Below are 144,179 nucleotides of genomic sequence, written 5' to 3'. Positions count from 1 at the left end.
TAGGATGCTGTAGCTGTAATAGGATGCTGTAGGAGCAATAAGATGCTGTAGCTGTAGAGGTAATAGCTCTTAATCTATTGTAATTTATTTTAAGCGATATGGTTTATATGACAAACATACATTTGCCCTCCATTTTTTTTTTAAGAATTTAATTGATCGATACAATGTCAAAAAAATTTGAAAGAAGAGGGTATGTGCAAGAAACGCAGTCTACAATCTAGTTCCGTCTATAACTTAGATCTACACAGTAATTCATTATGGCCTGCAGGCCGTCCTCCCTGGGAGATAACTTCAATAGCACGGCCTTAACCAGGGATTCCCAAACTGGGGTGCACGCAATGCTGTCGGGGGTACGCCAAATAAAAATGTGATACACATTAAAAGATACATACATACATACAGTGGCTTGTTAAAGTATTTCACTTGGCATTTTTCCCTATTTTGTTGCCTTATAACCTGGAATGAAAATAGATTTTTTGGGGGGGTTTGTATCATTTGATTTACACAACATGCCTACCACCTTAAAGTAGCAAAATATTTTTTGGGGGCGAAACAAACATGACAAAAAAAAACAGAACTTGAGCGTGCATAACTATTCACCCCCCCAAATGCAATACTTTGTAGAGCCAACTTTTGCAGCAATGACAGCTGCAAGTCTCTATAAGCTTGGCACATGTAGCCACTGGGATTTCTTCATGTTCTTCAAGGCAAAACTGCTCCAGCTCCTTCAAGTTGGTTGGGTTCTGCATGTGTACAGCAATTTTTAAGTCATACCACGGATTCTAAATTGGATTGAGGTCTGGGCTTTGACTAGGCCACTCCAAGACATTTAAATGTTTCCCCTTAAACCACTCAAGCGTTGCTTTAGCAGTATGCTTAGGGTCACTGTCCTGCTGGAAGGTGAACCTCCGTCCCAGGCTTATATCTCTGGAAGACTGAAACAGGTTTCCCTCAAGAATGTCCCTGTATTTAGCGCCATCCATCATTTCTTCAATTCTGACAGGTTTCCCAGTCCCTGCCAATGAAAATCACAACATGATGCTGCCACCACCATGCTTCACTGTGGGGATGGTGTTCTCGGGGTGATGAGAGGTGTTGGGTTTGCACCAGATATAGCGTTTTCCTTGATGGCCAAAAAGCAACATTTTAGTCTCATCGCACCAGAGAACCTTCTTCCATATGTTTGGTGAGTTTCCCACATGCCTTTGAAAAACACCAAACGTGTTTGCTTATTTTTTTTCAATCAGCAATGGCTTTTTTCTGGCCACTCTTCCATAAAGCCCAGCTCTGTGGAGTGTACGGCTTAAAGTGGTCCTATGGACAGATACTCCAATCTCTGCTGTGGAGCTTTGCAGCTCCTTCAGGGTTATATCTTTGTTGGCTCTCTGATTAATGTCCTACTTGCCTGGTCCATACGTTTTGGTGGGCGGCCCTCTCTTGGCACGTTTGTTGTGGTGCCATATTCTTTCAATTTTTTAATAATGGATTTAATGGTGCTCCATGGGATGGTCAAAGTTTCAGGTATTTTTTTATAACCCAACCCTGATCTGTACTTCCTCCACAACTTTGTCCCTGATCTGTTTGGAGAGCTCCTTGGTCTTCATAGTACTGCTTGCTTGGTGGTGCCCCTTGCTTAGTGGTGTTGCAGACTCTGGGGCCTTTCAGAACAGATAATATATATATATATATATATATATATATATATATATATAAAACTGAGATCATGTGACACTAAGTCCACCTGTGTGCAATCTAATTATGTCACCTGTGTGCAATCTAACTAATTATGTGACTTCTGAAGGTAATTGGTTGCACCAGATCTTATTTAGGGGCTTCATAGCAAAGGGGGTGAATACATATGCACGCTCCACTTTTCTGTGTTTTATTTTTTAGAAACAAGTTATTTTTGTGTATGTCCATTACATGAAATCCAAATAAAAATCAATTTAAATTACATCATTGTTAATGATGTAAATGACTATTGAAGCTGGAAATGTCTACAATAGTCATTTCATAAACTTGGATTAGCTAGCACAATGTTCCATTGGAACACAGGAGTGATGGTTGCTGATGATGGGCCTCTGTACGCCTATGTAGATATTCACTTAAAAATCTGCCGTTTCCAGCTACAATAGTCATTTACAACATTAACAATGTCTACACTGTATTTCTGATCAACTTGATTTTATTTTAATGGACACATTTAACATTTTTAAAGGAGATTTCTTAGTGACCACAAACCTTTGAACGGTAGGAAAATATTTATTTTTCTCCCCACATTTTCAAACAATCCATTTATATTTTCCAACGGGGCTAAACATTTGGGTGAGGGTTTTTTTCCTCACCTGAGTATCCTCGTTTCACTGCCAAAAATAAAATTAAACCATCTAGTGTTCAGTGAAATAACAACACAATGACAAAATACAGGTAACCTAGTCAAATAATGAACATCCAATCACATTAACCGTTACTCTCTCGCGGGAATTCCATTAACGGTCCGTATGTAGCCAATTGTAGCTGCTGCTCATTCCGTTTGCTCGAAAATTGATAAATGGTGAAGAAAGTAAGGCCCGCGTCCATAGAGACACACCAGCTTTACTGATAGTACTGCTACTGCCGGCAGCAGCACCGCACCTGCCACTGCCGGCAGCACCGCACCTGCCACTGCCGGCAGCACCGCACCTGCCACTGCCGGCAGCACCGCACCTGCCACTGCCGGCAGCACCGCACCTGCCACTGCCGGCAGCACCGCACCTGCCACTGCCGGCAGCACCGCACCTGCTACTGCCGGCAGCACCGCACCTGCTACTACCGGCAGCACCACACCTGCTACAACCAGCAGGACTACACCTGCTACTACCAGCAGTACTACACCTGCTACTACCAGCAGTACTACACCTGCTACTACCAGCAGTACTACACCTGCACCTGTCGACGACACAAGTTGTTCTGCTTCCAAGAGCACATCCAATGCTAGCATCAGTAATTCTACATTTGTTGTTAGCCCAGCTAGCATGGACACTGACAGTTGTGAATCTGATGCAGCCGAAGAGCTACTCCCCCCTTACCCGGGAAGCACCGAACAGACAGGGACGTTGGACCATCGAAGAGGCGCAAATATGATGAGAACTACATTGATTTGGGGTTCACTTATATTGGGAGTAGTGCCTTTCCTCAGCCACAGTGTGTTATATGTGCAAAAGTACTCTCACACAACTCGAAGAAACACTTGCACAGACATTTAGAAACAAAACATGCCAATTTGAAAAATAAGCCACAGAGTTTTTTAAATGAGAATTAACATGACTTTTGAGTAGTAAGACATGTATAAAAGCAACAGATACCATTAATAAGAAGGGGCTAGAAGCGTCTTATATGGTGAGCTACCGAGTGGCTAGGACAGGCAAGACCCATACTATTGTGGAGGACTTAATTCTTCCTGCTGTGGGGACAATGGCTGGGACAATGCTGGGTGAAAAGGCCAAAAAAACTATACAGACAATGTCTTCATCAAACAACACTGTTTCACGACACATCAGATACAAGCCAGTGAATTCTATGCAGCTGGATGAGTCAGACGTGGCGGGCCTGGTACAGCTCCTGGTATATGTCCGTTACGTTTATGGGGGATCAATTAAGGAAGACATCCTCTTCTGCAAACCACTGGTAACCAGGACAACATGAAAGGATATTTTTAAAGTACTGGACAGCATTGTGACATCAAATGGACTTTGGATGTGTTGGTATGTGTACTGATGGAGCAAAAGCCATGACAGGGAGACATAGTGGAGTGCAAGCAGTTGCTCCAAAAGCCACTTGGGTCCACTGCAGCATCCACCGAGAGCCTCGTGCTGACAAGGGAATGCCTGAAAACTTGAAAGACATTTTGAACACTACAGTGAAAATGGTTCACTTTGTTAAAGCAAGGCCCCTGAACTCTTGTGTATTTTCTGCACTATACAATGATATGGGCAGCGACCATGTAACGCTTTTACAACATACAGAAGAGCGCTGGTTATCAAGGGGCAAAGTATTGACATGTTTTTATAAATTGAGAGACAAGCTTAAAGTTTTCTTTACTGACCATCATTTTCACTTGTGTGACACCTTGCATGATGACGAGTTTCTCACCCGACTGGCCGATCTGGGTGATGTTTTTTCTCACCTGAATGATCTGAATCTAGGATTACAGGGACTCTCCGCAACTATATTCAATGTGCGGAACAAAATGGAGGCTATGATTAAGAAGTTGGAGCTCTTCTCTGTCTGCATTAACAAGGACAACACACAGGTCTTTCCATCATTGTAGGATTTTTTTGTGTGCAAATGAACTCAAGCTTACGGGACAATGTCAAATGTGATATAGCGAAGCACCTGAGTGAGTTGGGTCCGCAATTACGGAGATACTTTACCGAAACGGACGACACAAACAACTGGATTCATTATCCCATTCATGCCCTGCCTCCAGTCCACTTACCGATATCTGAACAAGAGAGCCTCAATGAAATCGCAACAAGCGTTTCTGTGAAAATGTAATTTAATCAGAAGCCACTGCCAGATTTCTGGATTGGGCTGCGCTCAGAGTATCCTGCCTTGGCAAATCACGCTGTTAAGACACTGATGCCCTTTGCAACCACGTACCTATGTGAGAGTGGATTCTCGGCCCTCACTAGCATTAAAACTAAACACAGGCACAGACTGTGTGGTAAATGATTTAAGACTGAGACTCTCCAATACAAACCAACATTGCAGAGTTATGTGCATCCTTTCAAGCACACCCTTCTCATTAACCTGTGGTGAGTCGTTTTTTTATATGTAAGATGGTTAAATAAAGAGCCTCAACGAAAGGGAAGAGCAATCAACAGAAAAAAAAACTATTGTGTAGTAAGTTGCCCACATGGGACTGGTCATTTCTCAACAAAAATGAATGAATTTCAAGGGAATAGCTTCCAATTTGTATTGACATATTAGTCAATGTAAGGATTCAATGTGCTGTAGCCCCACAAATCAAAATGAAATCACATTTTATTGGTCACGCACATGTGTTCAGCAGATGTTATTGCGGGTGTAGCGAAATGCTTGTGTTTCTAGCTCCAACAGTGCAGTACTACCTAAAAAAAGTAATTTCGAACAATACACAGTCTAAAGTAAAGGAATACAATGACCCGTGTGGCTCAGTTGGTAGAGCATGGTGTTTGCAACGCCAGGGTTGTGGGTTCGATTCCCACGGGGGACCAGTACGGGAAAAAAAAAAAAAGGTATGAAATGTATGCATTCACTACTGTAAGTCGCTCTGGATAAGAGCGTCTGCTAAATGACTAAAATGTAAATGTATATAAATATTTAGATGAGCTATGTCAGAGCAGCATAGACTAAAATACAGTAGTATAGAATACAGTGCATCACAAAAGTGAGTACACCCCTCACATTTTTGTAAATATTTGTGTATATCTTTTCATGTGACAACACTGAAAAAAATGACACTTTGCTACAATGTAAAGTAGTGAGTGTACAGCTTGTATAAGAGTGTAAATTTGCTGTCCCCTCAAAATAACACAACACACAGCCATTAATGTCTAAACCGCTGGCAACAAAAGTGAGTACACCTCTAAGTATCCAAATTGGGCCCAATTAGCCGTTTTCCCTCCCCGGTGTCATGTGACTCGTTAGTGTTACAAGGTCTCAGGTGTGAATGGGGAGCAGGTGTGTTAAATTCGGAGTCGTCGCTCTCACACTCCCTCATACTGACTGGTCACTGGTAGTTCAACATGGCACCTCATGGCAAAGAACTCTCTGAGGATCTGAAAAAAGAATTGTTGCTCTACATAAAGATGGCCTGGGCTATAAGAAGATTGCCAAGACCCTGAAACTGAGCTGCAGCACGATGGCCAAGACCATACAGCGGTTTAACAGGACAGGTTCCACTCAGAACAGGCCTTGCCATGGTCGACCAAAGAAGTTGAGTGCACGTGCTCAGTGTCATTTCCAGAGGTTGTCTTTGGGAAATAGACGTATGAGTGCTGCCAGCATTGCTGCAGAGGTTGAAGGGGTGGGGGTGGTCAGCCTGTCAGTGCTCAGACCATACGCCGCACACTGCATCAAATTGGTCTGCATGGCTGTCGTCCCAGAAGGAAGCCTCTTCTAAAGATGATGCACAAGAAAGCCCGCAAACAGTTTGCTGAAGACAAGCAGACTAAAGACATGGATTACTGGAACCATGTCCTGTGGTCTGATGAGACCAAGATAAACTTATTTGGTTCAGATGGTGTCAAGCGTGTGTGGCGGCAACCAGGTGAGGAGTACAAAGACAAGTGTGTCTTGCCTACAGTCAAGCATGGTGGTGGGAGTGTCATGGTCTGGGGCTGCATGAGTGCTGCCGGAACTGGGGAGCTACAGTTCATTGAGGGAACCATGAATGCCAACATGTACTGTGACATACTGAAGCAGAGCACGATCCCCTCCCTTCGGAGACTGGGCCGCAGGGCAGTATTCCAACATGATAACGACCCCAAACACACCTCCAAGACGACCACTGCCTTGCTAAAGAAGCTGAGGGTAAAGGTGATGGACTGGCCAAGCATGTCTCCAGACCTAAACCCTATTGAGCCAAATGTACTCTTATACAAGCTGTACACTCACTACTTTACATTGTAGCAAAGTGTCATTTCTTTAGTGTTTTCACATGTAAAGATATACTCAAATATTTACAAATATGTGAGGGGTGTACTCACTTTTGTGATATACTGCACATATGAGATGAGTAAAGCAGTATGTAAACATTATTAAAGTAACCAGTGATTTCAAGTCTATGTAAATAGGCCAGCAGCCTCTCTGTGTTAGTGATGGCTGTTTAACAGTCTGTTGACCTTGAGATAGAAGCTGTTTTTCAGTCTCTCGGTCCCAGCTTTGATGCACCTGTACTGACCTCGCCTTCTGGATGATAGTGGGATGAACAGGCAGTAGCTCGGGTGGTTGATGTCCTTGATGATCTTTTTGGCCTTCCTGTGACATCGGGTGGTGTAGATGTCCTGGAGGACAGGTCATTTGACACCCAGCGATGCGTTGGGCAGACCGCACCACCCTCTGGAGAGCCCTGTGGATAGGGGCGGTGCAATTGCCGTACCAGGCGGTGATACAGCCCGACAGGATGCTCTCAAATTTGTGCATCTGCCCCAGTCCTATTGACACCTTAATATTGTCCATTGTTCCATAAATTGGCATGATGTCGTCACTGTGTTAACGTCCTCCTGTTCCATAGGCAATATAATAATAACAACAGTACAATGCTCAGCAATAGTGTTCCTTTTATCCACTTGAGGGGAGGGTGTCCTAATCATCGTCTTATGCTGAGGGCAGCATACAGCCGCCATATGCTAGGCTGCGTGACGTGCATGGATAGAATACCGCGGAATATTGAGCAAGTCATATTGGGATTCCATCTGTCCACTCGTCCCCCTTGTGTGTTGGGTTTGATGCGATTCTCCAAGACGTCTTGAGCCTCCACGGCAGTGGAAAACGTGTGTTGTCTTCAGAAAAAGGTCAAGATGAGTTTTGCCGGCCGGATGAAGCCTCATCATCAAGATTTAGCTTGCGAAGCTACGATCTCCACTCACTGTAGGTCACCTTCTGCTTCAGCAGTCAGATCTGGGTTTATACTGATCCTCTTCTCAGCGTAGGTCAGGAGCCCCTGATTCCGTCGCAAGGCGAACAATCATACAGTGAGAGACCACAGGAGGCTGGTGAGAGGAGTGTGGAATAGATGGAATGGTAACAAAACAAGTGGTTTCCGTGCGTTTATGACTTCGATACCTTTCCATTTATACGTTCCAGCCATTACTTTGAGCCCGTCCTCCCTAATTAAGATGCCACCAACCTCCTGTGGGCGAGTCCCGTTCTGGAGAGGACCTGCGCGGTGCGTAATGTTAATTAGCGACATGGGACCAAGCTTCTCCCACCTAAACAGTTTATAGAAAATAATGCTAATGAAGTTAGTTGGGTTGCCCGCCTCCACACCAGTTTCAAGTCCTGAGACACGCACATTGAATTTACGGGAATGATTTGCAAGTGATTTCTCCTTTTTGGGAGATTGGATTGTATCTTCTAGTTTAGCTCACGCCGTTGTTTCCAGGTGATGGAGTCGCCCCTCTATATCATTGGCTGTGTTCTCCAGACTCTCCGCTTCAGTTGAATAGGCATCCACTTCAGAAGTGAGCAACACGAGTGATTCATTTACCCGTTTTTAATTGCATGTCGAGGGCAGATAATCTCCTCACAAACAATCCTCTCAGAGAGTAGCGGCCAGCTCTTTCTGCTGTTGAGAGCCGCCACGTTCCCACAGATGATGCTCTACGCTGGAGCTAAATAATCTTGCTAGTTTATTAGTTTATTATTTTCATACAATGAATGTCCCAACACCTTAATATGGTGTTGACAACTGACCATGTTGTTCATTCTTAGTAATTTCGCTAAAGAAAGCCCCGATAAGGACACACATTTAACTTCATCCCTTGATTACATTGAGACTGCATCACGTTTATTTATTTATTTATTTGTGGGAATACTTGGGAACAGATTTCCTACATTAAACCCTGGTCATATTACAATCTTTTTTGATCAAAAACTAAAATTCGCCCAAAAACGTTGCATCCCCACGCAACCTGTTGCCAATCCCTGGCCTGCGTGAGCAATATTTTTTTTGGGGGGGGGAATTTTCGTATGCAGTTGTAAAACGTTTTGCTACATCACACCACACTGAAGACAACCCTGAGGATGCAACGAGTCCATGTTTAACCAGAATGACTAACATGTTTTCCTTTCGGACCAAACGCATGTTTTAGAGGTCAAAGGTCATGTCAGGCTTACCTCGAGGTCAGGGGTCATGTCCCAGATGCAGATCTGTCCATCGTGGCAGCCGGTAATGATGGTGGTGAGGTCATCCATGACCAGCAGGCTGGAGATGCAGTGAGTGGGCGCCGTCCGGCCCCACAGCACTATGGGTAAAACCAGGCTGTTTCCTGACATTTTCTCTGTTGACCTGTAGAGAGGAGAGAGAGGGAGAGAGTTAAGTGATAACATTGGTGGGAGGGCACTACACAAGGCGGTATTGAGGGCAAGTGATCATTATTGAAGGGCAGACCATAGACTTTACAGTGGGTGACGTACCATTAGGGTGAGAGTTGTCTGGCATGTTAGAGTTGTTTCCACATTATGCAATAACCTCTTCACAAATCTATGGTCAATAGTTTGTGGTAATTAAATAAACATTAAGGACAATAGTGACACTCACACAATCATAATATAGTGACAGGGATACCAGTGGACGAGGGTATTTTAGGAAAGCAACAGCAAAACAGGAATTATCTCCAATGACAGACAGAGACCCTTACCAATTACCATACCGTGACCCGGCCCGATCACCATACCGTGACCCGGCCCGATCACCATACCGTGACCCGGCCCGATCACCATTACCAAGGCATAACACAGAAAAGCAGAACCAACTCCCAATTTAGGTCATAGTGCTACCGTGACCCGGCCCGATCACCATACCGTGACCCGGCCCGATCACCATACCGTGACCCGGCCCGATCACCATACCGTGACCCGGCCCGATCACCATACCGTGACCCGGCCGATCACCATACCGTGACCCGGCCGATCACGATACCATGACCCGGCCGATCACGATACCATGACCCGGCCGATCACGATACCATGACCCGGCCGATCACCCATAAATCACATTCAGAATTCAATCAAGAGTTAAAATGGCCTTTTGAAAAGAAATGAATTGCCATCTGTTTTATGTGTGTTATACAATCATTCACCTATTGAACATTACTGCCCAGTAGTAACATAGCTCAATATGACTAATGTGTGAGAGTTATCTCCAAGTCCCAAGCACAATATGCAGATTAAATGTAAAGATAAAACTATTGATGAAATAAAATGCATAACTGTGGAAATACCCCCATGACATGTTAAACGGTACAGAACAAAGGAACAGCCTACACTATTACAACAAAATGTCCACTGGTCAACATCCTTCCAATAACAAGCTGACAAAACATTTCTAGAAAAAGTGAAAATAATTCCTAAATAGTCTAGCCACAAATAAAAAAAATAAAAAAAGGGATAAAATGGAGGCTAGGGATTAGGGACATATCTACATTCTTCTAGAAAACTGAAAAATACAGAGGCTAGGCCTAAGTCAAGTGTCACTCAGCGTCCAAGTTAAAATCACCAGTACAATACCTTATGATACAATCATGAGCCGTCTCAGTCAGAGCAGACCTCAGCCTGCGAAACATCACTTTTATCTTCCCAAGTTGCATCAGCTTCATTTTAGATAATACAGTGATAACGCTTCCGTAGCGCCAAAACTACCTCTGTTTTCAGTCCAACAAACTAGTACTAGACAGTGACACAATGCTTTGACTTTCAAAGTCTACCACCAATCTCTCCCCACAGGCTTTCAGAGCTAAAATCAATCAAAATCAGGCAGCGTGCCCACAACAGTAGGACATCGAGTCAGCGAAGTGAGGGCGATCCATAGAACCACATAGTGCTTTGAAGGGAATAGGCTGTGATTTAGGACACAAACTGTGTGAAGTACAGAACATCATGTGCATTCTGTGACATGGCGAATGAACAGGGCAGGAGTGTGACCTGCGTATTTTGTAACCCATTGTTATTGGTTTTGTGTTAGCACACTTTGTGTCGTGATAACTTGTTGTTTCTTTCAATGCGGATAGGTTAGATTACACAACTGCATCTATAATAGGTGAGGAGGACAGAGCAGTGGGAGGACTGAGGCGGCAGGCTGGCAGGTTGCAACAGGCATCATTATCTTCCATTTCATCACCTATAGCAACAACATCAGGCCTCGGCACAGGACGAGCCTCTCTAGAAGCCTAGGTAGAGTTCCTTCATGTTAAAATGTAGACCACACTACCTACAAAGAGAAAGTACTCATCTAGATTATTCGTAGCCGTCTATATACAGTTGAAGTCGGAAGTTTATATACACTTAGGTCGGAGTCATCAAAACTCGTTTTTCAACCACTCCACAAATGTCTTGTTAACAAACTATAGTTTTGGCAAGTCGGTTAGGACATCTACTTTGTGCATGACACAAGTCATTTTTCCAACAATTGTTTACAGACAGATTATTTCACTTATAATTCACTGTATCACAATTCCAGTTGGTCAAAAGTTTACATACACCGAGATGACTGTGCCTTTAAAACAGCTTGGAAAATTCCAGAAAATGATGTCATGGCTTTAGAAGCTTCTGATAGGCTAATTGGCATCATTTGAGTGAATTGGAGGTGTTCGGTTGTTATTGTTCAGAGTAAATAGCTCACGGACACTAGAGGAGCTTTGACCAAGTTTAATTCTTCCCAGAGGTTCTGTACAGCTGTAATTCAGACAGCAAAACATCTCTCTCCATCACAGTTATATACATCCTACTTAACACACTCCCTCTCTCCAATCCTTACATTTTATACTCAGCAGGAAGAAGGTAACCAGTTACTAAACCCTGATTAGTCCCTTACGGGGAACTGACCTCACCTCCTGACCTCTTGTCCACCAATCTGTCTTTCCTGTATCAACACGGTGCTCGACTCCCGTCCCCCAACACATTCCAAAGCTATCCGTCTTCCTACAGAGACCCAGCCTCTTTCTCCTTTGATTCTATGCTTCTTCTCTATCGTTTATTTAACATCTCAATGTTCAAAATCAAAATAAATCAGCCAAGACCTCAGAAACAAAATATAGCCCTCCACAAGTCTGGTTCATCCTTGGGAGCAATTTCCAAACGCCTGAAGGTACCACGTTCATCTGTACAAACAATAGTACGCAAGTATAAACACCATGGGACCACGCAGCCGTCATACCGCTCAGGAAGGAGACGCGTTCTGTCTCCTAGAGATGAATGTACTTTGGTGTGAAAAGAACGACAGCAAAGGAACTTGTGAAGATGCTGGAGGAAACAAAAGTTTCGATGTCCACAGTAAAATGAGTCCTATATCGACATAACCTAAAAGGCCGCACAGCAAGGAACAAGCCACTGCTCCAAAATTACCATAAAAAAAGCCAGACTACGGTTTGCAACTGCACATGGGGACAAAGATTGTACTTTTTGGAGAAATGTCCTCTGGACGGATGAAATAAAAATAGAACTGTTTGGCCATAATGACCATCGTTATGTTTGGAGGAAAAAGGGGGAGGCTTGCAAGCCGAAGAACACCATCCCAGCATCCTGTTGTGGGGGTGCTTTGCTGCAGGAGGGACTGGTGCACTTCACAAAATAGATGGATTCATGAAGCAGGAAAATTATGTGGATATATTGAAGCAACATCTCAAGACATCAGTCAGGAAGTTAAAGCTTGGTCACAAATGGGTCTTCCAAATGGACAATGACCCCAAGCATACTTCCAAAGGTGTGGCAAAACGGCTTAAGGACAACAAAGTCAAGATAATGGAGTGGCCATCACAAAGCACTAACCTCAGTCCCATAAAAAAATAGTGGACAGAAATGAAAAATTGTGTGCGAGCAAGGAGGCCTACAAATCTGACTCAGTTACACCAGCTCTGGCAGGAGGAATGGGCCAAAATTCACACAACTTACTGTGGGAAGCTTGTGGAAGGCTACCCAAAACGTTTGACCCAAGGATAGGATAGGGGGCAGCATTCGGAATTTTGGATGAAAAGCGTGCCCAAAGTAAACTGCCTGCTCCTCAGGCCCAAAAGCTATGATATGCATATAATTGGTAGATTTGGATAGAAAACACTCTGAAGTTTCTAAAACTGTTAGAATAATGTCTGAGTATAACAGAACTGATTTGGCAGGCGAAACCCCGAGCACAATCCATCCAGGGGGAAAAAATGTTCAGCTCATTGCGTTTGCCACTAGGTTTCATTGATAATCCTGATTTGCAGGGCCCTATGGCTTCCACTAGATGTCAACAGTCTATAGAAATTGGTTGATGTTTTTCTTATGAGGAATGTAGAAGCACGGCTGTAAATTATTCGTGTCACTGTGAAGGGCTGAAGTCTTTAATTGCGCGTACACAGGAGCTTGCTCCGTGGTATTTTTCTTTGGGTATTGGAAACAGATTATCCCGTCTTAAATTGTATCAATTATTTACGTTTTAGGATAGCTGAGGAAGGATTAGGAACGTTGTTTGAAATGTTAGGACCAAGTTTACAGGTAACTTATTAGACACTTTGTAGGCATGTTGGGCGAGTTGAAACTGGTGTATTTCTGAATGAAACGCACCAAATCAATGGACATTTTTTGGACATAAAGAAGGACATTATCGAACAAAAGGACCATTTGTGATGTTTCTGGGACATTTTGGAGTGCCAACAGAAGAAGATCTTCAAAGGTAAGGCATATATTATTTGGCTATTTCTGACTTTCGTGTCGCAACTCCCTGGATGAAAATGATTTGTTATGCATTTGTGTGCTGGACGCTGTCCTCAGATAATCGCATGGTTTGCTTTCGCCGTAAAGCCTTTTTGAAATCTGACACCTTGGCTGGATTAACAACAAGTTAAGCTTTATTTTGATGTATTGCACTTGTGATTTCATGGAAGTTTAATATTTATAGTAATTTAATTTGAATTTGGCGCTCTCTGACCTATGCTGGCACTAAGACCACACTCAACGAACTGTATAAGGCCAAAAGCAAACAGGAAAATGCTCATCCAGAAGTGGCGCTCCTAGTGGCCGGGGACTTTAATGCAGGGAAACTTAAATCCGTTTTACCTCATTTCTACCAGCATGTCACATGTCCAACCAGAAGGAAAAAAAATCCTAGACCACCTTTACTCCACACACAGAGACGCATACAAAGCTCTCCCTCGCTGTCCATTTGGCAAATCTGACCATAATTCTATCCTCCTGATTCCTGCTTACAAGCTAAAATTTAAGCAGGAAGCACCAGTGACTCAATCAATACGGAAGTGGTCCGATGACATGGATGCTACGCTACAGGACTGTTTTGCTAGCACAGACTGGAATATGTTCCGTGATTCATCCAATAGCATTGAGAAGTATACCACCTCAGTCACCAGCTTCATCAATAAGTGCATTGTGGACGTAGTCCCCACAGTGACCATACATACATACCCCGCTTATAAGAAATCCTGCTATGCTCTCAAACGAACCATCAAACAGGCAAAGCGTCAACAAAGGACTAAGATTGAATCCTAGTACACCGGCTCTGACGTTAGTCGGGTGTGGCAGGGCCTGCAAACTATTAGACTACAAAGGGACACCCAGCCGCGAGCTGCCCAGTGACACAAGCCTACCATATGAGAAAAATGCATTTTATGCTTGCTTCGAGGCAAGCAACACTGAAGCATGCATATGAGAGCACCAGCTGTTCCAGACGACTGTGTGATCATGCTCTCCACAACCGATGTGAACAAGACCTTTAAAACAGGTCAACATTCACAAGCAGCGGGGACAGATGGATTACCAGGATGTGTACTCAAAGCATGTGCAGACCAACTGGTAAACATCTTCACTGACATTTTCAACCTCTCCCTGACCAAGTCTGTAATACCCACATCTTTCAAGCAGACCACCATAGTCCCTGTGCAGAGGAAAGCGAGGGTAACCTGCCTAAATGACTACCACCCTGTAGCACTCACGTCAGTAGCCATGAAGTGCTTTGAAAGGCTGGTCATGGCTCACATCAATACCATCATCCCAGAAACCCTAGACCCACTCCAATTCGCATACCCGCCCCAACAGATCCACAGAGGACGCAATTTTGATTGCACTCAACACTGCCCTTTCCCACCTGGAAAAAAGGAACACCTATGTGAGAATGCTTTTCATCAACTATAGCTCAGCGTTCAACACCATAGTGCCCACAAAGCTCATCACTAAGCTAAGGACCCTGGGACTAAACACCTCCCTCTGCAACTGGATCCTGGACTTCCTGACGGGCCGGCCCCAGGTGGTAAGGGTAGGCAACAACACATTCGCCATGCAGATCCTCAACACCGGTTCCCCTCAGGGGTGCGTGCTTAGTCCCCTCCTGTACTCTCTGTTCACCCATGACTGCGTGGCCAAGCACGACTCCAACACCATCATTAAGTTTGCTGACGACACAACAGTGGTAGGCCTGATCACCGACAACGATGAGACAGCCTATAGGGAGGAGGTCAGAGACCTGGCAGTGTGGTGCCAGGACAACAAACTCTCCCTCAACGTGAGCAAGACAAAGGAGCTGATCGTGGACTACAGGAAAAGGAGAGCCGAACAGGACCCCGTTTATGTCGCTGTAGTGGAGCGGGTCGAGAGTTTCAAGTTCCTTGGTGTCCACATCACCAACAAACCATCATGGTCCAAACATACAGAGACAGTCATCGAGAGGGCACGACAACACCTTTTCCCCCTCAGGAGACGGAAACGATTTGGCATGGGTCCCCAGATCGTCAAAAGGTTCTTCAGCTGCACTATCGAGAGCATCCTGACAGGTTGCATCACTGCCTGATATGGCAACTGCCCGGCCTTCAACCGAAAGGCGCTACAGAGGGTAGTACGTACGGCCCAGTACATCACTGGGGCAAAGCTTCCTGCCATCCAGGACCTCTATACCAGGCAGCGTCAGAGGAAGGACCAAAGAATTGTCAAAGACTCCAGCCACCCTAGTCATAGAGTTCTCTCTCTGCTACCGCACGGCAAGCGGTACTGGAGCGCCAAAAGGCTCCTTAACGGCTGCTACTGCCAAGCTATAATACCGCTTAACAATTAATCAAAATGGCCACCCGGACTATTTACATTAACCCCCCCATTTGTTTTTACACTGCTGCTACTCGCTGTTTATCATCTATGCATAGTCACAACACCCCTACCTACATGTACAAATTACCTACACTAACCTGTACCCCCGCATATTTACTCGGTACCAGTACCCCCTGTATATAGCCTCTTTATTGTTATGTAATTCTGTGTTACTTTTCAATTTTATTAAGTAAATATTTTCTTAACCAACAGTGCCGTTCAAGAAATAGTTAAGGGCTTGTAAAGTAAGCATTTCACGCTAAGGTTGTATTCGGCACGTGACAAATACAATTAGATTTTGACAACCAATAAGTTGATAATTGTGTGCAATGCAAGTAAGCTTGTTTTTGTTTTTTTAAAGAATAGCATGACTAGTCCAGTATCAGGTAGCTTACTTTGTAGAATGAAAGAGGATACCATAACCACTCTACTCTTTCCTGACAGGGCCCTATAAAAAAAAAACAGTTTTATTTTTATGCCTGATTCCATTTCGTTTTTTCCCGGTTTCCATGTTACGGTTTTAATTTTTAAACAACTACATTGGATGTTTTTAGTCCACAACAATGCTTATTAAACCACTTGATTCTGGGGTGTCCTAAGGCCTACCCTTCTATTCCAGTGTGGACCTACTAGCCGTTGCTTGGTGGTGTTTTTGTAGCACGCATATGATGTCTACTTTGTACTTAACATTTAATTGAGAAAAAGCCTTTCCATATAGCAGTCAAATTCTCATTAGCATCACCGCTACCGGCTAAACAAAGTTGTCGCTGCGCGCATCGCACATACTAGCCTCGGCAGACAGGGAATTATCCTCGTCTTTAGAGTCGCACTTAACACTTATCCATTCTGTTGTCTTATGATGAATGTATTCATTTGACAGAGTTTAATATATTTAGTGGATTCCCTATTAAATTCAATACCTTTTTCGATATTGTTGAATTGCGTAAAGTTGATGTTATTGGGTCCTACAAAGCCAACCGGCAGCCTGGTTAACAGCCAGCTACCAAGGCTGAACGGTGACACCCGGAACGCCCACTCTTTACCAGACTATCTTTCACCAACACACAGGACAAGTGAATCCACAATACTGTTAAGAAACACCCTGACATTAAAAATAAATCAGCAATACAGGGTAGTTGAAGTGTAGGGAAATGTAATGGACGCAGTCAGTCTACCGTGAACTGCGTGCAGACGACATTACAGAAGATGTTGCGCAAAATCATTCAATGGATGATCCTCAACCAACCAACCTGTTCAAAGGTTTGGGTGCATGAAATAACGAACTCACTGAGTTGTTTATCATGTTTGTAACATAAAAAACCTGCTCAATCTTCTCCGTATCATGTAAGTAGGTTATCGATTATTACAGACTTTGGTTGCCAATCGTTGCGAGATAACGTTATTAGCCAGATAATGATGGGTTGACACATATGAGCTAGCTAGCTAGCACATTATACGTTGAGAGACACTACCATGGCTAGCTATGATATCTACGTATGCCAGTGTAAGTAAAACGTCGTGTAACAAAAGACAGTACAGTATTATTCACTATATTGCGTACCTTGGTAAAACCGTTGGCTTCGCTAACAGGTGATAGCTTAGCTAGCTGACATTAAAAGCACCTATATGTCGCGACTTCCTGGTTAAAAAAAGAAAGCTAAAATGGACAAATACGTTTTAAAAACACTTACCTATGACAGGTTCTACTGCACCATTAACTTTTCTTGGGAACAGTATTGATGAAACACTCAGTCAGTGTAGGTCATCGGTATTGTAATTCGTCTTGATCACTACACTCAGGTTCTGCAAATCCTCTCTAGTCAGCTGATTACGGGACAGCGTTTGGCGTTGCCGTTAATCGATATTACTGCCGTAAACTATAACGTCTTGCGTTGGCAACCATCTTGGTTGTGGCAAATGGATATTGATCAAGGTAAATCAACCCAGTTCTAGGACTGCAGGTGGAGCACATGTCCCACTCCTGGGGTTAGTGTTGGTGCTGTATAAAACGTGTGTGTGTGTGGAGTAGGCTTCTCCACCCACCACTCATGTATTTGGGGCTTGTAAGCATTTCACTGTAAGGTCTACATTTACATTTGAGTCATTTAGCAGACGCTCTTATCCAGAGTGACTTACAGTAGTGAGTGTATACATTTCATACAGTTAAAAAAAAAATTGTACTGGCCCCCAGTGGGAATCGAACCCACAACCCTGGCGTTGCACACACCATGCTGGCGTTGCAAACACCATGCTCTACCAACTGAGCCACAGGGAAGATCAAACCTGTTGTATTCGGCGCATGTGACAAATACAAATTTGACATATGAAACTTAGACAACATGGATAACAGCAAAACAGTGACTGCTTCTAGGCAGAAACCTTTTACTTTTCCCCCCTCTACAATTTTGAGACCCGAAAGCAGCTCCTCTGTATCGGTACTTTTTATTCAAAGTCATTTTACATATGTTAAAAACAAGTTTTTAAAAATGGTAGTGATAAGGGGTTGTCCAATGGATCTGTTGCTGTATACCAAATGGACTGTAACTATTTGAAAAGGTTTGCGTAGATATGTTACTTTATTCACAGAGAAACAAGTATGTAACAGAATAAACAGTACTGTCCCAAATGGCACTTTAATCCCTATATAGTGCACTATTTCTACCAGAGCCCTGGTCCAACGTAGTGCACTATATAGGGATTCAAGTGCTATTTGTGACACACCCGCAGTGAGTTCAGTTGACAGGCCATATTGATACAAGGTTGATATATAAAAGGAATATTGTGTATTTGGCAAATAACCATGGCTGAGTCTCAATGCAAATGCCCGCATCTTTGTAGACTGAGACAGTGACACAGAACAAGAATGAGTTCTATTTTAGAATAGTTCATTCTCTTTCTATGGTCAGAATATATAAAATGGATTGAAATGTCAATGGAAAGACAGCATTAAAATGACAAATATTGCAAATCCATTCATACTTTATAGATTAAAATTAGATAGAGTTATGGCTGACAACTGGCATCTCAGAATACTAGGTGCTGCTAGCATCCGGTTTTGATTTGAAAGGGGGTTATTTAGCTCAGGTAAAACAACAGCTAGCATGTCCAGAGGTGCAGCAGGGTTCTATAGGGTTGATGTAAACAAATGGTTCATCTTTAAAAAGCATGTATACAATAAGTCCATGTCCATATGAAGCATGTCAAATGACTTACAGCAGTAAAGACACCATCAAATAAAAGCTGTTGAAAACATGCATAATCTAGTTAGGATCCAGCACTTATGAGCTTCCTTACGAGCCGACAAAAAAATAAAAAGCTGAAATTCTTTTGCATTGATAAAATATATATGATTGATTATGACACCTTTCTGACTGCAAGTACGCATTTAAAAACTGATCCAGTAAATTAAAATCCAAACCAACATTAATTCACAATATATTAAATTAAGACCGTTTAAAAAAAAAAAGGCAAACTCCCAAGATCCAGAGGAAATGCAATCCTTGCAATAGATCGCATTACTTACACCGCGATAGGCAACATAACCAAATACTCCATGGCCCGTATTCACAAAGTGCTGCTCAAACATACATTTTCCCTTTTTGATCATATAAATAAGATCACATGTGCGGGGGGGACCTGGTCCTAGATCAGCGCTCTAACCCTTGAGGCTTCATGAATACAGGCCAAGGTATGTCAGGAGTACCCCATGATGCCAAGCTATGCTCCAACCATCCAGGTGAGGAGGAGAACTAAAATAAGACTTTTAAAATCCTGGACATTAAAACATTGGTTGTTTTTTTTACACAATAAACCGTATAACATTAACACCAACAGTAGCGCTTCGGTGAGCTTTTGGATGGTTAAGAGTCTTTGCATAGATTCAGACCATGCCAGGTCAGTGAGATGATGCCCTGTTCTCAGTTCTAGATGCATAGGGACAGGCTAGCCTGATCCCAGATCTGTTTGTGTTGTCCTGCCAACTCCTCTGGTCATTGTCACCCTAGAAATCATGTAATTTTACATCTATACATTTTATACCTATTGATTCCATATGCAAATTTTATGAGTAGACAAGACCGCACAAACAGATCTGGGACCAGTCTAGTGCCAGGACGGTGAGTCCCCTTCATATGTTACTGGCCTGGGGGGACCTCTGTGATACTGTCCCTGGGGTCGGGGCGAGCTGCAGCAGGCCGCCGTCGGATGCTGCGGCCTGACGCGATGAGGTCGGCGTAACCCCGGGAGTGAGAAAAGGCGTAGGCCGAACGGCGGGAGCGTCTGTCGCGCTGGAATGGAGCCGGTTTCTTCTTCTCCTCTTCCTCCGCCTCATACTTCTTCCTGTTCCTCTGGACCTGTGGCGGCGGGAAACAAATATTCATAAACATTCATGAAATCGTTCATAAACAAGTTTAAAATATGGATGTGTGGTGGGGTTTTATTCAAGAGCACTTCAGACAGGGTGTAGTTTTCCAGATTTTGTGCTCCATTTCGAATGCCCCCAAAATCCACAGATCTCTGATACAAAAAAAAACTCTCACAATATTGCAGAGGCAACGAGCCGTACCATGGACATATCACAGCCATGTCATACCAAAATATTACCAAATCAACACATTATGAGTAAAGTCATTTTCGGGGTTAGTAGTTGCTAGGCCTTACGTTGTCTCCAACCGACGGCCAGATGGTTTTGCAGAGGAACTGAATGAAGATGACAGGTAGCAGGCTGATCCCCACAGTCAGGATGATGGTAAGCCACAGATAAGGCTGTCTGAGCGCGTTAGGGGCTACACCTGACACACACAGAAAAACAAAACATACGCTGGGTTAGAAAAGCACAGTAATTACTCATCATCATCACCATCTGTGACAAGGCCAGGGTCAAGTTCATAAGGTGCAAACTGGAAGAAAACTGACAGAATTAGGGATCTACTACCTAAACTTGTCCAATAAGAAACATTCATTCTACATTGTGAAACGTTTTGCTATCGTCTGTGTGGCCGAATGAACACGACCCCAAGGTTAGTATTCATTAGGGCATACAATGTCCAGGTAGTCTCTCCCGGTTTTAGTCTGTTTTCATCCGTGTGAACAGGATCCAGATCTGAAGAGGCAGAACTCACCGGTGAAAGTGAAGGTTGACGGGAAGATGACGTGGATTCCTGCACTGTGGATATCGAACATGATCCCAAAGTATATGGCTATACTGCAGAGGACGGCGAAGCAGTTCACAAAGGTCCAGTACGACGTCTCCAGAGATATCTGGGAGAGGAGTGTGAGAGACAGAAAGTTACATCATCTATTCCAACACTGTAGGAGGAAACAGCACTTGCTGTATAAATAGGCTTGTCGTTTTTTTAAATTTTTTTTTTAACAGATTTCTGAAAACACACAAGAGTTTGTTTCTTGTGTCTACATGTGAGCTGTGGAATGAATTTCCCTTTTGAAGGACAACATAACATAATCAATCCACCAATCAATAAATCCATTGAGGAACAAGTCAGCTACCTGCAGGTTGACGGTGAAGATGAGAGAAGAGGCCATGACCACAGCGAGGGACTGGTAGTCTGAAGGTGCCTCTCCGTCCTGCCCCATGGTCTGGAGGAACGCCCCGTACGGGATGAAGAAGACCACCAGAGAGGTGAAGATGCCGTGGAACAGACTGATGAAGAAGTTCTTGTAGTTGAAGAGCGCTCCCTGCTGACCAGGGAGGTATAACTTGGGGAACTTTCTGCTCAGTTTGTCGTTCACATCCTTCAAGGAAACAGGAAATAGAAATGTCATATTACCTCAGGGCTTCCCAAACTTGTACTGCACATTATCCCAAAATTGACACTTAAATGCAGGGGACTCGACTTGGACAAGGCTTGTTAAGGCTGCGTGTTCATATTCACTAACTTTTAGGTCCCGCAGGCTGTCCCAACACATAATGACATGAAAGCACATTTTATTAGTTTAAGAGATCCTTTGTTGGCACTAAGCGGTTTTATTCTATACCCCTTTGATGATCATTTGTTTGATAATAAGCTGAAATATTTTCTCAATGGGTCCAGGGGGAACCCACACAGTATCTCGACCCCAAGTTTGGGAACCACTGAATTAGCTTAACATTGACGTGTCATACGATCGGAATAAGACAGAGTGATAAAAAAAAAGGGGGAAAAAAAAAGGGGAGTTTTCATTCAACGTTGATCATTAAAAACAGTGAACACAGAGCCGGTTACCTCTATGAAAAGCCCAGCTTGTCCAGCTGGCATTTGAAGGGGACATGACAACTGGTGCCCAGTGTGTATAGCCAAGTTATCGTTACTCGTTGTGTTATTACTTTTCTACAGTATTATTTCTCAAGTTTCTTTCTCTCTGCATTGTTGGGAAGGTCCCGTAAGTAAATATTTCACTGTTGGTTACGAAGCATGTGACAAATAAAATTAGATTTGGATTTATTATGGACATTTTCAAAAATGACAACAAACATTCTACATGTATCTCTTTTAATAGCTTACCTGATCCAACAAGCCAACCAGCAGGACAGGAAGAGAGCTGTACATCACATTGTACAAGGTGATGAACCAATCTTCATAGGCAACCTGGAGTGGTATCATAAAGTCATATATATCACACAATAACTTACTCCTCTATTTTTTGATTTTATTTAACTAGGCAACTCAGTTAAGAACAAATTCTTATTTACAATGACGGCCTACCGGGGAACAGTGGGTTAACTGCCTTGTTCAGGGACAGAATGACAGATTTTTACCTTGTCAGCTCGGGGATTCGATCGAGCTACCTTTCAGTTACTGGCCCAACGCTCTAACCACTAAGCTACCTGCCGCCCCTCTATCACCAAACACACGTCCATATTTAGGATCAATCATCTGTTCCATAGTATATGATACAAAAGGCATTTTGGGGTTTTGAAGTCAGTCTAGATAAGTGGTCGTTGAAAATGCAGTTTAGACAGGTGGTGCCCTAAATGGCACCCTAGGGCTCTGGTCAAAAGTAGTGCACTATTTAGGGAATCTGGCTCTGGTCAAAAGTAGTGCACTATTTAAGTAGTGCTCTCTCTAATTCTCTCTTTCCCTCTTTCTCTCGGAGGACCTGAGCCCTAGGACCATGCCTCAGGACTACCTGGTATGATGACTCCTTGCTGTCCCAGTGCTGTCCCAGACAGCAAGGATGACTCCTTGCTGTCCCAGCACGGCCAGTCCACCTGGCCGTGCTGCTGCTCCAGTTTCAACTGTTCTGCCTGCGGCTATGGAACCCTGACCTGTTCACCGGACGTGCTTGTTGCACCCTCGACAACTACTATGATTATTATTATTTGACCATGCTGGTCATTTATGAACATTTTAACATCTTGACCATGTTCTGTTATAATATCCACCCTGCACAGCCAGAAGAGGACTGGCCACCCCTCATAGCCTGGTTCCTCTCTAGGTTTCTTCCTAGGTTTTTGGCCTTTCTAGGGAGTTTTTCCTAGGGAGTTTTTCCTAGCCACCGTGCTTCTTTCACATGCTTTGCTTGCTGTTTGGGGTTTTAGGCTGGGTTTCTGTACAGCACTTTGAGATATCAGCTGATGTAAGAAGGGCTATATAAAAATACATTTGATTTGAAATTTGACACACAGGGACACAGAAACACACTGGGACACAGAAACACACTGGGACACAGAAACACACTGGGACACAGAAACACACTGGGACACAGAAACACACTGGGACACAGAAACACACTGGGACACACTGGGACACAGAAACACACTGGGACACACTGGGACACAGAAACACACTGGGACACACTGGGACACAGAAACACACTGGGACACAGAAACACACAGAAACACACTGGGACACAGAAACACACTGGGACACAGAAACACACTGGGACACAGAAACACACAGAAACATACTGGGACACAGAAACACACAGAAACACACTGGGACACACTGGGACACAGAAACACACTGGGACACAGAAACACACAGAAACACACTGGGACACAGAAACACACTGGGACACAGAAACACACTGGGACACAGAAACACACAGAAACACACTGGGACACAGAAACACACTGGGACACAGAAACACACTGGGACACACTGGGACACAGAAACACACTGGGACACAGAAACACACTGGGACACAGAAACACACTGGGACACAGAAACACACTGGGACACACTGGGACACAGTAACACACTGGGACACAGAAACACACTGGGACACACTGGGACACAGTAACACACTGGGACACAGAAACACACTGGGACACAGAAACACACTGGGACACAGAAACACACTGGGACACAGAAACACACTGGGACACAGAAACACACTGGGACACACTCCAGTACAACAGGTGCATGGTACAATGACAGTAAATATTCACAACAAAACAATAGAACGTAACACAAAGTTATACAGAATCTTGACTGGCTGCATCACCGCTTGGGTATGGCAGCTGCTTGGCATTTGACCACAATCAAAATGCCTACCCGGACTACCTGCAATTATCCATTTGTTGCATTTACTCTGTTGCACTGACTCTTCACACACGCTGCTGCTACTGTCACTTTACCCCTACCTACATATACATATCTACCACTACCTACAGTATATATATCTACCCCTACCTACAGTATATATCCACCCCTACCTACAGTATACATATCTACCCCTGCCTACATATACATATCTACCCCTACCTACATATACACATCTACCCCTACCTACAGTATATATATCTACCCCTACCTACAGTACATATCTACCCCTACCTACATATACATATCTACCCCTACCTACATATACACATCTACCCCTACCTACAGTATATATCTACCCCTACCTACAGTACATATCTACCCCTACCTACAGTACATATCTACCCCTACCTACATATACATATCTACCCCTACCTACAGTATATATCTACCCCTACCTACAGTATATACATCTACCCCTACCTACAGTACATATCTACCCCTACCTACAGTATATATCTACCCCTACCTACATATACATATCTACCCCTACCTACATATACATATCTACCCCTACCTACAGTATATATATCTACCCCTACCTACAGTATATATATCTACCCCTACCTACAGTATATATATCTACCCCTACCTACAGTATATATATCTACCCCTACCTACAGTATATATATCTACCCCAACCTACATATACAACTACTATGATTATTATTATTTGACCATGCTGGTCATTTATGAACATTTTAACATCTTGACCATGTTCTGTTATAATATCCACCCTGCACAGCCAGAAGAGGACTGGCCACCCCTCATAGCCTGGTTCCTCTCTAGGTTTCTTCCTAGGTTTTTGGCCTTTCTAGGGAGTTTTTCCTAGGGAGTTTTTCCTAGCCACCGTGCTTCTTTCACATGCTTTGCTTGCTGTTTGGGGTTTTAGGCTGGGTTTCTGTACAGCACTTTGAGATATCAGCTGATGTACGAAGGGCTATATAAATAAATTAGATTAGATTTGATTTAAGGAATCGGGTTCTGGTCAAAAGTAGTGTACTATTTAGGGAATAGGGCTCTGGTCAAAAGTAGTGCACTATTTAAGGAATAGGGCTCTGGTCAAAAGTAGTGCACTATTTAGGGAATAGGGCTCTGGTCAAAAGTAGTGCACTATTTAAGGAATAGGGCTCTGGTCAAAAGTAGTGCACTATTTAAGGAATAGGGCTCTGGTCAAAAGTAGTGCACTATTTAGGGAATAGGGCTCTGGTCAAAAGTAGTGCACTATTTAAGGAATAGGGCTCTGGTCAAAAGTAGTGCACTATTTAAGGAATAGGGCTCTGGTCAAAAGTAGTGCACTATTTAGGGAATAGGGCTCTGGTCAAAAGTAGTGCACTATTTAAGGAATAGGGTGCCAGTTGGGACACACACTACCTCTAGAACATTCCCTCACCTGAGCTGAGAACCCATTGAAGAAGGAGTACCAGAAGTGGACCAGGGTGAAGGCAAAGTTCTTGAAGAAGAAGTAGCGGAGGAACTTGCACATGCGGATGTAGGACCAACGGCCGTGGACCAGCAGGAGACGCTCCAGGTACCGGAACTGAGCGAAGGCATAGTCACTGGACATCACCGCCTGCATGCCCTCTTGACCAGATATACCCACACCGATGTCTGCAGCTGGAGAGAGACAGAGAGAGAGACAGAGAGACAGAGAGAGAGAGAGAGAGGTGGGGGGGAGAAAGTGAAACAAAAACAGAGAATTTGTCTCAACAGCTGAAGAGGTGAGGAGTTTGCAAAGGGGGAGTAGATATCACAAACACTTTAAATCAAATGAATATCCTCCCGTACTCTTGATCATGTTGACGTCGTTGGCTCCGTCTCCGATGGACAGCGTGACAGCCTTCTTATACTTCTTCACCAGGCTGACCACGTTGGCCTTCTGTTTGGGCGTGACACGACAACAGATGACCGCCTCGCACTCGCACGCCATGTTCACAAAGTCTACCTGACGACTCTCCTTCTCCCAGTCGTCGATTGGCTGGGTGGAATCATGGGGCGTGGCAGAGACGGGTCTCTTTCCAAGACGCTTCAAGCGAAGGCGACGGCGTTTCTTCTTTTTCTCGTATAAGATCTCGTTCTGTGGAGAGAAACACAGACTATTTATTCTTTACAAGAAAAATATACTTTTTGTTCACACAAAAGAGAAGAAAAAAAAAACTCACAAAAACAATGAAATGAAAAATGTCCATGTAAATATTAGGCGGGGTCAAGTGTATGCCTTTAATGATCATTTCATGTTGAACAGCAACAGTAACTAGTAGTAGTCTCCACTCACCAGCCAGCCTCCAGTGATGATGAGTGCGTTCTTGCCGGGCTCGGGGAAGAACGGATCTGGTACCTTCTTCCTGGTTCGACCGGACGCAGGCAGTTGGTCCCTCCGGTTTGCCTGTCTGATTCGCAGCTTCTCACTATCACACACACACACACACACACACACACACACACACGATCATCAAATATCAGAACTACATCTTACAGTGTATTATCATAACTTCACTCTGCAAATACAGCAGCAGCCTAGCCTTTCCAACAGCAGCCTTTCCAGCAGTAGCCTAGCCTTTACAGCAGTAGCCTAGCCTTTACAGCAGTAGCCTAGCCTTTACAGCAGTAGCCTAGCCTTTCCAGCAGTAGGCTTTCCAGCAGTAGCCTTTACAGCAGTAGCCTAGCCTTTACAGCAGTAGCCTAGCCTTTACAGCAGTAGCCTAGCCTTTACAGCAGTAGCCTAGCCTTTCCAGCAGTAGCCTAGCCTTTCCAGCAGTAGCCTAGGCTTTCCAGCAGTAGGCTTTCCAGCAGTAGGCTTTCCAGCAGTAGGCTTTCCAGCAGTAGGCTTTCTAGCAGTAGCCTTTACAGCAGTAGCCTAGCCTTTACAGCAGTAGCCTAGCCTTTACAGCAGTAGCCTAGCCTTTACAGCAGTAGCCTAGCCTTTACAGCAGTAGCCTAGCCTTTCCAGCAGCAGCCTAGCCTTTCCAGCAGCAGCCTAGCCTTTCCAGCAGCAGCCTTTCCAGCAGCAGCCTAGCCTTTCCAGCAGCAGCCTAGCCTTTCCAGCAGCAGCCTAGCCTTTCCAGCAGCAGCCTAGCCTTTCCAGCAGTAGCCTAGCCTTTCCAGCAGCAGCCTAGCCTTTCCAGCAGTAGCCTAGCCTTTCCAGCAGTAGCCTTTCCAGCAGTAGCCTAGCCTTTACCGCAGTAGCCTAGGCTTTCCAGCAGTAGCCTAGCCTTTCCAGCAGTAGCCTTTCCAGCAGTAGCCTAGCCTTTACCGCAGTAGCCTAGGCTTTACCGCAGTAGCCTAGGCTTTACCGCAGTAGCCTAGCCTTTACCGCAGTAGCCTAGCCTTTACCGCAGTAGCCTAGCCTTTACCGCAGTAGCCTAGTCTTTACAGCAGTAGCCTAGCCTTTACAGCAGTAGCCTAGTCTTTACAGCAGTAGCCTAGCCTTTACAGCAACACTTCTCCTGTAATATCTTAAACCTACTTGATATCATCTCCATAGTGGATCTGCATGTCATCGGTGAGCAGCTCACAGGAATAGCCAATGTTCTCAGCCGTTTCTACAGGGAAGGAAATGTTCATGTTAATGTCATCAGTAAACATTTAATCCATCAAGAGGCAAACTCGGTGAAGTAGCAGCTCGAGATGTTATCTTAGTCATTAAGTCAACAGTAGCACATTGTTGGGAGGTAAAAATGGACTGCAGCCCAAGTGGTACCATATTCCCTATACTGTACAGAAGTGCACTACTATGGCCCTGGTTAAAGGCAGTGTGTTAAATAGGGAACAGGGATGGAATCCTACTGTAACCCATTCTCTGGTTAGATGGAGAGATGAACATTCCAGACGAAGGCTGGCCGCCATGTGAACACAGCTTATCTTGACTTTCTATTCTCCTACCTTTCTTATCTCCAGTGAGAACCCAGATCTTAATGTCAGCCTTCGCCAGCTTGGCGATGGTCTCAGGAACCCCGTCCTGTAGCTTGTCCTCGATGGCAGTTGCTCCGATCATCTGCGAAAGGACATAAACAACGCAAACCCGGGTGACTTTTCAGAGCAAAAAGTGGCGGCTTTAATAAAAGCAAGAGTCAGATTTCTTTGGTAACACAGGATTAGGGGTGTTAACCCCGGTGTCCTGGCTAAATTCCCAATCTGGCCCTCATACCATCATGGCCACCTAATCATCCCCAGCTTCCAACTGGCTCATTCATCCCCCCTCTCTCCTGTAAAGCCCATTCTGGGGGGAAGCTGCTATAGGCCACCAAGTGCTAGCAGTCAGTATCTGGATAATATGTGTGAAATGCTTGATAATATATGTGATATCAACAGAGATGTATATTTTCTGGGTGATTTAAATATTGACTGGCTTTCATCAGGATGCCCCCTCAAGAGAAAGCTTCAAACTGTAACCAGTGTCTGTAACCTGGTTCAGGTTATCAGTCAACCTACCAGGGTAGTTATAAACAGCACAGGAATGAAATCATCAACATGTATTGATCACATCTTTACTAATGCTGCAGAAATTTGCTTTAAAGCAGTATCCAGATCCATCTGATGTAGTGATCACAATACAGTAGCCATATCTAGGAAAACCAAAGTTCCAAAGGCTGGGCCTAATATAGTGTATAAGAGGTCATACAAGGAGTTTTGTAGTGATTCATATGTTGTTGATGTAAATAATATTTGTTGGTCTGTAATGAGGAGCAAACAGACGCTTGACACATTTATGAAATTGCTTATTCCATTAAGCACGCACCCATTAAGAAAATTACTGTAAAAACTAAAAGCATTGTATTTTGTACAAATCACTCAGTAAGCCCTAAACTTCAACAACGTCTCGTAATGAATAATGTGGAAATTGAGCAAGTTGAGGTGACTAAACTTAAACTTAAACGGTCATGGTCAAAACATATTGATACAACAGTAACTAAGATGGTGAGAAGTCTGTCCATAATAAAGCACTGCTCTGCCTTCTTAACAACACTATCAACAAGGCAGGTCCTACAGGCCCTAGTTTTGTCGCATCTGGACTACTGTTCAGTGGTGTGGTCAGGTGCCACAAAGAGGGAGTTAGGAAAATTGCAATTGGCTCAGAACAGGGCAGCGCTGCTGGCCCTTGGATGTACACAGAGAGCAAACATTAATAACATGCATGTCCATCTCTCAAGGCTCAAAGCGGAAAAGAGATTGACTTCATCACTACTTGTTTTTGTAAGAGGTATTGACAAGCTGAATGTACCGAGCTGTCTGTTTAAAATACTAGCACACAGCTCTGACACCCACGCATACCCCACAAGTGGCGCAGCAGTCTAAGACATGCCACAAGAGGTCTCTTCACAGTCCCCAAATCCAGAACAGACTATGGGAGGCACACAGTACTACATAGAGCCATGACTACATGGAACTGGTAAAAATACACCTTATGGAACAACGGGGACTGTGAAGAGACACACACAGGTACAGACACATGCATACACATACATTGTGATATTGTTGTATTTGAACATTTTGTGCTGTGGATATGTGGTGGTGTAGGGATGTTATATGATGTACTGTTATCTTGAGTTAATTCAGTACAAACATAGTTCACTGTTTTATCTGTAATGTGGATGCTTTGGTGTGTTTGGACCCCAGGAAGAGTAGCTGCTGCCTTGGCAGGAACTAATGGGGATCCATAATAAACCCCAGGAAGAGTAGCTGCTGCCTTGGCAGGAACTAATGGGGATCCATAATAAACCCCAGGAAGAGTAGCTGCTGCCTTGGCAGGAACTAATGGGGATCCATAATAAACCCCAGGAAGAGTAGCTGCTACCTTGACAGGAACTAATGGGGATCCATAATAAACCCCAGGAAGAGTAGCTGCTGCCTTGGCAGGAACTAATGGGGATCCATAATAAACCCCAGGAAGAGTAGCTGCTGCCTTGGCAGGAACTAATGGGGATCCATAATAAACCCCAGGAAGAGTAGCTGCTGCCTTGACAGGAACTAATGGGGATCCATAATAAAACACAAATACAAACTATTCCCCAGGTCGTTGCTGTAAATGAGAATGTGTTCAGGCAACTTACCTGGTAAAATAATGGTTAAAAAAACAGTTTACTTAAAGACTGATGGCATCTTATTACTATATCTTAATGATCCTGACCAAAATGTCAGCCCTCTACATTGTATAAGTGATATGATTGGTTGAAGTATTTGGAGCGTCGTCCTACCATGAAGTTGTTCTCAATCTGTTCATACACTCGATCTAGAGCAGCCTCCCTGTTGCCGATAGCAACACTGGCATCCTTGTGCTTCTTAGCCCAGGCGTCAAACTCCTGCTTACTGATATCCTTGTAACACAAACACAGGGTCCGGAGAGTCTGGTTGGCAAAGATCTACAATGGAAGAGAAATGATTCCAATGACGCACCAATGGAAAAACATGCATCATCTATTTATTTTTATTTTTTTAGAAACTATTTGAGCTCAAGCTTAATTTGTTACGTGACCACAATGTCCTAGCTCAGAGTTCAACCACACGTCAAACTAAGGCCACTACTACTCCACACAATACAGCAAAGGTCTCAAACTATAATGTCAGAATGTGGCCCCTGAGCAAAAGGAGTTTGGCACCACCTGCCATATTATTAAAAACACCCCAGAACAGATATTGTTAACTCACGTCCAGAGCAGTCTGGGTCTCTTCCTTGTGTCTGGAGTTAGGAGAGAGGCGTTCGTAGATGACCGTGTCTGCTCCTTTACAGTACAAACGGATCCGACCATCAGGGAACCTCACTGTGTGTGTGTGTGAGAGAGAGAAGACAGCACGTTAGGGAGATGGTCACAGTGAAAGGGCTAATTTTGCTAAATTCCAGCTTTCCCAAAGTTCCCCAAAAATCCAGGCCAGCTGGAGGATTTCCAAAAATCATCAGGAATAAACAGGAACTCTAAAATATCCAGAGGTTTTACAACCCTACAAAAGTCCCAGGGGTCGCAGACTTAAAAACAGTCACTCACGGATGACGGACATGCGTTTGCGGTCGCTGTTAAAGTCGAGCAGGGCCAACACCTCGTAGGTCATTTCCCGGTCCATCTCGCTGATGGTGATGGTGTCCTGGGTACGGGACAGGAACACAAAACCAAAGTTCCTGGCAGCCGTAACCAGAGCCCCCTCGTCGGGAGAGGCTGCCTGGTACACCAACTCATCTGAGGATTGAGGACAACAGACGCACATCAACTCTGGGGTCAAAGGTTATGTTACACCCGTATTATAGACTATTCGTCAGTGTCTGCAGTATGCTAAACTAAGACTACCTGTTTGTGTATGTTCCTATTAATATTGGGCCGGTTCCCCCAGACAACAGATAAAGATCCATCCTGGACTAAGAAGCATTTTTTTACATTTACATTTTAGTCATTTAGCAGACGCTCTTATCCAGAGCGACTTACAGTAGTGAATGCATACATTTCATTTCATGCATTTTATTTATTTTTTGTACAATAAATTCTCTATTGACTATGTTTTGTTTTTTTAGTTCAGGACCAGGCTTTATAGGTGTCCAGGATACCAGCCCATTTGGTATAATCAGTGATTAATGAACTTTGACCTCTAGCATCACTAGAATGCATGTTGTCTAGTGCTCACCTTCTTTCTGCTCCACCATGACAGTGTGACACAGAGACAGCAGCTTGAAGAACTCCAGCGCGTCTTTGTCCTTCTTGGACCGGATGCAAGCCACCAGGGAATGATCCAGGTATTCAAACTTGCTGTCTGCGTGCTTGTTCCAGCTGAAATCCACTGGCTGTGAAGTACCGAGGGGAAGAAATTACCATCAACACAATGCTACAGATAGACTTGGAAGACCGGTTTCCTGGACCCATATTAAGCCTAGGTCCTTGACTATCAACACTTTCAAAATGGGGATTGAACACGTTTTTTTAGTCTGGGACTACGCTTGATCTGTGTCCGGGAAACTGACCCTGATAGTTTTATTTAAAAAAAAAATGTAATCTCTCGCAACAGATGTTAAAATGTAAAGCATTTTGAATAGCAGAAATACGTGACAATCTGAATAGAATGATAAACCTGACCTTTCCACGATTCAGACTCACTCCCTCCACAGTGGTCGGGTCGCCTGGCAAAATGAAAAGTATCGCTTAGTTGTTATACTGAGTCGTGTAACCCGATACAGGCGTCTTCACAACATATTTACATCCTTTTTGTCATGTTTACCACAATGCAGTGGGCCAGAAAGAATGTCCTTCCAAGCCAAGATATAAGTGTAGCATGATACACTGCAGTACCCATAATGCTCTGTACAACCTAGCGATTTTTTTATCTTCCTGAAGATGTTCCTCTCTTCTCCTTATCAATACATGGTGTCAGAAACGAAAGGACATTTCTCTAACCGAAGGTGCGTCCGGCGATGGTGCACTTCTTGAAGGCCATGATGTTCTGCGTGAGAGTACCGGTCTTGTCTGAGAAGACGTACTCGATCTGACCCAGTTGTTCGTTAAGGGTTGTGGTACGGGCCTTGGCTGGCGTATCTTTCTCCTGGTAGTACATCTGAAGGTCCCAGTTGATGAACTTCGACTGGCCCAAACGAATCACTTCCACACTGGACAGGAAGTAGAGGAAATAACATCATGACAGTCAGGTTAGGAGAAATTATCCAGGTTGATTTTTTTTCTCCATCAGAAACACAATGTCTGTGTGTTAGAATAGGATGGCTGGAACTAGATCATTAAACAGCTGTAATAAAATCTGTGGAAGTAGAAGGTAGAGATTATAAATACACACTTCAAATCTTAGTCAGATTAAGAGATATTCATTGTTCTACTTCTCCATCAGGTTAGTCTCAGCTAACAGACGAAAACACAGCTGGCCAGAGGAGAGATTCTGGGGTTGCTGATTCTGGGTTGCTGGCGTCTGTGTGTTAGGATAATTGGAACTTGGATATATGACCATTCTGATCCTGACACAACCATCTCTTCTGAGACCGTGGGTACGAACTAGCCTGGGTTTGAGACGACTCACCTGACGTAGAGGGAGATGGGAACCATGGTGTTGAGCACGATGATGTACCCCCAGAAGCTGAGGAATCCTCTGTAAGAAGCAGTCTGGTCCTTGCCATCTTTCAGATACCAGGCCCTGCTGCCTACCTCCTCGTACCAGAAGGAGTTTCCGATGGCCAGGCCAGCACACAACAGGATCAGGATTACAAAGATCTGGTGGAGGGAAGAGGGAGAAAGGATGAGCATTTGGATGGAGTTCTTCCACTGTGTCTCTATTCTCGCAAGCCATCATCAAGCATGTACAGTGCCTTCAGAGAGTATTCACAACCCCTTGACTGACTCCACATTTATTGTTGTGTTACAGCCCGAAATTAAACATTTATTCAATTGAGATTGTGTCACTGGCCTACACACAATACCCCACATGATGTTGTGGAATTATGCTTTTGGAAATGTTAACAAATGAATTAAAAATGAAAAGCTGAAATGTCTTGAGTCAATAAGTATTGAAGCCCTTTGACAAGTCACATAATTAGTTGCACGGACTCACTATGTGTTAAATAATACTGTTTAACATGATTTTCGAATGACTACCTCATCTCTGTAACACACACATACAATTATCTGTAAGGTCCCTCAGTCCAGCAGTGAATTTTAAACACAGATTCAACCACAAAGACCAGGGAGGTTTTTCAATGCCTCGCAAAGGGCCCCTATTGGTAGATGGGTAAAAATAAATAAAGGAGACATTGATTATCCCTTACACTTTGTATGGTGTATCAATTCACCCAGTCACTACAAAGATACAGGCTTCCTTCCTAACTCAGTTGCCAAAGAGGAAGGAAACCTCTCAGGGATGCCCCCATGAAGCCAATGGTGCTTTTAAAACAGTTATAGAGTTTAATGGCTGTGATAGGAGAACACTGAGAATGGATCAACAAAAGTATAGTTCCTCCACAATACTAACCTAATTGACAGAGTGAAAAGGAGGAAGCCTGTACAGAATAAAATTATTCCAAAACATGCATCCTATTTGCAATAAGGCACTAAAGTAAAACTGCAATACAAAGCGTTATGTTTGGGGCAAATCCAACAACATCCCTGAGAACCACTCTTCTTATTTTCAAGCATGGTGGTTGCTGCATCATGTTATGAGTATGCTTGTCATCAGCAAGGATTATGGCGTTTTTTAGGGTCTAAAGAAACGGAATAGAGCTAAGCACAGGCAAAATCCTAGAGGAAAACCTGGTTCAGTCTGCTTTCCCACAGACACTGGGAGACAAGTTCACCTTCCAGCGGGACAGGTGAATTTGAAAAAATGGCTGTCTAGCAATGATCAACAACCAACTTGACAGAGCTTGAAGAATTTTAAAAATGGGTTCATATTGCACAATCCAGGTGTGAAACGCTCTTAGAGACTCACCAAGCTGTAATCGCTGACAAATGTGATTCTAACATGTATTGACTTAGGGGTGTAAATACTTAAGGAAAATTTGATATCTGTATTTCATTTTCAATACATTTGCAAAGATTCCCTTTGTCATTATGGGCTATTGTGTGTAGATGGGTGAGCAATTAAATGAATCCATTTTGAATTCAGGCTGTAACAACAAAATGTATAATAAGTCATAGAGTATGAATGCTTTCTGAAGGCACTGTAGATGGCTGTTAAGAGACTTTATTTCATACAGGCTGAAATATTGTGAGGGGATGACTGAGTGTACCACTTACACTATACACCATGTAGTTCATCAGCTCATCGATTTTAGTCCTCTTGAACCTGGTCTTGCCCCCATTCCTCATGATTTTAGTGTCAGCGCCTACACCAGAACGGTGAACAAACAGAAGTGCAAAGGGTTTGGAGGAGATTAAGTCCAAGGCAGCAATATTTGCAAAATTGCATGACCGTGGTCGTTGGTGTGTGTTCATTGATTCCCGAAAAGTGTGTACTTACCTGCGAAGATGATCAGTCCGTGACACTCGTCAGTGTTTCTGATCCTACATCCTCTCAGCATCATGTTGTCCAGATCCAGAGGGAATTGTTCCTTCCTCCAATGCATGGTCCCAGTGAACTTATCCAGACGGTTGTTAGGCTCCTCACACACTATCATGGCTGTACAGAGAAACAAAGGAACAGTGTCCACACTGTCCTGGATATATGGGGGAACAGTGTCCACACTATCCTGGATATATGGGGGTACAGTGTCCACACTATCCTGGATATATGGGGGAACAGTGTCCACACTATCCTGGATATATGGGGGAACAGTGTCCACACTATCCTGGATATATGGGGGAACAGTGTCCACACTATCCTGGATATATGGGGGAACAGTGTCCACACTATCCTGGATATATGGGGGAACAGTGTCCACACTACCCTGGATATATGGGGGAACAGTGTCCACACTACCCTGGATATATGGGGGAACAGTGTCCACACTACCCTGGATATATGGGGGAACAGTGTCCACACTATCCTGGATATATGGGGGAACAGTGTCCACACTATCCTGGATATATGGGGGAACAGTGTCCACACTATCCTGGATATATGGGGGAACAGTGTCCACACTATCCTGGATATATGAGGGAACAACGGAACAGTATCAGAATGAGTTTCAACTTGTTATGATGAGATGTTGCAAGTCCTTTCTACTCATTGTATTTCTATGCTCACACCATCACAGCTGGGGGGGGTGGTGAATGAAACCGTGACCAGGCAGAGTCTAGCTACACAGCTAGACAGGATATCTTTGACAAACAATAACTGCCATCCTGGGTGCCCCATAGTTTACGACTGCAAATACATCTGGAAGACACTAAAAAGACAAAAGTGGAGCCACTTTCTCTCCCACTCTCAGGATTCCACTCTCATCTGTACACGCTCTGTAAAATACTATTGCAATACTCTACATGTATTTTCCCTAGTTACAGTACAGCACTATGTTACCGTCAAACTTTGCCAGCTGGCGCTCTTCCTGCAGTCTCTCGTCTGTTATTTTCAGTCCCATCTTAAACTTCAGGTTGGTTTCCCTGAAAAACAATAACATACTTTCATTTTCCAGTGGACAGTATGCTGGGAACATCTTAGTCCCAGATCTGGTCTCTCTTAGTTGGCATGATAGCACAAACAGACTGGCAGTCAGGCTAGGGAGCATCTGTACGTTAAAGAAACTAAACTATGCCAGCCGTTTGATAGTATTGTTTGATTAACAAGAGGTTATCAATCTAAATCAATAGGCTTAAAACAGACTACAACAAGTCTTAGCAAACCCTTTTTTTAATCCAACTTCAGCTCTTAATTTTTATGTTTACACAAAAGCACGTTCTGTTAATGTCATTTCTCCTGTTATCAAAGGGGCAGTTATTGACAACCCCATTATGAAATGTCAGATTACACAACAAGGTTTGAAGACCTGGACTGTGTCCCAAATGGCAACCTATTCCCTATATAGTGCACTACTTTTGACCAGGGCCAATAGGGGCTCGAAATGCACTACTTTTGACTAGGGCACATAGAATATATAAGAAATAGGATGCCATTTGGGACAGGAAGGCCAATACATTTACTTGTATTAGAGAACATCTTACCCATCAAGCTCAGCAGTTTCCACATAACAAAGACTGTTGGGGTTTGAACTGGACAACAACAGAATGTCGGCCTAAAAAAACAAAAAAAAAAAAACAGCAAATGATCAAATAATTTTTTTTTTGAACTGAATTATAAAATGGCTCGTTGGTTTCAATTAAATCAAATGAATAATACATTATGAAATGTAAATTCAGAATCTTCAGAATTGTTCGAAAGTAGTTTATTTATTTATATATATATATATTTTTTTTAAAGGAACCAAGTCGAAGAACAAATAAATGACATTACCGGGATGTGATCATTTTTCTTCAAACGAACCACATCACCGACATGGATATTCATCCACTTAGACTCTTGAAACCTGGGTTTGGAAAAAGTTTCAGTCATTTTTTTCTCTCCAATCTTTGTCATGTTCAAAACATGAAGTTTGTCTTGTTGATGCATAGCACAGACAATACAATAAACAATGTAAGGTATTAAAAAGGTACGCTGTTGCACTATGGAGATCCAGACCCACAGAGACAGAACACAGTGCTGTTCTAGTTTCTATGTTCACACCATAGACTTATATAGACGACTCCTCTTTGCATCTGTCCCATTATGGTGTCAGAGCTTCTTCTTTTACTATTTCTATGAGTCGGTAAACAAACAGAAAAGGTGCATACTGCCACCTGGAGGCTGTTGTTTGAACACGTATAAAGCCAAGGACGGCAATTTATTGCCACCTGCAGTTATAGAATGTTGGCGCATAAGTATAATTCATTGGCTGATCCCTCCTGATGACCTGGATGGAATCATGTGATCCTTCCTTAACCTATAGGAAGTCCCACCCAGTTGACTACTTCAAAGTGGCGAAAGCCCTCAATGGCACTGCAGGGTCAATTCCAAGTACATATCTATCCATGTCTATGGTTCATAGTCCTCATTACCTGCCATCCAGGAGGACATCACACTTCCGGTTGTTGATCTCCTTGTCCATCCTGTGGCGGGCCTGTTAGACAGGGAGGGAAAACACCAGCCAGAGTTCAGCATTAGATTAATGGACCACAGTGAGCTCTTCACAACAAAATGGAGTGTACTGCACATGACAATAAAAAAATTCAAAATAAAAAGGCTTTTCTTTTTCTTAGTTTGCAGGTGGTCCACAAAAAAATTATATAAAAATATATTTTCTCCAAAAATAATAAGTTGGGACAATAATGGAGGTTATAAACAATTGTAAATTACTTTATACAATGAAAAGTGTTGAACAAACATACATCTGTAATAAAAAGGCCTTTAATCTGTAACATTCACTGAGAACATTGATTCTAAATTTGACCGCTAAAATATTTTATATTAAAGAATTCCACGACTCTGCGAGAGCTTTTGACGTTATTTTTTTGGTGCTCCCCCAAAAAAGGAAAAACGTTGGGAACTACTGATCTATAGGACACGCCGTTTCGGGCGCCAAGACTTTGGGAGGAAGGGTGAAGAATTGATGTAGTCAGCGAGAAATGGATGAGTCACTCACCAGATCGTCCACCAGGTCTTTGATGGCTGTGATTCCCAGCACCAGAACTAAAGGCACTAAGGTGGTGTACCAAGGCAACGTGGTGATCTCAGGAATAATCTGGTGAGAGAGGAATAACCACAAGAGTATATTATTCATAATATCACAGTCTGTTACTTTAACATTCAATCTAATGTTTCATCCAATCTGGTGATCCCAGGAAAAATCTCATGAGAGGAGGGAAAAAAAAAAAAAAAATTGTTAGAAATTAATATCACAGAAACTATTACTTCATCATTCAATCAAACATTGAGTTCAGAGGTTTCAAGGCAGCAGTGATCACAGGAGGAATAATCTGATGATGGGGGAAGAAAGGTGAGTAGAACCATTTGTAGTCTATTGTTCCATCCTGACCTGTGGACCCGGTGCCAGGATGAAGTGACTAAGGGGCCAGTTGAAATCGGTGAGGGGGGGGGGTTCTTGCATTGGAATTATATTGAGTTCTGCTAATATAAAATCACACTATACCACAATAAAACAAAGTTGAAATGCAGAGACCATTGAGTGCTTTTGAATTCTGTAGCCTGTCTCTGCTGCTCTGCATTAGTACACTGGACAGCTCCCTACAGCTAGGTCGTTTTGGTAATGAATATAGGCTACGAGATCCACACACACACAGCCTTCGGAAAGTACTCAGATCACTTGACTTTTTCCTCATTTTGTTACATTACAACCTCAATCTAAAATGGATTTAATTATTTTTCGCCCCCCCCAATCAAACTAACCACAATATCCCACAATGACAAAGCAAAAAAGAGGTTTTTAGAAATGTATTAAAACAAAAATACCTTATTTACATAAGTATTCAGACACTTTTCTAACTGTGTAGCCTAAATATTCTCCCCTTGCAAACATTTTCAGATAAAAATCTGTGAAAACTCAAATCCATGTTTCTGATAATAATTCACATCAACCTTGATGCATATTTTTCAGATACTGAAATAAATAAAACTTACCATATTATTCCACTCCTTTCCCAGAGACAAAAATAACATTTGGCTGTATCATCGTACTGCAAGAAACACTTATTTCTTCAATAATTGTATTTAATATTCAGCTATATGTGACATGTTGTAGGCCAGTCAGTGTCCAGATTTCAGTCACACGAGTCGTAGCTTCCTTGATGCTCTGGGGAACTTCCTGAGTAAACGATCATTCCATTCTCCCCGAAATCTTATTGTAAGATTCCTCTCAAATGGCAATTGTATTAATTGAGCTTTCCTCAGGTGTAGCATGTTTCTTCAGTGCTGACTGGACACGTTTGTCAAAGTGGAGAATTAGTTCTCGCATGTCGCTGTGGACGCCCTAAAGGCCAGTCCGTGTTACAGTGCAGTAAGCACGGTCGGCATAGCGGAGAGATGCCCAGAGAATTGTTGCAGGATATAAAGTGGGTTCCATTTCTCCTCATTGGAGCCAGAGTGGGCGATTTCAGCCTGCAAAACAACTGGTCAATGACACTAAACTTTGCTTAGATGTTTCCCATTTTTCACATGTAGAAGAAAGTCATGGCTCTCTGGGTCAAGGGGCTTCCACCAGTTGGCTGCTGCGTTCGCTGAATCCTTCTGACATTTCACCAATAACAGCATCCAATGTGCTGAACAGTATTTCACACTCAGTCTCTTCTCCTCTGTCCTGCTGGACTACAGTACTGTCGTACTGCTGAAGATATGTACTTGCGTAACATTGCCGTTTGCTTGGAGCTAGTGTGTCACTGCAACTGTGCACAAATGACTTCAAACTTGATGATGTCGCACCTGTTTTCCCCTTTTTATGGGAACCCGAAGGAGTCATACCTAACCACCCTTAATGGCTTTGCATTCCCTCCCTACACACACCGTGGTGTGCTCTGTCCATTGTGCTAACACAGAGCAGATACACATTTTTGAGCCAACCTTTCACTCAATTTTAACTGTTTTTAAAACATTTTTTAATATACAGACAAAAGTAAAACTATGGGGGTGAAAGTTTTTACTGAGGGGGCTAAACCCACTTTACCCCCCTCATGGATCCGGGCCCGGGTTTGTGCTGTCCAATAACACTTCATCACTCACTGCTCTGGCCAGGGTCCTGTATGTTATATAACGATGTGTCAGTATTTACATCACATTTTACATTTATGTAAATTCATTTAAAACTGCTCCCAATAAACAAGCCAATCGCACTCCTTCCTTCCATAGTGTAGTATAAGTTGGGATGTCACACATAAGACTCGTATCTACAAGTGGAAGAACCCCCACGTTCTACCACTGAAGATTCTCGTAAATCAGTAAGTTGGATGTAACACAGCAGACTTACCTGTAAGATGAGCAGGGCCAGAAAGTAAAGGTTGGCAACTCGTTTGAACTGCTCGAACAGATTCAGTGGGATGAATGTTAAGGCGTTATATTTGTACGTCTTGATTCCATTCCCCTACAGACAATACAAGGAGGACAAGTACACAAACATGGTCAAAACAAGGCAACAGTAAACATGACATCCCCCCCCCCCGCCTCTCCAACCCCGACCCCCTCCCTCCAAACCGCCCCGACCCCCTCCCTCCAAACCGCCCCGACCCCCTCCCTCCAAACCGCCCCGACCCCCTCCCTCCAAACCGCCCCGACCCCTCCCTCCAAACCGTCCCGACCCCCTCCCTCCAAACCGCCCCGATCCCCTCCCTCCAAACCGCCCCGACCCCCTCCCTCCAAACCTCCCCGACCCCCTCCCTCCAAACCTCCCCGACCCCCTCCCTCCAAACCGCCCCGACCCCTCCCTCCAAACCGTCCCGACCCCCTCCCTCCAAACCATCCCGACCCCCTCCCTCCAAACCGAGGATCATTTACATAAACAAACTGCAGCCACAGTATTGAGAGAAGGAGGCAAATGATCCGACAAAACAAATGTGTGTCCACTCCAGTCCCAATTGGCATCCCATTCCCTATATAGTGCGCTACTTTTGACCAGGGCCCATAAGTAGTTTAGTGTATATAGGGGATTAGGGTGCCATTTTTGGATGCAACCCTGCGTCTACAACACCTTGTTGGGGAGTAGGACTCAATGTAAGACTTTTCATATGGACTATTTCATTGGCGTTAACATGATGCTAAAGTAAAGTAATTGTCAGTGACCTTATATGAGTATAGTCTTTAACCAAGGGTACGTAAATAAAACAGCAAGGCTAAGTACCATTAAAAGGATAGGAGTGGTCTTAGGAGTGGCGCGCTTAAAGAGACAACTTGTTTTTTATTTTATTTTAATTTACCCAGAGTCAGATTAACTCGTGGATACCATTTATAATCTCTCTGCGTGCGTCAGGATAGCTTTCTGACGATCAAAACTTGGGAGTATGCATGAGAGAGTGGGAACACCAGACTATTCTAAATGGTGACTAATAGAGATTTTTATTTTTATTTTAAATACAAACTTTACACATCAGGATATTATTTTAATGATATAAATCGCAATATTATTTTTTGACAATGTCAAATGCTCTTCCTTCATAGTTTGTTGTCAATCTTTTTAAATAGTGAGCCAACTTGTTTCCAGCATTTTCTCATGGAATGGTGAACTTACTAAATGAAATGAGAGGTTGACTGTGTGATATTAGGTTGCTTCTTGTGTAAATATGTTCCGTCTGGATTTTAAGGATTTGTATGTTATATTATTATTATAATATATATTATTATGTTAAACAAAATCATTAAAATCCAGACGGAAAATATTTACACAAGAAGCAACCTAATATCACACAGTGAAACTCTCATTTCATTTAGTAAGTTCCCCAATTCTGCCGTTCTCACTGCCGTTCTCATCCCTCTGCTGCAGACATACGGGTGAGCAATATGTTTGGAACATTGAATCGTAATATCGACTTGCAATACACATCACATCGACACCTACGCATTGTGATGATATCGTAACGTCCCTGGTGACTAACAAGTAAATTCACCCAAAAGAGAAGTAGTTGGATCACCACAGAACAGGTAATAAACGGCTAATCAAATGGCTTTCCGGACTATTTGCATTGTGTCCCACCACCCCCTCACACACCCCCTCCCTGCCAACCTCTCTTTTACGCTGCTGCTACTACTCTGTTTATCATCTATGTATAGTCACTTTAACTACACATTCATGTACATATTACCTCAATAAGCCCGACTAACCGGGGCCCCCGCTCATTGACTCTGTACCGGTACCACCTGTATATAGCCTCGCTACTGTTATTTTATTTCTTTACTTATCTATTGTTTACCTAATACCCATTTTTTACTTTTAAAAAAAATCACACTGTTGGTTAAGGGCTTCTAAGTAAGCATTTCACTCTAAGATCTACACTTGTTGTATTTGGCGCACGTGACAAATAAACTTTGATTTGAGAAACAGAACCAACCACAGACTAACCAGGAGTCCTGTCCTGGTACAGTCTGCCCAGTCACTGATAAATAGCTGGTTATTTTCCACCCCAAAGTCTGTGTATTTTAAGAAGCTTTAAGAACCTGCACTTTGAATATGGTCCAGGCAGTACAGGAAATGGCCAGCCTATGAAACACACGTATCAGCAGAGTGAAGAGGAAGTAAAATGACCTCAACGTCCGTGATGCACTGTATCCGAAACGGCGTCGACAATGACAACATTGGAATGAAAAAAAGTAGTGTTTGAGGAGATCCAAAAGGATGAAATCTGGACGTTAAACAACACCTCGTGTTGGGCTATTGAACTGGTAGATTTTATTTAGCCTGTCCACAATGTAAAACCACCAAAACACATGACAGGGCTGGGTTTCTGCCTCAGTTTCGACCTTTAAAAAGGTTGTGTCGCCCTACCTACAGGCAGGTGTCATTACTCCAACACATCCTGCTGTTGTCAGTAAATATTTAGATAGAAAAAGATGAAGGTTGTGTTCATTAGGCACGAAACAGTCAGCTACTATGTCTGAACTTCTCCAATAAGCAACACTTGTTTTTCCATTGGCCTAATGAACACGACCCATGTCTGAATCAGCAGTTAGGGGTGGAATAATATGATTTATAATGGTGGAACTGGGAAAGATGTGACTTACTGAGTACTTGCTCTTCTTGAGACACAAAAGGTATTTTTTCTGAAACTCTGGCAGGTTACAGAAGGCCCTGTCGTTCGCTTTGACACTCCAACCAGACTCTGGAAACAGACCAACAGACAGTCAGAAACAGACCAACAGACAGTCAGACTCTGGAAACAGACAGTCTGGAAACAGACCAACAGACAGTCAGACTCTGGAAACAGACAGTCTGGAAACAGACCAACAGACAGTCAGACTCTGGAAACAGACAGTCTGGAAACAGACCAACAGACAGCCAGAAACAGACCAACAGACAGTCAGACTCTGGAAACAGACCAACAGACAGTCAGAAACAGACCAACAGACAGTCAGACTCTGGAAACAGACCAACAGACAGTCTGGAAACAGACCAACAGACAGCCAGACTCTGGAAACAGACAGTCTGGAAACAGACCAACAGACAGTCAGACTCTGGAATCAGACCAACAGACAGTCAGAAACAGACCAACAGACAGTCAGAAACAGACCAACAGACAGTCTGGAAACAGACCAACAGACAGTCAGACTCTGGAAACAGACAGTCTGGAAACAGACCAACAGACAGTCAGACTCTGGAAACAGACAGTCTGGAAACAGACCAACAGACAGTCAGAAACAGACCAACAGACAGTCAGACTCTGGAAACAGACAGTCTGGAAACAGACCAACAGACAGTCAGACTCTGGAAACAGACAGTCTGGAAACAGACCAACAGACAGTCAGACTCTGGAAACAGACAGTCTGGAAACAGACCAACAGACAGTCAGACTCTGGAAACAGACCAACAGACAGTCAGAAACAGACCAACAGACAGTCTGGAAACAGACCAACAGACAGTCAGAAACAGACCAACAGACAGTCTGGAAACAGACCAACAGACAGTCAGACTCTGGAAACAGACAGTCTGGAAACAGACCAACAGACAGTCAGAAACAGACCAACAGACAGTCTGGAAACAGACCAACAGACAGTCAGAAACAGACCAACAGACAGTCAGACTCTGGAAACAGACAGTCTGGAAACAGACCAACAGACAGTCAGACTCTGGAAACAGACAGTCTGGAAACAGACCAACAGACAGTCAGACTCTGGAAACAGACAGTCTGGAAACAGACCAACAGACAGTCAGACTCTGGAAACAGACAGTCTGGAAACAGACCAACAGACAGTCAGACTCTGGAAACAGACAGTCTGGAAACAGACCAACAGACAGTCAGACTCTGGAAACAGACAGTCTGGAAACAGACCAACAGACAGTCAGACTCTGGAAACAGACAGTCTGGAAACAGACCAACAGACAGTCAGACTCTGGAAACAGACAGTCTGGAAACAGACCAACAGACAGCCAGACTCTGGAAACAGACCAACAGACAGTCAGAAACAGACCAACAGACAGTCAGACTCTGGAAACAGACAGTCTGGAAACAGACCAACAGACAGTCAGAAACAGACCAACAGACAGCCAGACTCTGGAAACAGACAGTCTGGAAACAGACCAACAGACAGCCAGACTCTGGAAACAGACCAACAGACAGTCAGACTCTGGAAACAGACAGTCTGGAAACAGACCAACAGACAGTCTGGAAACAGACCAACAGACAGTCAGACTCTGGAAACAGACAGTCTGGAAACAGACCAACAGACAGTCAGACTCTGGAAACAGACAGTCTGGAAACAGACCAACAGACAGTCTGGAAACAGACCAACAGACAGCCAGACTCTGGAAACAGACAGTCTGGAAACAGACCAACAGACAGTCAGACTCTGGAAACAGACAGTCTGGAAACAGACCAACAGACAGTCAGACTCTGGAAACAGACAGTCTGGAAACAGACCAACAGACAGTCAGACTCTGGAAACAGACCAACAGACAGTCAGAAACAGACCAACAGACAGTCTGGAAACAGACCAACAGACAGTCAGAAACAGACCAACAGACAGTCTGGAAACAGACCAACAGACAGTCAGAAACAGACCAACAGACAGTCTGGAAACAGACCAACAGACAGTCAGAAACAGACCAACAGACAGTCAGACTCTGGAAACAGACAGTCTGGAAACAGACCAACAGACAGCCAGACTCTGGAAACAGACAGTCTGGAAACAGACCAACAGACAGTCAGACTCTGGAAACAGACAGTCTGGAAACAGACCAACAGACAGTCAGACTCTGGAAACAGACAGTCTGGAAACAGACCAACAGACAGTCAGACTCTGGAAACAGACAGTCTGGAAACAGACCAACAGACAGTCAGACTCTGGAAACAGACAGTCTGGAAACAGACCAACAGACAGTCAGACTCTGGAAACAGACAGTCTGGAAACAGACCAACAGACAGTCAGACTCTGGAAACAGACAGTCTGGAAACAGACCAACAGACAGCCAGACTCTGGAAACAGACAGTCTGGAAACAGACCAACAGACAGCCAGAGTCTGGAAACAGACCAACAGACAGCCAGAGTCTGGAAACAGACCAACAGACAGTCAGAGGGAATATGCTTGAATGGTGAAACTGATACATTTCTAAACAAACCAAAAGGTAGCATCACAAGGGTGTGTTCTCAGATTGTCTAATGGAAGAGGTGTGTTTGTGGCTGTGTGTGTACACTGCAGCTCTTCTCTAGTGTCCGCTCCAAGTCCCTCACCGGTGCTCTTGATCTCTTCAGGCTGTGGCCCCCCTGGGGGCCGCTCTTCGTCTGAGCCGGGGTCCAACTCATCATCCGTCTCGTCGTCACTGTACGGCATGACCTCATCGTCAGGGCCCAGTGACCCCTGGGAGTCTGATCGCTCCCGACTCATGGTAATGAGACGTCTGGAGGTCGCTCACTGGGGGGGGAGAGAATATTTTTTTATCTTTGTTTAATTTCCCTTTAACAGTCTTTGCAAAAACAGAAACTAATGTGTTGTCTAATTGTGGAGAGAGAAAGAGAGAGAGAGTATCTAATGTCATATGGATTTGGTCAACGAAGGAGTAGGACAGACCACCAGTGTTATCTAGAAGCACCAGCTGTTGGCCAATTAGCCAATAACAGTCATTGTTAGCCGGCTACTTTGAGTTCATAAATTAACTGCATCTCAGAAACAGCATGCCTCCTGGGCTTTACACACACACACACACACACACACACACACACACACACACACACACACACACACACACACACACACACACACAACAGTGTCTAGGGTTTACAGAGAATGGTGTGACAAACAAAAAAAACATCCAGTCAGCAGCAGTCCTGTGGGTGAAAACAGCTCGTTGATGAGAGGTTGAAGGAGAAAGGCAAGAATCGTGCACGCTAACAGGCGGGCCACGAACAGGCGGGCCGCGAACAGGAGGGCCGCGAACAGGCGGGCCGCGAACAGGCGGGCCGCGAACAGGCGGGCCGCGAACAGGCGGGCCGCGAACAGGCGGGCCGCGAACAGGAGGGCCGCGAACAGGCGGGCCGCGAACAGGCGGGCCGCGAACAGGAGGGCCGCGAACAGGCGGGCCGCGAACAGGCGGGCCGCGAACAGGCGGGCCGCGAACAGGAGGGCCGCGAACAGGCGGGCCGCGAACAGGCGGGCCGCGAACAGGAGGGCCGCGAACAGGCGGGCCGCGAACAGGCGGGCCGCGAACAGGCGGGCCGCGAACAGGAGGGCCGCGAACAGGAGGGCCGCGAACAGGAGGGCCGCGAACAGGAGGGCCGCGAACAGGCGGGCCGCGAACAGGCGGGCCGCGAACAGGCAGATAACAACGCAGTACAACAGTGGTGTGCAGACCGGCATCTCGGAACGCACAACTCATCTGTTGTGCATGAGATCATGGCCCCATCCTGCCTGGTGTCAACGGTACCGGCTGGTGGTGGTGGTGTAATGGTGTAGGGAATGTTTTCAGGGCACACGTTAGGTCCCTTGATACCAATTGAGCAACGTTAACACGCCCCGAAGAATTCAGGATGTTCCGGAGGCCTGATCAGGTACTAGACGGGTGTATCTAATAAGTTAACTCAGGGTTAGCCATTTGGCACCAAGGTCTTCTAACCACTTGGTTTTAGATAAGGAGTTATTTGGCGTTGCCTAGCCCGGGGCTTAAACCAGCAACCTTCCAGCTGCTGGTATGGCTCTCCGACCTCTTTTTCTCAATCCTGGTCGTGGGTAGTTAAAGGGGTACACCTTCTTTTTGTCCTGACACTACAAAGCTGATTCACATTATCAACGTATCAAGCTTTGATGATTTAAATCAGATGTGTAAGGCAAAGGCAAAAAACTACAAATGTGCACCACTCTGTGTCCCAGGACCAGGAAACACTGCTCTGAGCTAGGCTACTACAGAACCAATGACCAGGACCAGGAAACACTGCTCTGAGCTAGGCTACTACAGAACCAATGACCAGGAAACACTGCTCTGAGCTAGGCTACTACAGAACCAATGACCAGGAAACACTGCTCTGAGCTAGGCTACTACAGAACCAATGACCAGGAAACACTGCTCTGAGCTAGGCTACTACAGAACCAATGACCAGGAAACACTGCTCTGAGCTAGGCTACTACAGAACCAATGACCAGGAAACACTGCTCTGAGCTAGGCTACTACAGAACCAATGACCAGGAAACACTGCTCTGAGCTAGGCTACTACAGAACCAATGACCAGGAAACACTGCTCTGAGCTAGGCTACTACAGAACCAATGACCAGGAAACACTGCTCTGAGCTAGGCTACTACAGAACCAATGACCAGGAAACACTGCTCTGAGCTAGGCTACTACAGAACCAATGACCAGGAAACACTGCTCTGAGCTAGGCTACTACAGAACCAATGACCAGGACCAGGAAACACTGCTCTGAGCTAGGCTACTACAGAACCAATGACCAGGACCAGGAAACACTGCTCTGAGCTAGGCTACTACAGAACCAATGACCAGGACCAGAAAACACTGCTCTGAGCTAGGCTACTACAGAACCAATGACCAGGAAACACTGCTCTGAGCTAGGCTACTACAGAACCAATGACCAGGACCAGAAAACACTGCTCTGAGCTAGGCTACTACAGAACCAATGACCAGGAAACACTGCTCTGAGCTAGGCTACTACGGAACCAATGACCAGGACCAGGAAACACTGCTCTGAGCTAGGCTACTACGGAACCAATGACCAGGACCAGGAAACACTGCTCTGAGCTAGGCTACTACAGAACCAATGACCAGGAAACACTGCTCTGAGCTAGGCTACTACAGAACCAATGACCAGGACCAGGAAACACTGCTCTGAGCTAGGCTACTACAGAACCAATGACCAGGACCAGGAAACACTGCTCTGAGCTAGGCTACTACAGAACCAATGACCAGGACCAGGAAACACTGCTCTGAGCTAGGCTACTACAGAACCAATGACCAGGAAACACTGCTCTGAGCTAGGCTACTACAGAACCAATGACCAGGACCAGGAAACACTGCTCTGAGCTAGGCTACTACAGAACCAATGACCAGGACCAGGAAACACTGCTCTGAGCTAGGCTACTACAGAACAATGACCAGGACCAGGAAACACTGCTCTGAGCTAGGCTACTACAGAACCAATGACCAGGAAACACTGCTCTGAGCTAGGCTACTACAGAACCAATGACTAGGACCAGGAAACACTGCTCTGAGCTAGGCTACTACAGAACCAATGCATGGGTGTGGTGCTATGTCTACAATGGTTCAGGCCCAGGACAACACAACAATGGGTATGGAACTGAAGTGGCAGCTGGAAGGCTCCCATGTACCATCTCCTACCATTGTGCTCTTGAGCAAGGCACCTTCATCCCTCACAATTGCTCTCCACCCAGGGGTGCTACACTGCAAGGTGTTGGGAGAAGCAGGAAAACACATTTTTGTTCTAAACAATGGGATAATAAAGTATCGATTGTCTCCATGTTGTTGTCACAAGATGACTCTGCACATCTCTACAACCACGCCTCTATTTCACCACTGTACACATATGGCTTGTATTGTTCTACACTTGCATTACTGTATGCCTACTATTTCATTGTGCTATGTAAACTATCCTGTATCTTCAGAACAAATAAACTCAAGTTCATTTATTTACGATACCGACTTAACTATTTGACACTGAAAATACTAAAAATGTCTCTCTTACGCTCTCTACTTTCAATCTTTTTAGTGAATGACTTGTTTTATTGGAAAGGTTGTGATATTGGGAAAGACTAATATATCGTGTTATAACATGTTCCCTTTGCCAACAAAATGAGAGAGCTGAAATGAGAGAGCTGAAATGAGAGAGCTGAAATGATACCTTTAAAACTTGAGATGGGTTAAATGGAATATTAACTGAAACCTGGACACTGACTGGCCTACATGTCACATATAGCCGAATATTAAATACAATTATTGCAGAAATAAGTATTTCTTGAAGTACAATGATACAGCCAAATGTTATTGATGTCTCTAGAAAAGGAGTGGAACAATAACGGTAAGATTTATTTCAGTATCTGAAAAATATGCATCAAGGTTGATGTGAATTATTATCAGAAACATGGATTTGAGTTTTCACTGATTTTTAAATCAGATGGGGGGGTTTTTTGCAAGAGGAGAATATTTAGGCTATATATTTACAGATGTCAGCTAGATGATTGACTAGTTCCTTCTATTATTTAAGATATGTATTTTTGTGAGTACCTATTTATTCTTTATAAACTGGGTGGTTCGAGCCCTAAATGCTGATTGGCTGACAGCTGTGGTATATCAGACCGTATACTACGGGTATGACAAAACATTTATTTTTACTGCTCCAATTACATTAGTAACCAGTTTATAATAGCAATAAGGCACCTCGGGGGTTTGTGGTATATGGCCAATATACCATGGCTAAGGGCTGTATCCAGACACTCCGCGCTGTGTCTTGCGTAAGAACAGCCCTTAGACATAGTATATTGGCCATATACCACAACCCCTAGTTCCTTATTGCTTAAATATATAATGTATTAGCCTTTATCATTTATTTGTCTTCTAGGGCAACAATTTATGACTGAAGAGAAGCTGCAAGCCTAGGCCTATTTGACCCGACAAGTTGACTAAAGCAAATTTCAGAAATTATAAGCAGATAAAATATACAAATTTGTCCCACCCTGTCATACAAGGAGGCTACAGTGTCTTCTTCACACCTCCACCTGTCTGGCCAGTTGCTTCTCGCCACTATCCAGGCCAAGTACCCCACCTCCTCTGAAGTGTCTGGCTGTGTAGTTCCGCGTCAGACTTCTCCATACAATGACTAGGCCACGTCGCCCTGCTTTTCCATCTTCACAAACAGACTTAGTTTACTTTCCTGCTTGTGACGTACAACTTGACATATTGAGTTCTCTGGCGCAGCTAGCTAGCCGGATATCGAATGGTGTCGTGCGTTCTAAATGAGTTTATTGTTTACGTTCCAAAAAAGGTCTATAGGTGCATCTGTGATGGCCAATACAGCACAGCTTGGAACGCTACACGTCCAATCAGCATCCAGGATCCATAGTTAGTTCTTAACGTCCTGTTACAACTAGTCTTCTGTTAGTTCTTAATGTCCTGTTATATTATAACTAGTCTTCTGTTATATTATAACTAGTCTTCTGTTAGTTCTTAATGTCCTGTTATATTATAACTAGTCTTCTGTTAGTTCTTAATGTCCTGTTATATTATAACTAGTCTTCTGTTAGTTCTTAATGTCCTGTTATATTATAACTAGTCTTCTGTTATATTATAACTAGTCTTCTGTTAGTTCTTAATGTCCTGTTACAACTAGTCTTCTGTTAGTTCTTAAATGTCCTGTTATATTACAACTAGTCTTCTGTTAGTTCTTAATGTCCTGTTATATTATAACTAGTCTTCTGTTATATTATAACTAGTCTTCTGTTAGTTCTTAATGTCCTGTTATATTATAACTAGTCTTCTGTTAGTTCTTAATGTCCTGTTATATTATAACTAGTCTTCTGTTAGTTCTTAATGTCCTGTTATATTATAACTAGTCTCCTGTTAGTTCTTAATGTCCTGTTATATTATAACTAGTCTTCTGTTAGTTCTTAAATGTCCTGTTATATTATAACTAGTCTTCTGTTAGTTCTTAATGTCCTGTTATATTATATTATAACTAGTCTTCTGTTAGTTCTTAAATGTCCTGTTATATTATAACTAGTCTTCTGTTAGTTCTTAATGTCCTGTTATATTATAACTAGTCTTCTGTTAGTTCTTAATGTCCTGTTATATTATATTATAACTAGTCTTCTGTTAGTTCTTAATGTCCTGTTATATTATAACTAGTCTTCTGTTAGTTCTTAATGTCCTGTTATATTATATTATAACTAGTCTTCTGTTAGTTCTTAATGTCCTGTTATATTATATTATAACTAGTCTTCTGTTAGTTCTTAATGTCCTGTTATATTATATTATAACTAGTCTTCTGTTAGTTCTTAATGTCCTGTTATATTATATTATAACTAGTCTTCTGTTAGTTCTTAATGTCCTGTTATATTATATTATAACTAGTCTTCTGTTAGTTCTTAATGTCCTGTTATATTATATTATAACTAGTCTTCTGTTAGTTCTTAATGTCCTGTTATATTATAACTAGTCTTCTGTTAGTTCTTAATGTCCTGTTATATTATAACTAGTCTTCTGTTAGTTCTTAATGTCCTGTTATATTATAACTAGTCTTCTGTTAGTTCTTAATGTCCTGTTATATTATAACTAGTTTTCTGTTAGTTCTTAATGTCCTGTTATATTATAACTAGTCTTCTGTTAGTTCTTAAATGTCCTGTTATATTATAACTAGTCTTCTGTTAGTTCTTAATGTCCTGTTATATTATATTATAACTAGTCTTCTGTTAGTTCTTAATGTCCTGTTATATTATAACTAGTCTTCTGTTAGTTCTTAATGTCCTGTTATATTATATTATAACTAGTCTTCTGTTAGTTCTTAAATGTCCTGTTATATTATAACTAGTCTTCTGTTAGTTCTTAATGTCCTGTTATATTATAACTAGTCTTCTGTTAGTTCTTAATGTCCTGTTATATTATATTATAACTAGTCTTCTGTTAGTTCTTAATGTCCTGTTATATTATATTATAACTAGTCTTCTGTTAGTTCTTAATGTCCTGTTATATTATAACTAGTCTTCTGTTAGTTCTTAATGTCCTGTTATATTATAACTAGTCTTCTGTTAGTTCTTAATGTCCTGTTATGTTATATTATAACTAGTCTTCTGTTAGTTCTTAATGTCCTGTTATGTTATATTATAACTAGTCTCCTGTTAGTTCTTAAATGGTTAAAAGGTCTGCAGCTACTCAGCGTTCACTTGTAAGCTTCTTGGCACCAAGATATTTTAGCCTCTAGACAAGGAGTTAATGATTGATGAGCGTTTTGGGCCATTTAGTAATTACCAAAAGCAGTGAAAATAGGCTAACCCCACACTAGGGCTGTGTACCCGATCAGATCAAAGACTCATTTAAAAAAAAACGTATGAGACAATTATTTGCAGCTCTCGAATTGTAAAAAAATATATAATATAAAAAAATAAACCCAGATTTTTTCCACGAACCCATTAGAAAAACATTCACTACACAAGTCTGCTCAAAATCCGCTAACTCGATGATCAGAATCATCACAAACTGGTCCATTTTGACTACGAGGATAATTCACCTCACCAGATAAAGACTATGGCCATCCTCTGATTTGAGAGAAAACAAGTTCCTGAATAGAAAAACAACCCAGAATGCTTGTGGAGAAGAGCCATTTTTTTTTTTTTACCTTTATTTAACTAGGCAAGTCAGTTATGAACAAATTATTATTCTCATTGAGCAACATATCCTAGGCCTTGTAACGTGACTGATGTAGTGTAGGCTAACAACTGTATTAAGGGTGTGTCCATCACATTATAAACGCATGACAAATGTAAGGTGACATCCAAGTGTTTAACTTGGTGAATTGACCTTGTGTACAGTACTGTGATAACATCATGAGCGTCGTGATCCAGTTTGTTTGCCTCAGACTTTAAAGTCTATATGCATACCTTTGACAAGCAAATATATGCAGTGCAGGACTTAACATTACTCAGAAGAGACAATTACCTCAGGCCTCAAATCAAAAGGCCTCATGTAATGGGCATCATATAGATTTTTTATTTATTTTGTAATACTAGGAATCAGCTCGAGGGCCCCCTCCAGTCTCCGCTCAAATGGGAACAATCAAGACCGAGGAAGATAATTCTTCTTCTAGACCCACTGACACAAATTCCCTGAAATTCACTGATTAATGACTGGAATCGATTATAATTTTATTTTTGTTTAACCTTTATTTAACTACGGGGTGGTTTCCTGGACACAGATTAAACATAGTCTTGGATTAAAAAAAAAAAAAAAAGGCATGTTCAAATGAAGATCTTCCGTTGAAATTGCTTTTTAGTCCAGGAGTTTATCTGTATCAGGGAAAAACAGTCCCCAGATTAACATGAAATGTGGATGGTATCCATTCCAGCACCCCCAACACAGTCACCGTCCTCCTCCTCTGAAAATGGCACTCCAGTCTCCTTTTCACCTCCTTTAAAACACCCAATTTACTTAACAAAAGGCACTTCTCAATGGAAGGTCAAGGGATGTCATGACATAGCACAAGTGGGTTGGGCTTTCCTCTTTCGTCCTCTATTGTTCCTCAAGCAAGGGGGTTGGCCAACGACATCACAAAGTCCCATCAGACCAATTCTCTACTCCTGAACGTTTTGCAGTCGTGTCTAAAATAAAACACTATTTTGCTCAAAACATATATTTTCTTTAGCCTTTGCTGGGTGTACTTTACTGCATTTATACTTGGGATATCACCTTTCAACAGAAAAAAAATCACTAGAGGTAGTCTTTAGGCGTTGCAGGGTCTGGAGGTCTCAGAAGTCGACCAACAGGTTTTAGTGTCTGGCCCGAGGCACTGCCATAGATGGGTTAAAATCACATTTTAAAAGGTCACATACACATGGTTAGCAGACGTTAATGCGAGTGTAGCGAAATGCTTCTGCTTCTAGTTCCCAACAGTGCAGTAATATCTAACAGGTTTTTATTTTTTATTTCACCTTTATTTAACCAGGTAGGCAAGTTGAGAACAAGTTCTCATTTACAACTGCGACCTGGCCAAGATAAAGCACAGCAGTTCGACACAAACAACACAGAGTTACACATCGAATAAACAAACATACAGTAAATAATACAGTAGAAAAGTCTATACACAGTGTTTGCAAATGTAGTAAGATTAGCGAGGTAAGGTAATAAATAGGCCATAGTGGCTAAATAATGCTATGTTACAGCCTTATTCAAAAATGTATTCAATTGTCCCCCCCCTCAAATCTACACACAATACCCCATAATGACAAAGCAAAGGCAGGTGTTTAGAAATGTTGATGAAAAAATGAAATGGGAAAATGACATTTACATAAGTATTCAGACCTTTTACTCAGTACTTTGTTGAAGCACATTTGGCAGCGATTTACAACTTCAAGTCTTCTTGGGTATGACGCTACAAGCTTGGCACACCTGTATTTGGGGAGTTTCTCCCATTCTTCTCTGCAGATCCTCTCAAGCTCTGTCAAGTTAGATGGGGAGTGTTGCTGCATAGCCATTTTCAGGTCTCTCCAGAGATGTTTGATCGGATTCAAGTCCGGGCTCTGTCTGGGCCACTCAAGGACATTCAGAGACTTGTCCCGAAGCCACTCCTGCGTTGTCTTGGCTGAGTGCTTAGGGTCGTTGTCCTGTTGGAAGGTGAACCTTCACCCCAATCTGAGGTCCTGAGCGCTCTGGAGCAGGTTTTCATCAAGGATCTCTCTGTACTTTGCTCCGTTCATCTTTCCCTTGATCCTGACTAGTCTCCCAGTCCCTGCCGCTGAAAAACATCCCCACAACATGATTCTGCCACCACCATGCTTCACCGTAGGGAGTGTGTCAGGTTCCTCCAGACGGGACACTTGGCATTCAGGCCAAAGAGTTCAATCTTGGTTTCATCAGACCAGAGAATCTTATTTCTCATTGTCAGAGTCCTTTAGGTGCCTTTTGGCAAAATCCAAGTAGGCTGTCATGTGCCTTTTACTGAGGAGTGGCTTCCATCTGGCCACTCTACCATAAAGGCCTGATTGCTGGAGTGCTGCGGAGATGGTTGTCCTTCTGGAAGATTCTCCCATCTTCACAGAGGAACTCTGGAGCTCTGTCAAAGTGACCATTGGGTTCTTGGTCACCTCCCTGACCAAGGTCCTTCTCCCCCGATTTCTCAGTTTGGCTGGGCGGCCAGCTCTAGGAAGAGTCTTAGTGGTTCCAAACTTATTCCATTTAAGAATGATAGAGGCCACTGTGTTCTTGGGGACCTTCAATGCTGCAGAAATTGTTTTTTACCCTTCCCTAGATCTGTGCCTCGACACAATCCTGTCTCGGAGCTCTACGGACAATTCAGTTTATTTAACTAGCCCCAGTGATGTACTAGGCCGTACGCACTACCCTTTGTAGTGCCTCGCGGTCAGAGGCCGAGTAATTGCTGTACCAGGCAGTGATGTAACCAGTCAGGATGCTCTCGATGTTGCAGCTGTAGAACCTTTTGAGGATCTCAGGACCCATGCCAAATCTTTTTAGTTTCCTGAGGGGGAATAGGCTTTGTCGTGCCCTCTTCACGACTGTCTTGGTGTGTTTGGACCATTCTAGTTTGTTGTTGATGTGGACACCAAGGAACTTGAAGCTCTCAACCTGCTCCACTACAGCCCCATTGATGAGAATGGGGGCGTGCTCGGTCCTCCTTTTCCTGTAGTCCACAATCATCTCCTTGGTCTTGGTTACGTTGAGGGATAGGTTGTTATTCTGGCACCACCAACCATGTCCAATCAATAGAATTTACCACCGGTAAATTGTTGTAGAAGCATCTCAAGGATGATCAATGGAAACAGGATGCACCTGAGCTCAATTAAGAATCTCATAGCAAAGGGTCTGAATAGTTATGTAAATAAGGTATCTGTTTTTTATACATTTGCAAACATTTCCAAAAACTGTTTTCGCTTCGTCATTATGGGGTATTGTGTTTAAATTGCTGAGGAAATTGTTTTATGTAATCCATTTTAGAATAAGGCTGTAACGTAACAAAATGTGGAAAAAGTCAAGGGGTCTGAATACTTTCCAAATGCACTGTATTGTAGAGACAAGTGCTCATTATGCAAATGTATTGATGTTTTCAATAAACAACTGGAGACTAAATATTGTTTACATGTTGTCAACAACCTAAGCCAACCACGGTCTGTTCTGGCCCATAGTTGGGCACGAGTTGGTTTTGTTGCTAACCAACCAACCCATCGATAGCAACAACACGGAAGAGGGGAAAGAGGGACAACAGGCTTTCAGAACACCTTTCAAAACGAACCAAACACACACCTGCCTGGCTTGTAACCTGAGACAAGGAATTCACAAAGGCTTTCCACCCCATCTCAATATTTATTACAGCCTGACCGTCCTTCTCCTAACGGCCAATGCTCCCCTGAGGTGAAGAGGGGTGTGGCGAGGGGTGTGGCGAGGCTGGGGGGAGAAATAGACTAACGTTTTTAGCCAATGACTGATCACAAAATCAGCTGTTAACTAGGCTGACCCTAATAACAAACACACTGCTCTCTACCTACCAACTGACCCTAAATCAGCTGTTAACTAGGCTGACCCTAATAACAAACACACTGCTCTCTACCTACCAACTGACCCTAAATCAGCTGTTAACTAGGCTGACCCTAATAACAAACACACTGCTCTCTACCTACCAACTGACCCTAAATCAGCTGTTAACTAGGCTGACCCTAATAACAAACACACTGCTCTCTACCTACCAACTGACCCTAAATCAGCTGTTAACTAGGCTGACCCTAATAACAAACACACTGCTCTCTACCTACCAACTGACCCTAAATCAGCTTATCCACTGCTGGGAGACTCACAGCAGGCTCCCCATCAGGTTAATATTATTAACTACTGTAACAGTTAATGACTGTCTGGCTCAACGGGGGGGGGGGGGGGGAGAGAATCAGATCATATATATTTGAGAAGCATACGGAAGAGTGACTTGTGCCACCTTGGATGTTCTAATGGAAATTCCAAAAAGAAGAGGATGCAAATGATAGATGAGCCATGTTTACAGTTTGATGCAAAGTCATTCTAGTTCCATCTAGCATATGATCATATAACTACAACAAAAAAAAACACCTGACTTTGCAGTGGCTAATTGGGGATCACAATAAAATACTACTACCCACACTATGACAATAGAAAGTGGCTTGGTATAAGTCTGACAGCTGCAGTACACACCAGGATATCAAAAGGCGGCAATAAGGAAAACAGAGTGAATAAGGAAGAGACGAACTCACAACATTTGCCTTTCAAGTCAGGGATTCAAAAGTCTCCCTTTTCAAGGAGCATTTATTTCCATAAGGAGCAGCTCCTACACATCACTGCCTGAGGACCGAGGCCCGAGAGGCATCTACAATGGTGGTTGAGGACACTCAATTTACATAGTTTAGAATACTTCATATCCCAAATGGCACCCTATTCCCTATATAGTGCACTACTTTTAACCAGAGCTCTATAAAAATCAATTACAGTAAGAGTATAGAAGAGGAAGAAGTACGTACACTGACATCAGAAGACAAGAGGGACGCGGTGAAACAAGAGGGACGCGGTGAAACAAGAGGGACGGGGTGAAACAAGAGGGACGCGGTGAAACAAGAGGGACGCGGTGAAACAAGAGGGACGGGGTGAAACAAGAGGGACGGGGTGAAACAAGAGGGACGGGGTGAAACAAGAGGGACGCGGTGAAACAAGAGGGACGGGGTGAAACAAGAGGGACGGTTATAAGGTTGCCGTTAACACAAAGTTACACATAAATACGCATCTCTGTCACCTCGTCATCATCAGGGTTTGGACCAGTGAGTGTGTTTTAAAACAGGTCTGCTCCTATTCCTGTCAACCCTACATCCCACTGCCGGGGCGGCATTCACAAAGTCAACCAACCCATGTGGAACACATTCAGGAAGTGCATCGACTCTCAGGCAGCAAATGATATTGTCAGTGTTCAAACAGGGTCAATCCATCACAGGTAACATCATCCCCGTTTATCAGAGGAACATTAATCCGTGTTGAACATAGACCTACGGGGTGGTGATGCCTGAAACTGGACCGTGAGTCACAGGGGAACAAGGTGGAGACACATGGCAGACAGACGGTCAGTTGAGCTACATCAGGGTTCCCCAATAAAACGGACAAAATTATTTTATTTGCACACACCCCCCAAGCTCTGAAGCAAAAAAAAATAATAAAAAAAAATAAATTTTATATATATATATATATATATATATATATATATATATATATATATATATATATATATATTTTACTTTTGGATATCTGTTCCCAAATATTCCCACGCATAATTAGAGAGGCATATGTGATCATATCCCAATGTTATAAAGGTTTTAAATGATTCCGTCAAAAACTGTATCGCTTTGGGATTCTTGTGGTCAATTTGCAGTGTACAAATGATATATAACTATGTAAAGCCCCCCTGACCATCCTATCACATGATATATAACTATGTAAAGCCCCCCTGACCATCCTATCACATGATATATAACTATGTAAAGCCCCCTGACCATCCTATCACATGATATATAACTATGTAAAGCCCCCTGACCATCCTATCACATGATTTATAACTATGTAAAGCCCCCTGACCATCCTATCACATGATTTATAACTATGTAAAGCCCCCTGACCATCCTATCACATGATATATAACTATGTAAAGCCCCCTGACCATCCTATCACATGATATATAACTATGTAAAGCCCCCTGACCATCCTATCACATGATTTATAACTATGTAAAGCCCCCCTGACCATCCTATCACATGATATATAACTATGTAAAGCCCCCTGACCATCCTATCACATGATTTATAACTATGTAAAGCCCCCTGACCATCCTATCACATGATTTATAACTATGTAAAGCCCCCCTGACCATCCTATCACATGATATATAACTATGTAAAGCCCCCTGACCATCCTATCACATGATTTATAACTATGTAAAGCCCCCCTGACCATCCTATCACATGATATATAACTATGTAAAGCCCCCCTGACCATCCTATCACATGATATATAACTATGTAAAGCCCCCTGACCATCCTATCACATGATATATAACTATGTAAAGCCCCCTGACCATCCTATCACATGATTTATAACTATGTAAAGCCCCCCTGACCATCCTATCACATGATATATAACTATGTAAAGCCCCCTGACCATCCTATCACATGATTTATAACTATGTAAAGCCCCCTGACCATCCTATCACATGATTTATAACTATGTAAAGCCCCCTGACCATCCTATCACATGATATATAACTATGTAAAGCCCCCTGACCATCCTATCACATGATTTATAACTATGTAAAGCCCCCTGACCATCCTATCACATGATTTATAACTATGTAAAGCCCCCTGACCATCCTATCACATGATATATAACTATGTAAAGCCCCCTGACCATCCTATCACATGATATATAACTATGTAAAGCCCCCCTGACCATCCTATCACATGATTTATAACTATGTAAAGCCCCCTGACCATCCTATCACATGATATATAACTATGTAAAGCCCCCTGACCATCCTATCACATGATATATAACTATGTAAAGCCCCCTGACCATCCTATCACATGATATATAACTATGTAAAGCCCCCTGACCATCCTATCACATGATTTATAACTATGTAAAGCCCCCTGACCATCCTATCACATGATATATAACTATGTAAAGCCCCCTGACCATCCTATCACATGATTTATAACTATGTAAAGCCCCCCTGACCATCCTATCACATGATTTATAACTATGTAAAGCCCCCTGACCATCCTATCACATGATATATAACTATGTAAAGCCCCCTGACCATCCTATCACATGATTTATAACTATGTAAAGCCCCCTGACCATCCTATCACATGATTTATAACTATGTAAAGCCCCCTGACCATCCTATCACATGATTTATAACTATGTAAAGCCCCCTGACCATCCTATCACATGATTTATAACTATGTAAAGCCCCCTGACCATCCTATCACATGATATATAACTATGTAAAGCCCCCTGACCATCCTATCACATGATATATAACTATGTAAAGCCCCCTGACCATCCTATCACATGATATATAACTATGTAAAGCCCCCCTGACCATCCTATCACATGATTTATAACTATGTAAAGCCCCCTGACCATCCTATCACATGATTTATAACTATGTAAAGCCCCCTGACCATCCTATCACATGATATATAACTATGTAAAGCCCCCTGACCATCCTATCACATGATATATAACTATGTAAAGCCCCCCTGACCATCCTATCACATGATATATAACTATGTAAAGCCCCCTGACCATCCTATCACATGATTTATAACTATGTAAAGCCCCCTGACCATCCTATCACATGATATATAACTATGTAAAGCCCCCCTGACCATCCTATCACATGATTTATAACTATGTAAAGCCCCCTGACCATCCTATCACATGATTTATAACTATGTAAAGCCCCCTGACCATCCTATCACATGATTTATAACTATGTAAAGCCCCCCTGACCATCCTATCACATGATATATAACTATGTAAAGCCCCCTGACCATCCTATCACATGATTTATAACTATGTAAAGCCCCCTGACCATCCTATCACATGATTTATAACTATGTAAAGCCCCCTGACCATCCTATCACATGATATATAACTATGTAAAGCCCCCTGACCATCCTATCACATGATTTATAACTATGTAAAGCCCCCTGACCATCCTATCACATGATATATAACTATGTAAAGCCCCCTGACCATCCTATCACATGATATATAACTATGTAAAGCCCCCTGACCATCCTATCACATGATTTATAACTATGTAAAGCCCCCTGACCATCCTATCACATGATTTATAACTATGTAAAGCCCCCCTGACCATCCTATCACATGATTTATAACTATGTAAAGCCCCCTGACCATCCTATCACATGATATATAACTATGTAAAGCCCCCCTGACCATCCTATCACATGATTTATAACTATGTAAAGCCCCCTGACCATCCTATCACATGATATATAACTATGTAAAGCCCCCCTGACCATCCTATCACATGATTTATAACTATGTAAAGCCCCCTGACCATCCTATCACATGATTTATAACTATGTAAAGCCCCCTGACCATCCTATCACATGATATATAACTATGTAAAGCCCCCTGACCATCCTATCACATGATATATAACTATGTAAAGCCCCCCTGACCATCCTATCACATGATATATAACTATGTAAAGCCCCCTGACCATCCTATCACATGATATATAACTATGTAAAGCCCCCTGACCATCCTATCACATGATTTATAACTATGTAAAGCCCCCTGACCATCCTATCACATGATATATAACTATGTAAAGCCCCCCTGACCATCCTATCACATGATATATAACTATGTAAAGCCCCCCTGACCATCCTATCACATGATATATAACTATGTAAAGCCCCCTGACCATCCTATCACATGATATATAACTATGTAAAGCCCCCTGACCATCCTATCACATGATATATAACTATGTAAAGCCCCCTGACCATCCTATCACATGATATATAACTATGTAAAGCCCCCCTGACCATCCTATCACATGATTTATAACTATGTAAAGCCCCCTGACCATCCTATCACATGATATATAACTATGTAAAGCCCCCTGACCATCCTATCACATGATTTATAACTATGTAAAGCCCCCTGACCATCCTATCACATGATTTATAACTATGTAAAGCCCCCTGACCATCCTATCACATGATTTATAACTATGTAAAGCCCCCCTGACCATCCTATCACATGATATATAACTATGTAAAGCCCCCTGACCATCCTATCACATGATATATAACTATGTAAAGCCCCCTGACCATCCTATCACATGATATATAACTATGTAAAGCCCCCCTGACCATCCTATCACATGATATATAACTATGTAAAGCCCCCTGACCATCCTATCACATGATTTATAACTATGTAAAGCCCCCCTGACCATCCTATCACATGATTTATAACTATGTAAAGCCCCCTGACCATCCTATCACATGATATATAACTATGTAAAGCCCCCCTGACCATCCTATCACATGATTTATAACTATGTAAAGCCCCCTGACCATCCTATCACATGATATATAACTATGTAAAGCCCCCCTGACCATCCTATCACATGATTTATAACTATGTAAAGCCCCCTGACCATCCTATCACATGATTTATAACTATGTAAAGCCCCCTGACCATCCTATCACATGATATATAACTATGTAAAGCCCCCCTGACCATCCTATCACATGATATATAACTATGTAAAGCCCCCTGACCATCCTATCACATGATATATAACTATGTAAAGCCCCCCTGACCATCCTATCACATGATTTATAACTATGTAAAGCCCCCTGACCATCCTATCACATGATTTATAACTATGTAAAGCCCCCCTGACCATCCTATCACATGATATATAACTATGTAAAGCCCCCTGACCATCCTATCACATGATATATAACTATGTAAAGCCCCCTGACCATCCTATCACATGATATATAACTATGTAAAGCCCCCTGACCATCCTATCACATGATTTATAACTATGTAAAGCCCCCTGACCATCCTATCACATGATATATAACTATGTAAAGCCCCCCTGACCATCCTATCACATGATATATAACTATGTAAAGCCCCCTGACCATCCTATCACATGATTTATAACTATGTAAAGCCCCCTGACCATCCTATCACATGATTTATAACTATGTAAAGCCCCCTGACCATCCTATCACATGATATATAACTATGTAAAGCCCCCTGACCATCCTATCACATGATATATAACTATGTAAAGCCCCCTGACCATCCTATCACATGATATATAACTATGTAAAGCCCCCTGACCATCCTATCACATGATATATAACTATGTAAAGCCCCCTGACCATCCTATCACATGATTTATAACTATGTAAAGCCCCCTGACCATCCTATCACATGATTTATAACTATGTAAAGCCCCCTGACCATCCTATCACATGATTTATAACTATGTAAAGCCCCCTGACCATCCTATCACATGATTTATAACTATGTAAAGCCCCCTGACCATCCTATCACATGATATATAACTATGTAAAGCCCCCTGACCATCCTATCACATGATATATAACTATGTAAAGCCCCCTGACCATCCTATCACATGATTTATAACTATGTAAAGCCCCCTGACCATCCTATCACATGATATATAACTATGTAAAGCCCCCTGACCATCCTATCACATGATATATAACTATGTAAAGCCCCCCTGACCATCCTATCACATGATTTATAACTATGTAAAGCCCCCCTGACCATCCTATCACATGATATATAACTATGTAAAGCCCCCCTGACCATCCTATCACATGATATATAACTATGTAAAGCCCCCTGACCATCCTATCACATGATATATAACTATGTAAAGCCCCCTGACCATCCTATCACATGATATATAACTATGTAAAGCCCCCTGACCATCCTATCACATGATATATAACTATGTAAAGCCCCCTGACCATCCTATCACATGATATATAACTATGTAAAGCCCCCTGACCATCCTATCACATGATTTATAACTATGTAAAGCCCCCTGACCATCCTATCACATGATTTATAACTATGTAAAGCCCCCTGACCATCCTATCACATGATTTATAACTATGTAAAGCCCCCTGACCATCCTATCACATGATTTATAACTATGTAAAGCCCCCTGACCATCCTATCACATGATATATAACTATGTAAAGCCCCCTGACCATCCTATCACATGATTTATAACTATGTAAAGCCCCCTGACCATCCTATCACATGATATATAACTATGTAAAGCCCCCCTGACCATCCTATCACATGATTTATAACTATGTAAAGCCCCCCTGACCATCCTATCACATGATATATAACTATGTAAAGCCCCCCTGACCATCCTATCACATGATATATAACTATGTAAAGCCCCCCTGACCATCCTATCACATGATATATAACTATGTAAAGCCCCCCTGACCATCCTATCACATGATATATAACTATGTAAAGCCCCCCTGACCATCCTATCACATGATATATAACTATGTAAAGCCCCCTGACCATCCTATCACATGATTTATAACTATGTAAAGCCCCCTGACCATCCTATCACATGATTTATAACTATGTAAAGCCCCCCTGACCATCCTATCACATGATATATAACTATGTAAAGCCCCCCTGACCATCCTATCACATGATATATAACTATGTAAAGCCCCCCTGACCATCCTATCACATGATTTATAACTATGTAAAGCCCCCTGACCATCCTATCACATGATATATAACTATGTAAAGCCCCCCTGACCATCCTATCACATGATATATAACTATGTAAAGCCCCCTGACCATCCTATCACATGATTTATAACTATGTAAAGCCCCCTGACCATCCTATCACATGATTTATAACTATGTAAAGCCCCCTGACCATCCTATCACATGATATATAACTATGTAAAGCCCCCTGACCATCCTATCACATGATATATAACTATGTAAAGCCCCTGACCATCCTATCACATGATTTATAACTATGTAAAGCCCCCTGACCATCCTATCACATGATATATAACTATGTAAAGCCCCCTGACCATCCTATCAAGGACAAAAATACAAATAAATCGGCCCACGGCTGAATGGAACTGGGGACTCCTGAGCTACACAGTGATCAGTGTGTCACTCAAGCCTTGTTCACATTGGCAGTTTGAAGTGACTCAAATCCAATTTATTTTGCATTTCAGATTCAAATCTGTTCGTTTTTCCTGCAGTCGGGCTCTGCAGCTTGTGTCTGTACTGTCAAATCTGATTTATTTGCCCTCAAGTAGATATTCGACACATGCTAGCTACTCTGTTGACAGTTTGACAATAATATGTGGTAGGTAAGTAGCTTGTTAATTGTTTACAAATAAATGAGTGAACGTACTAGCTAAACAGCTACCTAGCTAGCTAGTTGACTGACATGGCTATCCAAAAAGGATTTGTTTTTAAAGTTGGATCATCTTATCTTTTGAGGATTTAAAGGTGTTATTACACTTAAGCAATAAGGCACGAGGGGGTGTGGTATATGGCCAATATACCATGTCTAAGGGCTGTTCTTACGCAAGACACAGCGCGGAGTGTCTGGATACAGCCCTTAGCCATGGTATATTGGCCATATACCACAAACCCCCGAGGTGCCTTATTGCTATTATAAACTGGTTACCATCGTAATTAGAGCAGTAACAAGAAATGTTTAGTCATACCCGTGGTATACAGTCTGATATACCACGGCTTTAAGCCAATCAGCATTCAAGGCTCGAACCACCCAGTTGATAATATGGTTTCAGAACATTCAAATCAACTGGAAAGCGTCCGTGACAGGCATTGTTGTCACCTTTAATTCTGAGTGATAGAAAGCACAAGAACCACCAATCAGCCTGTACCACAGTGATGTGTCAATGTTATATTACGTACCGTTTAGACTTTTTTTTGTGTGTTTGAACCCAGGAAGAGTAGCTTCTGTCTTGGCAGCAGCTAATGGGGATCCCTAATAAAATACAAACTACACAACCGTCGTTACTATGACAACTTACGTAGCCATGTTGGGCAAATTACTGATGTCTGGACACACACAAATCTGATTGTCACTTGCTGTTTTGGACAGTCAGTATCCAAAAACTGATTTGAGAAACATTTGAGAATTAAAGCTGCAATATGTCACTTTTTGTGGGACCCGACCAATTTCACATAGAAATGTGAGTTATAGAGCTGTCATTCTTATTTAAAGCCAGTCTAAGAATTGATAGCGCTGTTCTATGTGCTCTATTTCTATGCTTCCCATTCTCAAGTTTTTGAGTCTAACCTTTGGTTTTGTACACAGGCTTCAAACAGCTAAAAACGAAATAAAAGATATTTCACAGCGGTTTAATTGGTACAATGATACTCTACATTATATTCGTTCGTTTCGTCACAAACTGAAATTAGGCATACTATTAGAATTTTAGCAACCAGGAAATGCCGGACGGATTTTTGCATAGTGCATCTTTAAGGCGTGCAGTTTGAACAAGGTTTAAGACTGCCTAAACTCAAGCATATTGATCAAGCCCACTCAGTCCTCCTGTGGAATGTTTGTGTGCCATCTCAGACGAAAAGAGTGAGAGCCTTCCCCTCCCTGAAGCAATACTAGACTGTGTTGGAAATGCTACATAAATCTCCAGGAAGTCTCTATCAAGACTGCTACTACTAAGTTTCAATAGCCCATTGAGGGAATTATAATGATTTGTTTTCAAAAATCAAAGTGCAAAATAAAGTTGGAAAATAAGTTAAAGTTGTATACAACTACATAGAAAAACATCTAAAAGTCTGGAATTCTCATACTGGTTTGTATTTCCAATTTGTGATAAACATGAGATAGATAGATAGATAGATAGATAGATAGATAGATAGATAGATAGATAGATAGATAGATAGATAGATAGATAGATAGATAGATAGATAGATAGATAGATAGATAGATAGATGTAATTAGGGCTAAATTCAAACCTTGTCTAAATTCAGCGTTATAGTGCTTTTGAAATGTAAAGGTAGGCTAATTCCCGATTGAGCCGACACATGCAGTGTTTAACATGAACGCATTTTCCGCGAACATTGCTTTGAAGTTTCAATCACGCTTTAACGATTAAATTAAACGCCACAGATTGAATCAAGTCGTTAGATGAGTTAGGTTAGAATGTCGGATCTTTTGCACGAAATCGACATATGACTTGATTCAATTATAGACTGACATTATGACAGAGGGGAGGAAAGGACAACGTGTGAACATTACTACGGTCTACTCTGTCTAAAATCCTGGAAAATTAATACATTTGGAGGCAGATAATAGAACTACTCACCAGTAGGCTATTCCTTGTAGGTCTATAATTTCTCAGCAGTATGGTCTTCTAGTTTGTGGTTACTGGTTACTGTACCATGTTTGCTTTGTCCTTGCCACAAACAACAGTGTTGGCTAACGTTAGTTTCTGTTCACTCCTTTTACCTGCGTAATGGCTACCTACCTTACCTGAAACTTGACAAACTGGTTTGACAAGATGTGTTTTGAATAAAACTCCCCAAAACGCCCGCGGTTTCATTAAAACAAAACGACAATAAAATGTGTTTATGTCATCTCGCAACACGTTTTGGGTGAAATGACATATATCCGACTCCACTAACCAGCCTGTTGATTGATACACACGTGACTAAAAAGGTAAAGGTGTAATCCAATTCATAATCAAACGGAATAAATCAGTGGTATGAACTGCTTTATATTCATAAATAAAAGCTTACGTAAAAACAACTCAGAATTAGCTACATTACTGTATAAACAGTTTTATTGTAAAGTTGTCCTGTTATTAAATTTTTATTTATTAATTTATGTAAATGTCATGCTCTTATAATGAATGTGCTATTTGGCAAATGTATCGGTATGTTTTTAAGAATACAGACAATCATTAAATTATCCTCAATGTATTTTATTTTAGCCAACATACAACCATCATTCCAACCGTTTGTAGTCGGCCTTTGTTTTTGCCCTAGCACTACACGGCTGATTTAAATAACTAACTCCTGGGGCCTCCAGAACCGAGTTTGGGAAACCATGGACTACCTTTACTCCCAGTCCCTATAGTTAAATTGTACTGTAAGGGATATTTATACTGATTAAATTGGGATTTTAGGGCAAGTGGCATTTCCTAATTTTTCGCCTGGCGGATATCTGACATCATGGGCGGATTCGATTATGCTGGGCCGTGGGGCACCGGTCTATGGCCCGCGAGGTGAACGGTCAAAAATGGATGAGCTTGTCCTTCTCAAATCAAAGATTAATGTCCGCCGCACGGTCATGTTGTGAACAAGGCACCATTGTGCCTCGTCCAAAAACATAAATCTCTTTTCCATCAAATATACGTTTGAATTTTCAAATTGGTTTTCATTGGGAAGGCAAATCACTTTTCCACGTAAAAACACAAAATTCTACTCATTACTCCACGTGCTTAATTACGTCAATTTTGTTTTGATCCAACTTCGCTGTGAGTTTGAACGGGGCACTCGGCTCACGCCCGGGAGGCAGCCCGGTTACAAAACAAATGCAATACATTTTCACCCGGTGAAAAACACGCCTTACCGGGCGCCCGTGCAGATTAATAGAATTCCCTCAATGTAAAATAGTTCCTTGTGTTACAATCTTTTGTTGTGCAGATACCCTGATCTCATTGGCCAAAATACCTGTCACTCCAATGACGTTATATATTTTCGACCAATGGTGTGGTCGGCTGTACCTCATGTGTTGGGTATCGGTGCGGAGAAGATGGCGGAAACGGAGGTTTTGTTTGAAGTGAGAATTAGTGGACTACTATGGCGGAAAAAGGAAACCACTAGACTCGTTTTAAGTCCGAGTGAGGGTTTTGGATCAATGCTACTTGGGGAATCCGTTTAACGTCTCGAGGAAAATATGAAATGTTTTGGAGGAAAGTGTGGAGTCGATGAGTCACAAGAAGTGGTGTTATTTATAGTGTGTTGTGTGTCTGCGGGATCTCGAGTGGCGCAGCGGTCTTAGGCACTGCATCTCAATGCTAGAGGCTTCACTACAGACCCTAGTTCGATTCCTGGCTGTATCACAACCGGCCGTGAGTGGGAGTCCCATAGGGCGGCGCACAATTGTCCCCAGCGTCGTTAGGGTTTGGTCAGGGTAGGCCGTCATTGTAAATAAGAATTTGTTCTTAACTTTGTTGCCTAGTAAAAAGCAGAAGAAGCGTGTTTTAAGACACAAAGATATCGGAGTGGAATGTTTCCCGTATGGATTAAATAAAGAAGAAAGAAATAAAGGCAGATGATATTACTGAAGATAGGTCGGCTGACCTGTATGGTGGATGGAGAAAATAATTTTAACTTAATCCATGCTACTGTTACATGATTTAGTCTCTCCCTTCTCATGTAGACCGTCCATGTAAATAAGAAATTCTTAAGTGACTTGCGTAGTTAAATAAAGGTTAATTATTATAATTTTTTAAATCCAAGTTAGGATAAATGAAAACCCTGTTAATGTGTCAAGTGTGTGCAAAGGGGAAGAGTGTCTATGCCAGATGAAGTGAAATGCTTTAACTGTGGAGGTGAACATGCACCCGAATTCCTGGAGTGTTCTGTTAGGTGAAGGAGAATGAGGTGCCAAGGGTAAGGAGTGTCCAGGAAAATGAGGTGCCACGGGTAAGGAGTGTCCAGGAAAATGAGGTGCCAAGGGTAAGGAGTGTCCAGGAAAATGAGGTGCCACGGGTAAGGAGTGTCCAGGAAAATGAGGTGCCAAGGATAAGGAGTGTCCAGGAAAATGAGGTGCCAAGGGTTAGGAGTGTCCAGGAAAATGAGGTGCCACGGGTAAGGAGTGTCCAGGAAAATGAGGTGCCAAGGGTAAGGAGTGTCCAGGAAAATGAGGTGCCAAGGGTAAGGAGTGTCCAGGAAAATGAGGTGCCACGGGTAAGGAGTGTCCAGGAAAATGAGGTGCCAAGGATAAGGAGTGTCCAGGAAAATGAGGTGCCAAGGGTAAGGAGTGTCCAGGAAAATGAGGTGCCACGGGTAAGGAGTGTCCAGGAAAATGAGGTGCCAAGGGTAAGGAGTGTCCAGGAAAATGAGGTGCCAAGGGTAAGGAGTGTCCAGGAAAATGAGGTGCCACGGGTAAGGAGTGTCCAGGAAAATGAGGTGCCAAGGATAAGGAGTGTCCAGGAAAATGAGGTGCCAAGGGTAAGGAGTGTCCAGGAAAATGAGGTGCCACGGGTAAGGAGTGTCCAGGAAAATGAGGTGCCAAGGGTAAGGAGTGTCCAGGAAAATGAGGTGCCACGGGTAAGGAGTGTCCAGGAAAATTAGGTGCCAAGGGTAAGGAGTGTCCAGGAAAATGAGGTGCCACGGGTAAGGAGTGTCCAGGAAAATGAGGTGCCAAGGATAAGGAGTGTCCAGGAAAATGAGGTGCCAAGGGTAAGGAGTGTCCAGGAAAATGAGGTGCCACGGGTAAGGAGTGTCCAGGAAAATGAGGTGCCAAGGGTAAGGAGTGTCCAGGAAAATGAGGTGCCAAGGGTGAGGAGTGTCCAGGAAAATGAGGTGCCACGGGTAAGGAGTGTCCAGGAAAATGAGGTGCCAAGGGTAAGGAGTGTCCAGGAAAATGAGGTGCCAAGGGTAAGGAGTGTCCAGGAAAATGAGGTGCCAAGGGTAAGGAGTGTCCAGGAAAATGAGGTGCCAAGGGTAAGGAGTGTCCAGGAAAATGAGGTGCCAAGGGTAAGGAGTGTCCAGGAAAATGAGGTGCCACGGGTAAGGAGTGTCCAGGAAAATGAGGTGCCAAGGGTAAGGAGTGTCCAGGAAAATGAGGTGCCAAGGGTAAGGAGTGTCCAGGAAAATGAGGTGCCAAGGGTAAGGAGTGTCCAGGAAAATGAGGTGCAACGGGTAAGGAGTGTCCAGGAAAATGAGGTGCCAAGGGTAAGGAGTGTCCAGGAAAATGAGGTGCCAAGGGTAAGGAGTGTCCAGGAAAATGAGGTGCCAAGGGTAAGGAGTGTCCAGGAAAATGAGGTGCCAAGGGTAAGGAGTGTCCAGGGAAATGAGGTGCCAAGGGTAAGGAGTGTCCAGGAAAATGAGGTGCCACGGGTAAGGAGTGTCCAGCGTGTCTCCTATCTGGAGACGGTGAGAGAAGTGGAAGGAACAACTGGCGGCTAAGACACAATGGTGGTAGTAGTAGTAGTCGAGCCACTACGACCAGTAAAGGTTTCTCATCAACCGAGGGACAGTGAAATGTTACATGAACGTTCTATCATAAACTACAGCACAAGCAGGGAAGAAGTCTTAAGAAAATTGGAATCACAACAGAGAGCTAATATTAATAATATGCATGTTCAAAGTGGAGGAGAGATTGACTTCATCACTACTTGTATTTATGAGAGGTATTGACATGTTGAATGCACCGAGCTGTCTGTTTGAACTACTGGTGCATAGCAGCTAACCGATCCGTCTGTAAATAGCCCACCCAATCTACCTACCTCATCCCCATATTGTTTTTATGTGCTTTTCTGCTCTTTTGCACAGCAGTATCTCTACTTGCACATCATCATCTGCTCATTTATCACTCCAGTGTTAATCTGCTAAATTGTAATTATTCGCTCCTATGGCCTATTTATTGCCTACCTCATGCCTTTTGCACACACTGTATATAGACTTTCTTTTTTTCTACTGTGTCATTGACTTGTTTATTGTGTTATTGGCTTGTTTATTGTTTATTCCATGTTATTCCATGTGTAACTCCATGTGTTGTTGTCTGTGTCACACTGCTTTGCTTTATCTTGGCCAGGTCGCAGTTGTAAATGAGAACTTGTTCTCAACCAGCCTACCCTGTTAAATAAAGGTGAAATAACATTTTAAAAAAAATAAAACCAGCTCAGACACCCATGCATACCTGACAAGACATGCCACAAGAGGTCTCTTCAGTCCAGAACAGACTATGGGAGGCACACAGTACTACATAGAGCCATGACAACATGGAACTCTATTCCACATCTATTCAACATCAGGTAACTGATGCAAGCAGTAGAATTAGATTTTTTTTAAAAACAGGTAAAAATACACCTTATGGAACAGTGGGGACTGTGAAGCAACACAAACATAGGCACAGACACATGGATTTAGTACTGTAGCTATGTGGCAGTGGTGGAGTAGGGGCCTGAGGCAACATAGTGTCTTGTGAAATCTGTGAATGTAATGTTCTTGTTTTTTTAAATGTATAAACTGCCTTCATTTTGCTGCACCCCAGGCAGCAGCTAATGGGGATCCATAATAAATATAAAATGCAACTGAACGTTTTTTTGGGGGTCTTCGTGATTTCACACCCGAATGTTCCGCATAACAGGCCCCTGCGCCTGTGTAGGGATGTGTTTTGGAGTGGACTGTGATTGAAGAAGTGTGGTGGGTTTCGTCAGTTGACGTGTTGTATGATGTCGTTTTCACCACAAGGTTTTTATTTTTGTACTTTCTTAATCAATACCCCGTCCAGCTGGCGGCGGTAATGCACCATTAACATTGGATGCCAACTGCTGTTAAACCCCATCGAAGAAGAAGGAAGACCGCAGCTGATCCGCTGCCCGGTGAAACGCTTTTCGCCCAGTTGGAGCGGCGCTGAACGTGTCCCGTCAATATATCTCGATCTTTTTAAACAGTGCGCATTTTAGCATTTTCTGGACGTTTTTTTTTTTTTTTTTTTATATATAGTTTTGACGTGGACATGGCACATTTTAAAGAGGGCTAATGAGAGCAGAGACGTAGTTATCATACTAGTTAGGTGTTTAGTTAGGTAACTAGTGGAAGCTATCTCAGCCACATGGTGTACATGTCCAGAACTGTCATGCGACGTGGTTGTTGGGCCGATGCGTTGCGTGTCTTTCCGTATGGATTACACATTTCCACAAGTTGTTTCGTTTTCTTTCTTTCACGGATTATTTTAACTCTGGACAACCCAGACAGGACAACCAAGACAGTCTTAGACTCGGGGTTGATATGGTCAAGTGTTGGAAATCAACGTTGCTCTTCATGAGGGTGAGTTGTGACGTCGATGGTAATGTAATTTCTAGTCCAGTTTGCCTCATCCAGCCAGACGTGACATAATGCGTGGACAAACTGGATTAAAATAATGGGTTTTTTTTTTTAAACACGTCAATTCGTTGATGTTTAGCACGGTGGTAGTCTACCAAAGACGTGGAAGTATGAATCTCAACACCCAGGTGAAGGGAGAGCCATGGGTACTAGAGGAACCCTTCAACACCAAAAACAGGTCATGTGGCCCCCGTCAATCTACTCTAATACCGGTTGTTGATCATGTTTGATAAAACAGTTAGTACGGTTACATGCAAACAATAATACTTTTGTGAATAATCGGAGAGAGGGAAAAAAAAGTTAGATTTAAATATTTACATGTTTTTACAATAACGATTTTCCCCAAATAATTCTGTTTACATGGAAGAGAACTAACTCTGATTAACGCCGTGTTCACCACCTAAAACATTACACAGGAAACGGTGTTTTATTTTGGCCTATGCTTAGATTATGACCTACCCCGAATAAAATGAAACAGATTAAGGTGTTAACATGACTAATGCCATTATTATTCTACCTTTATTTCAAACAAGGAACTCAGACTGAGACCAAGGTCTCTCTTCCAGCTGGGCCCTGCGTATACATGTTTACACATACAGTTTAGGTACAATGACACTCGGCCTATTGCCATAAAACAGTTAAATATCGACATTATTAGTGTGGATGTAAACGTTTTCATTATGATTTACTCGTGTGCAGGTTACTAATCATTTCAACTTTCAGATTTTGCTTGTTGTGAATTATTTTTTATTTTTTTCCTCCAGCAAATAGTCAGCAGCTCTCTGAGATCCTTTGGACATTACAGAGCATGTTAGAACTTTTTTTAACTTCCTGGTTTTTGAACTGTGAACAACACACACGTCTTTGGCTCTAGTGTCAAGTTATTTATATTTCATTTATTTTTTTATAAAAGCAGAACTTTGACCAGTATAACTACGAGGACGCATCTTGAACAATGAGGCAGTCACATACTTGGTGGAAACTTCCACTTTGGACAAGGGGGAAGAGAAGGGTGGTTGTCCTGATGGCTATTGTTCAGTGCTGAGTGTGGGCCAGAAATGTCACTGAGAAGTGAAAGAAATTCCATTAACGTGACAGATGACGCTCTTCGTGTTAACACTGATGTACATAGTGAGGAACCGTTGTAGGCCTTGTCCAAGCTGAGACACCGAGGCTTTCCACATCAACCATCACGCCTAGTTTCACAAATAGAGACTGTGAACATCGCATTCACCCTGAAACTATACTAAACAAAAATAGAAACGCAACATGCAACAATTTCATTGGTTTTTATATGAGGAAATCAAGTCAATTGAAATAAATTCATTAGGCCCTAATCTATGGATTTCACATGACTGCGAATACAGATGTGCATCTGTTGGTCACAGATAACTTAAAAAAAAAAAAATGGACCTCAGGATCTCGACACGTTACCTCTGTGCATTCAAATATCCATCGATAAAATGCTGTTTGGTTTGTTATCCGTAGCTTATGCCTGCCTATACCATAACTCCACCGTCACCGTGGGGCCCATACCATAACTCCACCGTGGGGCCTGTACCATAACTCCACCGTCACCGTGGGGCCCATACCATAACTCCACCGTGGGGCCCATACCATAACTCCACCGTCACCGTGGGGCCCATACCATAACTCCACCGTGGGGCCTGTACCATAACTCCACCGTCACCGTGGGGCCCATACCATAACTCCACCGTGGGGCCCATACCATAACTCCACCGTCACCGTGGGGCCCATACCATAACTCCACCGTGGGGCCCATACCATAACTCCACCGCCACCGTGGGGCCCATACCATAACTCCACCGTGGGGCCTATACCATAACTCCACCGTCACCGTGGGGCCCATACCATAACTCCACCGTCACCGTGGGGCCCATACCATAACTCCACCGTGGGGCCTGTACCATAACTCCACCGTCACCGTGGGGCCCATACCATAACTCCACCGTCACCGTGGGGCCCATACCATAACTCCACCGTGGGGCCCATACCATAACTCCACCGCCACCGTGGGGCCCATACCATAACTCCACCGTGGGGCCTATACCATAACTCCACCGTCACCGTGGGGCCCATACCATAACTCCACCGTCACCGTGGGGCCCATACCATAACTCCACCGTGGGGCCCATACCATAACTCCACCGTCACCGTGGGGCCCATACCATAACTCCACCGTGGGGCCCATACCATAACTCCACCGCCACCGTGGGGCCCATACCATAACTCCACCGTGGGGCCCATACCATAACTCCACCGTCACCGTGGGGCCCATACCATAACTCCACCGTCACCGTGGGGCCCATACCATAACTCCACCGTGGGGCCTGTACCATAACTCCACCGTCACCGTGGGGCCCATACCATAACTCCACCGTGGGGCCCATACCATAACTCCACCGTCACCGTGGGGCCCATACCATAACTCCACCGTGGGGCCCATACCATAACTCCACCGCCACCGTGGGGCCCATACCATAACTCCACCGTGGGGCCTATACCATAACTCCACCGTCACCGTGGGGCCCATACCATAACTCCACCGTCACCGTGGGGCCCATACCATAACTCCACCGTGGGGCCTATACCATAACTCCACCGTCACCGTGGGGCCCATACCATAACTCCACCGTCACCGTGGGGCCCATACCATAACTCCACCGTGGGGCCTATACCATAACTCCACCGTCACCGTGGGGCCCATACCATAACTCCACCGTCACCGTGGGGCCCATACCATAACTCCACCGTGGGGCCTATACCATAACTCCACCGTCACCGTGGGGCACTCGGTTCAAGACGTGGACATCAGCAAACCACTCGCCCACATGACGCCGTACACGTGGTCTGTGGTTGTCAGGCCGGTTGGATGTACTGCCAAATTCTCTAAAGTGACGTCGGAGGCGGATTATGGTAGAGTTGAACATGAACTGGTAACAGCTCTGGTGGACATTCCTGAAGTCAACATGCCAATTGCACGCTGCCTCAACTTCTGTGTTGTCACTAGGGTTTCACTTTTTGGGGAATATTCAGAGGTAGAAACTTTCCGTGGGAATATATGTGGAATTAACGAATACAAGGCTTAACACATCAATTAATATTAATACCATTTAAATGTAGATGTCTTTTGCATTGGATATATTTATCATATGGAGACAGAAACATAAACCCTTTACCTCATAAATAGACATAATTGTAAATTATTAAGTCTTTACAATAGAAATAAAAACAATTTAGTTATGAATTGGACTTTAATTAACTGAGTTGACTCTAAACATGGGATGATTTCACTGAAAACCAAAAGGGAATATTGAATGATCCCCAATGATCCATCGCATCTCCCAAAAATGTTTTCAACATACATCTGTTAAATGATAGTCTAGAAACTAAAGCTTTGGTTGTCTTCCTCTCAGGCTTCCATGTCTTCTCCCTGGACCTCCTCAATGTCCACCTCTTGAACATCAGACTCTGAGGCCTCATCTTCACTGTCACTTTCCAACCTTGTTGAGGATGGCTCGTTGTCAGGCTCAAAAAGCCTCAAATTTACCCAGATGGCCACCAATTGTTCAACCCTTGTATTGGTCAGCCTGTTGCATGCTTTGGTGTGTGTGTTCCCAAACAAGGACCAGTTGCGCTCTGAGGCGGCTGATGTTGGTGGGATTTGGAGGATGATGGAGGCAACAGGGGAAAGAACCTCAGATCCACAAAGTCCCTTCCACCAGGTGGCTGATGAGATATGTTTGCACGACTGCCATATTGCATCTCCATCCCAAAGCCCTTGCTTGGAAGTGTACTTCGCCAGACTGCCATGAACCGTGCCCTCATCCAGGCCAAGGTGGCGAGACACGGTAGTGATGACACCATAGGCCTTGTTGATCTCTGCACCAGACAGGATGCTCTTACCAGCATACTTGGGGTCCAACATGTACGCTGCGGCGTGTATGGGCTTCAGGCAGAAGTCTTCACGCTTTTTGACTTATTTCAGAACTGCAGTTTCCTCTGCTTGGAGAAACAGTGAAGTGGACAGGGCAGTAAGGATTTCTTCTCTTACATCTGCAAGCAGTCTGAACATCAGACAGGATGGCATTGTCTCCCTCAATCCGTGCAATGGCTACTGCTATAGGTTTCAGGAGTTCCAGGCTGCTTACCACTCTCTCCCAAAATACATAATCCAGAAGGATCCTCTTGATGGGGCTGTCCATATCGGCAGGCTGTGATATGGCCATTTCTTGGAGAGACTCCTTCCCCTCCAGGAGACTGTCAAACATGATGACAACACCATCCCAATGGGTGTTGCTGGGCAGCTTCAATGTGGTGCTCTTATTCTTCTCACTTTGCTTGGTGAGGTAGATTGCTGCTATAACTTGATGACCCTTCACATACCTAACCATTTCCTTGGCTCTCTTGTAGAGTGTATCCATTGTTTTCAGTGCCATGATGTCCTTGAGGAGCAGATTCAATGCATGAGCAGCACAGCCAATGGGTGTGATGTGAGGGTAGGACTCCTCCACTTTAGACCAAGTAGCCTTCATGTTCACAGCATTGTCTGTCACCAGTGCAAATACCTTCTGTGGTCCAAGGTCATTGATGACTGCCTTCAGCTCATCTGCAATGTAGAGACCGGTGTGTCTGTTGTCCCTTGTGTCTGTGCTCTTGTAGAATACTGGCTGAGGGGTGGAGATGATGTAGTTAATTATTCCTCGCCCATGAACATTCGACCACCCATCAGAGATGATTGCAATACAGTCTGTTTTCTCTATGATTTGCTTGACCTTCGCTTGAACTCTGTTGAACTCTGCATCCAGGAAATGAGTAGATAAAGCATGTCTGGTTGGAGGGGTGTATGCTGGGTGAAGAACATTCAGAAATCTCTTCCAATACACATTGCCTGTGAGCATCAGAGGTGAACCAGTTGCATACACAGCTCGAGCAAGACATTCATCAGCATTTCTCTGACTACGTTCCTCCATTGAGTCAAAAAAACTTCTGATTCCAGGAGGACCATGAGCTGTTGCTATCGATAAGGGGTCTGATTCATCATTTTCACCTCCAATAGAAGTACAGGGACTTTTTGTCAGAGGTTGCTTGTTGTGAGCTCTGAGGGAACTTTATGCACTTGGCCAGATGATTCTGAATCTTTGTTGCATTCTTCACATATGATTTGGCACAGTATTTGCAAATATGCACAGCTTTTCCTTAAACATTAGCTGCTGTGAAATGTCTCCACATATCAGATTGTGGCATTTTCCTGTAAAGATGAGAAAAAAATGAGTTAAAAAACATACAATTCCATGTACAGATAAATAGTTAAGCAGTTAGATTAAACAATTCCATTGTAAGATGAATGTTTTAAATTGAAACAGGTGAATTAACACTCCTCAGTTAGCAGGCTCAAGCAAGCTAAAACCCACATGGTAGCAAAAACTAACTAACAGAAATTGTTAACAAGTTAGAAATGATTTAAACACACTTTGCTGTAGGCTACTATTTACTAGTTAACAAAAAATCATGTATGTCATATAAAATATATTCACCCCATCCAGTATTGTAATCAAAACTTACCAGAAAGCATGTAGTCCTTGGCTCAGACAGTGTAGTAGTGTGGGCTCAATAGCATCTCATTAGAGTGCAAGGTCTTGAGAATCATTTGTACATGTGATGGAAGAATGCACTGTTCATGCAGAGGGTTGCAATTCCATTGAATTGCGGATAGTTTAACCAAAATATGCCACAAGGCCTACAGTTTCCTTATGTGTATCCCACAAAAATAAAAGGTTCATTGTTATAAGCTAACTATTTTTGATGAATTTAAGCTCAGGAATTTAAGCTCAGAAATCTACCTGAAAGTTTTTGACTCTTTGGAACCCTAGTTGTCACACAACTGCACATTTTAGTGGTGTTTTATTGTCCCCAGCACAAGGTGCACCTGTGTAATGCTTATGCTGTTTAATGAGCTTCTTGATATGTCAGGTGGATGGATAATCTTGGTGAAGGATAAATGCTCACTAACAGGGATGTAAACAGATGTGTGCACCAAATTTGATAGAAATAAGCATTTTGTTCATATGGAACATTTCTGGGATCTTTTATTTTAGCTCATGAACACTTTACATGTTCGGTTTTATATTTGTATTCAGTGTATTTGAAAGGCACTACAATCCTATACTTTTTTTTATCTTTTTTTAAAAAAAAATTTTCATCCAGATCTTAACATGTCATTTCTTAATTTGACAGTCATGTGTTGGTGGCAAATGCGGTGGGGCAATGGCTTGTTTTTTAGTGGTCATTAGGCAGAGTACACAATCCCGTTTTCCTTCACCCGGGGTAGAATGGTTATTGAACTGAAGGAACGGTTACGTTGTGCAAACAAAAAAAGGAATTATCTCTCTGCTGTTTCCTTGGTGACGCCCTCTGACTACTTAAACTCCCGTTGTTGTCCATCTGGCATTGCTTCAAGTTGAAATCCCTTCATAGCTCAGTTGGTAGAGCATGGTGCTTGCGATGCCAGGCTAGTGGGTAGGGCTGTACGATATGGGTAAAAAAAAAAAGAATTGAATTGTGATATTTTTTGAATTTTTTATTTATTTTACTTGTAATTTATAGATCAAAACATTTGGGTAAACTGTTGTAATCATATCACTAGAATGATAAAATGTGAATTATGGTTGGAATACAGTGGGCACTAGGAAATGAGGTTTAGTTTTGTCATGACAATGAATTTAAAAGTAAGGGAGGAGATTGGTGTAGGAACCAAAACGTTAGTCTGTGTTTCCCCATGGGTCTTGAATTAGATTCAAATGGTTACATTGAAAGATTTCTTAATATTCTTTGTGTTTTTCTTTTCTGATTTTGATGAAGCTGTTGCACAAATGATGCTGATACACTTCTCCACTGGTACCGGGCTGTATTAGAGCAAATGTTTGCTAGCATGTGATTAGCATTAGGTGCTAACACCATTTAATTATTTTTTTCACTCACATTTGCAGCTTGCGTGGACCGACTAACTAGCTTTTTGCAGCGAGCAAGTTACACAAACTTTATTAATATAGAAAATATAGAAGACTCACTACTGGTACCCCGTGTATATAGCCAAGTTATCGTTACTCATTCTGTATTTATTATTAGATGTTATTACATACATTTTTTTGTGTGTCTTGTTGGGAAGGGCCCGTATGTAAGCATTTCACTGTTGGTCTATACCTTTTTCTTTACGAAGCATGTGACGAGAACAATTTCATTTGTTTTGTCTTGAAATTGCCTTACTGACAGGCTGCCCTTTTTCCCTACAATGCGGTCTGACGGCAGACACTGCACCACTAATTTATCAATTCAATTTGAACTGCCTTTTTTATTTTTATTTTTTAACTTGTGACCTGATTTTCTTCGATTATTGCTCCGTTACATCAACTTTTATTCAGAAACGGGCATTTAAATTCCATTAACTAGTTCCAAACTCTAGTGCAGTACCGCAGACTTCCACAGGGTGGCGCTGGAGATCCATGCAGGAAACCCTCCATGTTTTGATGTGAGTCACAAGCCTCTAATTCCAGCTCAATGGTACAATCAGACAGATCACTGTTGGCCTTCAGCAGGATGAATGTAAAGCACATCATCCATGCCTGTGTTGTATTTCCAACGCTGTATCCTAATTGTGACATGGGTTGGGATATGTTACAAATCCGCCCCGCTGCTAGGCTACCCTAACTGCCGGCCCCGCTGCTAGGCTACCCTAACTGCCGGCCCCGCTGCTAGGCTACCCTAACTGCCGCCCCGCTGCTAGGCTACCCTAACTGCCGCCCCGCTGCTAGGCTACCCTAACTGCCGCCCCGCTGCTAGGCTACCTAGCCAGTCCTCTTTGCATTCACATTGCTATGTTTACAAAGTTTTTACAAAGTGCAGGACAAGCCATTCAATCAGATGGCTTGGTTTGGATTTGCCTCCAATGCTCCTTATCGGACACATCACGTCACTCTATACTCCTCTGTAAACTGGTCATCTCTGTAAACCCGTCACAAGACCCACTGGTTGATGCTTATTTATAAAACCCTCTTAGGCCTCACTCCCCCCTATCTGAGATATCTACTGCAACCCTCATCCTCCACATACAACACCCGTTCACTCCCCCCTATCTGAGATATCTACTGCAGCCCTCATCCTCCACATACAACACCCGTTCACTCCCCCCCATCTGAGATATCTACTGCAGCCCTCATCCTCCACATACAACACCCGTTCTACCAGTCACATTCTGTTAAAGGTCCCCAAAGCACACACATCCCTGGGTCGCTCGTCTTTTCAGTTCGCTGCAGCTAGCGACTGGAACGAGCTACAACAAACACTCAAACTGGACCGTTTTATCTCCGTCTCTTCATTCAAAGACTCAATCATGGACACTCTTACTGACAGTTGTGGCTGCTTTGTGTGATGTATTGTTGTCTCTACCTTCTTGACCTTTGTGCTGTTGTCTGTGCCCAATAATGTTTGTACCCTGTTTTGTGCTGCTACCATGTTGTTGTCATGTTGCTACCATGCTGTGTTGTCATGTGTTGCTATGTTGTTGTCTTAGGTCTCTCTTTAAGTAGTGTTGTGTTGTCTCTCTCTCTGTCTCTGTGTGTGTGTGTGTGTGTTTTGTCCTATATTTATATTTTTGTATTTTTAATCCCAGCCCCCGTCCCCGCAGGAGGCCTTTTGCCTTTTGGTAGGCCGTCATTGTAAATATGAATTTGTTCTTAACTGACTTGCCTCGTTAAGTGAATACAAATAAAGTCAATGTATTATTGGACAGCTAGAGATACCTACTTATGTTTTGGAAGCAAGTAGATTTTGTTGAAATATGAGACATAATAATTGTATTCAGAAGATACTATAAACATGTACATTTTGATTTGTAACAGAATAAATAGTAATATAACTGCAGAATAAATAATGCTGTAGTTGAATTGTACTCCCAAGGTACTGGCCCTTTAAGAGCTAGAATAGAATTTGTTCCTTATGTTGTGCTTCTCACCAGATATATTGTCTCCTCCCACTATTCAAACCCATAATTAATAAACAGCTGATGAAGGTCTCGTAGCCTAAAGATCACATATTGCAAACAAATAATTTGAACTAAAAACTCAATTTTGGAATTTCTGTGGGTCCTTGACAATCGCTAATCAATATCCAAAAACAGTAAAACATTTTTGGCTCTGTTCCTGAGACGACGAGAGACACACACTGATTGGCTCTGTTCCTGAGACGACGAGAGACACACACTGATTGGCTCTGTTCCTGAGACGACGAGAGACACACACTGATTGGCTCTGTTCCTGAGACGACGAGAGACACACACTGATTGGCTCGGTTCCTTAGACGACGTGTGTGTGTGTGTGTGTGTGTCCTGTATGAACACAATGTCAGGCCACCCAGCATGTAAACACACAACAGAGCCCTGGCTGTAAGGTCATTTAAGGTCACATACTCCATCTGACCTGTCATGCTGTAGGCCTGTAGGGCATTCTGGTTCGACGCTGTAGGACTCTAGGGCATTCTGGTTCGACGCTGTAGGACTCTAGGGCATTCTGGTTCGACGCTGTAGGACTCTAGGGCATTCTGGTTCGACGCTGTAGGACTCTAGGGCATTCTGGTTCGACGCTGTAGGACTCTAGGGCATTCTGGTTCGACGCTGTAGGACTCTAGGGCATTCTGGTTCGACGCTGTAGGACTCTAGGGCATTCTGGTTCGACGCTGTAGGACTCTAGGGCATTCTGGTTCGACGCTGTAGGACTCTAGGCTGTGTATTTCTGGGGATTAAAGTTCTCTCTGGCCCTGATGCTCCGCAGTATGAGCAGAAAGCTAGTCTGTTTGTAGCTATGATTCTTTCACATATTATCCTCATGATAGGTTTTCTCTGCACATGTAACTCAGATTTTTAGGAATAGTTTTGCAGTCACCACAGTTGTATTTGTGATTAAGTAGTGTTTCTCCTCCAGCCCAGAGTTGGGACAATTCTATTTCAATTCAGGAAGTACACTTAAATTCCAATCCCCGAGTCTTCTTCAAGGCTTTTCAATGAGGGAAATTCAGAATTAGAATTTCAGTGTACTTCCTGAATTGACTGGAATTGACCCAAACCCTGCTACAGACTGTTAATGTAAACCAGCGTGTAAACGGCTTGTCTTTTAGTCTCCATGTGCAGGGAGTGGAGAAAGGGTACGAGGTTAAGATACCGGTCACTAAACTTATGGCCCTGCCCCAATAATTTACCCTTCTCAGGTTCTCCACTACCCCTCTCCCTCAGTGTGCAACTCCCCTTCATGGATTTAAAATCTTGGATTGTTGCAAGTAAACAGTAACAGGAGTGGGTTTCCACCCTTGTTAAATCCCTGACGGGGGGGGGGGGGGGGTAATACACAAGACAAGGACACACTGCAGGAGAACGCTGCTGAATTGGGATGAAGCTGATGAAGTTTTAAATCCACGGTAGGGTTCCCACATCGGGAGAGGGGTAGAGAATTGGGCCACCGAATCTCTCAGCTAGTACTACTGTTGGTATTTCCCATAGTCCCGTCATGTCACACACACACGTCTCTTGTCATGTCAGGAGGACGGTAAAACCTGGACTTCAACGCTGTTGTCATGGAGATGGACAACGGCGTCACGGAGACTTCAACGCTGTTGTCATGGAGATGGTGTGACTTCTCTGACCACCCCAGGGCGGTGATGTGTGCTGACTGGACAGGTGTGGAGTTCACTGATACCAGGGTAATTTAACACTGTAAAGCCACTCCACGGGTACCTGTTGATTTTAGGTGTTTTGTAACTGTGTTGCCTGGCTGACTGGACAAAAGGATTTAACCTAGCCGTGTCTGATCAACTCGTACGTGTTTCCAGCTGGAAATAGGACAACATGGCTGTTATTCAAACACTTAGACCTTTAGTGGAGTGACTGTGGTAGATGTTAAAATCTGTTGTACTTTATGTTTTTATGTCTCTGTCTTTACAGACCAAAGACCGTCGTTGTCACACACCGAGTCATATCAGACACAACCTCTGACTGTACGAGTGGAGAAGGTCGTCCTGTCCAATGACCTGAGAGACGTCCACGCCTTTTTCCAGCACCTCGTCATCACACAGGTGCACAACTTTGGAATTACATTTTGTAGAGGCCCAATCATTCGGTTCACTGCTGATTTTTAACGGATACGCACTTGTCCTTCAGCTGGTGTAGTTTGGAAATGTCTGTGTCCCAAATGGAACCCTATTCCCTATATAGTGTTCTGACCAGAGCCCTGTGGTCCAACAGCACAACACCTTGATGAATTCATCTTGACAGCGTGTCTGCCAGTCCCTTGTTCACCTCACAGTAGTGGAATGTATATGTCTGTCTTTTTGCCTAAGTGTTTTTTTCCATAAGTACATGGAGTAGCCGGCCAGGTAGGAAGAGTAGCCGGCCAGGTAGGGGGGGGGGGGGGGAGTAGCCGGCCAGGTAGGGGGGGGGGGAGTAGCCGGCCAGGTAGGGGGGGGGGGGAGTAGCCGGCCAGGTAGGGGGGGGGGGGAGTAGCCGGCCAGGTAGGGGGGGGGGGAGTAGCCGGCCAGGTAGGGGGGGGGAGTAGCCGGCCAGGTGGGGGGGGGGGGGAGTAGCCGGCCAGGTAGGGGGGGGGGGGAGTAGCCGGCCAGGTAGGGGGGGGAGTAGCCGGCCAGGTGGGGGGGAGTAGCCGGCCAGGTAGGGTGGTAGGGAGGGTAGCCGGCCAGGTAGGAGGGGGGAGTAGCCGGCCTGGTAGGGTGGGAGGGAGGGTAGCCGGCCAGGTAGGGGGGGGGGGGAGTAGCCGGCCAGGTAGGGGGGGGGGGAGTAGCCGGCCAGGTAGGGGGGGGAGTAGCCGGCCAGGTAGGGGGGGGGGGAGTAGCCGGTCAGGTGGGGGGGAGTAGCCGGTCAGGTAGGGGGGGGTTGCCGGCCAGGCAGGTGGGGGGGAGTAGCCGGTCAGGTGGGGGGGAGTAGCCGGCCAGGTGGGGGGGGGAGTAGCCGGCCAGGTGGGGGGGGTGGGGGGGAGTAGCCGGCCAGGTGGGGGGGAGTAGCCGGCCAGGTGGGGGGGAGTAGCCGGCCAGGTAGGGGGGGGGGAGTAGCCGGCCAGGTGGGGGGGGAGTAGCCGGCCAGGTAGGGTGGTAGGGAGGGTAGCCGGCCAGGTAGGGGGGAGTAGCCGGCCTGGTAGGGTGGGAGGGAGGGTAGCCGGCCAGGTAGGGGGGGAGTAGCCGGCCAGGTAGGGGGGGGAGTAGCCGGTCAGGTGGGGGGGAGTAGCCGGTCAGGTGGGGGGGAGTAGCCGGCCAGGTGGGGGGGAGTAGCCGGTCAGGTGGGGGGGAGTAGCCGGCCAGGTAGGGGGGGGGGAGTAGCCGGCCAGGTGGGGGGGGGGGGAGTAGCCGGTCAGGTGGGGGGGGGGGGAGTAGCCGGCCAGGTGGGGGGGGAGTAGCCGGCCAGGTGGGGGGGGGGGGGAGTAGCCGGCCAGGTAGGGGGGGGTGGGGGGGAGTAGCCGGCCAGGTGGGGGGGGTGGGGGGGAGTAGCCGGTCAGGTGGGGGGGAGTAGCCGGTCAGGTAGGGGGGGGTGGGGGGGAGTAGCCGGCCAGGTGGGGGGGGGGGGAGTAGCCGGTCAGGTGGGGGGGGGGGAGTAGCCGGCCAGGTAGGGGGGGAGTAGCCGGCCAGGTAGGGGGGGGTGGGGGGGAGTAGCCGGCCAGGTGGGGGGGGTGGGGGGGAGTAGCCGGTCAGGTGGGGGGGAGTAGCCGGCCAGGTGGGGGGGGGGGAGTAGCCGGCCAGGTGGGGGGGGGGGGAGTAGCCGGCCAGGTGGGGGGGGAGTAGCCGGCCAGGTAGGGGGGGGAGTAGCCGGCCAGGTAGGGGGGGGTGGGGGGGAGTAGCCGGCCAGGTGGGGGGGGTGGGGGGGAGTAGCCGGCCAGGTGGGGGGGAGTAGCCGGTCAGGTGGGGGGGAGTAGCCGGCCAGGTAGGGGGGGGGGGGGGGAGTAGCCGGCCAGGTAGGGGGGGGTGGGGGGGAGTAGCCGGCCAGGTGGGGGGGGTGGGGGGGAGTAGCCGGTCAGGTGGGGGGGAGTAGCCGGCCAGGTGGGGGGGGGGGAGTAGCCGGCCAGGTGTGGGGGGGAGTAGCCGGCCAGGTGGGGGGGGGGGAGTAGCCGGCCAGGTGGGGGGGGGGGGAGTAGCCGGCCAGGTGGGGGGGGAGTAGCCGGCCAGGTAGGGGGGGAGTAGCCGGCCAGGTAGGGGGGGGTGGGGGGGAGTAGCCGGCCAGGTGGGGGGGGTGGGGGGGAGTAGCCGGCCAGGTGGGGGGGAGTAGCCGGTCAGGTGGGGGGGGAGTAGCCGGCCAGGTAGGGGGGGGGGGGGGGGGAGTAGCCGGTCAGGTAGGGGGGGGTGGGGGGGAGTAGCCGGCCAGGTGGGGGGGAGTAGCCGGTCAGGTGGGGGGGAGTAGCCGGCCAGGTAGGGGGGGGGGGGGGAGTAGCCGGTCAGGTGGGGGGGAGTAGCCGGCCGGGGGGGGGGGGGGGGAGTAGCCGGTCAGGTGGGGGGGGGGGGGAGTAGCCGGCCAGGTGGGGGGGAGTAGCCGGCCAGGTAGGGGGGGGGGGGGGGGGAGTAGCCGGTCAGGTAGGGGGGAGTAGCCGGTCAGGTGGGGGGGAGTAGCCGGCCAGGTAGGGGGGGGGGGGGGGGAGTAGCCGGCCAGGTGGGGGGGAGTAGCCGGCCAGGTAGGGGGGGGGGGGGGGGGAGTAGCCGGTCAGGTGGGGGGGAGTAGCCGGCCAGGTGGGGGGGAGTAGCCGGTCAGGTAGGGGGGGGGGAGTAGCCGGTCAGGGACTACGGAGCGGTGGAAGTTCCGATGGGTGTTTTTAACTGAATGAGCTCTATTTATGGCCTCTGCTACATTCTATTGCCCTGATTCCATCTGAAATACACTGCTAACTGAAGAAAATAAATGACTGGGCCACAACATTAATGAAGTGTATTTCAACTCGTTACATTACATGGGATTTGTGTAAATTCACTCACAGGAGATGATTTTAAGAAGTATCATGCTCTTCTACAAAAATAACCAGGGTAGTGAGAGGCGGGACAGACAGCAGACTGACCAACCAGCAGTGTCCCCTGTCATCACTCGCTTTGTGACTGATCGCTAAAATGCATATCGTCCATTCTAGAGGGAGAAGGCTTTTCGGCACGTGTCAAATTCATCCCGCGGAGGGCTGAGTGTCTGCAGGTTTAAGCTCTTCGCTTGTACTTGATTTAATGAATTAAGATCACTAATTAGTAAATAACTGGCCTCACTTGGTTTCGCTCTCAGATCTCAGGAAGTGATGTTGCTACAGTGCTCAGGTGTGTGCATTTTAATTCAATGGGTTTGTCTGTGTTTTCAGTGAATCATTTCCCTCAGGCCATCGCTGATAAACCAGTCTTACTTTAGAATCCGTGTTCAAATGGTGTTACACTGAACAACAACAAAATATAAGCTCAACATGTAAAGTGTTGGTCCTATGTTTCATGAGCTGAAAAAAAAATTACAGAAAAGGTTCTGTACACACAAAAAGCTTATTTCTCTCATTGTGAACACATTTGTTTACATCCCTGTTAGTGGGCATTTCTCCTTTGCCAAGATAATCCATCTACCTGACAGATGTGGCATATCAAGAAGTTGATTTAAACAGCCATGATCATTACACAGGTGCCCCTTGTGTTGGGGACAATAAAGGGCCACTCTAAAATGTGCAGTTTTGTCCCACAACACAATGCCACAGATGTCTCAAGTTTTGAGGGAGCGTTCGATTGGCATGCTGACTGCAGGAATGTCCGCCAGAGCTGTTGCCAGAGAATTTCATGTTCTATTCTCTACCAATCTCGTTTTAGAGAATGTGGCATTAAGTCCAACCAGCCTCACAATCGCATACCATGTGTAACCACAACCTCCACATCCAGCTTCTTCACCTGTGGGATAGTCTGACACCAGACACCCGGACCGCTAATGACCTGGTTTGAACATCCAAAGAATTTCTGCAACAACTGTCAAAAACTGTCTCAGGGAATTTCATCTGCGTGCTCATCGTCCTCACCAGGGTCTTGACCTGACTGCAGTTCGCCGTCGTAACTGACTTCAGTGGGCAAATGCTCGTCTTCGATGGCCACTGGCACGCTGGAGAAGTGTGCGCTTCACGGATGAATCCCGGTTTCAACTGTACCGGGCAGATGGCAGTCAGCGTGGACGGCGTCGTGTGGGCGAGTCATTTGCTGATGTCTACGTTGTGAACAGCGTTCCCCATGGTGGGGTTATGGGCAGGTATAAGCTACGGATAACGAACACAATTGCGTTTTATTGATTAGCAGTTTGAATGCACAGAGATACCGTGACGAGATCCTGAGGCCCATTGTTGTATCATTCATCTACCACCATCACCTCATGTTTCAGCATGATAATGCCCCATGTCGCAAGGATCTGTACACAATTCCTGGAAGATGAAAATGTCCCAGTTCTTCCATGTCTGGTGAGTATGCAGGCCATGTCACCCATTGAGCATGTTTGGGATGCCCTGGACCAATGTGTATGACAGCATGTTCCAGTTCCTGCTAATATCCAGCAACTTCACACAGCCATTGAAGAGGAGTGGGACAACATTCCACAGGCCACAATCAACAGCCTGATCAACTCTATGTGAAGGAGATGTTGTGCTGAATGAGGCAAATGGTGGTCACACCAGATACTGACTGGTTTCTGATGCATGTATATCTGTATTCCCAGTCATGTGAAATCCAGAGATTAGGGCCTCATGAATTTATTTCAATTGACTGATTTTCCTTTTATATAAACAGTAACTCGAGTAAAATCGTTGACGTTGTTACGTTTTTATATTGTTGCGTAAACTAGTAAAAGCTAAATGTTAAATTAGAAAACGAATACTATTTGAACCCAGGGCTGTCTGTTTCACTGTGATGATAAACACTGTTGTCTCACTGCTGTAAATGCTGACGTAATGTCTGTCTTTCTGCAATGTCTGGTTCTCCAGGTGGTAGGGAGAAAGGCTGCGTCACCAGAGGCCCACCTTTTGGACCTGCTCAGCCCCGGAGACCGCCTTGGACACCTGCCTGTCTAACTCCCTCAGACTGCACCACGCCCAGGACACACTAGCCATGTCTGCTGCTGGTAAGGACAGGAGTTGGTGTGTTATTGTACATTTGTCCAAGAGATGAGATGTTAATATCCATTAACAATCCAGTACAGGCACCCCCACACATACAGTGCATTCAGGAGGTATTCAGACCCCTGGACTTTTTCCACATTTAGTTACCTTACAGATTTATTCTAAAAATAGATTAAATTGTTTTTTTCATCATCATTCTCCACACAATACCCCCTAATGACATCACACTACCCCCATAATGACAACAAAAAACTAAAATATCACATTTACATAAGTATTCAGACCCTTTACTCAGTACTTTGTTGAAGCACCTTTGGCAGCGATTTACAACCTCAAGTCTTCTTGGGTATGACACTACAAGCTTGGCACACCTGTATTTGGGGAGTTTCTCACATTCTTCTCTGCAGATCCTCTCAAGCTCTGTCAGGTTGGATGGGGAGCGTCGCTGCACAGCTATTTTCAGGTCTCTCCAGAGATGTTCGATCTGGTTCAAGTCCGGGCTCTGGCTGGGCCACTCAAGGACATTCAGAGACTTGTCCTGAAGCCACTCCTGCTGTGTCTTGGCTGTGTGCTTAGGGGCGTTGTCCTGTTGGAAGGTGAACCTTTGCCCCAGTCTGTGGTCCTGAGCAGGTTTTGCTCTGTTCATCTTTCCCTTGATCCTGACTAGTCTCCCAGTCCCTACTGCTGAAAAACATCCCCACAACATGATGCTGCCACCACCATGCTTCACCGTAGGGATGTTTCCAGGTTTCCTCATGATGTGACCCTTCTCATTCAGGCCAAAGAGTTCAATCTTGGTTTCATCAGACCACAAAATCTTGTTTCTTATGGTCTGAGAGTGCCTTTTAGGTGCCTTTTGGCAAACTCCAAGTGGGCTGTCGTGTCTTTTACTGAGGAGTGGCTTCTGTCTGGCCACTCTACCATAAAGGCCTAATTGGTGGAATGCTGCAGAGATGGCTTCCCTTCTGGAAGGTTCTCCCATCTCCACAGAGGAACTCTGGAGCTCTGTCAGAGTGACCATTTAAGAATGATGGAGGCCACTGTGTTCCTGGGACCTTCAATGCTGCAGAAATGTTTTGGTACCCTTCCCCAGATCTGTGTTTCGACACAATCTTGTCTGAGATCTACGGACAATTCCTTCGACCTCACGGCTTGGTATTTGCTCTGACATGCACTGTCAACTGTTAGACCTTATATAGACAGGTGTGTGTCTTTCCAAATCATGTCCAATCAATTGGATTTACCACAGGTGGACTCCAATCAAGTTGTAGAAACATCAAGGATGATCAATGGAAACAGGTTCATCCTGTTTGTCATTAATGGGTTATTGTGCATAGATTTACTAGGAAATGTTTTTATTTAAGCCATTTTAGAAGAAGGCTTTAACGTAATAAAAAGTGAAGGGGTCTGAATACTTTCCAAATGCACCTTACAGACGAGAGGCTGGAAGCGACACATTGTTCCCAAATTATGGCTGTTTATGGGATGTTATTGTTCACTTGTCCCAAAGGATGTTGTGTTAAATATGTCAAACTGCACTTGAGCAAGACACTTAACCCGAATGTGCTACAGTGGCGCTGTACTACTAAGGGCTGACCCTGTAAAACAACACCTATCATACTACTATGGCTGACCCTGTACAACAACACCTATCATACTAATATGGCTGACCCTGTACAACAACACCTATCATACTACTATGGCTGACCCTGTACAACAACACCTATCATACTACTATGGCTGACCCTGTACAACAACACCTATCATACTACTATGGCTGACCCTGTACAACAACACCTATCATACTACTATGGCTGACCCTGTACAACAACACCTATCATACTACTATGGCTGACCCTGTACAACAACACCTATCATACTACTATGGCTGACCCTGTACAACAACACCTATCATACTACTATGGCTGACACTGTACAACAACACCTATCATACTACTATGGCTGACCCTGTACAACAACACCTATCATACTACTGTGGCTGACCCTGTACAACAACACCTATCATACTACTATGGCTGACCCTGTACAACAACACCTATCATACTACTATGGCTGACCCTGTACAACAACACCTATCATACTACTATGGCTGACCCTGTACAACAACACCTATCATACTACTATGGCTGACCCTGTACAACAACACCTATCATACTACTATGGCTGACCCTGTACAACAACACCTATCATACTACTATGGCTGACACTGTACAACAACACCTATCATACTACTATGGCTGACCCTGTACAACAACACCTATCATACTACTATGGCTGACCCTGTACAACAACACCTATCATACTACTATGGCTGACCCTGTACAACAACACCTATCATACTACTATGGCTGACACTGTACAACAACACCTATCATACTACTATGGCTGACCCTGTACAACAACACCTATCATACTACTATGGCTGACCCTGTACAACAACACCTATCATACTACTATGGCTGACACTGTACAACAACACCTATCATACTACTATGGCTGACCCTGTACAACAACACAGTACACTGCACCTATCCAGTGAAGGTGACATGTTTTGTGAGATGTAACTGGCCATGGCTAAATCAACCATCAGTGAAATGTGTTTACATATCTGGAGAATGTACTTTAGTTTTAATTCTCATTCAGCACATTAAAATCAATTTTTTTAGTTATCTGTTCCTACGTTTAGGTTTTCACTTTAACGTAAATTAATTTCCTTTCTTTCTTACCCAGACTGCACTACAAATGTCCCAATTGGGGGAAGATGATTATTTAGCTGATCACTTCTTTCTGCTGAGGAATGTTTTCTACTTGCCGTGACTGATATGTGGTAGTCTTGTACACCCTAGTGAATGCACTGACTAAGTCTGTGGTTAAAAAGTGTCTGTTAAATGACCAAAATATAAATTCAAACTTCTGATTTTGATTTGAAGGTGGAGACAAACAGGTCGATACATCGATCAGGCAGTTTCACCAATCAGACCCGGACTTGGCGCCTCTCTCTCTCTCCGGTTGGTCGACAGAGACCGTTTGGCCACAAGCTGCTACTACACCAAGTGGGATGTGCCGTCTGACCCGGGGGACACCGAGGGTTACCACACCTACACCACAGAAACAGACCAGGAACTCACAGCCCACTACACCTCATAGGAGTTCAGTAGTCGCAGCCCACTACACTACTGGGGAAGTTTGGTAGTTGTCCTTCCCAGCCCACTGATACATTATAGGGAACTTAGTTTAGTAGTTTCCTCCCCCAGCCCACTACCAGCAACAGCCCGGCGGGGGATGGACCTCCATAGGCCACTCAACTAGTTCCAAACCCTACACTGTTTGTAGTTTATCGCCCTTGACAACGGTAGGTTTGGACTCTTACCTCAGCGGTCATTTTGAGAACGGTGGTGGCAGCCTAGAAGAGGCCTCAGGATTATTTGTGGATCTCAGGGACCTGTGGAGGTCTCAATGAAGAGCAGCTATAGTCCCCTCAGCTTGATCCATCTCTGCCTCACAGAGGAACCCGAGTTGGACTATCCTTCCTAACCTCACAACTTAAACGGAAGAAGTCTGGCATGGGTCTCTGATCTCAGTATTGGTGGATGCAGCCTCATCTCAAACTGGTCCTTCTCAAACCAGATGATGGATGAAACTATGGCAAGTTCTCTTTAACTTTTGATTTGGTTGAGGGATTTCATGTGGGGGAGGTTTTGTGCCAGGACTGAATTGTCTATTGGGAGATTTCTTGGAAATCAAGAGCTAGCTTTAATTCAATCATCTTGTGTTTAAATATGGTTTTCTGACTGAAGCAGAATGGTTTGGTTGACCAACTAAGTTCATGTGCATTGGTTTCAGGAGATTTCTTGGAAATGCTAAAGCAACGTTTTATTTTTGTCTAGAAAATGGGGGTCCTTTTCTCTAGTCATTGGGTTCATATAGACTAGGCCCATACAGGTCTAACAAATGTAATGTACTATTTCTGATAGGAAACATGACAAAATAGTGACTTCAAAATAGTTTTAATGTTTTCTCACAGGCAAAAAATAAGTTACTATTCACAATTTTTTTTGTACATTTTACAAATTTACATTTTTTTTAACATTTCTTTACAAGTTCTTTTATGACACTTATCATACATTATGTTCTTCCTCACATACATACAATCCAAATAATTTAAAGAGCCTACAGCTAACAAATTGGCACCATAAAAGTTTAACAAGATCATAGTCACACTCACTCTTAATGACTAATCAGACTTTGGCGTTTACAGTAACTAACCAGCCTTGCCACCAGTCAACATGACTCAACAATAACACTCGTTATACAGAAACTGGGAAAAGTACATTTACCAGGTTAATGCGAGACAAATCCAGCCGCTTCAGAGAATTGTTTCCCAAATGGCACCCTATTCCCTATCTAGTGCACTACTTCTGACCAGGACACACAAGGCTCTGGTCAAAAGTAGTGCACTATGGGAGGGTGCCATTTGGGACAGATATACAAAGTGGCTGGAATGTGAGACAAATCCAAACATGCACCACACTACAAAAATTTGATTTAGCTGCCTGTCTTCAGGATTGTGCAAACTTTCTCACATTTCTGTATGTTTGTTTTTAGCTTTAAAAAATGCTGTATATTGATTTTGTTTTCTGTAATGAGCCACACTGTGGTAGCCCTATAGAAGGCTAACAAAAACATTTACTACGGTATATAGAGAAGCTATTTTCTGGTTCGTATTCACTACGAACAAAATAGACCGTCACAGGGAGGGACAAACCTGAACGTGCCCAATGACCGCTTGTTAACTGTTGCAAAACTTTTAGCTACGTTTTGAATTAAATGAACATGACCCTACATTAGAAAAGGTGTTTTTAACCCAGGCACTGTGGCTCCCTCATAGGGCTTTGGTGGTATTTGTTGTGGGGTTTTTGGCAGAGGAAGTTTAGAGGGAAGTAAGGTCCCTCCGCGTCAGAGCCCAGGGAACTGCTCAGACTCTCCTCCCCTGAACTCATGTCTTCACATGAGTCTTCACTGGAAGAACAAGAGGAAAAACAGTTCAAATTCACAATATTCCTTAGTTCATCCTGTTTGCAGTTGTCAATGTAATTTAATCATTTTTATTATTGGTCTGACTACAAGACCCATCCCAAGTCTTATGTGGAGATTTAACTGCTATTGTTTGACTACAAGACCCATCCCAAAGTCTTATGTGGAGGTTTAACTGGTTGTGTAATGTGGTTGAGCAGTTAATGTGGTTGAGCAGTTATGGGAACTATTGTTGCTAGGTACGAGTAGGACGTGACAGAAGTCACTTAACACTCAGACATTAAGTATGTGGGTTAGTTAGTGATACAAGAGCGAGAGGAGGAGTGGTCAAACTCTGAACAAAACACTGGAGCGGGAGGGGTGGGGCTTAAGTGTGTGTGTGTGGCTGGAGATTTCCCTACTTCTGTTATTCAGGGGATTTTCCAGAGTTCTTCCCCGTTGTCATAGTAGACTTTTTTGACTGCCTTGTAACAGAATGCACATTTTCTAGAATGTTAGAATGTTTTTGATACCCATGTATACCTTTCACTCTGATCCCAGCAGTCCTCAGGAATGGTTGGCAGTTCAGGGATGCTGTAGTAGCTGGTGTGAAGGTTCTGCGCTGTCCTTCTCGACACGATCCAGACAAGCTTCTTATTGTTGGGTTTGCTACATTCAGGAGAAGAGTAGTCGGACATACACTTGGCCACTAGTCCCTTCCAGTGTAGCAGCTCAAAGTCAGTGATCTGTAAAAGACAACCAGGGCATCATAACATTGGACACCAGGTTACATAGACTGGGTCAGCAGAAACCTTTGGGATGGATTCCAGGCGTTGTAAAAGGATAGCGGCTGTGAACTCGAGGCCGGGGAATGTGAAAGGGACCTTTTTATGTCTTTCCATAACCGTGCCAGTTGTCATATGAAACCTTTGACTAGGGTTGTAGGGCATACAATATTCAGAGATGGTTCCAGGGAAAAATAGGTTTCTTTTGTGTATAAATGTGACAGTTAACGTCGGGTTACTGTGTTAAACAAAAGGATTACATCATTGCTACGTGATAAAGCTTCAAGGATTTTCTAATAAGTGTATAATGTGTTTACCTTGAGATGTCTCTGAACATGATGTGCTATTTCTAACATATCAACAGATTGCATGGCTTCAATCTCCTGAGTGAGTAGTGACAGGGCCAAGACTGACGGCTGGAAGAGAAGAGACAAAATGCATCAAATTAGACTGCAGCTGCCAAGAGGCCTCCTGTAATAAGTAACATCTTATGGACTCTCTGTGGTAAATCATTACTTTAGCTTTGGAGAACGCGATCCGGCAGAGACAGGCTTTGAGCTGGACCTCTAGTGTGTCGAGGTTCAGGGTCTCCTTCCTGTAAAGGTTAAAATACTTATAAGAACCAATCTGGGTGTGAACAAAAAAAAAGTGTTAAGGCTATCTGTTACATAATTGAATTTGTTATGGTGGAATGGACACATGTTATTTGATCATGTCCAGAGAGAAGAGTTAAAACCATCATCCTACTTTCAGTCAGGACTAGTAAGTACATGTCTAGTTGTTCAAGCTACGTCACACTATTAACATCTTCCAAATGTGGTCGATTGCTAGGTGAATTGTAGTGTCTTTTTATAATGGGTTCTTACAGGTCTGAGGTATGGGCTCTTGTGATTCCGTGGTATAGGCGCAAAAACGTTAAGGCTGTGATGGCTTTGAGTTGGAAGTTGAGTTTCTCTGAAATGATCTTCTCCATGCGAGTGAGGTCCGAGACCGTAAACTTGCACTGGCCGATACGAATAAGCTCATTGGTGGAAGACACGTTACACTCCTCTTCGACTGCTTTGGCTGCGATGTGGAGGCAGCTGACGCCGATGCAGGCTAGATGTTTGGGTTGGACCTGAAGAGGAGAGACGCACACACACAAAAGCTTGGAATGAGTGGAAGTGGGGACAGGCTATTATTACTCACTGCAATTCCCTTTTATTTGTAGTTTGTCCTAAGCACATTATCGCTTTGTCATCAAAAGAAATGCAGAACACATGTCAACCTAATGTTGCTAATTAGCTTTAGAGTATGTAGAAATCACTAAATGTGCTCTTGATTGGGTCTTCATCTTACCTTCATCATGGCCAGGAATCGATCCAACAGGTTGACAGCCAGAACAAAAGTCTGTGTACTGTACCCAAAGAAACTAGTCAGGCTCCAGAGGTCCTCCACTTTGGTGTCCCTACATTTAGCTGATATACCCCTGCTGTCATTCTGTAATTAATAAGATCAAGATAAAATATTATTTCCTTACAGTATGCAACAGTAAGATTTTAGGCACTTACAGTGTATTAGTGTAAGGCGTTTCTGGACCAATTTGTTTTACCATAATGTTTAGGGATTCATATCAATCACGTGAACAATATTTATATTTAGCGACTGTACTGCAGACTACCTCTCCAGTCGATTCGATTATGCGGAGTCCTGTTTCCTTCGGAAGATAATTCCTCTCCTGTTCAAAATTGGTTATCAGCTCCCTCATAAGTTTCACCGTTTCCATGTCTGGACTCGGGTTACAGCAATCTGAATGTATTTCACTGTAAAACAAGACGGAGTGTGATGTTAGTAAATGTTTGTTCACCCGGTCAAGGTTTGCCCAACCCTGGTGTCAGATTTCTTAGGTTAACGCCTACTTAATCAGAACACAAACACACGAATCTAATTGGGATTTAAAGTGTAAAATCGTAAATATGATCAAATATCGTGAGATACTCAGACATTAAATAAAAAAACAAGCTTGAAATCCATTAGCTATGCTTCAAATCGTCGACGGGCGGGGGACAGATTCTTGTTCTTGCCGAGGAAGTGGTGCCTTAGCTGGCAAATCGGTCGACTTAGTTTTTTCCATAGAACTTGACGTTAACTCGACATCAAAATGTGTCTGAGTTTAAAAACTGTTTGCGGCTACTAGGTAGGTGATTTTAAAAGCCAACTTGTTTTCTAGTAAATAGAAAGAAATCGGTTGAGCGAAGAACTGAGAGCTAACGACAACGTTACAGACGATAAATAAAAGACAAGGACAAGACTGTAACGTTAGTTAGCTAACGGTAACTTAAAAATTAGTCGAAGTAAGATGCCAATTTCATCGACAAGCATGAAAAGGCAAGACCAAACGCATTAGTATAGTTTAAAAAAAAATCATAAACTTGATATAAAAATGTTACGTTTAATAATCCTCCAGGAAGCAATTTATTTTACTGGAATGGGATAAAATGTAAGATTTCACAAAACCAGTAATATTCACAATTTTACCTCCATCTATTCAATTTCCTTGCGTCAGCAATGTTAAAACTGTATATAATTACCTGTAATGTTAATTATATCGACATTTTCTACGGTGCCAGTCTCTTGTGTTGTTCCTGTTTTTACTGTCGCTTTTTGTTGTTGAGAGTTTCCGCACCCAGAAACTGACGTCAATACCGCGGTAGCCAATCCCGTACGGTATCCATCTTGGCTTGATTTATCCAGAAAAGTCTGCCTCTCCTGTACTTTACGGACCTATAAAATATATATATATATATTTTAAATATTCAATTCAAGAGATGGTAGTCCTACACAAATCAATGCTGTATTATTTAACGTTTTGTTATAAACGTTTCTTATGGTTCAAACAAAACAAAAAAATGGTTTAGTATGACCAGCTCCGATACTGACAATTCCACGGGCCAATCATCTTTCTTCTTTTTTGCCCGTTCAAATAGTCCGCCCAAAATTCTTCACTTCTATTGGATGCCTGGACAAACCCTTTTACTGACGAATGATTTGAAATAATTACCTCCGATTGTACATGGGGCATAAACATTTTTACTACCAGATTGTTTTTTTTTCTTGTCCAGTTGTCAACAGAATATTTGGACATTGGTTCAACGCTGACTAGGGGAGTTACTGAGAATACTGTTATAGTCAAGACAATTATTATTTATTTCACCTTTATTTAACCAGGTAGGCAAGTTGAGAACAAGTTCTCATTTACAACTGCGACCTGGCCATGATAAATTGGAGATAATTTTTTTCTGTTCCTGCACATCACACAATAACCTAGTTTTATAAATCAAATTCAATCATTCAAAGGAAAGAGGTATACATGCATTGGCAGTAAATTATTTTCCAGTTTTATGATTATTGTCAAGAAGAAAGCAGAAGTACACCATGTCGTTTATTTGTATATTAGGGAAAGAGGGATACCTAGTCAGTTGTACAACTCAATGCCTTCAACTGAAATGTGTCTTATGCATTTTAAACCCAACCCCTTTGAATCAGAGAGGTGTGGGGGGGCTGCCTTAATCGACATCCATGTCTTCGGCATCTGTGGGAACTGCCTTGCTTGGTGGCTGAATGACAGATTTTCTTTACCTTGTCAGCTCATTGATTCGATTCAGCAACCTTTCAGTTACTGGCCCAACACTCTAACCACTAGACTACCTGCCGCCCACAATCTGTGTCTTTTGTGTCCTATCCACATAATTATCACAGTTGTTTATTTATACAAATATTTGTCATCAGTCGTTGTTGCTGGCAAAGGGTCAACTAAACATATTACATAACGTATTATGGTAGGATTCATTCCCAATAGAAAAATATTCCTACCACACATTGAATACAATGGGGAAAAAACAAACGTTATGTCATAACTGAAATCTATCATGTCTTTTTAAGTAACCATAATAAAGTAGAAAATGTATCCCAAATATTGATACAATATTAATTTTCAACACTAGCTGTATAAGGGTGGGCAGGTCAAGATCTGTTTCTTGCTTTGCTCTTAGGATCTGGGCACCATTTTTAAAGGAGGGATTTCTGGGTTAGCGGTTGGTATAGAGGTGAAGCAGTTGAAGATTGTGACGTTGGTGTTTGTGACACCCGCCGTTTAGCACGATGCAGACCCGGCGGTGAAACAGGAGTCACTGACAGGCCTTTTTGTGTCGGTCTTTATCCGACAAAGTCGTGTTAGTTATCCTGTTAGAGAAGCTTTTGTGCCAAATCCACTGCAGTGTTTCAGGTGCCACATTTTATGGTCATATTGCAGCAGTGTGCAGGTGGGAGATTCAAAGATGTGGGAATTGTGCAGGAGGGCAATGGGACATTAGGATTGTATAGTTTTGGAGAAAGTTGTGTGTGTCAACTGTAGGGGTGCCCATGTTGCTGGGGATCGGAACTGTCCGGTGCAAGAGACGCAGGTTGAGTTGTCTAGAGGCAGAGTAGTGCAGAAGGTGTCATATGTTGAGGTAGTGAAGAAAGTAGAGGAGGATGGGTCAAGGATCCTGAGAGGATCCCTGTGAGTAGTAGATCTGTGTCATCACAGATAGATAGGCCAACGAGTGATATGCTTCAGTACGGTTGGCTTCTTAGCAATGGTTATCAACCGTACCGCAGAAATGGAACGTAAGTCACAGAAAATAGATGTGGTGGCAGCTGCAGAGAATTATATATTTTTATTTATTTAACTAGGCAAGTAGGTTAAGAACAAATTCATATTTTCAATGACGGCCAAACCCTAATCCAGACGACACTGGGGCCAATTGTGCTCCGCCCTAAGGGACTCCCAATCACGGCCGGATGTGATACAGCCTGGAATCGAACCAGGGTCTGTAGTGACACTTCTAGCACTGAGATGCAGTGCCTAAGACCGCTGCGCCACTCGAGGGACCCTGAGTATACTCGGGAGTAAATCGAGATTTGACTACAGAAGAGTTCCAGGGTGTATTGAGTGGTGGTGTCCCGTCCTCCCAGGCCGTTGGCATAGTGGGGTTTTAATGAGTGTAGGGTTAGTTGGAAGGGGTTTGTTATATATTTTTTGTATTAGTTATTTGGTTTAGTTTTTCCCCTTTTTTCTCATTTTGTATCACAAAATATAATGGATTTATATTATAACCCAGTTGGGGGTGGTAATGCAGCATCGGATGCCACCTGCAAGAAAAAGAAGAAGAATGGAAAAGCGTTGCGTAGCTATGGAAAAAGTAGAACATAAAGGCGAAGCAGCTGCTTTACAAGTGGGGTGCACTGTTGAGCACTACATCACATGGGGTTCGTGCTGATTACGTGTAACAGTGTAGGTTCCGTCCCTCTCTTCGCCCCAACCCGGGCTCGAACCAGGGACCCTCTGCACACATCAACAACTGACACCCCCACGAAGCATCGTTACCCATCGCGCCACAAAAGCCGCAGCCCTTGCAACACAAGGGGAACAACTACTTCAAGTCTCAGAGCGAGTGACGTCACTAATTGAAACGCTATTAGCGCGCACCACCGCTAACTAACTAGCCATTTCACATCGGTTACATACGGAGATTGTGACAGCCGGTTAAATGGCGTCCCTTGACCGCAGAAGTGCAGTGTTATTATAAGGAGAATTATACTTGGAATACGGAGGAGGAATGTAGGGGAAAAGAGAGTTAGAGGAGGTCTTAGAGAGAGAGAGGAAGAGGGTGAGCTTGAATCGGTTAAAAATGGGGCAAAAAAGGGAGATGGTTTGTTAAAGAAGAGTGGTAGAAAATGTAAGCAGAGTGAGTTGAAAATAGGAGGAGAAATGGAAATGAAATGAGGGCGACGTATCGGAGGTGGTAGGTGTGGTGAAGTTCGCGGAGCCCGAGGCTTGCACCGAGGGTCAGGGATAAAGATGAGTCTGTGACAATTGGCGTGTAGTTTTTGAAAATAGTGGACCCTTGCATTTTGGCTGATCCATTTGTGGTTTCAGGGTGGGTGAAAACAGAGTTGGGTGCTGTGGAATCGGTGAGGGTAACCAGAAGTGGTCTTGTGATTAATTGTTTGTGGGGCTGGGGATCAGAAATGTTCCTTGCGAGAGAGGCAGGTTGATGTTTCCAGGGTTAGAGTAGGGCAGAAGTTGTCATATGCTGAGGCAGTGAAGACAGTAGAGGAAGATGGGTCAAGAGGGAGGGATCCTGAGAGGAGTGGTGTGACTAGTAGATCTGTACCAGTACAGAGGGATTAACCAACAAGTGATATATTGGATTTTTGGCATTTATATCAATGGTTATCAACTGTACTGCAGGGATGGAATGTAAATCGCAGAAAATAGAGGTTGTGGTGGCAGCTGAAGAGAGGAATTTGGGTGTGCGAGACTTGATGTAAGAAGCATTACAGGGTGTGTTAAGTGGTGGTTTCGCATCCTTTCAGGCTGTTGGCCTGAAGTAGGACTAAAGTGATTTAAATACTAGAGTATGTATGGATGTATGTATGTATGTATGTATGTATGTATGTATGTATGTATGTATGTATGTATGTATGTATGTATGTATGTATGTATGTATTTTGTGTAGTGTTAGATGGTAGGGTATTTGTTTTATTTATTTAGCTTTTCAATCAAGTCCAGTCTAGTAGGTGGCGGTAATGCAACATTTTATTGGATGCCAACCGCCGTTTAAAACCTCATCGAAGAAGAGGAAGAAGCAGACTAGTGAGCGGAGGGGGCGATTTCTCTTTCTCAAGAGTCCACAGTCCTCTTCGGATGTGTAGACCTATGTCTATTCCGTTCAATTTTTTTTATTTATATATATATACATTTCATTTGAAAGACCCCCATTTCTCCCCAAAATAAAACACAACATGGAATCGAAGATGGAGTAACTCCAGACCCTATTTACCTCCTTTTGTTTTACCTCAATTTAATGGACCGGATGATTTCCAAGTCAAACTGTGATTCCCACAGCTTTGCAGGGGAGGTAAGCTAATCATAGCTAGCTAACTAGCATAACGTAGTTATATATATATATATATATATGTATATGTAAAATAGCAAGCTCTTTCTAGCCGTAACTTCATGTATTCATGAAAACGATATATTGGATAATGGACGTTGCCTATTAATGAAATGTTGCTTTATTAGCTAGCTAACGTTTACAATCGGTTAGTGTTTGTTTCTGTTGTGGTTCGGTCGGTAGCTTGCTAACTAGCCAGTAGGTCAGTCACTGTAACTCTCTTACATGACATGTATGAAATGTATTCACTACTGTAAGTCGCTCTGGATAAGAGCGTCTGCTAAATGACTAAAATATAAAAATGTCTTACAAACGTTAGCATAACTAGCTAACGTTAGTTTTATGTTGCAAACCGTAATATTAGCCTAGATGGTCATACGTCTTACTATACGGGTGAAAGATTGCTAGATATGTCTGTTTTTCTATATAACTAGTCAACCAACTAACCCTTCTGGTTTGCTAATTTCTCGAGAGGAGAATAATGTCTCATCACTGTTGTCACTAAAGACGAGTGTTTCACTAGTTGGGACAATGAATGACCAATGTTAAGTTGGTTTGATATTCAGACATTCATCAGACATTCGCTGAAATCCATTTTTTTTTTAAATGGTAAAAATCAATAACTAATTCATTGATTGTTACAGAAACATAAAAATAGATATGGTTTATTCTATAAATGTCTAGCATACTTTTACAACCTGTTTTTTGAATAAAAATTCAGTTTTGATTTGATGGAAATATATAAATTCTTTGAAATGCAATTTCAATTTTAAATCAATTTCAAATTCACTGTCACAGAAACATCAAACTAGGTATGATTTATTCTATAAATGTCAAGCATACTTTTACAACCTTTTGTTTTGATGAAAAATTCCAGTTTTGATTTGATAGAGGGCATGTAGTCCGTCTAGAGGGCGTGTGGTCAAAGTTATAAGGAGTCTGTTATATATTAAATTAGATTACAGGAAAAAACTACTTGATGAAGGGGTCAGGCTTGACTAACAAAGAAGACCCGTGGATGGATCAAGAGAACCAAGAGGATCAACATGGACATTTCACAGTGGAGATAAGGGGAAAATATATATATATATTTATATATATTTATTAGCATGGGTATTGAAAGATGCCAGAGGGTGGAAAACCTTTTGCTACAGGTTGTGGGAAAGGGGCAAAGCACAGACAGTGCTTTGGCGGCAGGTAGCCTAGTGGTTAGAGCATTGGACTAGTAACCGAAAGGTTGCAAGATCGAATCCCCAAGCAGACGAGGTAAAAATCTGTCATTCTGCCCCTGAACAAGGCAGCTAACCCACTGTTCCTAGGCCGTCATTGTAAATAAGAATTTGTTCTTACCTGACTTGCCTAGTTAAATAAAGGGAAAATAAAAGGGACAGAACAATGTAGTATGCAACTGTGAGGGACAGATTTGATCTTTTGAATCATAACCTTTAGAACTACGTGTTCCAGGAAGCGTCTTTAAATGTGTCGTCAATTCATAAAAAGATGGGTGTTTTTATTTATTTTTAATTTTTTTTCAGTCTTCAATGTGTAGCAAGACTGCTCAATGTGTGCTTTGCATCGTCCAGAGAAATTGTCGTCTGACCAACTAGGTTTGTCTTTGTGTAATATAACAGTAGGCTATGAAAACTCACGTAGTTTCATCCTTCAAGACATTTAGAAGTATGAAACTTTGTCTTGAAACTTTTTAAAAAAAAATCAGGGTTATCCTTGCTCTAATGCTGTATTTTTACTCTATTTGATGAGAGATGCGTACCATGAGAGAAATTCGCTGTAATAGGTACACACGTTGTATCTGGCACAAGTGACGATTAAACTGATTTGAATTTTAAAAAGACTGCTGTTATTGTAATGTTTGATATTACAACATTGATGTGTGATAGCTTTTTTTTTTTTATCAACACATACGTTTTTTTTTGTTGCAAATGTACGCCTTTTTATTACTATACAATTTATATTGCCTGAATACTCAACGATAATTAACACCTCAGTTTATGTGTGCTTCTGTCAGGGTTGTGGAAGGGGGCCTCTCTGCTGTTAAATTAGAGACGTATAAATAAAGGTGTGTCTTTTAACTGCTTTAAAATGTGGAACTGTTGCACAAAAAAATGCAAACATTGATTTGGTATAATTTAAAATTGTAAACATTGATTTGGTATAATTTAAAATTGTAAACATTGATTTGGTATAATTTAAAATTGTAAACATCGATTTGGTATAATTTAAGATTGTAAACATTGTACAACTTTATGTCAACACTGTCTACCTTAATATACAACAAATTGCACTTGAAATTAACATTTCTTTCTTCTTCTTGCCTTCCCTGTGGCTCAGTTGGTGTGTGCAACGCCAGGGTTGTGGGTTCGATTCCCACGGGGGGCCCAGTACCAAAAAAAATAAAATGTATGCATTCACTACTCTAAGTCGCTCTGGATAAGAGCGTCTGCTAAATGACTAAAATGTAAATGTTAAAGTTATTGCAAGTAAATGCATATTTTCATTTGACAATCAGTGAAAACGTTGTTGATTTTTTTTTATATAGCTTTAAATGGCATTTTATAGATGTTTTGTATTTCTATCAAGTCAAAACTGGATTTTTTTCCTCAAAACAAAGGTTGTAAAAGTATGCTAGACATTTATAGAATAAATCATATCTAGTTTTGTTTTTGTGACAATCAATTTTCTTTATATATATATATATATATATATATATATATATATATATATAGAAAAAATTGATTGTCACAAAAACAAAACTAGATATGATTTATTCTATAAACGTTTTGAGTAGAGCACTGCGTTTTGTGAACATTTGGTCACCTGATTTACTGACGCTGCTCACCACCAAATACACTCATTCATTGATCGAGATAAAGTTGGTTTTATATTCAAACATTCAGACATTTGCCAAAACCCATTTCAAATTATTGGTCTTAAAAACATGTAGAAGCACACGAATCAGAGCACAATGGGGAAAATATGAGGTAACAATCTGTATTCTTTCTATTTAATGGTTGAAGCATGATAATCATGAATCTGCTCTGTCTATTCTCCATGCCACTCAGAGGCTGCAGTATGATGATCTGTACTCATTGCAACAATTGTCAGCTGGGGGTGTGTTTTATTTTTTTAGGAGCATTGGTGCTCCCAACTAAAAAAAAATACATTCAGGTTGCACAGCAAAATATTTTGGCAGATATGCGATAAAAAAAAAAATGGTATAGGTACAATTGCCAATGTGTTGTGTTAAACAGTAGCGTGAGCAACAATAGTTGAATCTGAGGTTAGCCTTAATAATCAAAAATAAAAATCCCCCATTTGAAACTGATGCGAACAGAAAAATTGTGGAATCGTACCACGATTGGACTAGATGGATGATGCTAAACAAGGTTGAAATGTGATATATAAATTTAAACAAAATACAATCATTTGTTAATTTGACACAAAGTCAAAATCTATAGATTTCAGGATTGCATTGGGGGCGTACTTGTATCACAATGTAGGGCCTTACCTATGCATCTTGGGCCTATTAAATAGGGTATATCAGCATACTCAGTGACACTCCCAGAACACAACCGTGAAAAGTTTTCACAAATCGTAATGTCGTAGCGCTTATTGCGGGACTCAGAAACCACTGTGAAATTACCAACAATAAGCTCACCAGTCAACCCACTGTGTGAGTATTGCAGGGCTGACTCTTAATTAGTCGACTAGACGATTGTTTGGTCGTTATGCTGTTGGTCAACCAATATTTTTTTGGGGGCGGGTCGAGCAGTAGCAAAAAATAAATAAAAATAACTTTTTTTTTTTTTTTTGTGGCACACGAGACAGACACCTGTCTTATTTGCACCCATCTCAGTGATGTAATCCATTGCAGAGGCTGCAGGGACGGCACAGTCCAAGAAGAAAGGGATTGTGGTTAAGACGCATAACTCACGTGTTTCTCCAGAATGTGCTCTCTCCTGCCAATCTGTGCACATTCATTGTTTCATAACTTCATTGTTTGCGTTTTGATTTGTTTTAGTGTTTCTTTCAATTCTCCTTTACATATATCACCAGTAGTTCATTCCTATAATTGTAATCTATAATGTTTGTTTTGTTACGGTAATGGCTGGTAATATATTCAATACATATTTATTCCAGTCTTTTACCATTCTCATTGTCAGGAGTGGACATGTTGTTTACAGAGCGCGCAACCTATGCTACACTAGTGAGAAACACGTTTTTGGTTTATTTCATTCCGTTTTATGAGTTTTGTCAGTTTAGTCATTTGTCTTTTGTTTAGAGCGCTCCTGTCAATGTTGAGTAAGGATGCTCGCCTGATCTATGCATAGAAATAGACCTATAGGCTACTTTGCCTGCATGCAATTGTAGGTATATAAATGTTCCCATTTGGGGATCTGATAGTATTTCTGATTTGACTTAACTCACCACCACTAATGAACTGTGGAGCTTCTCAAAGGTAACGTTTGCGTCACCTCAAACAGCAAGAAAATAAGGTCTGTTTTTACATCCATTGATAATAGTTCTTTTAAAATAAACATCTTTCCTGGTCTCTCCCTTTTTTAATAACCACTCAGCGTGAAAGGGACTGTATATGCTCTGATCCAATGGAAATGTCATTAAAATAGGCCTACCTGATTTAAGTCTGATCCCTTAAACTCTGACTGCTAAATGACGTAAATGTAATATTTTATACAATGTTGCAAATTTGTTAGTGCCTGCTTATGATCAGACCCAAATTATTAGTTGCTACAATGTTTCAAGTTCTTTGCAGACCGGTCATGCTTAGCCAATGGGATTTATAGGATGTTTTTATCCAAATATTTTCTACCTGCATGCTGCAATATTTTTGTTTGCCTATATAGGCTATTTGTACATAGTTGTAATGGGCTCCCGATTGGCGCAGCGGTCTAAGGCACTGCATCTCAGTGCAAGAGGCGTCACTACAGTCCCGGGTTTGAATCCAGGCTGTATCACATCCGGCTGTGCTTGAGAGTCCGGTAGGGCTGCGCACAATAAGGCCCAGCATCGTCCGGGTTTGGCCGTCACTGTAAATAAGAATTTGTTCTTAACTGACTTGCCAAGTTTAAATTAAGGTTACATTTAAAAATAATAATAATTGGCAATATAAGTTACTTGTTAGGTTTATCATTTTCATTTAGATAGAATTTTGATTAACCACACGACAATAATTTTGAGAACGAAGACGTTATTAGAAATGAAATTAAAATGTACATACGAAAACAATAACTGGAACCCAGATCGGTAGAAATGTTAAGATCAATTTGCATTCTGCATGAGAAAAGTTGCCGACTCCTCTAACCTATTACTGGCAACTTCAGGAGAGTAATGGCAGAATCTGCAAAAGCCAGCAGGAGGAGGATGGTTGGGACAGGTTTTTTCCTTCTGGCTATCTTGATCTCTGGATCTCTCTTGAGTCATTTGTGTCTTATTTCATCAAACGGTGCGCTTAAAGCATCAGACAAACGCGATACATATATAGTTGATTTTATTATAACGCATAGGTGTCTATATATGGAAAAATGTGTTGCTCACACTAATGTTCACTACACGTGATACTATTCATGAACATCTTGTAAAACATATGCTAGTGTGTGATGCTCCTTGTTTGTTTTGTTCTACTCAATGCATATTTGTAAAAGCCCTTTTTCCACTAAACTGGAGAGTATTCTTGTCAGATTAAAATCGTCAATAATGAACTCCCAGACCCAGCTCTGTTACTCCACTGACTGATGATAAAACACGTTCTCTTCTGTGTGTTTGGCTGCCATCTTACAGGTAGCTGTATCCAGTGAGGAGGGAGGTGTATCCAAGGGTGAATATGAAGTTTGCCGAACCCTTGGAAAGCCAGAGGCTGTCTTTTCTTCTGGAAAAGGCCGCCTCTAGGGAAGCCCTGATGTGGAAGGTGTACGTGCCCAAAAAGCCATCTCCCAGCAGTCAGGTGAGTCCCACAACACACAACATACTGTTGTCAATATGAAAGGGAAAGCAGCAGGTCATTAAAATTACTGTATTGGTCAATTGCACCCAAGGTCCAACTGAAATTTGACTATCACTTTTAACCCAATCCCTTCGAAAGACACGCATACGTACAAGTATTTTATTTTTGCTGGCTTGCCTCTAACCGCTAGGCTAACTGCTGCCAATGTTAGACCATGGAGGTGGTGAAATTGTTATTTCCTTGGTACAGCTATCTATACCACCTGAGGTCAGAGTTATGGAGAGAATTCATTTGTGAAGTGCAAAGGGGCATTGACTAAAGCACCTGCTGTGGCAGAGGTTCATGCTTTCACTTCTCCCCTAGTTATTAGTCCAACGAACAGACAAGTCTGTTTTCTAAAACCTCCTCAGTTAAGATAAGCTATTACTGCCAATGCCACCAGAGCCTGATATTGAGCTTTTTCCAACATAGAGGACTCTGACCTCCCTCATCTGGCCTCTACAGTAACGGGCACAGCCTGTCCCAAAAAACGGATTGCCGTGACGGGCACAGCCTGTCCCAAAAAACGGATTGCAGTGACGGGCACAGCCTGTCCCAAAAAACGGATTGCAGTGACGAGCACAGCCTGTCCCAAAAAACGGAGTGCAGTGACGGGCACAGCCTGTCCCAAAAAACGGAGTGCAGTAACGCCAATCCAAGCATGTCAAGACAATAACAGGGGGTCCTGGTAGATTGGTTGTTTTGCTCGCTGACTACTAATTTCACAATGATGCAAGAGTCACTTTAACACGGTGACATAATGGTGAGAAATGGCCCGATGGCTTTAGGGCAAGGCTAGTTCAGGTCACTTTGAAGCAAATTCTTGTTTGTGTCCCAATTAGTATCCTTTTTCCCTAGTGCACTTGGGCTCTGGTCTAAAGTAGTGCACTATATAGGGAGTTGGGTGCCATTTGGGACACAACCATGTCTGTTGAGGATAAAGACTTCCAGTGAGACCAGTGCTGGTTAGACCAGTATCATATTACAGGTAAAGGCGTCCTCATGCTTCCCCATCTGAAACAGTTTGTGTCATATATTGACAACATTTTTGTACGTTTTGGTCTTCGGCAAGGTTTTTTTTCAGCTGTATTGTGCACACAACATTTGAAGCAAGCCGAAGTTTGGTAGCCGAAATCTACACCTCTTAGTCGGTGATTGGTCAACAGTAGGGATTCTTCAATGAAGTGTTTGTTGTCATTCAACAAGAGACGACTCGTTTTCGTGCACATTCTTTCACTTGAGAAATTCTACACCAAACATCTTAGGCCGTCGTTGTAAATAATAATTTGTTCTTAACTGACTTGCCTTGTTAAATAAAGGTTAATAATAATGATAGTTACAGTTCATATGAGGAAATCAGTCAATTAAAATAAATTCATGAGGCCCTAATCTACGGATTTCACATGACTGTGAATACAGATATACATCTGTTGGTCAAAGAGAGCTTTAAAGAAAATAGATCTCACAATGGGCCTCAGGATCTCGGTATCTGTGCATTCAAAGCCCTGATGTGGAAGGTGTATGTGCTCAAAAAGCCATCTCCCAGCAGTCAGGTGAGTCCCACAACATACTGTTGTCAATATGAAAGGGAAAGCAGCAGGTCATTAAAATTACTGTATTGGTCAATTGCACCCAAGGTCCAACTGAAATTTGACTATCACTTTTAACCCAATCCCTTCGAAAGACACGCATACGTACAAGTATTTTATTTTTGCTGGCTTGCCTCTAACCGCTAGGCTAACTGCTGCCAATGTTAGACCATGGAGGTGGTGAAATTGTTATTTCCTTGGTACAGCTATCTATACCACCTGAGGTCAGAGTTATGGAGAGAATTCATTTGTGAAGTGCAAAGGGGCATTGACTAAAGCACCTGCTGTGGCAGAGGTTCATGCTTTCACTTCTCCCCTAGTTATTAGTCCAACGAACAGACAAGTCTGTTTCTAAAACCTCCTCAGTTAAGTTAAGCTATTACTGCCAATGCCACCAGAGCCTGATATTGAGCTTTTTCCAACATAGAGGACTCTGACCTCCCTCATCTGGCCTCTACAGTAACGGGCACAGCCTGTCCCAAAAAACGGAGTGCAGTGACGGGCACAGCCTGTCCCAAAAAACGGAGTGCAGTAACGCCAATCCAAGCATGTCAAGACAATAACAGGGGGTCCTGGTAGATTGGTTGTTTTGCTCGCTGACTACTAATTTCACAATGATGCAAGAGTCATTTAACACGGTGACATAATGGTGAGAAATGGCCCGATGGCTTTAGGGCAAGGCTAGTTCAGGTCACTTTGAAGCAAATTCTTGTTTGTGTCCCAATTAGTATCCTTTTTCCCTAGTGCACTTGGGCTCTGGTCTAAAGTAGTGCACTATATAGGGAGTAGGTTGCCATTTGGGACACAACCATGTCTGTTGAGGATAAAGACTTCCAGTGAGACCAGTGCTGGTTAGACCAGTATCATATTACAGGTAAATGCGTCCTCATGCTTCCCCATCTGAAACAGTTTATGTCGTATATTGACAACATTTTGTGACATTTTTGTACGTTTTGGTCTTAGGCAAGGTTTGTGCACACAACATTTGAAGCAAGCCGAAGTTTGGTAGCCGGAATCTACACCTCTTAGTCGGTGATTGGTCAACAGTAGGGATTCTTCAATGAAGTGTTTGTTGTCATTCAACAAGAGACGACTCGTTTTCGTGCACATTCTTTCACTTGAGAAATTGTGCACCAAACATCTTAGGCCGTCATTGTAAATAAGAATTTCTTCTTAACTGACTTGCCTAGTTAAATAAAGGTTAAAAAAAAATGTTTTTATAATAATGGTAGTTACAGTTCATATGAGGAAATCAGTCAATTAAAATAAATTCATGAGGCCCTAATCTACGGATTTCACATGACTGGGAATACAGATATACATCTGTTGGTCAAAGATGGCTTTAAAAATATATATCTCACAATGGGCCTCAGGATCTCGGTATCTGTGCATTCAAATTGCCATCTATAAAATGCAATTGTGTTCGTTGTCCTTAGCTTATGCCTGCCAATACCATAACCCCACCACCACCATAGGGCACTCTGTTCACAACATTGACATTCACATACATGTGCTCTGCGGTTGTGAGGCTGGTTGGACTTACTGCCAAATTCTCTAAAACAACGTTGGAGGCGGCCTATGGTAGAAATTAACATTCAATTCTCTGGCAACAGTTCTGGTAGACATTCCTGCAGTCAGCATGCCAATTGCATGCTCCCTAAACTTGAGATCTGTTGCAGTGTGTTGTGACAAAATTGCACATTTTAGTGGCCTTTTATTGTCCCCTGCACAAGGTGCACCTGTGTAATGATCATGCTGTTAATCAGCTTCTTGATATACCACACCTGTCAGGTAGATGGATTATCTTGGCAAAGGAGAAATGCTCACTAACAGGGATGTAAACAAATTTGTGCCCAAAATTTGAGAGAAAAAAAGCTTTCTGTGCATATGGAAAATTATTTTATTTCAGCTCATCAAACTTGGGACCAACACTTTACATGTTGCATTCATATTTTTTTTCAGTGTAGATGTAAAATTGTGCGACTAAGAACAATGATTTTGGCAATGAGGCCCTTTATCTACTTCCCCAGAGTCAGATTAATTTGTGGATACTATTTTTATATCCCTGCGAGCAGTTTGAAGGAAGTTGCTAACTAATGCTACCGCAATTGCTAACGAATGCTAGCGCAATTGCTAACTAATGCTACCGCAATTGCTAACTAATGCTACCGCAATTGCTAACTAATGCTACCGCAATTGCTAACTAATGCTACCGCAATTGCTAACTAGTGCTACCGCAATTGCTAACTAGCGCTACCGCAATGACTGGAAGACTATGCGTATCTTCTAGCATGGTAGCAGATACACATAGGCGTGCAATCATTGTGCCTACGCTAGTTAGCATTGGCTCGCAAAACTACCTCTAATTTCCTTCATATAGGACATAGAGACATAAAAATGGCACGCACAAATTAATCTGACTTTGGGGAAGTAAGTAAAGGGCCAAAATCCAGAAGTATCCCTTTAAGGGATTATGCAAGGCACAGACCAGCATACCGAAGCTAGGATACAGACTCCTTAAACAGGTCGGTTCAGAAGGTCAGTTGTCATGGTTTTAACGTTCTTTGTTGTCAAGGGACCAACATACTTTTAACAGAAATGTTAGCAGCGTTTGTTTCTTTCATTGACATTCATGTTCTTTCTCAAATTAATATATTGTTCCTGTAGTTTAATCAAGCCTATGATTTTGACTTTGGTTGAGACTTTTTGTAAGTTATTTAAGTGAGTGGTTTTAATATCTTGTGCGTTGATACTATAGCCTAATTGTACTTTTTAATTATTTTTTTAGTTCCTTTTCTCTGAATGTGAAAGGGTCATTCAAGCACTGTTTACTGACACTTAATGCTATGTCTCCTCAGCGACTGACCTGTGATTTTACGGACCCCTTCTGCTTCTGTTGTTCCCCAGGATACAGACATCTCCCCTGCCCAGCGTGATGAGGCTGTGTGCTGGCTCATTAACCTCCACAATGACACCAAGCTATATCCAGAGACCCTCTCCCTAGCCATCAGTATTTTGGACAGGTTTTTAGGCACTATAAAGGTAAGGTGTATAGATGAAGTACTAAAACCTTTTTCATAAGTAATAATAGATAATAAAAATGTATTAGCCATTAGGGCTGGGAATCACCAGGGACCTCACAATACGAAATTATCACTATACGTAGGTGCCGATACGATTTGATATTGTGATTTTTATTGTGATTCGATGTTTCAAACATATTGCTCACCATATGTTGTAAATAATAATTTGTTCTTAAACTGACTTGCCTAGTTAAATTTAGGTTAAATAAAACATGTCTGCTGCCAAGAGACAAGAGCCATGAGTTTTGATCCGTCATGGAAATAAAAATGCTGGAAACATGTTGACTCACTATTTTAAAAGATGTAGAACAAGCTATGCAGGAAAAATACTGGCGTTTTTATGCAGGCACAGCCAACTAGTGCAAAAATAATATTATGATATTGTCAAAATGATACTATATATAATTGAAAATAATATCCCGATATGTAACTATTGATTACGAACCCCCCCTTCACTAAAATGTTTTGCTCATATTCCACTTTACTTTCTATACATTAATAGCTCAGACACTTTAATTTACAAAAAGGACAAGTTAATTAGTGGGTGATGGTGATTTCAGAACCAAAGTGGGGGGGGGACAAAACAAAAACATAGGCTACATTGCGCCCCCCCAAAAAAAAAATCTGATAGTGGTAGTGGGGTGGTAGATGTCTCCATTATGGCTTTAATCTGATAGTGGTAGTGGGGTGGTAGATGTCTAGTCTCCCTTATCGCTCTAATCTGATAGTGGTAGTCGGGTGGTAGATGTCTCCATTATGGCTCTAATCTGATGGTGGTAGATGTCTCCATTATGGCTCTAATCTGATAGTGGTAGTGGGGTGGTAGATGTCTCCATTATGGCTCTAATCTGATGGTGGTAGATGTCTCCATTATGGCTCTAATCTGATGGTGGTAGATGTCTCCATTATGGCTCTAATCTGATAGTGGTAGTGGGGTGGTAGATGTCTCCATTATGGCTCTAATCTGATAGTGGTAGTGGGGTGGTAGATGTCTATTCTCCATTATGGCTCTAATCTGATAGTGGTAGTGGGGTGGTAGATGTCTCCATTATGGCTCTAATCTGGTAGTGGTAGTGGGGTGGTAGATGTCTAGTCTCCATTATGGCTCTAATCTTATAGTGGTAGATCTCTAGTCTCCATTATGGCTCTAATCTGATAGTGGTAGTGGGGTGGTAGATGTCTAGTCTCCATTATGGCTCTAATCTGATAGTGGTAGTGGGTGGTAGATGTCTAGTCTCCCTTATGGCTCTAATCTGATAGTGGTAGATCTCTAGTCTCCATTATGGCTCTAATCTGATAGTGGTAGTGGGGTGGTAGATGTCTAGTCTCCATTATGGCTCTAATCTGATAGTGGTAGTGGGGTGGTAGATGTCTCCATTATGGCTCTAATCTGATAGTGGTAGTGGGGTGGTAGATGTCTCCATTATGGCTCTAATCTGATAGTGGTAGTGGGGTGGTAGATGTCTCCATTATGGCTCTAATCTGATAGTGGTAGATGTCTAGTCTCCATTATGGCTCTAATCTGATAGTGGTAGTGGGTGGTAGATGTCTAGTCTCCATTATGGCTCTAATCTGATAGTGGTAGTGGGGTGGTAGATGTCTAGTCTCTGTTCTCTCTCCTCTTCAGTCCTGACCCAGTGACTCCGTTCTCTCTCTCCTCTTCAGCCCTGACCCAGTCTCTCCGTTCTCTCTCCTCTTCAGTCCTGACCCAGTCTCTCCGTTCTCTCTCCTCTTCAGGCCCACCCAAAGTGATAGGCCTAAAGTAGTTACCCTTCTGTGTGTACCTGGCAAGTTGTCTGAACAGGGAACATTTGGAACCCAGGGTGCTGAGTTTAGACAGTGGGTACTAGTGACATCACGTAGTCCTCCTGACCCAGTCTCTCTCTCTCTCTCTCTCCTCAGGCCCGTCCAAAGTACCTCCGCTGCATCGCCATCGCCTGTTACTTCCTGGCTGCCAAAACCAGCGAGGAAGACGAGGTGATTACATACGACACCACACATCCTTCCTTAGTGAATACATAACCATTACCTACGACACCATCAGTCCTTCCTTAGTGAATACATAACCATTACCTACGACACCATCAGTCTCCTTAGTGAATACATAACCATTACCTACGACACCATCAGTCCTCCTTAGTGAATACATAACCATTACCTACGACACCATCAGTCCTCCTTAGTGAATACATAACCATTACCTACGACACCATCAGTCTCCTTAGTGAATACATAACCATTACCTACGACACCATCAGTCTCCTTAGTGAATACATAACCATTACCTACGACACCATCAGTCCTCCTTAGTGAATACATAACCATTACCTACGACACCATCAGTCTCCTTAGTGAATACATAACCATTACCTACGACACCATCAGTCTCCTTAGTGAATACATAACCATTACCTACGACACCATCAGTCTCCTTAGTGAATACACAACCATTACCTACGACACCATCAGTCTCCTTAGTGAATACACAACCATTACCTACGACACCATCAGTCTCCTTAGTGAGTACATAACCATTACCTACGACACCATCAGTCCTTCTTTAGTGAATACATAACCATTACCTACGACACCATCAGTCCTCCTTAGTGAATACATAACCATTACCTACGACACCATCAGTCCTTCTTTAGTGAATACATAACCATTACCTACGACACCATCAGTCCTTCTTTAGTGAGTACCGAACCATTACCTACGACACCATCAGTCCTTCTTTAGTGAGTACATAACCATTACCTACGACACCATCAGTCTCCTTAGTGAATACATAACCATTACCTACGACACCATCAGTCCTTCTTTAGTGAGTACATAACCATTACCTACGACACCATCAGTCCTTCTTTAGTGAGTACATAACCATTACCTACGACACCATCAGTCTCCTTAGTGAATACATAACCATTACCTACGACACCATCAGTCTCCTTAGTGAATACATAACCATTACCTACGACACCATCAGTCTCCTTAGTGAATACATAACCATTACCTACGACACCATCAGTCCTCCTTAGTGAGTACATAACCATTACCTACGACACCATCAGTCCTTCTTTAGTGAATACATAACCATTACCTACGACACCATCAGTCCTCCTTAGTGAATACATAACCATTACCTACGACACCATCAGTCCTTCTTTAGTGAATACATAACCATTACCTACGACACCGTCAGTCCTCCTTAGTGAATACATAACCATTACCTACGACACCATCAGTCCTTCTTTAGTGAATACATAACCATTACCTACGACACCATCAGTCTCCTTAGTGAGTACATAACCATTACCTACGACACCATCAGTCCTTCTTTAGTGAATACATAACCATTACCTACGACACCATCAGTCCTTCTTTAGTGAATACATAACCATTACCTACGACACCATCAGTCCTCCTTAGTGAATACATAACCATTACCTACGACACCATCAGTCCTTCTTTAGTGAATACATAACCATTACCTACGACACCATCAGTCTCCTTAGTGAATACATAACCATTACCTACGACACCATCAGTCCTTCTTTAGTGAATACATAACCATTACCTACGACACCATCAGTCCTCCTTAGTGAATACATAACCATTACCTACGACACCATCAGTCCTTCTTTAGTGAATACATAACCATTACCTACGACACCATCAGTCTCCTTAGTGAATACATAACCATTACCTACGACACCATCAGTCTCCTTAGTGAATACATAACCATTACCTACGACACCATCAGTCCTTCTTTAGTGAGTACATAACCATTACCTACGACACCATCAGTCTCCTTAGTGAATACATAACCATTACCTACGACACCATCAGTCTCCTTAGTGAATACATAACCATTACCTACGACACCATCAGTCCTTCTTTAGTGAATACATAACCATTACCTACGACACCATCAGTCCTCCTTAGTGAATACATAACCATTACCTACGACACCATCAGTCCTTCTTTAGTGAATACATAACCATTACCTACGACACCATCAGTCTCCTTAGTGAATACATAACCATTACCTACGACACCATCAGTCCTTCTTTAGTGAATACATAACCATTACCTACGACACCATCAGTCCTCCTTAGTGAATACATAACCATTACCTACGACACCATCAGTCCTTCTTTAGTGAATACATAACCATTACCTACGACACCATCAGTCTCCTTAGTGAATACATAACCATTACCTACGACACCATCAGTCTCCTTAGTGAATACATAACCATTACCTACGACACCATCAGTCCTTCTTTAGTGAGTACGTCGCCATTCCGATTCAGAATGCTTTATTTGTCAATTTGATTTGCAGCTCTATTAAAACTGTTTTATGAATGGCCAAAGAAAATAGTTTTCCAAATGCTGAAATGTTTGGCTCTGTGCTATTAAGATTAGTTCCATTAGGAGGTCAGACAATTAAGTTGAAATAAAATGATTAGAGTTCTTGGTGCCAGAGAGGAAGTGGTTGGTGGGCAGAGAGGAAGTGGTTGGTGGGCAGGGTTGGTGGGCAGAGAGGAAGTGGTTGGTGGGCAGGGTTGGTGGGCAGAGAGGAAGTGGTTGGTGGGCTACCTTTTTGCTTGTTTGCTATTGTTGTTTTGAATCGCACTAACCCAAAGTCCTGTGTGTGTGTGCAGCGTGTGCCGTTGCTGCGTGACTTGGCCAGCAGCAGCAGATGTGGCTGCTCCCCATCAGAGATACTAAGAATGGAGAGGATCATTCTGGATAAACTTAACTGGGACCTGCACGCTGCCACACCGCTGGAATTTCTACACATTGTGAGTTTTGGGTTCCGTCACCACATTCATAGTAGTGTCCTGGACAGAACCACCGCTAGAGGCTTGAAGTAGTGTCCTGGACAGAACCGCCGCTAGAGGCTTGAAGTAGTGTCCTGGACAGAACCGCCCGCTAGAGGCTTGAAGTAGTGTCCTGGACAGAACCGCCGCTAGAGGCTTGAAGTAGTGTCCTGGACAGAACCGCCGCTAGAGGCTTGAAGTAGTGTCCTGGACAGAACCGCCGCTAGAGGCTTGAAGTAGTGTCCTGGACAGAACCGCCGCTAGAGGCTTGAAGTAGTGTCCTGGACACAACCGCCGCTAGAGGCTTGAAGTAGTGTCCTGGACACAACCGCCGCTAGAGGCTTGAAGTAGTGTCCTGGACACAACCGCCGCTAGAGGCTTGAAGTAGTGTCCTGGACACAACCGCCGCTAGAGGCTTGAAGTAGTGTCCTGGACAGAACCGCCGCTAGAGGCTTGAAGTAGTGTCCTGGACAGAACCGCCGCTAGAGGCTTGAAGTAGTGTCCTGGACAGAACCGCCGCTAGAGGCTTGAAGTAGTGTCCTGGACACAACCGCCGCTAGAGGCTTGAAGTAGTGTCCTGGACACAACCGCCGCTAGAGGCTTGAAGTAGTGTCCTGGACACAACCGCCGCTAGAGGCTTGAAGTAGTGTCCTGGACAGAACCGCCGCTAGAGGCTTGAAGTAGTGTCCTGGACAGAACCGCCGCTAGAGGCTTGAAGTAGTGTCCTGGACAGAACCGCCGCTAGAGGCTTGAAGTAGTGTCCTGGACACAACCGCCGCTAGAGGCTTGAAGTAGTGTCCTGGACACAACCGCCGCTAGAGGCTTGAAGTAGTGTCCTGGACAGAACCACCGCAAAGAGATAATTTGAAACCGGTTCTATATACTAGATTTAGAGTTATTTTGCAACTTTAGTTGTGAATGATACAATCCTTAGAATGTCTTAGAAATAAAAACATATATGGGCTGCATGATGTGACTATAGACTATTGATGATTTGAGAAAGTACCAAAAAAAACGCTTGATCTCTGTTCTTTGCCTCAGGCTGCACAAACGGTTCTCAGCAAGTGGTCATATTTTCACCCATCAATCACACTATTCTCAATGTAATCTAGTCTTTATTAATATGTAAAATGAGTTTTGATTCAGAATGGTCCATTTATTAACGGGCAGGAACAGAGAGAGGGGAAGAAACACCTGTTATCTGTTTGCACTGGAATAGGGAATGGAGGCCACTCTCCCACCGGTACGTTTTTCTACTTTTATAGTATAAATTAATATAAGAACACTTTTATTTCACTGTACGCATCAACCGCTATTTGAGGAGCATGCTCTCGCTACGTGAATGTTGATATTCCCGCCCCAAACTCTGTATGTCATGGGCTCTCCAACCTTGTTCCTGTAGCTACCCAGTGCTCTGTATGCCATGGTCTCTCCAACCTTGTTCCTGTAGCTACCCAGTGCTCTGTAGCTACCCAGTACTCTGTATGTCATGGGCTCTCCAACCTTGTTCCTGTAGCTACCCAGTGCTCTGTAGCTACCCAGTACTCTGTATGCCATGGTCTCTCCAACCTTGTTCCTGTAGCTACCCAGTACTCTGTATGCCATGGTCTCTCCAACCTTGTTCCTGTAGTTACCCAGTAATCTGTATGACATGGGATCTCCGAACCTTGTTCCTGTCGCTACCCAGTACTCTGTATGCCATGGGCTCTCCAACCTTGTTCCTGTCGCTACCCAGTACTCTGTATGCCATGGGCTCTCCAACCTTGTTCCTGTAGCTACCCAGTGCTCTGTATGCCATGGTCTCTCCAACCTTGTTCCTGTCGCTACCCAGTGCTCTGTATGCCATGGTCTCTCCAACCTTGTTCCTGTAGCTACCCAGTGCTCTGTATGCCATGGTCTCTCCAACCTTGTTCCTGTAGCTACCCAGTGCTCTGTATGCCATGGGCTCTCCAACCTTGTTCCTGTCGCTACCCAGTGCTCTGTATGCCATGGGCTCTCCAACCTTGTTCCTGTCGCTACCCAGTGCTCTGTAGCTACCCAGTGCTCTGTATGCCATGGGCTCTCCAACCTTGTTCCTGTCGCTACCCAGTGCTCTGTATGCCATGGGCTCTCCAACCTTGTTCCTGTCGCTACCCAGTGCTCTGTAGCTACCCAGTGCTCTGTATGCCATGGGCTCTCCAACCTTGTTCCTGTCGCTACCCAGTGCTCTGTATGCCATGGGCTCTCCAACCTTGTTCCTGTCGCTACCCAGTGCTCTGTAGCTACCCAGTGCTCTGTATGCCATGGGCTCTCCAACCTTGTTCCTGTCGCTACCCAGTGCTCTGTATGCCATGGGCTCTCCAACCTTGTTCCTGTCGCTACCCAGTACTCTGTATGCCATGGGCTCTCCAACCTTGTTCCTGTAGCTACCCAGTGCTCTGTATGCCATGGTCTCTCCAACCTTGTTCCTGTCGCTACCCAGTGCTCTGTATGCCATGGTCTCTCCAACCTTGTTCCTGTAGCTACCCAGTGCTCTGTATGCCATGGTCTCTCCAACCTTGTTCCTGTAGCTACCCAGTGCTCTGTATGCCATGGGCTCTCCAACCTTGTTCCTGTCGCTACCCAGTGCTCTGTATGCCATGGGCTCTCCAACCTTGTTCCTGTCGCTACCCAGTGCTCTGTAGCTACCCAGTGCTCTGTATGCCATGGGCTCTCCAACCTTGTTCCTGTCGCTACCCAGTGCTCTGTATGCCATGGGCTCTCCAACCTTGTTCCTGTCGCTACCCAGTGCTCTGTAGCTACCCAGTGCTCTGTATGCCATGGGCTCTCCAACCTTGTTCCTGTCGCTACCCAGTGCTCTGTATGCCATGGGCTCTCCAACCTTGTTCCTGTCGCTACCCAGTGCTCTGTAGCTACCCAGTGCTCTGTATGCCATGGGCTCTCCAACCTTGTTCCTGTCGCTACCCAGTGCTCTGTATGCCATGGGCTCTCCAACCTTGTTCCTGTCGCTACCCAGTGCTCTGCAGCTACCCAGTGCTCTGTATGCCATGGGCTCTCCAACCTTGTTCCTGTAGCTACCCAGTGCTCTGTATGCCATGGTCTCTCCAACCTTGTTCCTGTAGCTACCCAGTGCTCTGTATGCCATGGTCTCTCCAACCTTGTTCCTGTCGCTACCCAGTGCTCTGTATGCCATGGTCTCTCCAACCTTGTTCCTGTAGCTACCCAGTGCTCTGTATGCCATGGGCTCTCCAACCTTGTTCCTGTCGCTACCCAGTGCTCTGCAGCTACCCAGTGCTCTGTATGCCATGGGCTCTCCAACCTTGTTCCTGTCGCTACCCAGTACTTAATTTAGGAAACCAAGTGAAATCTGTTTGGGAACATTGATAGTAATATGTTTCTGCAACAAAACATATTTCACTAAACTATTGATAGCCTGTCTGCGAGCTCGAAAAATAAAGGAGAGAGAGAGAGGAGGAGATTGAAACTGCTGGTGAGATATTCTGTATAGCTTAAGGTAATGTGTCATGTAATTAATAATGAAAATATAAAAACTATTCCCTATTACTAGGCTATTCAAATGCACTATAATTGTAGGTTAACTGTAAACTGCTCTGCACAATCAATGGACCAACTGCCTAAGGCTGTAAGTTCTCTCCCAGACTCATGGATTGACATTTTGGAGCGTAAACAGTCCAACAGTCCATGCATAATAATACAGTCCACACTGAAAGGCAATTACTCAAATTTGTTTAATTTTGGAGTATAGGCTAGACCAATTATGTACCAAAAACATCTTAAATCATTTTAGTTTTATGTTTTTCTGCCATGTGTAATATGCGGTACTCTATGTATTGTATAACGGCACAATCATAATTTTAATTAAGGTATTTTTTTTAATGGCTTGCGCTTATGAATATGCATAAGCTGAATGTGTATGAGTGTTGTCAAACTTCTTTGTTCAAATTGTTCATCACAGTGACGTGAGTTTTAAAGGTAAGATGGGCCTAGTGGTCGTGATTTTCGAGAAAATTTGCATTGATGTCAGAGGTACAATAGAGCCCTGAGTACCAGGCCATTAGGACCTGATGGAGGGGCAATAGAGCCCTGAGTACCAGGCCATTAGGACCTGATGGAGGGACAATAGAGCCCTGAGTATCAGGCCATGAGGACCTGATGGAGGGACAATAGAGCCCTGAGTACCAGGCCATTAGGACCTGATGGAGGGGCAATAGAGCCCTGAGTACCAGGCCATTAGGACCTGATGGAGGGACAATAGAGCCCTGAGTACCAGGCCATTAGGACCTGATGGAGGTACAATAGAGCCCTGAGTACCAGGCCATTAGGACCTGATGGAGGGACAATAGAGCCCTGAGTACCAGGCCATTAGGACCTGATGGAGGGACAATAGAGCCCTGAGTACCAGGCCATTAGGACCTGATGGAGGGACAATAGAGCCCTGAGTACCAGGCCATTAGGACCTGATGGAGGGGCAATAGAGCCCTGAGTACCAGGCCATTAGGACTTGATGGAGGGACAATAGAGCCCTGAGTACCAGGCCATTAGGACCTGATGGAGGGACAATAGAGCCCTGATTACCAGGCCATTAGGACCTGATGGAGGGACAATAGAGCCCTGAGTACCAGGCCATTAGGACCTGATGGAGGGACAATAGAGCCCTGAGTACCAGACCATTAGGACCTGATGGAGGGACAATAGAGCCCTGAGTACCAGGCCATTAGGACCTGATGGAGGGACAATAGAGCCCTGAGTACCAGACCATTAGGACCTGATGGAGGGACAATAGAGCCCTGAGTACCAGACCATTAGGACCTGATGGAGGGACAATAGAGCCCTGAGTACCAGGCCATTAGGACCTGATGGAGGGACAATAGAGCCCTGAGTACCAGGCCATTAGGACCTGATGGAGGGACAATAGAGCCCTGAGTACCAGACCATTAGGACCTGATGGAGGGGCAATAGAGCCCTGAGTACCAAGCCATTAGGACCTGATGGAGGGACGATAGAGCCCTGAGTACCAAGCCATTAGGACCTGATGGAGGGACAATAGAGCCCTGAGTACTAGGCCATTAGGACCTGATGGTTGTTAACAAGCTGGGTACTACTAACACATGTCCAGAGTGATTTAAAGGAGGTTACGGTGACTCAACGGTCACGTGGAATTTGTCTGCAGTCATGAAACAGCCGCCGCCACAGCCCTATGTACAACCGCTAACTAACAGGCTGTTGTTTCCCTTCAGTTCCATGCCATGGTGCTGTCCTGCAAGCCACGGTTCATGTTGGGTCTGGTGGGGTGTAACCCGTCGCAGCACCTGTCAGTGTTGACCCAGCAGCTGCACTACTGCCTGTCCGACAGCGCCCTGCTACAGCCCCTCTCCCGGGGATCCATGCTGGCGCTGGCCCTCGTCACCCTGGAGCTGGAGAATATCTGCTTTGACTGGCTGGCTCTCACCATCAACCTGCTCAGGAAAACACAGGTACTAAACTCTCACTGTCCTCCTGCTCAGGAAAACACAGGTACTAAACTCTCACTGTCCTCCTGCTCAGGAAAACACAGGTACTAAACTCTCACTGTCCTCCTGCTCAGGAAAACACAGGTACTAAGAAAGCACAAGTAGGCCTGCAGTACAGTATGTTGAGATAGGGTTCAGTTAGGCAGTGAGGGCTTCTACCTAAATCACAGACATGTACCGGTGTTGATGTGGAGTCCAATCTGACCCACTCCCTATCCAGGTGATTCCACACCAGGGGAGTGGAAAATAGTTATCTCAGAATGTTCTGGAAATTCTCACATAGGAACTTCATTGGGAGGAAGGGATGTTTATCAATAGTGGACCATCGCGCTCTCCCAGAAGTTTGGATGGTGTGTAAAAACTCATTCATTCAGTTAAAAGGTGTGATGTAAACATATATAGCTTCCTTTTAATGTTTCACTTGTTTTCTCTTCACTGCATCTGGGATCGCATTCAGACATTTTGGCTTTACAGCCTTCTTCAGTGTCTAGGTACAACGCTTTTTCATTCAAAACAACATTTGGTAGGGAACACAGGTGAGCAACCCATGAGGTGCTTCTAATCAGGGATTATACTCATCTGCCAATCAGGGATGTCTGTTTCTCTGGTCTACCTGTAGACAACTTGTGTGAACTGCTTTTTACATTTGTATCACAAACCATTTTTTTTTTGTTTTTATTATCATGGTGAAAGTGGAAATCTTAGGCCCTTTTTAGACCTGTACATGACTCCTGTAAGTATGGGACGCCGTTTGGGTCTTTGCGTGTGGAAAAAAAGATACACTTCAAATAACACTCTTTGACTCGTTAAATTAGCTTTTAATGTGACGCATTAAATGGCAAAGTTCTATTATATAATGTTGTGAATTTTCCCGTGCAAGGCAAACACCACCACTACTATCAGTATCACTGTCAAAGCTGTACAAACAGTCTGCAAACAAGCACACACCAGGCCACGAACTATGTGTTTACAATACCGCGTTGGTAATAAGGTATTATTTGTTCGACCGCAACTTCTGGGGTAGTTAGCTTTAGCTTGGTATTACCTAACTAGCACCAATACAACCAGCCTGAAAACCATGACCAGTAGAAACTGCAGTCATTTTCATTATTCTTAGCAATGATTTTAGGAATCCTTGTAACTATTAGCTAAGTAGCCACTTGTTGTTCGCCAATTGAAATTGAACTTCAGTTCATGAAAATAAATAGCTAGCCAGCTACTTAACCCTGTTGCCCAAAGCTAACATTATAAGCCGCCAGCTAGCTTTATCAGGCTAGTGACTCTCGACCGGACTTGGTTATGTGGTGTGAAGCTAGCCACAATAAGGATTAGGCACAATAGCGGAATTTGCGGTTTCCCTTCATAATCAAAAGTACCTATTTGAAAGCGATGCAGAAGGTTATAATTGGTGGAATCATGCCATATTTAGACTAGATAATGTTAAAACATGGTTGGAATGTGAAGCAGTGAAATGGGGTATCAGTCTACTTGGTGACACCCACAGAACACAACTGTGAAGAATTTACGCAAATATTAGCGTTGTAGCTCTTATCGCGGGACTGTGATTGTGAAATCACCTCCCCAGTCAGCCTACTGTGTGTATTGACATTCATATTGCACTGTACAACTTTACCTAAGGATTGGGGATCAATGTTTTCCCAACGTCCTCCTCAGAGTTATCAGACTCCAGAACATCCACGCAGTACTGTGTTTTCCTCTGGAATAGTGTTCAATACACACAGGTTGACAATAAATGTGTCTCAATTCACAGTTGTTTCAAAGTCCCGCAATAAGAGGTACGATGCTAATGTTCTCTGGGTGTCACTGAGTAGACTGATACCCCATGTCATTGATCCACAATCCATAGTTAAGGCTGTACAGTGAAGGTGTAAGGATGACCCCAATGCAATTCTAAAGTGTAATTGTGTGATTTCAACAGATTTTTGTCAAATTAACATTGTCTTTTGTTTAGCATGATCAATTTAAATTATGGCATAATTCTACTATTTGTATTCATTTGCATCACTGTCAATGACATACTTTTATTTTGAAGGCTAACTGCAAAGTCCACTATTGTGGCTAATCTTTATTGTGGCTAGCTTTACATAGATGGGTCCGACCACCATTTAATCAAACAAGAACTGTCTTATAAATTAGGGTTATTTTACAGGATGACACCTAGCTATACCTTGTGATCTGTGAACCGAACATGATACAGAAAACATCTTGGACTCATTATTCTCTTTATAGCGTGCTCTAACATATGGGGTATGTCTAGATTCTGAAATACAATGTTTCACATTCATTTATTCAACATTAAACATATTAATATCTCAACTACCCTTTTTTTATTTTTATTTTTAACACCATATTGTTTTGGTCAATATACTCTACAATTAAATACAATTTCCAGAGTGGGCTCTCTGCTAATTCTGAAGTTCTGATATATTTTAATGAACCCCACCAACACAGTGAATGGGGGGAAATGGATTCAAAGGGAACTCCCTCTGCTGGTGGTTTGCTGAATGTACAATCCTAAAGGAGGTTTGTGATTAATTAATGACATATTATGTACATTTTTATGTTATATCATTAAAAGTACCAGAGAGCCCACTCTGGAAAATGTGATGTTTGATGAAGGGTTATTTTATGAATATAAATATGTTTTATGTTGAATAAGTTGGAGCACTATCACAGATCATAAGGTCTTACAGGAAGAGCACAACACACTGAGTGTACAAACATTAGGAACACCTGCTCTTTCTACGACAGACCAACCAGATGAAAGGGATGATCCCTTATTGATGTCACTTGTTAAATTCACTTCAATCAGGGTAAATGAAGGGGAGGAGACGGGTTAAAGAAAGATTTTTTTAAGCCTTGAGACAATTTGAGACATGAATTGTATGTATGCCAGAGTGTGAATGGTCAAGACAAAATATTTAAGTGCCTTTTTGAACAGGGGTATGGTAGAAGGTGCCAGGCGCACCGGTTTGAGTGTGTCAAGAACTGCAACGCTTCTGAGTTTTTCACACACAAGTTTCCCGTGTGTATCAAGAATGGTCCACCACCCAATGGACATCCATCCAGCTTGACACAACTGTGGGAAGCACTGGGGTCGACATGTCAGCATCCCTGTGGAACGCTTTTGAAGCCTTGTAGAGTCCAAACCCCGACCAACTGTGGCTGTTCTGAGGGCTAAAGGGGGTGCAAGTCAATATTAGGAAGGTGTTCCTAATGTTTTGTTCACTTTAAGTCTAAAGGGGCTTAAAATTGCCACTTTCATCACGATTTTCTCAAAAATAGTTTGTGATACGAATGTAAAAAACACGTCTCAAACATCCTTCCTCCCAATGAAGTTCCTGTTTGAGAATTGCCAGAACATTCTGAGATAACAAAAATATTTTCTTCTGTTGTGGAGTATAACCCATCTCTCTTTCTCTTAAAAACCTGTTCACTAAAACCCAGAACAAATACAGGGGATAACATGGATGTTGTAGTCCCTCCCGCGTATTAAATCAGGCTTATTCAATAAATATCAGTGGTATTATCAGGATGCCTCAGGAAACCGTTACCGTCCATTGGTTGCATAATATAGTCAGCCTGTATTTTGACTCTAACCACGTTACTGTAAAATCATTACTGTTAAAAAAATTAAATAAAAAAAATAAAAAATATTCAACAAAAGTCACAACAGTTGTGATGGAAACAGGACGTTTCGGTACAATTTTATAAATGCAGACAGATCATTTGTTCGTTTTGACATGGTGGGATCTTTTTGTGTCGGTAAAATGTATTATGCGGTGGAAATGCCCTTATGTGCAAATATTGATATAATAACCATCATATCGAAGTAAACTTGGAGTCACGTAATGATATGGCGTGTGTAGTCCTTCCCACTAGGACTCGGGAAACCATGCAGTTTATTAGGCTACAGATGAAATAAGTTATACATTTCACAGGGTGGTGAAAGTGCACTTTGAGTTTAATGCTCCTTTACAATAAATATGATTTCTGGTGACATGATAATGGATGGGTAATGTGTGTAACAGTATAGCTTCAGTCTCTCTCCTCACCCCAACCTGGGCTCGAACCAGGGACCCTCTGCACACATCAACAACTGTTCCTCTCCTCACCCCAACCTGGGCTCGAACCAGGGACCCTCTGCACACATCAACAACTGACACCCCACGAAGCATCGTTACCCATCGCGCCACAAAAGCAGCGGCCCTTGCAGAGCAAGGGGAACTACTACTTCAGGTCTCAGAGCGAGTGACGTCACCCGATTGAAACGCTATTAGTGCGCACCACCGCTAACTAACTAGCCATTTCACATCGATTACATGCGCATATTTTAATGTGGATTTTAGAATATTCGCCTGAAAATCTGTCGCAAATTGGATGGAAATCTGTCAATTAACATAATTATAATCAAGACCTTTTGTTTATCTCCCACCCCTAGATTGACAGTTCTCAGCTGATCCGATGTCGAGAGCTGGTGTCACGTCACCTGTCCACACAGGAAGCTTCCCTGCCTCCCAACACTGTGTACATCTACCAGTCCCTGCACCGCAGTCTGGACCCAGACCCCTGCACCCGGGGAAGAGAGTCCAACACCAGGCTCCCCTCCCCAGACACAGACCCACCGGCGACATCCACGGCCCCTAGGGACAGGAGCCTCTCTTGGGTCTCCTCTACCACCCTGCTCCATGTCCATGGACCACCCAAACCCAGCCACCACTCCCACCAAGTCTCCCTGCGCTGCAAGCACTCGGCCAAGCGCAAGGTGAGAGCTTGGCTGCTTCATCAACCGGAGTAAAGTATTTTTAACACCTACCTAGATACAGTGCATTTGGAAAGTATTCCGACCCCTTGACCGTTTCCACATTTTGTTACGTTACAGCCTTATTCTAAAATGTATTAAATTGTTTTTCCCCCTCATTAATCTACACACAATACCCCATAATGAATGACAAAGCAAAAAAAAAACATTTTTTTTTTGCAAATGTATTAAAAAATGTAAATAAAATGAAACACATTTACATAAGTATTCAGAACTTTTACTCAGTACTTTGTTGAAGCATCTTTGGCAGCGATTTCAGCCTTGAGTCTTCTTGGGTATGACACTACAAGCTTGGCACATCTGTATTTGGGAAGTTTCTCTCATTCTCTGCAGATCCTCTCAAGCTCTGTCAGGTTGGATGGGGAGCGTCACTGCACAGCTATTTTCAGGTCTCCAGAGATGTTCGATCGGGTTCAAATCCGGGTTCTAGCTGTGCTACTCAAGTTCATTCGGAAACGTGTCCCGAAGCCACTTCTGCGTTGTCTTGGCTGTGTGCTTAGGTTCGTTGTCCTGTTGAAAGATGAACCTTCACCCCAGTCTGAGGTCCTGAGCTCTCTGGAGCAGGTTTCATCAAGGATCTCTCTGTACTTTGCTCTGTTCATCTTTGCCTCGATCCTGACTAGTCTCCCTGCCGCTGAAAAACATCCACACAGCATGATGCTGCCACCAACATGCTTCACTGTAGGGATGGTGCCTGATTTCCTCCAAACGTGACGCTTGGCGTTCAGGCCAGAGAGTTCAATCTTGGTTTCATCAGACCAGAGAATCTTGTTTCTCATAGTCTGAGAGTCCTTTAGGTGCCTTTTGGAAAACATCAAGCGAGCTTTCATGCGCCTTTTGGGCTCCCCGAGTCGCAGAGGTCTAAGGCACTGCATCTCAGTGCTAGAGGCGTCACTACAAACCCTGGTTCCATTCCAGGCTGTATCACAACCGGCCATGATTGGGAGTCCCATAGGGCAGTGCACAATTGGCCCAGCGTTGTCTGGGTTAGGGTTTGGCCGGGGTAGGCCGTCATAAATAAGAATTTGTTTTTGACTGACTTGCCTAGTTAAATAAAAATACTGAGTGGCGGCTTCCATCTGGCCACTCTACCTTAAAGCCCTGATTGGCGGAGTCCTGTAGAGATGGTTGTCCTTCTGGAAGGTTCTCCCATCTCCACAGAGAAACTCTGGAGCTCTGTCAGAGTGACCATCAGTTTCTTGGTCACTTCCCTGACCAAGGCCCATCTCCCCCGATTGCTCAGTTTGGCCGGGCGGCCAGCTCTAGGAAGAGTCTTGGTGGTTCCAAACGTCTTCCATTTAAGAATGGAGGCCACTGTGTTCTTGGGAACTGTCAATGCTTCCCCAGCTCTTTGCCTCGACACAATCCTTCCTCGGAGCTCTACGGACAATTCCTTCGACCTCATGGCTTGGTTTTTGCTCTGACCTTATATAGACAGGAGTGTGCCTTTCCAAATCATGTCCAATCAATTTAATTTACCACCGGTGGACTCCAATCAAGTTGTAGAAACATCAAGGATGATCAATGGAAACAGGATGCACCTGAGCTCAATTTTGAGTCTCATAGCAAAGGGTCTGAATACTTATGGAAATAAGGTATTTCTGTTTTTATTTTAATACATTTCTAAAAACGTGTTTTCACTTTATCATTAGGGGGTATTGTGATGTCATTATGGGGTATTGTGTGTAGATTGAGGACCATGTTTTATTTAATACATTGTAGAATAAGGCTGTAACGTAACAAAATGTGGAAAAGTTGAGGGGGTCTGAATACTTTCCGAATGCACTGTATGCTATTTGACTTGCCTTGATTATGAAAGCATATTGTGTTAATGTTATGTTTTTGTAGTAGAGCTTTGAGATGACTATGAAAAGCTCTATACAAATGTAATGTATTATATTAGACATTAAATAATGTATTGTATTATTATGTGCTTATAAATAATATTATTATTAAGGTGGAGGAGATGGAGGTCGACGAATTCTACGAGGGGATCAAACGACTCTACAACGAAGAGACCGGGGTCGCTCCGGAAGGGACGGCGGTAACGGGGGAGGAGCCTCTAGAGGAGAATCCTGTCCTGTTGGTCAGGCGGGAGGACCACACCTCCCCCTGCCCCCCTCTCCAACCCGTCAGTGTCTCATAGAGAAGAAGAGGATGAAACCAAGGCCTTCTCTTCCTCTCTACCTGAGCTGCAAGGAAAATAAGTCTCAGTATTCAATCTGTCATGGCATTTATCCACCAACCCCAGGCATCGATTGAGCCCAAAAAAGTCACCAAAAAAATATGCTATTTCATAACTATTTGTTGAGCACAAATATAAAATGATAAAAAAATATATATAATTAAATAAATAAAGGAATAATCTTGTCCTTCAAAAAAGAGGTGAAATTACTACTTCTCCCTGTGAGTCTCTGTGACGATATTTCTCTAATGTAAGGTCGATTCATTTTATTTCTGTTTTTGACACTAACTAATCTAAGTTTCAATCAGTATATTTATTTTATTTTACCTTCCTCCTTTCCTAAAAAAAATAATAATAATAATTCTCAGCATGTTGTCTTTAACCCCTCACAAAACATGTCACTGTAGAACTATGTTAACCTGAAGTACTGAACGGTCGTTTCTAAGATTTTATTACGTTTAATAATCTAAATATCCCCTTCCACAACTTTCCTGTTTTTTTGTCCCGTCACAGTGTGCTGTAGTAGTTTAACCAAAGAAGGAACGTTACAAGCTACTGTCATTAATGACGATGCGTAACTGAATCAATTTACCCAATGAAGCAATATGTTTTAAGATAAACAGCTTTGTTAAAGGATTGTCTGTCCCAAGTGGCGCCCTATACCCTACATAGTGCACAACTTTTTATTAGAGGCCTATGGGGGGTAATAGGGTGACATTTCAGATGCAATCAAGAAGAGGGTTTGAAGATGTAGCTACCATAATTCACCTTATCTTTGCTGTTCAGAAACAACATGCTGTTTTTTTTTTGTTTATTGCCAAAAGGCTCTTGCTCTGGGGTGCTGGTAACTGCCTATGTACTGCTGGCAACTTGTGGCACCAATAAAACAAGTGAAATAATCTTTATCATGTTACTGTGTATCAAAGTGGCTTCGTTCTGTCATCCCGCATATTGCTGGACATACCATGTGCATTAACTTGATTGGCTACATTTAGTCTTGAAAACCAGACCCTGGGCAACATCCGGAGCATTTGTAAATGGTGGGAGGCAATAACGCGACTAAATGAATGTACTAAATTGGTAGAGCATGGAACTTGCAACACCAGGATATCCTATAGTTTGAGATAAAATTACAGCAATGAAAGGATTTAGGTCTGAATGCGACCAGCCAACAAATGTTATAGGCTATGATTTTTAAACGTTTTCCACGTTTCTAAATTGCAACGTAGCGTTATTTTAGGTAGGCTCAGTGTATGTGACATCACGTTTCTTGCTGATGGTTTGTTTACACAGCAGGTTAGAACTATTAATATGGCAGGTTACGAGACTGAGGTTAAGGTTTAGCTAAAATGGGCTCCGAGTGGCGCAGCGGTCTAAAGCACTGCATCTCAGTGCTAGAGGAGTCACTACAGACCCTGGTTCAGTGGTCTAAGGCTCTGCATCTCAGTGCTGGAGGAGTCACTACAGACCCTGGTTCAGCGGTCTAAGGCTCTGCATCTCAGTGCTGGAGGAGTCACTACAGACCCTGGTTCAGTGGTCTAAAGCACTGCATCTCAGTGCTGGAGGAGTCACTACAGACCCTGGTTCAGCGGTCTAAGGCTCTGCATCTCAGTGCTAGAGGCGTCACTACAGACACCCTGGTTCAGCGGTCTAAGGCTCTGCATCTCAGTGCTGGAGGCGTCACTACAGACCCTGGTTCAGCGGTCTAAGGCACTGCATCTCAGTGTTAGAGGCGTCACTACAGACCCTGGTTCAGCGGTCTAAGGCACTGCATCTCAGTGTTAGAGGCGTCACTACAGACCCTGGTTCAGCGGTCTAAGGCACTGCATCTCAGTGTTAGAGGTGTCACTACAGACCTTGGTTCGATTCCAAGCTGTATCACAACCGACTGTGATTGGGAGTCCCATTAGGGCAGCTCACAATTGGCCCCAGCGTCTTCCAGGTTAGGGTTTGACCGGGGTAGGCCGTTATTATAAATAAAAATGTGTTGCCTAGTTAAAGGTTAAATAAATAAAAATGTGTTCTTAACTTACTTGCCGAGTTAAAGGTTAAATAAATAAAAATGCTAGTTGTCAACAACAGTTATCCCCGGCGCGACAACTAGATGGCGCTGTAATGGAAGCCACCATGGTACAAACCATCAGCAGTACAACATCTGCACGTCACCTCGTTCTCAGGGGCTATTACCCCAATTTTTTTGCAAAACGTTTCTTCAACGGAAGCAAACGAAATGGGGATGGACCTACCTGCATTTGACCAATTTAAAATCTAATTTTGCTCTGTTTGCTTCTTAAACTGTAAACGGTTTCTGCAATGAATTACCATTTAAGAACCAAACCATGGGTGTATTCATTACGGAAACTGTTTATCGTTTAAGAACCAAAGGAAGCAAACGAAACGGAGAGGGGTCTACCTGAATTTCTCCAATAAATACTATTGTCTGTGTTTTCCGTTTGGAGTAGGCTAAACCGTTTCTGTTGCAAAACGTAAACGTTTACAGTTTAAACAACCAAACAGAAGCAAACCGAGCAAACGACAGTTTATATTGGACAAATGCAGGTTGGTCCCGCCCTCGTTCCGTTTGCTTCCGTTTAAGAAACGTTTTGCAACAGAATCGGGTTAATGAATACACCCCAGGTATACAGGTGGAGTTAAGTGATACTGGCGCAGAAAAACCCAGCTGACACTCCATCGGGCTTGGAGCAAACAGACGGAATGGCCACCGATTTTACTCAGGATTCGGTGCTGTACTTTCTCCGGTGTAACGGTGGAAGAGTGAAGAACTCTGAATTGTTGGCGCACTTCGGTGCGTTTATAAAGGACCACAAGAACCAGACACACAACCGGGAACTGTTTAAAACGTTTATTAACTCCGTGGCTGTGGTGAAAACGGAGGAGGGAGTTAGATACGTTGTATTGAGGAAGACATTTCTGGGCCGTGTTGCTGGAGGAGATATCTCCGCCGGATCCCATTCCCCAAAACCCTCTACCGGACAACAACCTGCGCCACAGGCGAGAGAGAGAGACCTCTCGCCGAGAGATCCGGTAAACAGAAACCAGGAGAGAGGTCAGAAGGAATTGATAGAGACGCACTTGCACGTCGCACATCAGAAGTTCCATGTTCCACCGGGAAACACCATCCAACTCACAGAAAAGATATTGGCCTCGTCTGGAATTGTAAACAAAAACAATGTGGAAAGTAAAATCAACTATGAAAAGCCTATCCAAAGCTCCTCGCCATATGGGACGGACCACGCGCTACCTCCGCTATCCAGCAACAGAGCGGCACCGTTCCGCCCATCTTATAATGCAGCAATATCAAAAGGGTCAGAAGATGGAAGTGGTCAGAGCATAGAAGCAAAATGGGATGAAGAACCCGTGACTCTCCCTCTTTCAGTCCCAGAACTGAATCACAAAGGCATTTACATCGGTGGTCACACACTTGGCAAGCAGTCACTAGAAGCCAAGAGGTCCTATCCGTTCCTGTACACAGAGGTGAAACCTCCGGCACATCGGCCTCACCTAGCACAGGTGCAACAGAATACAGTGCAGCCAAAGAGGAAGATTTCTGAAGCTGAGCACAGAGGAGCATCTGCAGCTACAGGAGGTCCACTGCTCACCACTCTAGAGCATGCCAGCTCCTCTCCTTTATCTGATGGTTACAGTCCTTCTGCTGCTCCCCTGACCCCTGACCCCCAGGTGACAAGGAGCGATGGTAACCTGGATGACAGCCTTCACCTCCATCATAGCATCCCACAGCAGCCCAGACCAAAACGTGATGGAGTCCCTGACCCAGTCTCTGTCCCTGACATTCACAGCCAGTATCCGGAGGAGAGTAGAGCTACTGTCCCCCAGCCTCCCCAATGCTGCCTACCCCTGGACGACAAGTACCACACCCCCGCTGCTGCTAGTGGTAGGTCTTCTGGTTACTCAGAGCAGTACCACCACCAGGCCGACTCCGGCCTCTCCTCCCGTCACAGCCACAGCAGCCTCCTCCTTTCCCCATCACTGGACTCCAGGGATGAGTGGGCCCAGGGTTCCCGTAGAGATGAATGGGCCAGCTATGAAGTCCTCAACTACCAGCTTCTCTCGGGTGAGCAGCTCTCTCAGATGCACTGCGCCGTGAAGCGAGCCCCCTTGCCTCACCATCACTCCACCGGTTACCTTGACAACAACGAGGTGGACATAGCATCGTCATGGCACCATTCCACAGGTTATCTCCGTGACGATGATGGGTCAGAGTCCAATGAGTCCACCTCTCTTCATGGTTCGGCCCCTGAGCCCTTTCTCCGACCCGCCGTCCAGCGAATAAGCACCCAGCACCGCAGCCGCATGTGTCGTAGTCTCGGAGCCGACCTGGACCAACGGTTTCCGGAGGACGGCGTCTCGGCACGGCACAACCGTCTCCACCTCCTCTCCTCCAACCTCAGCGTCAGCCACTCCTTCTCCCACCCCACCTCACGTACAGCCAGCTACAGAGACCTGAGGGGGGAGATGCGATCTGGGGCCTCCAGTAACAAGAGCTTAATCAGTGGCCATGACAGCTCCTACTTCCACCGTCACAACCTGGTCCCCCTGGAGCCTGAGGAGCATGACTGGCTGGTGAAGGGCGCCGCTGGAATCTGGGCCGACGTTTACACCCTGTTCAGAGATGAACCCAGCCTCCTCACCAAGAGAGACTTCATCACTGGTTATACCATCCTGCACTGGATCGCTAAACATGGAGACCACCGGGTCCTCAACACACTCTGGTACGGAGTCAACAAAGCTGGGATTAAACTGGACGTGGATGTGAAGACTACCTGTGGCTACACGCCTCTTCACCTGGCCGCCATCCACGGGAACGACAAAATGATCCGGCTTCTGGTTCATAAGTTCAGGGCCAACTTGGCCCTCAGGGACACCAGTGGTAAGAAGGCCTGGCAGTACCTCAGTCGCACCGGCCCAATGGACCTCCTAGAGATGTTAGGGGCCCCTCAGTGCTTGACCTCCACCGAGGGTCGCTCCACATCCCAGTCCACAGGAGAGAGACCCCCAAGGCCGGTGACATCCTCGGGCTCAGCCGCGGTGAAGAGGTCCACGTCTATAGCTGCGTTCCTGAATAAGACTCTAATGAAGTTCCCAGGACGGGAAGATTCACGGTCATCCGACTCTTTAGTGTGACAATAGTGTGGCATTTAGGATGTCTGTCCTGCTTCGACCTCTATTCTAATGGCACCAGACACTTAATAACTAGGCTGGGTCACAACTTTGATTTGCCACTTAAAATCAGATTTGCTTTCTTTGTTAATCCATTCATTTAGATTTTTTGTTTTTAGACCAAATAATTGAATAAGAGGGTAGGGATTGCGTTATCGAGCTGTCTAAAGTATTTTATTGTGAATGGATATGACAGACAGGCATTAACTGTATCACTTGTGAAAACAAAAGCAATAGAATCAGTTCTGTGAGGTCGGAGTTTTAAAGAGATTATATTACATTATCATATTTGAGTATAATTGCTTTGCAGTTGTGTTTATTGTGGCGAGAACCTTTTTGTTTGTTTGCTACTGAGGAAATGGCTTCCATTCTAGTGTTTTATTTTTTTAATGACCAGAGAAGAACCTTTTCAAAATGTCTTCTCTCCAACAAAAGTGAACTGTCAGTTAAGTGCTTCAGCAGTTTCATGTTTCAGGTGGTTACCTGACGTTGGAATGTGGTTTTGTTTGTTCAAAGGCCTGTCAGAATAGCAATGTATATGACATCATCTGACTAAAGGAAAAGAATCCTCGCTTGGCACCAGGTTGAATATGATGCCAACTGTTCACTAGTTTAAATCCCCAAAGGTTGAGTGTGGTTTATAATGCACGGGTGTTTTACAAGGTTCATTCACCATTTTTGCGGTATTATATTGACACCAAAAAGTTGAATCACAGTTTTCTCTCTTTATGCACTCATGTTTCCAGATGCAGCATGTCCTGAAGTACTAAAACTATTCATTTAATGTCATTCTAAAGCCATTTCCTTAAAGACCAGTGCAGTCAAAATGTATTTTTTTTCCCCGTGTTTTGTATAATATTGTACAACAGCTGATGAAACTAACTGTAAAAGTTTTTTATTTGTTATTTTTTTTAAACAGTGTTATTTCCTGATAGCTGCTGGTTGAAAATACAACATACCCAGGATCTTCTAATCAGCAGGTTTGCATGGGCGGGAGTTTCGGCTTTCCATGGTGACATCACCATGTTTTTAAATTGGTTAATAGGCCAATATCAAGAGTTCCAAACATCTCTGCCAATAACAGCTAGTTTTCAGTTCCCCCCTCCCCACTCAGACCACTCCCAGACACTCCTACCAAATGTGATCTTGTTCCTAGAAAATCTTTTTTAATGGAAATCTATTATAAATCTGTTATTTGTCCCATGCTTCGTAAACAGATGTAGACTAACAGTGAAATGCGTACTTAAAGATACTTTTCTGACAATGCAGAGTTAAAGATACATTTAAACAAGATAAAAACAAGTAAAATACATTAAGGTACTTCATTGTTACCCAGAAATGATTTAATGTTGCTATAAAAACAGCTGCATTGAGGCTTTTTAACCTCTCTTATTATAATTTGTTATTTATTTTGTTTCCAACACTAATATTATAACCTGTGTTGAACATTAACCTGCAGAGAGTGGGTTAACAGGGGTTCTGATCCAAATAGCAGCATATTCCCTATGTATCGCACTGCTCTGGTCAAAAGTAGTCCACTATAAAGGGAATAGGGTGCCATTTTGGATGCTCTTCAGGTGCTGGATTCATACAGTGGATGTAAACAGACATGATAAACAATGCTACATGCCAGCGACGGCTCTGGAGGGTTGGAGGTATGCAAGGGACCAGGGGAGGCTTCAGATCGGGGGTCCCTCTCCTTCCTCGCCCCTCCAGACTGGAGCTCTGGATGTCTACCATGGCGTGGTGGGATCACGGTGGAGAGGAGGTGTCTATGAAAGGCTGTGCTGTGTGTGAGCTGCAGGGCCGGGCTAGGGGCCACTGTGTGGGACTTGATGAGGCATGTCGAGGAAAACGTGTCCTTTGTGTTGCTGTCATGCTGCTACCAGGACGACGCCTTCCTTGTGCCCCAAATGTCACCCTATTCCCTAAATAGTGCACTACTTTTTACCAGAACCGTTGGCACTGGTCAAAAGTAGTCCACTATAAAGGGAATAGGGTGACATTTTTAGGACGCAGCCCCCCCCTTATTGGGAGAATAGGTTCAGTGAGGGCACATTGGGACTGGCCCCCTTTTGAAACTTTTATCTAACTTAACTCAAACTTTAAAGTTGACTTATACAACTTAAAACGAAATAGTTTTGCAGGCCACATTGGCACTATCCAAGTGTAACTGTAATACTCTCAAGGTGAGTCGTAACTTTAATACAGTATGTTTGTGTACATGGAAAGGTCTACATGTTGGGTCTTGTCACTGGGGGAGTGTGTATGGGAGGGTGCTGTGTTTTGCAGGTTATTCAAGACAGCGTTTGTGTGGTTGTATAACTTGGTGAGTTTCAGTTAGGCAATATTACATGTCTGACTACAGCTTTATCTTTCTGTATGAATAAAAGCATGTCATTAATTTCAATATTACATGTCTGACTACAGCTTTATCTTTCTGTATGAATAAAAGCATGTCATTGTATATTAACTGCTATAGTTGTGAGCGTTTCTGATAAACAAGCATGTCTTTTCCTCTCAGCCTGTAATTCAACAACAGGCTGTGTAGTGCAGGAGATAATTAACAGTGGAAGGTTGAGACTGTTACCAGAGGCCTGGTAATACTCTGACACTGTCACGCTATCATGTAACAACACCTACCGGTGTGCTCTCCTGAGGCCAAATAGTTCACTTGGACAGTCCTTAGACCAGTAGCACCATGTTGCAGTGGGACTTGGACAGTCCTTAGACCAGTAGCACCATGTTACAGTGGGACTTGGACAGTCCTTAGACCAGTAGCACCATGTTACAGTGGGACTTGGACAGTCCTTAGACCAGTAGCACCATGTTACAGTGGGACTTGGACAGTCCTTAGACCAGTAGCACCATGTTACAGTGGGACTTGGACAGTCCTTAGACCAGTAGCACCATGTTGCAGTGGGACTTGGACAGTCCTTAGACCAGTAGCACCATGTTACAGTGGGACTTGGACAGTCCTTAGACCAGTAGCACCATGTTACAGTGGGACTTGGACAGTCCTTAGACCAGTAGCACCATGTTACAGTGGGACTTGGACAGTCCTTAGACCAGTAGCACCATGTTACAGTGGGACTTGGACAGTCCTTAGACCAGTAGCACCATGTTGCAGTGGGACTTGGACAGTCCTTAGACCAGTAGCACCATGTTACAGTGGGACTTGGACAGTCCTTAGACCAGTAGCACCATGTTACAGTGGGACTTGGACAGTCCTTAGACCAGTAGCACCATGTTGCAGTGGGACTTGGACAGTCCTTAGACCAGTAGCACCATGTTACAGTGGGACTTGGACAGTCTTTAGACCAGTAGCACCATGTTACAGTGGGACTTGGACAGTCCTTAGACCAGTAGCACCATGTTACAGTGGGACTTGGACAGTCCTTAGACCAGTAGCACCATGTTACAGTGGGACTTGGACAGTCCTTAGACCAGTAGCACCATGTTACAGTGGGACTTGGACAGTCCTTAGACCAGTAGCACCATGTTACAGTGGGACTTGGACAGTCCTTAGACCAGTAGCACCATGTTACAGTGGGACTTGAATGTCCACGACACATTTCCCCAGTCTGTTTGTGTTGTCATGCCTACTCCTTGTCACTAATGTTTAGGTTGAAATGGAGTTGGCAAGAGCACAAACAGATCTAGGACCAGCCTATAGAAGGAGACAACAGATCTGGGATCAGGCTATAGAAGGAGACAACTGATCTGGGACCAGGCTATAGAAGGAGACAACAGATCTGGGACCAGGCTATAGAAGGAGACAACAGATCTGGGACCAGTCTATAGAAGGAGACAACAGATCTAGGACCAGTCTATAGAAGGAGACAACAGATCTGGGACCAGTCTATAGAAGGAGACAACTGATCTGGGACCAGCCTATAGAAGGAGACAACAGATCTGGGATCAGGCTATAGAAGGAGACAACTGATCTGGGACCAGGCTATAGAAGGAGACAACAGATCTAGGACCAGTCTATAGAAGGAGACAACAGATCTAGGACCAGTCTATAGAAGGAGACAACTGATCTGGGACCAGGCTATAGAAGGAGACAACTGATCTGGGACCAGGCTATAGAAGGAGACAACAGATCTGGGATCAGGCTATAGAAGGAGACAACAGATCTGGGATCAGCCTATAGAAGGACACAACAGATCTGGGATCAGGCTATAGAAGGAGACAACAGATCTGGGATCAGGCTATAGAAGGAGACAACTGATCTGGGATCAGGAAAACATTTCCCTTCAGGGACAATAAAGTTGATCTAATCTCATCAATAACATTCTAAGATACAATATGGCTGATGAGTCGAGACGTTTATAGAATAGATAGTCAAAGTACAATTGTCACAAAGGCTCTTTTAAAAATAGATTTATTTTGTAAACGAGGATCTGTTTTCTAATCGGCCTCCTCCTCCTACGTGTCATAAAGCAAGATTAATACATGGAATTTGATTACAGCAACTGTCAAATCTGTTAATTCAGTGGTGTCACAGAAAACGCTATGGAGAAAAAATATGAATGGCACCATTATTGTTGAAAATATTTATGAATATGTGCCTGATTAGGATAAATTAGAATAATCTGTAAATGTTTAAAAGGTGCTCTCAAAAGGATACAACAATATCAATTAGCATAGTACATTTTCTGGGGAGGTGAAAAAGCAAGTCACACAGGAGTTGTCAGACGATGTTTAAATAGTAGGCATGTCACAGATGAACTGACACGACCAACATACAATATCTCAAACCTTCTCAATTTTTTTTTACCCAGATATCCTATGAAGTGATACCACGTCCCATGAGAAAGCTCCACCCACAGTATACATGTACTTACTGGGCAACAACATTCCTAAAGAACATCTAACTACTTCCTAGAAGTCTGGTCATCATGAAGCGCGCCGCCTTGTATCAGAGGAAGACCACGTGACCAGAGGTCAGTTAGAACACCCACTGTAAACTTGCCTCATTCCATCATCATTTTTTCAGTTGAAAAAATATATAAAATGTTTTTTTTTTCTTTCTCATCTACATATTAAAAAGCACAACCACTTACATAATACATACCATTTCTTTTTAATAATATAAATAATTATTGCATTTGCTGTCAATGTCATGGTAGCTTTTGTTTTTCATTAGCTTTCATTTTTGAGTCTGAAACATAAGTATTTGAAGTAATAAAAATAAAAAAAAAAGCCTTAGATTGTGGCTCCATATTCATGTGTTTCAGAGCGTGCTATTGTGTTAAAGAAAACAGACCTATTTCAGGTCTGGTTCCTCCTGACCAATAGGAACAGAATGAGAAATACAAGTCATTCTAGTTCTGTGATTCTGACCAATCAGTAGTTAATCTGCCAAAACAAAGTTCTCAACTGTAGTGATGTGTAAAGGTAGTAGTAATATTTCAACTGATATATATATATATTATATATATTATATATATTATATATATATATATATATATATATATATATATATATATATATATATATATACGGTGAATAAAATGTCTTGGCAGGCAGTTGTACATCCACTACTGTTACACTCAAAACTGTCAATCTGTTCGTATGAATTACACTAGGCACTTCAGCTGTGTATTGAATCAACCAGTCACAACAGAGATATGTGAAGAAGCTGGAGGAACAGAGAAGGCAGAAATAGAGAGAGGCACAAGAACATATCCATCATGCTCACTTCTCATAGTTTGTCTGTCTGTACGGAACAAGGAGACATGAAGTCCCTTTCTCTACAGTTCATCTCTATATGGGGAAAGATGATATCTCTGTCTCTTCTTCATCTGTTGTATGTAGTGTCATTCACCAGTCATATAGTGTTGTATGTAGTGTCATTCACCAGTCATATAGTGTTGTATGTAGTGTCATTCACCAGTCATATAGTGTTGTATGTAGTGTCATTCACCAGTCATATAGTGTTGTATGTAGTGTCATTCACCAGTCATATAGTGTTGTATGTAGTGTCATTCACCAGTCATATAGTGTTGTATGTAGTGTCATTCACCAGTCATATAGTGTTGTATGTAGTGTCATGCACCAGTCATATAGTGTTGTATGTAGTGTCATGCACCAGTCATATAGTGTTGTATGTAGTTTCATTCACCAGTCATATAGTGTTGTATGTAGTGTCATTCACCAGTCATATAGTGTTGTATGTAGTGTCATTCACCAGTCATATAGTGTTGTATGTAGTGTCATTCACCAGTCATATAGTGTTGTATGTAGTGTCATTCACCAGTCATATAGTGTTGTATGTAGTGTCATTCACCAGTCATATAGTGTTGTATGTAGTGTCATTCACCAGTCATATAGTGTTGTATGTAGTGTCATTCACCAGTCATATAGTGTTGTATGTAGTGTCATTCACCAGTCATATAGTGTTGTATGTAGTGTCATTCACCAGTCATATAGTGTTGTATGTAGTGTCATTCACCAGTCATATAGTGTTGTATGTAGTGTCATTCACCAGTCATATAGTGTTGTATGTAGTGTCATTCACCAGTCATATAGTGTTGTATGTAGTTTCATTCACCAGTCATATAGTGTTGTATGTAGTGTCATTCACCAGTCATATAGTGTTGTATGTAGTGTCATTCACCAGTCATATAGTGTTGTATGTAGTGTCATTCACCAGTCATATAGTGTTGTATGTAGTGTCATTCACCAGTCATATAGTGTTGTATGTAGTGTCATTCACCAGTCATATAGTGTTGTATGTAGTGTCATTCACCAGTCATATAGTGTTGTATGTAGTGTCATTCACCAGTCATATAGTGTTGTATGTAGTGTCATTCACCAGTCATATAGTGTTTTATGTAGTGTCATTCACCAGTCATATAGTGTTGTATGTAGTGTCATTCACCAGTCATATAGTGTTGTATGTAGTTTCATTCAACAGTCATATAGTGTTGTATGTAGTGTCATGCACCAGTCATATAGTGTTGTATGTAGTGTCATTCACCAGTCATATAGTGTTGTATGTAGTGTCATTCACCAGTCATATAGTGTTGTATGTAGTGTCATTCACCAGTCATATAGTGTTGTATGTAGTGTCATTCACCAGTCATATAGTGTTTTATGTAGTGTCATTCACCAGTCATATAGTGTTTTATGTAGTGTCATTCACCAGTCATATAGTGTTGTATGTAGTGTCATTCACCAGTCATATAGTGTTTTATGTAGTGTCATTTACCAGTCATATAGTGTTGTATGTAGTGTCATTCACCAGTCATATAGTGTTGTATGTAGTGTCATTCACCAGTCATATAGTGTTGTATGTAGTGTCATTCACCAGTCATATAGTGTTGTATGTAGTGTCATGCACCAGTCATATAGTGTTGTATGTAGTGTCATTCACCAGTCATATAGTGTTGTATGTAGTGTCATTCACCAGTCATATAGTGTTGTATGTAGTTTCATTCACCAGTCATATAGTGTTGTATGTAGTGTCATTCACCAGTCATATAGTGTTGTATGTAGTGTCATGCACCAGTCATATAGTGTTGTATGTAGTGTCATTCACCAGTCATATAGTGTTGTATGTAGTTTCATTCACCAGTCATATAGTGTTGTATGTAGTGTCATTCACCAGTCATATAGTGTTGTATGTAGTGTCATGCACCAGTCATATAGTGTTGTATGTAGTGTCATTCACCAGTCATATAGTGTTGTATGTAGTGTCATTCACCAGTCATATAGTGTTGTATGTAGTGTCATTCACCAGTCATATAGTGTTGTATGTAGTGTCATTCACCAGTCATATAGTGTTGTATGTAGTGTCATTCACCAGTCATATAGTGTTGTATGTAGTGTCATTCACCAGTCATATAGTGTTGTATGTAGTGTCATTCACCAGTCATATAGTGTTGTATGTAGTTTCATTCACCAGTCATATAGTGTTGTATGTAGTGTCATTCACCAGTCATATAGTGTTGTATGTAGTGTCATGCACCAGTCATATAGTGTTGTATGTAGTTTCATTCACCAGTCATATAGTGTTGTATGTAGTGTCATTCACCAGTCATATAGTGTTGTATGTAGTGTCATGCACCAGTCATATAGTGTTGTATGTAGTGTCATTCACCAGTCATATAGTGTTGTATGTAGTGTCATTCACCAGTCATATAGTGTTGTATGTAGTGTCATTCACCAGTCATATAGTGTTGTATGTAGTGTCATTCACCAGTCATATAGTGTTGTATGTAGTGTCATTCACCAGTCATATAGTGTTGTATGTAGTGTCATTCACCAGTCATATAGTGTTGTATGTAGTGTCATTCACCAGTCATATAGTGTTGTATGTAGTTTCATTCACCAGTCATATAGTGTTGTATGTAGTGTCATTCACCAGTCATATAGTGTTGTATGTAGTGTCATGCACCAGTCATATAGTGTTGTATGTAGTGTCATTCACCAGTCATATAGTGTTGTATGTAGTTTCATTCACCAGTCATATAGTGTTGTATGTAGTGTCATTCACCAGTCATATAGTGTTGTATGTAGTGTCATGCACCAGTCATATAGTG

General features: G+C 43.4%; 4 protein-coding genes across 9 annotated transcripts in view; 1 reads left to right on the top strand and 3 right to left on the bottom strand.

The window, feature by feature from the left end:
• Nucleotides 1-17,641, bottom strand: part of wdr7 (WD repeat domain 7) — a 403,835-nt gene extending 386,194 nt beyond the window's left edge. For both annotated transcript variants that reach the window (XM_045693965.2, XM_082956906.1), the window contains exons 1-2: nt 17,499-17,641; nt 8,863-9,034 (exon numbers count right to left, since the gene is read on the bottom strand). In XM_045693965.2, the coding sequence (XP_045549921.1) occupies nt 8,863-9,021 (159 nt within the window). In that variant the 5' untranslated portion in view covers nt 9,022-9,034; nt 17,499-17,641. The remainder of the gene's footprint in view (nt 1-8,862; nt 9,035-17,498) is intronic.
• Nucleotides 17,642-18,230: 589 nt separating this feature from the next.
• LOC106572087 (phospholipid-transporting ATPase IC) lies at nt 18,231-67,974 on the bottom strand. The gene is made up of 28 exons (XM_014145914.3): nt 67,652-67,974; nt 46,176-46,356; nt 43,512-43,609; nt 40,771-40,884; nt 38,437-38,535; nt 37,853-37,914; nt 37,212-37,284; nt 36,923-36,993; nt 36,282-36,364; nt 35,283-35,441; nt 35,060-35,148; nt 33,351-33,541; nt 32,723-32,931; nt 32,405-32,448; nt 31,959-32,115; nt 31,331-31,519; nt 30,996-31,108; nt 30,545-30,709; nt 28,233-28,344; nt 27,817-27,892; nt 26,626-26,758; nt 26,139-26,427; nt 25,744-25,967; nt 22,308-22,391; nt 21,313-21,558; nt 20,928-21,066; nt 20,467-20,597; nt 18,231-20,159 (listed from the first exon to the last, which is right to left on the bottom strand). The coding sequence occupies exons 2-28, from the start codon at nt 46,327-46,329 to the stop codon at nt 19,941-19,943; spliced, it is 3,723 nt and encodes a 1,240-aa protein (XP_014001389.2). The 5' UTR covers nt 46,330-46,356; nt 67,652-67,974; the 3' UTR covers nt 18,231-19,940.
• Nucleotides 67,975-73,033: 5,059 nt separating this feature from the next.
• Nucleotides 73,034-131,341, top strand: LOC106572095 (cyclin-I). 5 transcript variants are annotated; one of them, XM_014145951.3, is made up of 11 exons: nt 73,034-73,352; nt 84,418-84,548; nt 89,441-89,577; nt 92,527-93,241; nt 108,192-108,354; nt 112,890-113,024; nt 114,968-115,042; nt 117,732-117,872; nt 123,128-123,364; nt 127,863-128,186; nt 130,201-131,341. In XM_014145951.3, exons 5-11 carry the CDS (start codon nt 108,235-108,237, stop codon nt 130,387-130,389), a joined length of 1,221 nt encoding a protein of 406 aa, XP_014001426.2. In that variant the 5' UTR covers nt 73,034-73,352; nt 84,418-84,548; nt 89,441-89,577; nt 92,527-93,241; nt 108,192-108,234; the 3' UTR covers nt 130,390-131,341. The 5 variants fall into 5 exon arrangements, with proteins under 5 accessions (XP_014001426.2, XP_014001418.2, XP_014001408.2 ...); XM_014145943.3 differs by lacking the exon at nt 73,034-73,352 and adding an exon at nt 84,005-84,176; XM_014145933.3 differs by lacking the exons at nt 73,034-73,352; nt 84,418-84,548; nt 89,441-89,577; nt 92,527-93,241 and adding an exon at nt 102,036-102,338.
• LOC106572117 (cyclin-G2) lies at nt 93,588-98,061 on the bottom strand. Its single transcript, XM_014145973.3, has 8 exons — nt 97,965-98,061; nt 97,055-97,196; nt 96,733-96,873; nt 96,261-96,511; nt 95,911-95,989; nt 95,712-95,810; nt 95,153-95,355; nt 93,588-94,615 (listed from the first exon to the last, which is right to left on the bottom strand). The coding sequence occupies exons 2-8, from the start codon at nt 97,157-97,159 to the stop codon at nt 94,456-94,458; spliced, it is 1,038 nt and encodes a 345-aa protein (XP_014001448.3). The 5' UTR covers nt 97,160-97,196; nt 97,965-98,061; the 3' UTR covers nt 93,588-94,455.
• Nucleotides 131,342-144,179: the final 12,838 nt, after the last annotated feature.

This window comes from Salmo salar, chromosome 01 (assembly GCF_965601325.2).
Source record: "Salmo salar chromosome 01, fSalSal1, whole genome shotgun sequence".
NCBI lineage: Eukaryota > Metazoa > Chordata > Actinopteri > Salmoniformes > Salmonidae > Salmo > Salmo salar.
Note: the sequence above shows the minus strand (reverse complement) of the source record. Positions and strands in the feature narration are given on the sequence as shown.

Bases quoted from the DNA above. Each gene is read 5' to 3' on its own strand.
- LOC106572095 (XM_014145951.3), top strand. From the start codon at position 108,235: ATGAAGTTTGCCGAACCCTTGGAAAGCCAGAGGCTGTCTTTTCTTCTG. The intron at 117,873-123,127 runs GTGAGTTTTGGG...GTTTCCCTTCAG, and splicing joins CGCTGGAATTTCTACACATT to TTCCATGCCATGGTGCTGTC. The intron at 123,365-127,862 runs GTACTAAACTCT...TCCCACCCCTAG, and splicing joins ACCTGCTCAGGAAAACACAG to ATTGACAGTTCTCAGCTGAT.
- LOC106572117 (XM_014145973.3), bottom strand. From the start codon at position 97,159: ATGGAAACGGTGAAACTTATGAGGGAGCTGATAACCAATTTTGAACAG. The intron at 96,874-97,054 runs GTAGTCTGCAGT...TATTAATTACAG, and splicing joins TAATCGAATCGACTGGAGAG to AATGACAGCAGGGGTATATC. The intron at 96,512-96,732 runs GTAAGATGAAGA...TCTCCTCTTCAG, and splicing joins GATTCCTGGCCATGATGAAG to GTCCAACCCAAACATCTAGC.
- LOC106572087 (XM_014145914.3), bottom strand. From the start codon at position 46,329: ATGAGTCGGGAGCGATCAGACTCCCAGGGGTCACTGGGCCCTGACGAT. The intron at 30,710-30,995 runs GTGAGTTAACAA...CTTCCATTGTAG, and splicing joins AGACCCAGACTGCTCTGGAC to ATCTTTGCCAACCAGACTCT. The intron at 26,428-26,625 runs GTGAGTGGAGAC...TTCTCTCCACAG, and splicing joins TCATCACTGGAGGCTGGCTG to AACGAGATCTTATACGAGAA.